General features: G+C 41.0%; 2 protein-coding genes across 2 annotated transcripts; one reads left to right on the forward strand and one right to left on the reverse strand.

Moving 5' to 3' along the window:
• The first annotated feature begins 21,171 nt into the window (after nt 1-21,171).
• On the forward strand, nt 21,172-22,284 carry TMEM215 (transmembrane protein 215). The gene has a single exon (XM_075020577.1). It carries the CDS (start codon nt 21,449-21,451, stop codon nt 22,163-22,165), a length of 717 nt encoding a protein of 238 aa, XP_074876678.1. The 5' UTR covers nt 21,172-21,448; the 3' UTR covers nt 22,166-22,284.
• A 10,772-nt stretch (nt 22,285-33,056) lies between these two features.
• LOC142027149 (atrial natriuretic peptide receptor 1-like) lies at nt 33,057-73,492 on the reverse strand. The gene is made up of 23 exons (XM_075020835.1): nt 73,484-73,492; nt 67,339-67,435; nt 64,523-64,655; nt 61,953-62,076; nt 59,932-60,036; nt 59,205-59,307; nt 57,488-57,633; nt 54,771-54,843; nt 52,385-52,532; nt 50,804-50,890; nt 50,384-50,527; nt 49,396-49,517; nt 47,598-47,739; nt 44,028-44,086; nt 43,009-43,100; nt 41,914-42,033; nt 40,948-41,041; nt 40,042-40,129; nt 39,134-39,273; nt 37,846-37,998; nt 36,261-36,359; nt 33,772-33,863; nt 33,057-33,221 (listed from the first exon to the last, which is right to left on the reverse strand). Exons 1-23 carry the CDS (start codon nt 73,490-73,492, stop codon nt 33,057-33,059), a joined length of 2,535 nt encoding a protein of 844 aa, XP_074876936.1.
• Between the last annotated feature and the right edge of the window lie 70,687 nt (nt 73,493-144,179).

Here is a 144,179-nt window from a genome sequence, read left to right on the forward strand (position 1 = left end):
ACCGTCTCCCTCCCAGAGCTGCTCCACCTGCTGAAGACAGCCTGACCCAGAAGCTGCCAGCTGAAATCCTATCCCTCGAGAAATGCAAGAAGGTGAACTGAGCCCCATGTGGGCTGAAAGATAAAGGCATCCACAGGCATAGAAGTGACAGAAGTGTGGATTATCCTGACCTACTGCAGCTCCACAGAGCAAATTGCCCCCACTGTGTCTTGCAGACCTGGGCGCAGATGCTGGGGGTTGACATGTACAACTGGAAATCCTACAGCATGTCCAAAAGGATCCCTAAAGGTCAAATAGCAAAGCAGATGGTAGAGAAACTTATCCCTTCTGATCCTTCTCATACTCAGCTTTATTTTCTCAAGACCCTCATTCGTTGCAGCCCTCCTGCCATGAGCTGCTGCCCCAGAGGTGCAGAGGTCCCACCATTAGCTGGTGCAGCTTTGGGGTTACCTTTGGGCAACACATTGCTTTTCAGCTGTTCAAACTAACAAAAGCAAGAGCCTGTGCCTTTCAACTCTGATGTTAAAACAGCCTCACTACCACAGTGGTTACGACAGGGGTGAGCTTTCCAAAGCTGGGCAAGGCCTGGAAAGCTCTCCACTCACAAGCTCTGAGTCCCTCCTGGGACAGCTCCTCTGGTCTGCCAACAAGGGTCAGGCATGAGCACTGCAGCTGATTTTACAAACCATGGGAGTCACACCAGATCATTAGAGTGGGGAATCAAAGCATCAAAGCAGTGCGCTCCTGCTGCAACAATCCCATGGAGACCTGGCCAAAAAAGCAGAGGTAAAAAACACTTTCAAAAGAAAAAGCAGAACAGGCACTACTGCAGCTGTAAGCTTCTTATGTCCACTAACTCTCTGGGTTTTTAAAACCCTTTCTCACTATAGATGGACAACAGCTAACCCATCGGTGTAATGTGTTGTGATGGGTTGACCCTGGCTGAACACCAGGTGCCCACCAAAGCCGTTCTATCTCTCCCCCATCCTCAGCTGGACAGGGGAGAGAAAAATATAACAAAAAGCTTGAGGGTTGACATAAGGACAGAAGAGGTCATTCACCAATTACCATCATGGGCAAAACAGACTCAGTTTGGGGAAAATTAACTCAATTTATTACAAATCAACCAGAGTAAGGCAATAAGAAATAAAACCAAATCTCAGAACACCTTCCCTCCACCCCTCCCTTCTTCCCGGGCACAACTTCACTCCCAGATTTCTCTACCAACCCCCTCAGTGGCACAGGGGGACGGGAAATGGGGTTTACAGTCATTTTATCACACGTTATTTTCTGCCGCTTCATCCTCCTCAGGGGGAGGGCTCATCACACTCTTCCCCTGCTCCAGTGTGGGGTCCCACCCACAGGAGACAGTCCTCCACGAACTTCTCCAGCGTGGGTCCTTCCCATGGGCTGCAGTTCTTCACGAACTGCTCCAGCTTGGGCTCCTTCCATGGTGTGCAGTCCTTCAGGAGCACAGACTGCTCCAGCGCGGGTCCCCATGGGGTCACAAGTCCTGCCAGAAAACCTGCTCCAGTGTGGGCTCCTCTCTCCACGGGTCTGCAGGTCCTGCCAGGAGCCTGCTCCAGCACAGGCTTCGCATGGGGTCACAGACTCCTTCGGGCACCCACCTGCTCCAGCGTGGGTTCCTCCCCGGGCTGCAGGTGGAGATCTGCTCCCCTGTGGACCTCCCTGGGCTGCAGGGGGACAGCCTGCCTCACCAGGGTCTTCCCCACGGGCTGCAGGGGAATCTCTGCTCAGGCACCTGGAGCATCTCCTCCCCCTCCTTCTTCACTGACCTTGGTGTCCGCAGGCTTGTTTCTCTTACATGTTCTCACTCCTCTCTCCGGCGGCTGTTTCTCACTGTCCCAACTTTTTTTCCTTCTTAAAAATGTTATCCCAGAGGCTTTACCACTATCACTGATTGGCTCGGCCTTGGCCGGCGGCGGGTCCGTCTCAGAGCCGGCTGGTATGGGCTCGCTCTCTCTCGAACACAGAGGAAGCTTCCAGCAGCTTCTTACAGAAGCCACCTCTGTACCCCCCCCCGCTACCAAAACCTTGCCACATAAAACCAATACATGTGTCTGTTAAGCAACCTGGACATAACTCATTACTTCAGTAGTGGGTGCCCTCTCAGGTACTCAGAACAACATGTGCCATGTAAGTAAAGCCTCCCAGTGTGCCTGGCACCTCTGGCAACATGCCACCCTTTGCTCTGAGAACTTCCCCACCTATGGTGGTTCAAGATCCAGAAGTGAGTTTAACCAGCAGGACTTTTTGCCTCTTCCCATTTCCTGTTCTGAATGAGAAAGGACAAGCAAGAGTAGCAGGACTGGGAAGACCATGATAAAAGTATGTGTAACCGATGTGCTTTTTCTTGGAGGACTGTGAGCATTGAAATCATTCAGGCACACCACAGCGGAGTGAGGTAAGGGAATCAGTTCACGCACCGCTGAGATGTATTCGTTGTTGGGGAGGAAGTACGACAGCTGTTTAGCCATGTACAGTAGCAGCATGTAACAATTTTATGCCAAGAATGCCTGAATTAATTGGACCTTTGGGGGAATTGAGGAAGGCAGAGTGTAATTACTTGAGCTGGAATTTATCCAGCCTGAAAAAAAAAGCTTATTGCTGGAAAAATTATTATGGGAACTTCCATAATGAAACCCATTGTCCAAAAGCACCCAGAATGCTGGGTTGATATTTCCTATTAAAAGCTACCCAGTGCTGTAAAGAAATAGGCCAAATTCACTTTTCAATGACAAGATAATTTCAAGGGGTTAATCTCATGCAGGCAGGTCTGATCAGTGGAAGATGCAAATCAATATACACCAACTGACTTTATCAGAGGAACAGAGCTGTTTATACTGATTTATAAATGCTGGACATCTGGCTAAGGTATGTTTATTAGTTTGTTTACAACATGAGATGGTTATTTAAAATAGGATAAGTAAGTGTCCTGGTTTCAGATGGGATAGAGTTAACTGTCTTCCTAGTAGCTGGTACAGTGCTACATTTTGAGTTCAGTATGAGAAGAATGTTGATAACACTGATGTTTTCAGTTGTTGCTCAGTAGCGTTTAGATTATAGTCAAGGATTTTTCAGCTTCTCATGCCCAGCCAGCGAGAAAGCTGGAGGGACAACAAGAAGTTGGCATGGGACACAGCCAGGACAGCTGACCCAAATTGGCCAACGGTGTATTCCATACCATGGGATGTCCCATCTAGTATAGGAACTGGGGAGTAGGGGGGGAATCGCCACTCAGGGACTGGCTGGGTGTCGGTCGGCAGGTGGTGAGCAATTGCCCTGCTCATCACTTGTACATTCCAATCCTTTTATTACTACTGTTGTCATTTTATTAGTGTTATCATTATCATTATTAGTTTCTTCTTTTCTGTTCTATTAAACCGTTCTTATCTCAACCCACGAGTTTTACTTCTTTTACCGATTTTCTCCCCCATCCCACTGGGTGTGGGGGGAGTGAGTGAGCGGCTGCCTGGTGCTTAGTTGCTGGCTGGGGTGAAACCACGACAATAAGCATTAATTTTTTCATTCCCTTGGCTACCCTGCAGGAGGCTGTCACGTTGTGGATGTTCAGAAGCCTATTGAGAAGTGACCTAGAGCTAATGTCAGACCATGAGCTACTGAGCAGGCCCACATCTCAATCACTCAGCAAATTTTGCCCCAGATGTGGTTGGTTTCTTACTTAAATTGAGTCAGTTAAAGAAATATTAAGGTAATGGATGAAGTTAAGCCACTATTAGGCTGAAAGAAGAATATCATGCAAAAATTTAACTAGTACAAACCAGGTAAGTGAAGTAAGCTGAATTGATCATGCTTGTGTGTTTAGACAGAGAGAAATATGTCCAACTTCAGCCCTGAGACTTTTCTTCCAGTAGCAGGGTCTCTGCAGACAACTCATCTGAGGCACATGGTGTTTCAGTTATCTAGCTGTCTATGCAAACCTGTGTAAATCACGAGCTGTCTGAGCTCCATAAAGTGTTTGGCAGCCCATCAGCTGCCTGGCACGTGCAGACAAGACAGGCTGATGCTGATCCTCCCAGCAGAAGTCACCTGGGAGCTGATGCAGCTTGTGTGTTGCTGACCTACCAGCCCTGGGGTCTTGTTGCCTTGTTCGGAAATGAATTCAATTGCAAAGAGCAATTCAGGGCATGCCCTCACTGGAGGAGGCTCTGCTGTTAGGTAACAAGAGGCCATCTTCCAGCACACAGCGTCCCACATCTAAGACGAGTGAGACATTTTTATTATTAGAAAGCTACGATATATCTTTGCAAGCTTCCACCAGGCCATTTCACACTTGCTCTGTTGATCTGAAACCCTGATATTATTCATACTGATCTTTTTGTGATTTGCAAAGAGAATACTAAAACTTTTCTTGCTTATTCACACAAATTCATATACAGACTAGGCTGAGCATGGGACAGTCTTTCAGAGATCATGTATCTATGGATAGCTGGAATTCATGGAAACTTTCAGCTTACATCAATGAATTACAGTTTTGTTTGTTTAATCAAAGTTGGTGTACCATTCGTCGCTTCAGATCTCAGATGTACATTTAAGAATTTGATCCAGTTAATGTGCACTTAAGATTTGATCCAGTAAAAACTTCCCTGGGACATATGGATTGACAAAGCTGATGACACTGTCCCAAAATTGGCTCTGTAGTCACAGTGGGCAGCTGTTACACAACTCAATGCTGAAAGCTGATCTTGTTTCATCTGCAGGCAGCCAGGGAATCGCCTGCCCTCCAAACATTTCAGCAGAAAGAAAGAGGGATCCCAGCCAAAGGAAATGAGAAGGTGATAGGCATAAAAAGAGGAATCAGCTCAAATGCCACAGAGGGTGATGGAATCAGTCTAAACCCAGGCACAGCTTTGCTCTCATAAGGGGCTTAGTGCTTTCTTCCCAAAGCTAACTTTCACACAAGGGACCATTTCAGCTCACTCTAAAGAATGAAGTGTTTCAAGGCATTTCAGGAATACCAGAACAAATTCAGGGCTAACACAAAGGGGAAAAGAGCTACCACCAGCAAAACACTTGCTCTGCTAGTGCAGTCATACTGCTGAATTTTGTTCCTTTTCCCTAAGTACATTTGAGACATATTCCAGAAATACAAATCTCGGTGGGAAGACAGAGAAATCGTCTCAACACCCCTTCCTCTACCAAGTATTCTAGGAAAGAATAAAAGAAGCGGAAGTTCAAAGCTGGCTTCTGCAGCACCAGTGGTTGCACAGACTAGAAATGCACAGTTACAATCATGGACATAATGTTAGCTGAGCAGTGTCCAATACAAGCTATCTTCCAGACACAGGGCTAGATATATGATGATGACAGAAATTGCCACAGCACATGCCTCTGACACATGCTACACCCACTACTGTCTCAGATAATCACCAGTTGTGAGAACAGGCATCATCCAAAAAGGAAGCATGATACATGCCTTTCCATGCCACCTGAAGAGTAGGGGAAGGGATTTAATTTCTCCCAGAGCTGTAATGGTCTTGTCCACAAACCAGGGAGAGTCAGATCCTGGTATCTCAAGGTTATTAGCAAAATGTCAATTAAATTCAATGGGATCAGGACAGGGCCTTGGATCACAGTGGATGTGTCTGTCAAATAAAAGTTGCTGAAGAATTTTTTTATCCAGTCTTTGTCCCACTGCCTGATGACGTGTTGCATCTAACACCTGCGTAGAAACTGTGGAAGAGAGTCTGGCAGGGACACAGGGTCTGAATGAATGCTAAAATACCATTAGAAACTTGCTTTGCTGAAGGCAGCAACACTCCAACAAGCCATGGGATAACACGGCAGCTGGTGGCTTCTGTTGGGCAGAATAGAGAGGGAGTTATGACAGGGATTTACAATAGGAAGCAGTACCCTAACTACAGAAATAGGATCATACTCTCCAGTTCAAGCCCAAGAACTACATGCCTCAAGGCCTGTTTCCAGCATGTTTAGCAGGAGACCACACTCTCCCTGAGATAGGCTTGCTCCTGAAGGGAGCCAGGAGTACAGAACAAACTGAATTCAACTGTCTGGGACCTGGAGACAAGATAGTACCTAGCAAAGATGCAGATTTGGGCAGAGTCTCAAAATGACAAAGCTGCATAATTGGGTGCAATGCACTGCTCAGTGTTTCTGCTGGGGCTGAGCAAGTCTGTGCAGAGAAATATGTAGCACAGTGGGTTGTGGTCACTTGGAGTTCAGACCTAGCTCACCCACAGGACCTTGCCTAGACTCATGGTCCCATGAAGATTCTCTGCTCTGGAAAATCGGCAGTAGACATCAGGTCAGCTTCAGAGGCCAGACAGACTCGCACGCACTGTGACATGCCCAAGTACCCTATCTGTTAACACACCAAAGCACAAAGGACTTGTGAGTTTACAACCTGGGGGGGGGGGGGCGGCGGGTCTTCCTTAGAAGCCACCCAATATTTTTGGAAACAGCTATTTAAAGTTGAAAAAAGAAAACCACTAGCTGATGGTTTTGAAAGGAGTGAGAACTGCAGCTCTGCCAGCTGCACCCACCAGTTGACATGAGTGCCCCTGGTAGACAAATTTACAACTCTGGCAGGCTGAGTTCAGCTAAGGGAGGAGCGTGCCAGGTAGGAGTTAGCACACCAGTGCCAGTGACCTCAGGATGCCACAATGAAATGCTCAGAGTATCTGCCAGAAAAAGGTAATGGTGCAAATTACATCAATGTGGCACAGGCCACTTATATAAAGCTACTCCTCAGAAAAAAGTTCTTAGAAGCCCCTGCTTAATAGGGTCCTCGGAGGCTGTCGGCAGAGAGCGCAGGGACAGCTCCTCAGGAGAAAGTACCTGAAGCTGGTAGCGCTGAGCCGGTTTACACCTGCGAGGAATCTGGCCTCGTGAGTCAGGAGCACATTTTGTCACACAGCTATGGCAGAAGCATCTGCTGAGGAGAAGTGTGCAGTGTGCATTTCAGAAGCAATTGTGTTCAACCCTTGCTGCTTCCCAGCTGTCAGCACTCAGCTTCAGCAGAGCTGCTGGGCGCTGCGGCTACCCTATGCTCCGCGATGCCTTCAGACTCGGGAAGTGGGTCACCAGCATCCCAGTGTCCAGCCGCGGAGGAAATCATCAATAGCCTTAAGGATTAGGAGGGGGAAGGCAGATAGCTACAGCAAACGAAGTCAGGTTTGATATTCACTGTAGCTGCTTGCAACCCAAAAGGGTCACAGAGGACTGGGAAAGAAAAGCTTACCCACTGCCAGCCTGCAACAGGGGATAAAAATCGTAATGCATGTGGCTTTGTGGAGCCTCCACAGCCTAGCTCTGTTGCCATGAAACAGGGGAAATGTTCCCATTTCTGCTCACGTAGAATTGCTGGGGGTGAGGGGCAGTAAGGCAAAAATTACACACAACTAGGTGCTGAGAAATGTAAATTGATAATACCACTAATGGTTTGAGTTTTCACTTTCTATGAGTTAAACTAGACAAGAATCTAGGGATTCTATTTTGGGACAGTGTTTTAGGAAGAAAGGCTTGAAAATGCTCCCCTTCATCAACAAACAAAGATGATTCTGTATGCCTCTGAGCAGGTGGCTCTGAGCAGATGACTTGTAGGGAGACATCCCTAGCTTTAGCAATTTTTCCAATGAACTGCTCTGTATGCAAATCCACAACACAATTTCAACCAAATGTGGAAGAAAAATGCATCTCTGAGGCTTTTACCTAAGTTTCTACTGGTGTTTGAAAACAGGGAACTGGCTAGTATCCCCACAGAGGAAAAAGAAAAGATATTAGATGCTCAAACATTCATTTCAAAGAGACCTTCTCAATTAATTCTAGTGCTGATGGAGGTACCTGCAATCTCAGTTGCCTGGAGAACTGTACCCTGCTGAAAACCACACAGAGAATTTCATTGCTGCCACAGTGCCGCCCTAACTCCCACCAAGTGTCCTTCCAGCTCATGTTCGTCGCGCTCTTCTCCTGTCCGAAGCCCCAATTCCCTTCCCAAGCTGTGTGACCCCTTGCTACATAAGGTCCAATCTGCCATCTTTACTGTCATCCACTCACTCTTGATCTGGGGTCGAACTTAAATATTTCATACTCACAGCTATACTATGTAAACATGAGGCAGTGCAGAGGCAGTGAGGGAAGATAAAATCCTCCTGCGTATGTTTTCCTGTTAGGACAGATCCTGGAGCAGAGATAACCATGTTGATTCTGGGTTCACTGTCAACCCACATCCCTACTCTGGTCCAGACTACATCTGAGAGTCCTGCAGCATCCTAAAAACAAACTGTGTTTGTGCAGTTGTGAGGCAGGGTCAAGCTTAACATTTGAAAGCCAACATGGAAAGGAAGGACACTCCTGCGTGCCATTTGCGGGACATAAGGCCCTTTTCTGATTCTCTTAGTGTTTGGGGGGGATCCTGTGAAACCCCTGGAGTTGCACATGGATCAGTGTTTCCCATGGTCACAGACGCAGGGATCATAGGGGTAGCATGAGGTTTGGTTCCTCAACCTCCACCAAGATGCTGAAACAGATGACACTGATAACGGGGTACACTTAGCACTCATGGTGTTTGGTCTGCAAGCACCTCAAATGACTCTTCTGGACAAATGATGTAGGAGGGTGTTGGGACATCAATCTATTCCTAAGAACCAGCACTTGTAAAGTCACCTTCAGTTTTCAAAGCCTCTGGACTTGGCCTAAGGTAACGTCTGAGAACAAATGATGTGACACAAAAAGCAGAAGGAAGCAAGTGTTTTGCCTTGATAAAATTAGAGCACTCCTCAGCAAAATTGTCTGGGCTTTTTAGTGGCTGGGAATTCAAAACGTCTATTCAAGTTCCTGCTATTTGTCCCATAAATTTATCTAATGAGTCGCCTGTGAAATAAACCATTAGAAAAGCCTTTTGTTAATTTGTACCAAAGTAAATGGTTATCTAAAATAGATACCACAGGGAGGTTCTTAATTAGCCTGTTGTCAGCTGGGACTGGAAATGCTTGTGGCAGCACAAGGCTAATTAATTACTCATCTTGCCACATTACAGCTTCCTGTCAAAGCACAAAGTACTTCAGCGTACACCGATGGCTGGTTGCTCCTTTTCAGAGACCATGATCACAGCAGACAAGGGTCCCAGACTGACCTGTGCTCACTCTCTGTAGGGAGGTGGGTTGAGGGGGTGTCCAAAACAAGCATCTACACCTGGGATGAGCTGTCTGTCTAGACAAGGAGTCTCTGCTGCCCACATCCTGTGGCTTCAACTGAAGGTTGCTTCCTGAATGGAAAATGAAAACTAATCTTGGGAAGTGAGCATTTGGGATCAACAGGAAGCCCAGGGATGTGCTTACCTAAAAGTCCTTACCCTGAGACAGAGTGACACTGCACCAGCTGCACCTCTCTGCTTGCAGTGTGGCAGTCAGGGAAGCGGGGACCACACCAGCTCCTCCTTTAGCAGCATCTTCACCTGCACATCTTGGGACTGGACCTCCGACAGCTGTCCCACTGTAACAGGGCTTCTGGGACTGGGGATGTGAAAGCCCAGCTGAAGAGAGAGTGCCCACATGCGCAGTACACTGGGAACTCAAAACGCAGCCAGAGTCTGCAGAAAAGGCCTGCACTTTGCAGGAAGGAGAAAAAAGCCTGTTACAAAGCTTCAGTTACCATGCCTTCCCTAACACCACACCACTGAAAGATATATTCTTTGGCAGGAGTCAATTAAAAAATTTTGCACTCATGCAGTACACAAAACCTCCGAGCAGCCTGCAGAGCGAGAAAGGAGCCTGCCACACAGCCCAAGCACTTTCTTTGCAGGCTGGAGATCCCTTGACAGAGGGCATAGGGCACTTCACACCCGATGCTGGATCTGGGGATGGGGCCTTACCAGCGGGTGGCTTGTGATGGACTGGGAATTGCCAGCAATAGTAAATGCACTGGGTAAATATTCACTGGTGCCCTCCAAACCCAGTGGCAAGGTTAAGCCCATCTGTGGGGGACAGTAAGCAACATCCTTGTCCGAAGGGAGCTGCCCCAGGCGGTGTGGGCTGCCTCCGCATCAGGCAGAGGGCAGGGGAGGCGAGGGTGGGCAAAGGGTCCAGGTCTGGCCATTCTGACCCTGTGTTCAGGGGCTTGGTTTGCACCAACCCCTCACTCCCGGGAACTGGCTGGAGACCTTCCTGTGCTCTGCTCCTCCTCCGCAACATATGTAGCTGTTTTTACAGCATCCTTCCTTGTTTCTTGAGAGGCACAGGTCTGTTCTACCGAAAGGGAGTGAATTAGCAGCGTATTTACACCCACGCTTGCAATCAGGAGCCATTTTCTATCCCCTGATATTAACATCCAAGGTTTTTACCAGCTCTAAGTGTTCCAATCAGTCCAAGTGTACAGCAATAAAAACTTTAACACCCCCACCCCTGCACCGAATGCCTTTGAAGTACAAGAACAGCCTATTACACTGAAAGGTGTATAACACTGGCAAAGTCCTCCCCCATCACTGTCCTTCACCCTTTGTGGTTATACATGTCCTCATCTAGTAAACACTATAATGTATTTTATGCCTAAAGCACTCACACAGCTGCGCTCCTAGCACAATGAGCACATAACCCTACCTTTAAATACTGCTCCCTGACACAGGGCAGTACTGTGACTGGGTCATGGTCGTCATCATCTCACCACCTGTGATGGCTTAGTTGTTAGTTAATGGATACTGTGGGTGCAACTTCAGAAGAAGTCAGTGAGTCAATAGAAAGGAAATACTAAAATCTGTGAAGCTGCCTCCATAACTGCCCAATTAGTCGGTAGGACACTAAGGTCAATCAGGTACACAATTAGCCACTTTTGAGGCAACAAGGGCTCTTATGAGTCGTGCATGTGCAAGTCAGCTCTTGATTTTTAGACAGCCAATGGCCTGCAAGAGCCATGGTGATGGCAGGCATTTTCTTAGGACAACAGAACGTCTCCTGATTTTTCCCCTCTCCATCACAGAGACCTTATGGCTACTACCCCTTCCCATCCCTTTGGTGCATTATCCACAGAGGAAAACAGCATCTTCCTAACAAACATTTCCTCCCTCCCTCCCCCCCAAACTCCTCATGGCTGGTACCTGTGGGTACAAACTCAAATAGTATTTCTTCTGCAGGCAGTCTCCAGCAGCTCACAGTATGGGAGGGAAGCCTGGACAGACTTCTGTCACTCCCTGACCTCAGTCTTTGGTGCACCTGAAGGCCAAACACAAGAAGGGGAATTGGACAGTGTGTACGTGCTGTTGGTTTGATCCCCAGCTGCCCTGACTGCCAGCACTGGGTATTGTTCCCCGGGTCAGTGGAGCTGATAGATACCTGTCTTGTAGCACATGACTCTCCCCTGGGACTTCAGAGAAGGCCTGAAAGCTCTTCACAGTGGTCACCACCAGCAGGCAGATGGGATGAGGTGAGACATGTCCCCTAAGCAGCCTCTGTGGCCCTGCAGCTGCTGGAAGGCATTGCCAGAGGAAACCTCTCTGGGACACTTGGCTGGTGGACCTGCAGCGGGTGAAGTGGCAGATATTGCCCAAAGCCAGTGGGAAGGAGAGCTGCCAGGGAAGTGCCTGAGAGCTGGGGATCCACCATGGGACTGCAGCAAGCAGCTCTGGTGCCTCCAGGAACGTGATGGCAGACAGTCCCGGTGGAGCAGATGGGAAAGGGAAGCTGTCAGCATTTGATGGGGATCAGACAGGCTGCCTCCTGAAAAAAAACATATTTCACATTATTCAGGGACACTGCTGTCCCATGCCTTGTGTCACATTGCACTCCTCCCCCCAGAGAACTCCTGGTGCACCGACTAGGTTTCACCCCCTTCAAAAAGAGCTGCTTACATCCCCTTCTCCAGTAAAACATGCCTAGCCCCTCTCCTCCATCCAGTGCCCCTGCACACAGTGCTGAGGGGGTACTCAGCCCATGCACGCGCACACACTCACACTCATCCGTCCTTTTCTCTGCCATTACAGAATCACAGCGCGGTGCATGTTGGAAGGGACCTGTGGCATTCATCTGGTCCAACCCCCCTGCTCAAGCAGAGTCACCTACAGCAGTTTGCCTGGGACCACATCCAGGCAACTTTTGAGTATCTCCAAGGTTGGAGACTCCACCACCTCCCTGGGCAACCTGTGCCAGTGCTTGGTCACTCTCACAGTGAAAAAATGTTTCCTGAAGTTCAGAGGGAACTTCTTGTGTTTCATTTTGTGCCTAGTGCCTCTGGTCCTGCCACTGGGCACCGCTGGAAAGAGCTTTGCTCTGTCCTCTTTGCACTCACTGTAGGTATTTATATACATTGATGAGATCCTCCTGAGCCTTCTCTTCAGGCTGAACAGTCCCAGCTCTCTCAGCTTTTCCTCACAGGAGAGGTGCTCCAGTTCCTGAATCATCTTAATGTCCCTTCAGTGGACTCCCTCCAGTATGTCCATGTCTCTAATGTACCAAGGAGCCCAGAACTGGACAAAGTACTCTAGGTGTGGCCTCACCAGCTCTGAGTAGAGGGGAAGGATCACCTCCTTCAACCTGCTGGCAACATTGCTCCTAATACAGCCCAAGATACCATTCACCATCTTTGCCACGAGGGCACACTGCTGACACTGATGTTCAGCTTGGTGTCCACCATGACCCCAAGGTCCTATTCTGCCAAGCTACTTTCCAGCTGGGCAGCCCCTAGCATTTATTTTGATGTCTGGGATTGTTCTTCCCCAGGTGCAGGACTTTGCACTTCCCCTTGCTGAATTTCATCAGGCTCCTGTCAGCCCATTTCTCCAGCCTGTCTAGGTCCCTCTGGATGGCAGCACACCCCTCTGTTATCAGCCACTCCTCCTGGGTTTGTGTCATCTGCAAAATTCCCGAGGGTGTGCTCTGCTTCATTATCCAGATCATTAATGAAGATGTTGAAGGACCCAGTATTGACCCCTGGGGTACACTGCTAGTCACTGGTGCCCAACTAGATGTTGTGCCACTGATCACCACCACCCTTTGGGTCTGCCCACTCAGCCTGCTTTCAATCCACCTCACTGTCTGCTCATCCAACCCACAAGTCAACAGCTTGTCTATGAGGATCTTATGGGAGACAGTGTCAGAGGCCTTACTGAAGTCCAGGTAGACAATATCCACGGCTCTCCCTGCATCTGCCAGGCCAGTCATTTCATTGTAGAAGGTTATCACGTTGATCAAGCATGACTTCCCCTTCATGAATCTGTGCTGACTGCTCCTGATTATTTTCTTGTCATTCATATGCCTGGAAATGGTTTCCAGGATTAGCTGCTACATCTTGGCAAAGATGCAGATGTGGCACAAAATAATCAGAGGGCAGGCAATCAGGACAGTTATGACAAAGATTTCACTGTTTCTTTCACATCCACAGCATGGGATGATTTTTGAAAAAGATATTTGCATTGTTTCAATGACCTGTAGACTAGGGATTTGACAATATCCATCCCCATTTTCATTTGCATCAAGTTTAGCTGGCTTGGGAGGTTCCAGCCTTCCAGAGCCTGCAAGTAACATGAATTGCTGGTATTCTTTTGATCAGTTCCCTTAGTTTTTTACTAACTTTTCCTAAACAGATAGGAAGGGTGTCAGCAAGCTTCACAGAGAGAATTAGTTATTTCAGTTGCCCTAATATGTCATCATTTCTACATGATTATGCTTAAAAATCTTTTAAAGGTGTTTCAGCACATTGGAAATCATTAGCTTCTTCTGTAGAGTTAGGTCAAGACAACCTGATGTGGGCTATTTTCCCTCCTTCTCTCTCCACAAACAAGAGACTCCAATCAGAGGCCTTTTAAGAAGTGTGGGCTTCAGTTTGCTGTGTTCTTTGGGACAAAGCAAGATACATATTATTCATCATTATGCATAACACATGGTACTTATGGCTGACTCCCCTGAGATTATTGCATCATTTGTCTGAGTACTTCTAAATAGAAGAAATAAAGTATATTTAATCAGAAGTATCCCAAAGGGAAAAAACACAACAGGCAGAATGATGCAGATAGGCAAAGTTGCCGTTGAATTATATGGGCAGGGGTTTTGCTCCTATGGTGCGTGTTTACTGTCTGATGCTGTGACTCATACAACAGCCTGTACCTCTTCCACAGCAACCCTGCTGAAGTCCCCAAGGTCACCTCAAGACTGATGCATGACTCATTACCAGGGTTTCTGAATCCCACTCCTGGTATGATGGCTCGGTGGCAAAGCACAAGCTCTTCAAGCATCTGCTACTTCCCTTTTGCCACTTGTTTCTTGATCAGACTCTCTCATCAACAGTGTCCTTCCACGTCTGACCTATGGCTAATCGGCCAGCAAGCAGCAGTCAAACACAAATGATTGGCTGCAAAGATCAAGACCCAGGGGCATTAGTGAGCAGCCAGAGATCAAAAATCCTCCCTCAGGTGAACTTCTTATGCTTGAGGACTTGAAGAGACAGAGAATTGCCTGGGGCTTTGAGAGCAGTTAGGAGCCACATGGAAGAGACACAGGGTCTGGCTAGACAGACCCCCTGAGAACTACAAATGAGGGAATTTTGGTATGTGGAGCTGCGTGAAAGACAAGTTTTTTGAAATGGGAAAAAAAATGAATCTGTATATTGAAGCGTATGAGGATCACAGCACACATTTGCACAGCACAAAGAAATTAGCAAGTATTTCCTTTTGTGGATATGGCCAAGAAAACACAGTGTTAAAAAAGGCTTGGAAATGGATGTGGCATTCAGTACCCACCTTCAGCAAGGAGTACTTGCTATAGATAGCGAACTGGAAGGACTTTGTGAAGCAGCTCTTGAGCAGGTTTGAAGTGCCAGTGACCTCAGCAGAATGCCATAGTCTACTCAAGCTAATGGGGTGGCTCAAATGTGTGCACAAGGGCGTTGCTGTGAAAGCTTGAAACTTGAGCATCCCAATCCACACAGAACTTGTCAGCAAAACAGGTCCTGTGTTTCATATCCAAATTATAGCTGGGACTTACATGATCCCACACTCAGAAGTAGTCAAGTTGTGTCAAGTTTTAGCATTGCCATAGAGCCTGGAAGGTGGAAAGGAAAGTCTAATTTTAACTGTGATGTTACTAAGGACTTGTGGAGTCTTTGTATGGTATGGATGAGACGTTATAGATAGGCCAGTTGTCTGTTGCAACATGTTAATTCAAAACTCCACCTCCCAGATCTATCTCCCTTTAGGATGCTAAAAAATATGCTACACACACTTTTCCATGGTTTTTACCATACTGCCTGGTCAGAGAAAGGCTTTGCTTTGACACAAAGCCACTGACTGAAGAGGACAATCAAATCTGCAAAACAAAAGGTTCAGAGAAGAGTTTAAGAAAAAAGTGCCAGGAACAAAAAACCGTCATTCAACTGGTACCCTTTTCACCACATACATCTTGGTCCATTCTTTTCTGATCTGTACCATCAAACCTATGTAAAAACAGAAATGATGTAGCAGATCTGAAGTTGTTTATCTAGATAGCTGGTTTGGTTTCTCCATGGTAATTAAGAAAGCTCAGAGAAAGCGTACTCCCCCTGATGAACACGACTGGCAGACTGGTAACAACAGACAAGGAGAAGACTGAGGTACTCAACAGCTTTTTTTGCCTCACTCTTCACTGGCAACCTTTCTTCCCACACCTCTCAAATGGATGGACTGCAAAATGGGAACTGGGGGAGCAAAGTCGCTCTCACTCTAAGAGAAGATCAGGTTTGTGACCACCTGAGGAACCTGAACATACATAAGTCTATGGGACCTGATGAGACACATCCCAGAGTCCTGAGGCAATTGGCCGATGTAGTTGCCAGCCACTCTCCATGATATCTGAAAAGTCATGGCAGTCAGGTGAAGTCCCTGGAGACTGGAAAAAGGGAAACATTGCACCCATTTTTAGGAAGGGTAGAAAGGAGGACCCTGGGAACTACCAACCTGTCAGCCTCACCTCTGTGCCTGGGAATATCATGGAATAGATCCTCCTAAAAGCTCTGCTAGGGCACATGGAGGACAGGGAGGTGATTCAAGACAGCCAGCATGGCTTCGCCAAGGGCAAGTTCTGCTTGACCAATCTAGTGGCCTTCTATGATGGTGTGACTATATCGGTGGACAAGGGAAGAGTTAAGTATGCCATCTATCTGGAATTCTGTAAGGCCTTTGACATGGTCCCCCACAACTTCCTTCTCTCTAAATTGGAGAGATACGGATTTGATGGGTGGACTGTTCAGTGGATGAGGAATTGGTTAGATGGTCCCATACAGAGGTCAGTGGTCAACGGCTCTATGTCTGCATGGAGATCAGTGACAAGTGGTGTCCCTCGGGGGCCCATATTGGGACCTGTACTGTTTAATATCTTCATCAATGACATAGTGGGATCAAGTGCACCCTCAGCAAATTTGCAGACAACACCAAGCTGAGTGGTGCAGTTGACACACCTGAGGGACAGGATGCCATCCAAAGGGACCTGGACAAGCTGGAGAAGTGGGCCCACGTGAAACTCATGAGGTTCAACAAGGTCCTGCCCCTGGGTCAGGGCAACCTCCAGTGTCAATACAGGCTGGGGGGTGAAGGGATTGAGAGCAGCCCTGCAGAGAAGGACTTGGGGGTACTGGTGGATGAAAAGCTGGACATGAGCCGCCATGTGTGTTCGCAGCCCAGAAAGCCAACCAGCTTTCTGGCCAGCAGGTCAAGGGAGGTGATTCTGCCCATCTACCCTTCTCTGGTGAGACCCCACCTGGAGTACTGCATCCAGCTCTCAGGTCCCCAGTACAAGACAGACATGGACCTGTTGGATCAGATCCAGAGGAGGGCCACAAAAATGGTCAGAGGGATGGAACACCTCTCCTGTGAGGAAAGGCTGAAAGACTTGGGGTTGTTCAGCCTGGAGAAGAGAAGGATCAAGGGAGACCTTATTGAGGCCTTTCAGTACTTAAAGGGGACTTATAAGAAAGATGAGGACAGACTTTTTAGAAGGGCCTGTCACAATAGCACAAGAGGTAAGGGTTTTAAACTAAAATACAGTAGATTTAGATTGGACATAAGGAAGAAATTTTTACGATGAGAGTGGTGAAACACTGGAACAGGTTGCCCGGGGAGGTGGTAGATACCCCATCCCTGAAAACTTTCAAGGTCAGGTTGGATGGAGCTCTGATCAACATGGTCTAGTTGAAGATCTCACTGCTCATTGCAGAGGGGCTTGGACTAGATGACTTGTAAAGGTCCCTTCCAACCCAAACCATCCTATGAATCTATGATTCTGTGAAATAGCCTGCCATTGATTTAAAACATTACTTCAAGTTGAAACGGTAACAAGCCAGCTGGCTGATTCTTAATATTTCAGACTCAATATAACTGGTCAACAAATAAAGGCTAGACAACATTTGCATTGTGAGGTGGCAATTGCTAAAAGCAGTGGAGATAAAAAAGAGGATGGGGTCATCCCTATCTGAGGGATCCAACCCTTTTTGTAGGATGAGTTATTCCTATATACATGCACTGGGCTCAGACCACTGCATGAGACCAGAGCTGCTGAAGACTTTCAGATCTTTGACATGTTAAAGTTCCCACCTTTCTAGTTAATGCTCAACACGAGCCATTCATATTTATGTATTCTACATTTGATGGATAAAGATGATAAAAAAGGAGGTTAAGCACTTTTGGGCACCCTTGATGTTTAACACAACTAACACTACAATAGTCAACTGTACTTTGAATTAGCTCTTTTTTAAAAATCTTTATTTTCAATTTGAAGCCAGCTGTAATTTGCAGTTCTCCAGCTTCCACACCACAGCCATAAGGAGCCTGGGGAGGTGACACCTCTGTAGAAGCTTTCAACCTGAATAATGCTTGAATATTTTACTAACAGTGGTCACTGCTTTCAGTTATGAATTTCAAACAGTGAGAGGATGGCATACACTACCTGATTATCAGTTACATCAAACTGTTATGTGGGACAGGAAATGGGGTTTGTATCTAACTGTGTATATAGGGGAAATGCATGATGAGCAAGCTGAAATTAGTGTCCCAGTCCAGAACATACTGGTTTACCATTTAATATCCCTATTTATGCATGACACATACCAGTGTCCAATAGCAGCATTCAGCCTGTCCTGGTAAGGTATGTCCATTCTCAGCCTTCTCTTAATGTATCCTAGATCTTCCCAAAAGTGTCTTCCAGAGATTAATCCAATTAGACCAATCCTAAAAGAGCTGGCAAAATCACGGTGTAGAATAGGAACACATTTTTTACCCTAAATTCAGCTCCAATTTTTGCTTTGAGTGAATGGTCTAAGTTATGGGTAATAGCAATAAAAGATTGTTAATCACCATCACCATCTGTTCAATTAAAACTTTGGATTTTCCAAAGCTAGCTAATGCAAACCTTTTGTGTAAGGCACCAGAACAGAAACATGCTTCACCTCAAAGAAGCAATTTTTTTCTCTAGTAATGAACAGGATGGAAAATTCAACCATTTGCATTGCTGCTCAGTTGTGCAAGTGGATACTTGCTGGTCTCTTTATTTCTAACTTGGAAACACAGTTTTAACAATTGTAGCATGCTTTCCTGGAACGTGGTGGTTGGCTTCCCTTTTCTACCCGCCCCCCCCAGGAAGCATACAATCTTCATACTGTTACTCTTGGAAACCACTCAAAAAGGGACAAATTGGAGGCATTTAGTTCCACCTTTGTCCTGACATTTTCTGTAAGTATTTTTCTACCCACTAACAGCTTTCTGTTCCAAAGTAGATGTTCTTTCTTCCATCTCAGTGACCCTGTCGTTTAAATTTGAAGGGCCATTTTTATTTCTGTTAGTTCTTCTGACATGTACTGCAGTTCTTACAGTATTTTTTCCCCTTCACTGATGCCACTAATGATATTTACATTTCTGTGTCATCTACTGATGCAGTTTTCCTTTCTCTGAAGGACTGTTGATTAATACGGCTACAGCTAATTGCTATTCCCAAGCAACATTGTTTGTTTTTCAGGAAAAGACCAATTTCCAACCCAACAGGAAATCTTAAAGACTATTCAAATGTATGAGGGGAGGTGAAGGAAGGTCAGGGAGCAGGAACAGTGTGTTTCACAGCATTAGTTACCAACATAACCCAACTCATAACATAACCTTTACAATATTTTAGCTATGTGGGACAGACTGGCTGAAGGTTGATCACTTCCTTTCATCCAGAACTTAACAGATGGGTAAAAAAGGCATTATTCATTCTAATGTGAGGACATAAAAGCTGTATATCTGAATAACAGCAGATGGAAACAAGCAGCAAATTCTCACTCCAGAAAATACGAGCCGAGACACTACAGTCATTTCTCACCCTGCTAAATCCTGCACAGTGACAAAAGCAGACGTTAACTTGTGCTGAAATATAACTGGAAAGTCTGATTTTGAAGTCTTTCAGTCAAGACGGAGGGTATTCCTAACAGAGTCCAAATTATTCCTGCTTCAGCCTGCTCAGCAACAGATGAGAGTCTTGGTGTGCATTTTGCTGGACAACTTTCTGGAGGATGAGTTCAAACAAGGATCATGGTCCATTACAAACTTTTAATCTCAAAACCAGGCCACTGCCACCAACTTAAACACTTCTCGCACTATGTGTAATTCTGTTCCCACACTTACTCTTCCTTCAAATTAAGACAGCAAAGGCTATCACTTGACACCCTGTTTATGAAGAAAGTGTCCTGTAAAGCAGGAGTTGTGCCCATTAATGACAGGATATTCTCTGGTGTTCTCGGGCTTGCTCTCTGCAAGCCAGCTTGGAACTCTACAACACAGAGGTGTTTTGTTCATGTTGTACTGTAGGGAGGATGAATAAAAACCAGGGCTTTTCATGGCTGAAATACAAGGGGTGTTTGGGTGTTTTCTAAAATGGCTTCTCTGAGCTTTCCAAATTTCTAGTCTGAGGAAAAGGAATCATGTTAATGGGAAAACTTACAGAAAACATGGTTTTACAATTTAGTTCAGGATGTCCTTTTTTGTTGTCTTAATTCTCTTGGACGCTTTCTAGCATCGCTCGTTTTTTATGTCCCAGTATGTCTGCCCCAGGTGAAAGCATTTACTCCTTTATGTCACTGGCACATTAAATGTTGAAGCAACCTGCCTGAAAATGCTGCTGCTCATAAGGCTCCTCCTGCCTTTCCACATTCCCACACATTTCAGATCCTATATTCATTCAGATGGTGGGGCTTACTTTGTATTAGCATCACCCACGTGCATCAAAACACAGAGGCTGCACATCACCACCACAGCCGATTTACGGCCGGCCTCAGACACCAAGGGAAACCCTGCGGGGTGCATCCCAACAGCCAGATTTGTTCTTGAGGTCTTGGGGAGATGGTAACACCGTGAGAAGCTTTATCTCTACGGTCCTCCTCCGGGATGAAATTCAGCAGCAGCAGCAGCACAGCATCTCCTAAAGCCTTGTTCCCCACTTGCACCTAACCCGGGAAAGGGGAGTCTGGGGCAGGGCTGCTGTCTGTCCGGAGGAGGATTTACCCCGCAAATCCCAGCCCCGCAAAGGCAGGGGCTTTGGGAACGGGGGCGGGGGGGGGGCGGTGTGCCGTGCAGAGGGACCGCCGTCCCTGCTTTCCGAAGCGGGGGCCGGTGCACCGCGGGGAAGGACGCCCGTCGGTGGGGTCGGGCGCCGGCTTCCCAGACCGTGTCCCCTCCGCCCGGGAAGGGGAAGGCTGCCCGCCGTGGCGGCAGCCGCCAGCGAAGCCGCGGTGGCTGGCCATCAGGTGGGGGGAACCTCCCCAGCCTCCCCACCCCACCTCCGAGCCCGCAGCCCCCCGCGCGGCGGCACCCGTGGGCGGTGCACGTACTCACGGCTGCTGCGGGGCTCCGGCGGGGCTGGGCGAGGAGGAGGAGGAGGAAGGACGGAGGGAGGGAGGGAGGGAGGGAGGAGGAGGGAGGAGGGCAGGTGTGCCTGGCGGCCCCTTGCTCCCCGTCCGCCGGCTGCTAGAAACCGCCTGGGTCCCTCTTCTGTGCCCCCTCCCCCGTCCCCCCCGGCCCTTTTGCTGGGCTTGAGCCCCCCAACCCCGCCCCAACCCCCGTGCCCACGGCTGCGCCCACGCGTGCCCGCCGTCACGCGTGGGAGGGCGCGGCGGGGCTGCCGGCGGGGGGGCCGCTGCTGCCTTAGCGGAGCGGCCGGCGGAGCGCGGCTCAGAGCGGCTGGGAGAGGGAGGAGGCAGGACGGCTCCCGCCCGCCGGCCCGGACCGGTGCCTGCCCGTCCCGGTCCCCGTCCCGTCTCCGTCGTCGCCCTCGTCCCCGTCCCGTCTCCCCGTCCTCGTCCCGCCCTCCGGCTGCGGCTCCGCCGAGGGGAAGGCGAGCGGCGCCGGCCGCCGGGGGCCTCCGCGCTTCACCGTCCGGGAAACTTCAGCCAGTTGCCGGGGAGCACCCGGCCCCTGCCCCGAGGGGCCGCGTCGGTGAAGGGAAGTGGTCCCTTGCGCGCCGGCAGGATGGCGCGGACCATGAGACCCGACGACATCAACCCCCGGACGGGGCTGGTGGTGGCTCTGGTCAGCGTCTTCCTGGTGTTCGGCTTCATGTTCACCGTGTCCGGCATCAAGGGAGAGACCCTGGGGGACATCCCGCTGCTGGCCATTGGGCCGGCCATCTGCCTGCCGGGCATCGCCGCCATTGCCCTCACCAGAAAGACCGACGGCTGCACCAAATGGCCCAAGAACAAGTGTCCGTGCTGCAAGGAAGTCGCGGACCGGGACGTGATGGAGCTGCTGAGGACCCCCTCGGACCTGGAGTCTGGCAAGGGCAGTTGCGACGAGCTGGCGAAGAAAGCATACCAGAAGGACAGGAGAGTGCTGCGGGGCGAGGACTCTGTGTCCATCTGCACCACCACCACCACCACCATGGGAGAGTGCAAGAGCCTCATCAGAAAGGTGGAGCAGGAGGAGATGCTGAGATACCTGGAGACCTGTTACCCAGAGATGCCGGGGAATGTGTTCGTGGGAGATGGCTCCACATACAGTGCCTTGGAGAAGAAGAGCTCTTCTCCCACCAGGGACAGCGTTGCTTGCCCAGACATTGAAGACAACATTTTTGTTGCTCCTAAAGACAGTATCATTGTCTGCTCTTACAAGGAGAACAGCCCTTATGACAGATACTGTTGTTACATAAACCCTACTGGAGTCAACTCAGACCAGGAGACCATAGTGTGAAAGATGCATACTTTATATATATATATGTATGTATACAAAAACTACAACTTCAACTTCTTCATAGGGGATAATATAGCTGACTGCACTGCATGGGACAATCCTGATACTATTACAATTTAACCTGGTATGTGACTGATACTCAAACCTTTTGTGCCTGAAATACTCTTTCTGTAAGTAAACAAGCATGTTTAAAGGTTAAAGAACTCAATTCTTCATTTTGGGAAAAAAGAAATTACAATTTTATTTTATTTCCTCTTTTTCCATCCCTTTTATTTTCCTGCTGCCTATTGCACCCAAGCCTGTAGACACACTGGCAGGAGGGCAGCAGTGGCTGTCAGCTGAGATCCAGAGCTGAATCAAAACTCTTGGAGCTGTCTGTAGGAAAGAATGTGGTGGTCTATGGCTGAATAGGACTTAGCAATAGTGTCACTTCATTTTTGGAGGGCTTGAGAGATGTCAGCATGCACTCCAATAGCTGGCTGATGTTAGGGAGTGTAGAAGTGATTTGTCTCTCTTCCTTCTTTTTCCTGGCAGGATTTTATTTTCCTCTGTTTCAAGGAATTGATGTGCTGACCTCTGGCCTCTTCTGAAAATCTCCTAGGACCCAGATAGGCTTAGGGGACTTTTCAAAGGCTAATCCATCACCAATAGCATGCAAGGTACAGGTTTTAACTTCATTCCCCACTGGTATCGAGTTCACTGGAATGTTTCTAATGCTTTTGGATTTTATAGGCATACTTGACAAGTAGATTACTACATGATCATGACACAGTCCTTGCAGGGACTCAGAGCAGATGTCAGTGGACTCAGGTCTTAAAAATACATTTCAGTACCTCTAAAGTCACTTAGGGAATAGACTTCTATGGGTTGTGTTCAGAGCTGGACCTGACTCTTCCGAAAATGTCATTTTCATGTGCCTTTTCTAAAATGCCAGATGTTTCTCTATGGGTGATGAATGGTTACAGTCCACTCAAGGGTCTCAAAGACATGCTTTGCTGGGAGGGGAGGGAATAGAGGACCTGGCTGACAGATGTTTTTGTTCACAGCTTATGGATGCATAGCAAGAGAAATATGAAGTGAGTAATGAGGATTAACCATTCAAAATCTGAGCCTGCAGCTTAGATACAGAAACGCAAATCCTGGCTATTCTGTCCAACAGTAAATTGCATGTTCCATGCTGTGTGTAAAAATCTTATCTGACCTGTACTGTGTAGGTAACAGAGATGTGGTATAATACGATGTGCATGCTAAGCAGCTGCTCTAAGGGTTGAGGTCTTAGGGTAATGATTACTAAAACATGGAGTAATTTACTAGCATCTCTCAAAGTCCCGGTTCCTATAACTAAACTCTCATAACTCCAAAAAGTTCCTCTGTGATGGAAGTCTTAATAACTGTTCTTACATAGCTGTTTTTTGTCAACCATAAGTTGTACCAAACAAATGTATTGAATTACCGGGGTAGGAGAGAAGAAAAACAGCCTTTCTTTTGTAGCAACCTGAGATGTGGAGAAAGTGGCAAGGAATTTTCCACTGAAATGAGCCATTTTTCACTGCCCGTGGAATTGTTTGGAAAGCGAATGGAAACTTCATGCACCTGCTAGTTTGTTTGTTTGTTTGGAAACCTATGTCAAATCGTTACAAACAACCAGTTTCTGAAGAGGTTTTCTGAAGGAGGAAATACAATTTTTTACAGAAGATAGTTTGGTTTCTTTCAGACCAAAAAATATTTTAACACTTTGGCCAGTCTTTGCTGGGGCATCAGGATGCTATTAGGATATATTAAAAAAATACTAGCTAGTTTGAGTCAGGTAAAGCCTCAAGTTACAGGGAACTTTGCGGCTCTGGCATGCAGCGAAAGTACTGTGGGAGTAAATAAACTTGTACTCAGTGCAGCCCAAGTTTTATCCACTGAGCAAAGGAATTCCACAAAAACAGACCCTCTCCCTGACATGTTCAACTCCCACTTCCACATAAAAGCACTCTGTTGTTGTCAGGCAGGTAGTCTCCTGCAGGCTTAGTCACTCCAAGACCTTATTCTGCAACGTGCAGAGCAGCTCTTTGATAGCACTGGGAAGTCTTATTTCATGACCTCTGAAGCCAACAGCTAAAATACTGCTAATGAACATGATGAGAAATAGGGTCTTTCATCACTTTCTGTTCCCAAGGGAAGCAGGTGAGGGTCTCAGCATGTGCCCATGGGTGTTCAGCATCCCTGAAGATCAGACCCACCATGAGAAAAAAGGCTACCAGGTAGCTGCATGCTGCCTTTGCTGGGGTTGTGAGCAATCACTTGCCTTGCATAAGAGAGCAAAGCGTCAGCCCGCTGAGAACCTAGATTTGTACAGCTCTGCAAATATATATAGGAAGAGGTCAAGTTTTTCCATTTTGTGTAGGATTAGATGTTCCCTGACAAAAGTTATATGGGGTTTTACAAGGCAAGACAGCAAATTCTAGTGACAAATAGAATGGTAAATATATAACCTGAGATACAGCCATGAAGATCTGAGTCCTGCTTTATTCCATTCTTAGTGTAAAAACAAGAGAATTTTTGTATGAAAGCAAGTTTAATGGGAGTGAAAATTTCCCACAATATAGGAAGAGATATAAAAAATGTATGTTTAAAATGTGATATTTACAGGCAATGCCTTTCTCCGTTCATTTAGCTGAGGTAAGATTTCATAACAAAATACAAGTTAAGCAATATTTCTAGGCTAATCCACCATAATCCACTGAAGTTTTTTATTGAACATGTGGGAATTTGAAGTTAAATAAATATATTAGTACTGCCCCTGAAATCTCTTTCTCTGTGATTTTTCCTTTCTTTTCTGCTAGTTAAGCAGAGAATGAAATGGAAATGGATTTTTTGGACATTTTAAAAATAAGAATTTGTCCACTTAAAAATGATTTTTTTTGTGTGTGGTAGTTTGTTGGGTTTTTTTTAGATAAAGTGAGATTTTTCATACACTATAGTTTTACCAATAGAAACCTACTGCTTATTTGATCAAAGATGGCATGACAGCAGCTTCAAGCTTTTTATGCAGGTACCATGCCCAGGCCTGAGAATTACTGGGGCTTTATTTTCATTCAGCTCATGTGGTCTCTTCTGATGGCCACTAGAACTTGTAGGACCAGTGCTGATCTTGGAACAAGCAGGAATAGTCACATTGCTTTTCAGAGGCAGCTTCTAGTCTTGGCTCTGAATTTGACTTCAGGACACCACAGCTTAGGATGTGATTCCAAGCCATGATCCAGAGATGAGAGCTTCTCTCCTTGCTACATTTAAAACACCTCTGGGTAAAAATGCTACTCCTGTCCTCAATGATATCCTCCAAACAATGCATGCAGTTGTAGAGGTGCTCTGTTTGTGGGTTTAGCACCTGGTCTCATTGAATTCAATTGCCACATATTGCTTGGTCCTACAGTACGGGTGGCAGGGCATATATTAGCGTTTGAAGAAATCCAATGATTTGGACATTCAGAGAAGGTTCCTAAGATATATAAAATTTATTTTTAGAATAGCATTTGTCACAGTGCTATGGTGGAGTTTACCTTCTTTTAAGAAAAAATACACAGATCAATAGTACACAGGGCAATTTTGTGTTTCTTTGTTTAAATTTCTATTGTCACAAATAGCAGTTTTACAGTCATACAAGCTGATCATTGCAAAGCCTTTAACAGAAAATTTGGAGTTTTAATCAGTGTGCAGTTTGTCCTCCTGGGGCACTAAGCAATAGCTGGTCCTTTCTGCCTGGAATGGAATGAGTGGGAGGTGAGTGCGCTCAGGGTGTGTGACCCTCGGGATCAGTATTGTGTTCTTGATCTGCATTCTGCAGAAATGTGGTGCTCTTCCACAGGCAGTTCCTCCACATCTGATCCAACTGCTCCACAGTCCTGGCTCCAGTAACTGTTTATTATGTTGCAATTAGCAGAGTAACAGCCACTATGACCCCCTCTCATCATTTCTCCTGGTACATACCAGACTGCAGAATGAGCTCCTGCTCTTGACCGGGGTGGTAGAATCTGACCTTATATCATCCACTCTATGTAAGCTGTTGTGTTGAGACATCCAACTAAATTGTCAGTTCTTGCAGCACAGGCCTGGCATTTTGCACCTCTGCGTAATACCTTTCACACTAAAGGTGCTGTAGTGATGGGTTAGAGATGGGTAACTGCCAGGTCTCAAAGGCACTTCCAGCCTGATTTTTATGAGCATTTAGGGACTGATATATTTATATGCAGAGCACAATCTGCACTCAGAAACTTGAATCTCAACACATTGCCTGTAAAGCCATACTGCTAGAGAATGCAGTTCTGACATGGGAGATTTTCCGAGTCTTGAAAGGTTTCTGTGTAAGTTTCTAGTATCGATCATATTAAACATTGCAGAGGAGTTCCCTAATATGTAGACTAGAGGAGTTTTCTTGACAGATTCTTACAACACAGCATGGGGCATCAGCTGCAAAGCTGCTCATGCTGAGCCCATTTCAACACTGCAGACAGTCTGAACATGCAATCCCTACTGGGACGACTGTCAGCAGATTTGTTACTTCTCTGGTACTACTGGCCCTTTTATGTCCAGTCTTCAGAAACAACACAGAGAGCAGATCTAGAATTCACTTTTAATCCTCTCCAGCAAACTTTCATCAGTAAGCATTACCTTTAATATAACAGTCCTGTCAGTGGAGGAATTCCAGACCTTGTCTTTACCAGGCAAGGAGATCCAGCTATCATTGCTTTTTAAATCACGGTCTATTTTCTGTTCAGAACAGTTGCATGGATTAGCCCTGACTACCCTACTCTCAGATGCATGCAGAAATGGTTATGCTTAATGTTGTTACTTAAAAACACTGCACCATGCATAGGTGTGTTTACAGTACATATTTGTTCGCAAGAGCAGGTCACAGAAGGCATAAGCATAGCGATATATTAATTTGAGATCTGCTCAGAGGACCCCTCTGTCTTTCTGAGACCTCACCCAAATTTTCTGCCTCAAGCCTATTGTTGCAATTTAAAATTCCTTCCATCCTTTAGGAGAAGAAATTTTTCTAAGAACTCCATTGTGCCTGTTCAAGGACAAAGGGTTCTTCCAACAAGATACACAGAGTTTAAATGTCCCAGGACCATTTCATTGTAACCAATGTTACATCCTGACTGTGAAATCATGGCTCTGTTACCTATTGCAAACTGAAATTTTCCAGTGCTTTGCTGAATGCAAAGCATTTCCCCAAACCATTGGTAAAACCCTTGAAACCTTGGTCAATTCTGATAGATTCAGTACTAGTACTTTTTCAACCTACAGTTTCATTACTCAGGGAGTGGAAAAGGGTTAAATACTTTGAAAATGTGGCTCTGTACTTTGTTCTAGTGAGGCAAGAACAGAAAAAGAAATATCACTCATGAAAGCAAAAGGGACCAAAAAGGCTTCATAGACAGTATTTCATTACTTTGTTAGATTAACTGTGTTATATTCTAGTTGCATAGGCAATATGTTTAGTGCATTCTTCCATATGTGCAGCTTCTCTTTGGTAGCTTATCCTGAACAGGCTCCTCAGGTAGGGACAGAGTGTTTTTCTGCCTAGAAGAAGGATGCAAGAGCTACAGAAAAAATTGGCATGTAGTAGGGATCTGATGCCAGAAACCCAGATCTCATCAAAACACTTATTTGCACACCATTGTATTTTACTATGAAATGCAGTGAATCATTAGCAATTATGTGCACTTATGAACATAAGGATGCTACTACAGTAGCTTTGTATTTGGCATTCACTGACTAGGAAGTACCTATTCTACTGCCATTGAAATCCAAGGCAAAATTCACAAAGGCATAATAGAAAAAAATCATGTGGGGCTTCAAGGTCAAACTTATTGCTGTATGGAAACTGTTAAATCTGGCACTAGAAGTTAGTTCTAAAAGGGACAAATGCACTTAAGACCTAGTGCAGTATGAAGGTGAGGTACAAATACAGAAGATGAGGTAGCTTTGTTCCCTGTCTTAACCTGAGGACTGTGGTTAGTATACTATGGGACAATAAATAGCATCATGTAGACTCATACATGCTTATTGGAAGGTTTCAGTCATTAGGGGTCCCACACAAACAAATTCTACAAAACACACTCTCTCACATTTCAGACTGGTTGTTTTATATCTCTACATCAGAAAGTGCATTTTAGCAAATTTTAAATTAGGAGGAAAGGGAATTTTCCCCTATTTTCTTTGGAGAGAACATTGGATTGCAAATGATTTTATCTTTGAAGTCCAATTTAGAATGTAATAATGTACAACCCAATGTTTTACACTGACTGGTGTGAAGTAGGGGAAAATTCAGACAGGAATTAGGAGGACAGAGTACTTATTAGCTGAAAAGCAGATGGTAGCCAGCTGGAGAATAATCAGAATAATCTTGCATAGCTTTGTCTTTTTACTGGTCTGAAAGGACAGCCCCAGAAAGACACTCTTAAAAAACCAAAGACTCTTACTATTGAGGTTAATTCAGATGGAAGGGCTATTAATAACTTTTGGGGATCTGAGTGGGGTGGGAGAGAGAGATGTTCTACATTCTGGGAAACCTCATACCAATCTCTTCTTCAGACATAGATCTTCAAGAAACCCTGCATCATCTGACTGCACAGTCAGGCTCAACACTCATACTATGCCCTTGCACTGTTTGCAAAGAACAGCTGACTTTGTTCCACTTTTCCTTAAATACACTCATTTTTCTCATTTGACTAATTACCTGTAGGAGGAAGCAGATAACTTTTCTGTTTACACAAAAAGAACCATGGAACTGGAGACCCTCTGCACATGTCGATAACAAGCTAAACAAAAGAAGTTTGCTGCCTAATCTAGGGGATAAAAACTAACTTTTTGGTGGCAAAACACAGTCTTTTTCCAATGCCAATGGTTTGAATAAAATCTGGGAAGTTTTACACCTGGAAATACATCAACCATTTTTTTTTACTTGTTGGGATTTTTTTAAATATTGTGGTTATTCAATCTGTTTCTCAATGTTCAAACTGAAACAATATAGTGAAGGTTTATCGATCTAATTAAAGACTTTCATAAGTCAGTTTTTGCGTTGTGTGATTTATTTAATGTACCTGCATGCATCCTCACCTGTATGTAGATGGAGATACAATAAACAATAAACAAAATGCACAATCTTTCCATAGAATCACCACATCATCAATACAGTATTAGTATCCTCTGCATTGTTTTGCATGACCATAAACAATGAATGGCCACTGAGTGAAGAACTGACATGATCTATAAAGTACATATCATCTTCAGTTCTTCAGCTCAGTTATTAGCTTTCCCATTTTCTGGTATGGATATAAGCTTCTATGAAAGGACGAATACATCACATATTTATCTGTATAGAGTGCCATTTTAGAAAAGAATACTTGCTAGATGAGCTGACTAACTGCACATCTGGGATGTGAATCTCTGTGGACTTAAAGTACCTCACAGATGAGCACCATGCTGGTTGTCATACTTCAGCTGGTAAATGCTTTCCCGCATTGCCAAGGCCATCAGGACTTTAGTCAGCAGCAACAGTGTTAGCCACAGCAAACTTCCTTGCTACATTTCCTGGACAGCAAGAGATACCAGGAGCTATAACAGGACTCTGCAGATCTGAATTTGCAGTATCAGTCACAAGTGCTGCCTCACACAAGGATATAGATTTAGAGTGGTCCAAAGGGACAGCATTTTGGTTTGCAGGTACTATAAAGACCACCTGCCCTTGTATATGAAGTTCTGTGCGGAGCAGCACTCTGTGTTCCCTTGGTGCGTTCAAAAACTGATGCTTGCAGAGTTCAAGCCTGAGGCAACAAATGTCAAAAATTTTGTGTCCTTACACCGGGTATTGATTTGCACAAACCTCTCCTTATACAGTTATATTTATAGCCAGACATGTTTTACATATATAATAATATATAATTATCTCTATATTGTATATATTCTATAGATACATTATTACATGTATGTATGCCTGTGTGGCCACAACAATACAGAAAAAAATTATCTCTGCAGCTATGCCATCCTCAAGTGGTAAAAGCAAAGCACATCTCACAGGCTTTATGCTGCAGCCACCTTTGCTGAATTTGCTGTGTTCTACAATCTCTAACGATTGCTGCATTGTGTCTAACTTCTAGAAAAAATTTGTGTAACCAAATAGAGCTCATGTTGCTGAAACTTGCCCATTGCTTCAGTCGTTGACAATGAAATAAGGCTGTAGCCATTGACTACATCTGTCAAAATGCCTGAGATAAATCTTAAATACTTGCCAGTTGACTGAGGACACTTCTGTTTGCATCTATAATGTTCATTACCCCGTACTTCTATCTTGTGGAGCAAGAACATTCATATTATCACAGTCATCAGACAAACTGACATTAATAAGGACTACTGCTTGAAGTCTTAGGAGAGATATCACAAATTCAACAGTCCTTAGACAATAATCTAGTTCTCATTCTGGGGATGGTCTGTTTGAGGAGAGGATCAAGAGATAAAAACAAAACAGAGAGGTAGGCTGACACTGGTGTTCTTCTAGCTGTACCTCTTTTGTGGATACCCACCTGACTCTAAGCCTCATGAAGTCAGCAAGAGTCTCTCTACTATCTCCAGCAGAATTTGAATACTACCCAAGGACATGTCAGTGGTGAAGGCTGCCAATCCAACAAGCTTGCTAATGGTCACTCATCACTCATTTATATTTAGAAGACTTTAAACTCAGAAGACACTCATTTTAAAGCTTTTATTTCTAAAAACGATACTAAAATAAAGCAGAACAGTTAAAACTAAAGTACTGCTACAGATGAACATATAACAAAGCACATGCTTTCACATTCACATTTGATAAAAGACCCTATGATAGGCACCTTTCTAATAAAAATGTAAAAAATGCTAACTCATTAAAAGGATAATATAAAACTATATTATAAATCATGCAGCACTATAATAGAGCAGAGAGTTTCACAACATCTAAGTAGCATTTGGATAAAGGAAATGGTTGTATTAAAGGACATCTCTGACCTCTGGATAACTGAAAGATTTATTTTGTTAAGATTACAAATAAGGTAACTGTACTGTAGCATGTACTAATATCAAATTAAAAAAAAAAATAGAGAAAAGGATCTTTTAAATATAGAAAAAATGTGAAAACATTAAAAATTTATATTTCTAACAATTTGGCTGGACTCTGTGTTGGGATCTCATGTAATGAGATCAGCTATGTGTATGTCCCTTGCTAAGATTCTGGTCCCATTCAAGTGACAATATTCCCACAGACTTCTGAGACAGAATGTTCTGTATTTTTTTTGTGTATTTCAAATAAGACTTCCATAATTCACAAGGATTTAGCTTTCTACCTCTATTAGGCATCTCTGAGAAATCTAACATTACCACTGCATTTACTTCCCACAGAAGCTGAAGAAGCACTGTAGTGTGACTCTCCTATTACTATCACACAGCAAATATTCAGCATTGAAAGTATGCTAGCTACATTGGGAACATGGACAACTAGGCAGCTGCTTGTTTCAGCTACACAAATTTATACCAGAAAAAATGCATCTACATGTGTGGTTTTGTACTTGTACCTAGGACTGGGGACAGACTGGAAGGTAAGGGAGCACAATAAGGAGTAAATGGTGCTATGTTCTTCCTTTTCACCTCCTCCCAGTTAGCTTTGGCCAGTCCAGTTCACATTATGGTGGAACTGCTGTGACTCTTGGTATCCTTCCTTCCTCTATTTCACATGTCTAATCCTGTTAGACTGTTTGTTAAGCAGTTCAACAGGAACTGGCTAAACTCTTCAAAATAGATTAGCTCTGAAAGGTAATTTATTGCCATAAATAAAACCCTAAGAAGTATAAATAGGGTTCACTGTACATATGCTTTGTCTTTAAAGAAAATCAACACCAGCAATGCTTACAGAACCATACTTGACAACAGATAACTCCACTTGTAGTGATGGGTCTCTCTTTACAGGAAATGTTTGCTCAGGAATGACATTTTCTAAACTGTATCCTAAATTACACAGTGACTCAGAGGGCTGGCTGATTTCACAGTCAGACAGCTAGCCAGCAATAGTAGGTTCACTGCCACTTTAGTCACAGCAATTCCATAATATAAGCTAACATTAAGAGCAGTTTTTCAGGGAAATCCCAGAGCTGCTAAAGACAAGAGCAGCTGTAATGGACTCTCTTCTGTTTAACAACAGCATACAATGTCTTTCATTTCTTTTCCATGATTTTCGACCTTTGTATCAAGATGGCAGGTATCACTAAGTGTTGACTCTACGGAAATACCCTGGATTTTCTTCTTAACTCTTCTTTCAGTGCTCCAGACAATGGAGATGAAACAGAAGCAGGAGCACAGATTCTCATTTCAGTTTAGATCAACTATGATTGCACTGCTTCATCCTCCTCTTTCAGTGGGCCTTGCTTTTTAACACAATACACAACTCATTTTTCCTTTTCACAGAACAAAACCAATCACACCCACAAGGTTTATCATACCACTAAATAGCAACACTACCCTGTCTCCTTCTTTCCTGTGGGAGCAGCTCACAGGCTGGAATATCCAGGCACCTGGTTTTGAAGTGGTGGAGGCTGCTGGCAGGGCACTACCCAGCAAAACCAAATCTACAAGTAACACGGGGAGCTACCTTCTGCCCTAGTAGCTGGTGTGCCAATCTTACGTATCATTGCTGAAGGTGAGTTTTTGCTTTTTTGTATTTTTCCTGCTACTGGTGGGAGAGATACTTGTGAATAAAGTCTGAGCTAATACATCCCCAAGGCCAAAGGGGCATAGTATCTCTTTTCTTACTTTCTAATTTAGGAGGATGACCTAACAGACTGAAAGCAGGATGGATGCTGGAGTTGGTGAGTGGCTAGTAAGGAGGACTTGAGAGAGGATCATTGGGAAGGACACCTGGTATCAAACTAAATGAAGCTCTTTTGGGGTCTTGAAGAGTGACAGAAGTGCTGGTGACTGCCTTCTGGGTGGCAGAGGCTTTCTTACCTTCAAGCCAGTATGTTACCATGTCTCCTTTCCCCTAAGGAAGAAAATGAGTCACAGGGTTAAAATACTACCCATAATTTGTTTAATAACCTTCTTATTACAACTCAGAGCAAGTCCCAAAAGGAGACTGATGTGCCTGTCAGCCATTTTACATACAGGACAACTGAGGCATAAAACTTTTCCTTAAAAGATAGCAGCAGCACTATTGATTAAAACAATTCTCTGAAATCCCATCCAAAACTGGGCCCAGAAGCATGTTAGTCCTCTTATGGAACTCTTATGATGATTTCTGATGTCTCTGAATGACCTTTTTTAATTTCAAGCAGTTCTGACAAAGTCACATGCCACACAGTAGTTCCAAGTTTGGCTAAGTCCTTCATCTCTGAATTATCAGGGTTGTCCCATGAACAAGCCCGTGGAATTTGTCCTGGTTTAAAACTTGAGACCGTTCTCTTCAGGGACAGGAAATAGACTAACCCAAGGACTCTGAGACATAGAGGACTGCATGGGTTAAAACTGAGGGACTCCAGAGTACTTTCACACTCTCCTTTCTGAAAAGCTGAGTATAAATTTTGCATACACACCTTGACTTGTAAATTCCCTCGGCATACTAACACATACTCTCCAATCTGCTCCAACAGCTGGTATGCACTTGAACTGCACTGTATTTTAAGAGCTGGAAAGAGAGACAATTGTCATTTTATCATAATAATTTAAACATCTAATCTAAGACATAATCTAAGACAGACCCATCTGCCTCTGTGTCTCAAAGACTTCAAGACTCATTAATGAATTCCGCTTCATGTTTTTCATGTCTTTGCTTTCATTCCTCTGTTATTTGAAATGTTCACAGACAAGGTCCAGTATCCCAGCCTCTTTGTGAGAACATCTCAGGACAAATATGTGGCTGTTGACAAACACTACTCTTCACAACCTACATCTGATATTATTTGTCTACTCTTCATACCTGCCTGGCTGGAGTTACTGACGAGCACCCTTTTCATCTTGCAAAGAAAACCATACATAGTTCTACCTCATGGTCAATAAGGAGCCAGAGCTTTCTTTGCACATACAGTTCTCAGCAAAGTCTAACCATTAAAAAAACTGACATCTTTGCTCTGCCTCCAAACCTGTAAACAAAAACAGGGGAACAAAACCCTCTCTGACAAAACCAGACAATATTAGCATAATTCTACTATCTTTTTTTCTTACACAATGTGATTTTTCCTCTGTTAAGAATTTATCTTCCTGTAAACCCTGGCTGTCTTGCCTTCTGCAAATGATGGAGGAAGGACCAAGGAGGAGGACAAATAGAATAAATTCTGAATACTCCTACTTTTGCCCAAAAGGAAAATCTTGCCAAAACCTGGAAAATTACCAAAATATCCTTAGGGGCTTTTTGCCTTTATCATTCTGCGACACAGAGTAAATCATTATGCTTCTTTGTTTGAAAAAGATCCCAGATGATAGTAGGGCTGGCTAAGATTGTCCTATTGATTTTTCTTATATCAAAAAATGATGGGTTTGTAGGTCCACTTTTTCTTTTTTAAATGTTTTTTATTGAAAGTCTCAAAATATTCCCTGTAGACCAGGAAATATATGTTTCAACATATCCAGATACATATCTCTGAAATAGTCTTTCCAGTAGATACATGATATTTTAACTGGTAATCCTGCTTGGGAACAAGACACTAGCACTCAGATTCCAGCTGAGAGCAATTTTAATTTACATGACGAGTAATTAATTAACCTATTTTAAAGTGATCATCTTAGGGTTAAAGTATGTTAATGTAATTTGAGATCCTCAAATGTCCTGGCTGGAAAAAGAGGGAAATAAAAGAAAAGCTTAAAAGATAAGAAGCTCTGTCTATATACTTAAGTTCATAGTGTTGATGTGCCATATAAGAAATAGACTGGCATACAGAGCAAAAGATGAAATATGAAGAATGATGAAAGCAGATTTTGAAGGCATTAGTTTTAAAGCAGTTCAGATGAGATGATAGAAGGAGCCTGAAAGGAGGAGATGGAGAAGGAAAAGAGTTATCTGGGAGACTGACAGAAGGAAAATAAATTTATATGTGTCCCACTCAGGCTAGTATTTGCTTTGGAAAAATGTATAAAATAGTGAGAAGGAATGGATCATGGTTGATTCTCAAATCCCCAGGCTAAACCTTCAAAGCCATAATGTAAAACCACTCCTCTGCCTTTCTGCCTTACTTTTAGTGGGCCATGATAGATTTTGAAAGCATCACTTTTTATGATGAAATTAAACTTGAAAACACCTTGGATTTTGCCTAATTCAAATCCATTTACAAAGCATTGCAACGTGTGCCATAAAACTATTCAGCTTCATTTCATGAATGAAAGAAACAAAAACAAGCCATCAAGGTTGTTTGACCTTGAATCACTCCCTCATTCTTCTTTTTTTTTTCTTTTCCAGTTCTTGTAGATCGGGCTAAAATATTTCAGAAGTTGAGGTTCAAATGCTCATACTGGCTAAAGACAAAGCTTGTTAACTAAACATGGAGCTCTTATGTCCTGGGAAGAAGTGACAGTGAGGATATCTCCACTATTTAATCATTAGAGATTTCTGTCTAATCTCTTTGCTGGAGGACATATATATAATCTTCTATACTGGTTAAAGACAGACACAGCTCCCATGGTGTCCTACCATCTCTAGTGTTCTCCATTACAGGAAGTTATCAGTGAAAGAGAGGAGTTATGAAAATATTTTTACTATAAATTCAGCTGGGTGCCAGGAAGGAATAGAAATAGCTAATATATCCACTTACCTCTCATTTTATCTGATTCTTACCTTTTTTTATTATAGAGAACCTCAAAGCCATGAAAATTCCTATCTGAGACTTGGGGAATGAGGGGATCTTGTTACAAAGGTTGTAGAGAATATCACTGGCATAATTTTCCCATAGGCAGATTGGACCCAGAAATCAACACCCTTCTTACAGGACTTACAGTCATTTGAACAGGACAGGACTCAAAACTCAGCATAGCATTTTTTTCAGAATTCATTAAGGGATGGTCAAAACCATATCTACAGTTTGTTCCTTGTTACCTTCACTGGTAGATTCCATCCTGGAAGCTGTGTTCACAGTATCCCCAAATAAACAATACCGTGGCATTTTGGTCCCAACCACTCCAGCTACAACTGCCCCTGTTAAAGAAAAGAAAACAATAAATTTTGTGGTTTTAAATCACATAATCAGTCATAGAACCTCATGGCTGCTTCCTACCTTACCTTATATCTCATTCATTAACAAGATAAAGACTGAGTGTCAGTATGGTCTTATATGGATTATACATCTGACTTAGATGGCTTCCGGAGCCATGGAGGGAATTGCAAAAGGGCATCAGAGGAGAATGGTGGGGGAAGTGATGATGGGATGGAGGTAGTGTGCATGAGTTAAGGCACCTGCAGAATCATGTTTCAACACAACAACAGAATATTTTGAGGGGCAGTGAGATAGGAATGCTGCCAATAGGAGTTGTGCACACAACGCTCAGTAATGACATGGAAAAGCAGGATGTGCTGGTTTTGGCAGGTTAGAGTTAATTTTTTCCATAGCAGCTGGTATGGGCCTATGTTTTGGATTTGTGCTGGAAACAGTGTTGATAATATAGGGATGTTTTTCATTGCAGAGCAGTGCTTACACAGATTTGAGGCCTTTTCTGCTTCTCTCCCCACCCCACCAGCAAGTAGGTTGAGGGAGCACAAGAAGTTGGGAGGGGACACAGCTGGGACAGCTGACCCCAACTGACCATATGGTGTCATGCTCAGCATATAAAGCTGGGGGAAGAAGGAAGGGAGGGGGGACGTTCAAAGTTATGGTGTTTGTCTTCCCAAGTAACTGTTAGGCATGATGGAGCCCTGCTTTCCTGGAGATGGCTGGACACCTGCCTGCCGATGGGAAGTGGTGAAATAATTCCTTGGTTTGCTTTGTTTGCATGCACGGCTTTTGCTTTACCTGTTAAAGTGTCTTTACCTCAACCCACAAGTTTTCTCACTTTTACCCTTTCAATTCTCTCCCCCATCCTGATGCAGGGGGAGCCAGTGGCTGTGCAGTGCTTAGTTGCTGGCTGGGATAAAACACAACACAGGAACAGGAAGTAACCTGCTCCTGCTGAAGGCAGAAATGACTATTTTGATTCCTTCATGTCAGCCCCAGGGGAATTAAAATACAGAAGGTATGATCTCTTGCTGAGACAATGTAAGCTGCTTAGTTTGCTGATTCTGGGCTGCACAGCACATGCCTAACTCTGGCTGGCTATCAAGAAGGAGTTGCAATCACACATCAGCTTAGATCAGGGAGCTAGGAGTCTGAGATTGAAGGCTAGATCAAAGAGTCAAGAAGCAACTCATTATTTTGCAAAGAGAACAGCTGAAAAGGGCAATTAACAGATACAGAAAGGCAGTCCTCACTCACATCAGCAAAGGTACTTGGGCCATGTGGTGTTTCCAATGTTGTATTCTGCATTGTGTTCCAAATATTCCAGGTATCCAATAATTTATTCTGTTGGGATGACCTCTATCAGGTGTTCCATCCCATGTCAAGAAATTAGCTTCACTTTTAATGGAGAGGAAATGCCTACAGAAACATTTGTTAAACCAGAGAAGGACTCTTTTGCAGCCCTCAACATACCTGAATGGATTCCTGCTCTTATCTTTAGGAGCTTGTTGGGCTTATGTGGGATCTTAAAAGTCTTGCAGATGTCCAGAAGGTCTAAAGCCATGCTTGCGATCTCACCGGCATGAAGAATCCCATTCTCTTTGGGTACTCCCGACACCACCATATCTTAACACAACAATGCAACTGTGTTAACCTGTGGCGTTACACACAGATTTACCAAAGGATGCTGCCTAAGTTAGAAAAAAGTAAAGCCCTATTCCATCTTATCCTGTGGCACAATTTGAGCTGAGAAAGCCAGAAACGAATGAAGGATAAGGCTAAGGCTCATGTGTGTAGTTACGCTAGCTATGAAAAATGTTGGATTTCCTGCTTACGTTTCCATAAGATTTATTCCTTCCTACCCTTTCTTCCTCCCTCCCTTCACTGAGGATGCTTGAAGTGGGACAGGTAGTGGCAAAGTGGTGGTTCAATACCTTTTGTCTTTGGGCAGATACTATAAAGAGAGACAATGATTCCTACTAGGCATTGTCCTATGCTTTCTGCACTGAGTTTTACTGTGTAGGACAAAAGACTGGTCCCTTCAGGATCCCTCAGGTGCATTTGTTCAGGAATTTTATGCTCCAGAATGTGCTTAACCACTCCACAGAATAAAAAAAGGTGGGTTTTCTTTTCCACATTTCTTACAGGATTTCCTCTCTGTCTCATGCAAAAAAACTGCTAGATTCTGCTAGGTTTTTGATGGAACTTAGTTTTAATGGTAGTCAATCCCTAACAGATTCCCATGGTAGCAAATAGAAAGCCATTTTCCTAAAAATGCAAAAAGAAGAGGCAGACAAGCTCCTACAGAGTATTAGGAGAGAGAAGGTTGTCATAGTCTTTGCAAAAAAGAGAGAGATAATAAAGCTTATGGAATGGCACCTATGCTCCCATATAGAAGGTAAATTTTTAAGTTGTGTTCCTGTGAAACAGAAGTTGTCAACTGGGATTAATCTGTTGCCAAGGTTTAAAGTCAGACCTTATAGGACGTAGGAACTAAATAAACAGCAGCAGTAGTTTACTCAACTCATTTGTTCCATCCACAACATTCATCAATTGTAGAAATGATGAAAGGTATGCAGGAAAATGTTCCTAAAGTTTGCTAGGGCTCTGCTGGGACTTCTCCCCTGTTTGTTTTTTGTGGTCTTCCCAGTGGTAATAAGATTTCCAATTCTCCTTCATCTGTTCTTCCTTGCCACCAAGTCAGTACCTATCCTGGTGAAATACCCATGACCCATCATTGTCCACAGCTCGAGGAACTTACAGGCATCTCCTATTGTCTCCACCTTATAGACATCATAGTTATCTATGATTTCATCAAAAGTGGTATAAAGCTTGTTCAAGAGATCTACCACTTGGTAAGGTGTGCTGCTGCTGGACAGCTGAGTGAAGCCAACAATGTCGCTGTTAAAACACAACAAAAAGAACATACTCATCCACTGTCTTGACCATTGCAGATTGGTAAACCTAAACATACAGTAATAATTTCTCAGTGGAACTACCTCAACCCTCTCTTTTTCAGTATTTCTTTCACAAAGGATCTTACAGAATAGTTTTGTCTTCAAACATTTACTTAAACTGAAAACAGACTCCTTCCACTTAAAAGGACTGTCTGACTTAAGTCTTTTTGCTTACCAATGCAGTAAACCATTTTTTACAGCTAGACTTTAATCTGCAACAGACCAAGTACTCTTCAGGTTTGGGTTATGTACAAATGGAAAAAAGGGAACTTAATATCTGTCCATTTATGACAAGTGAAGATATGCAATTTGTATGTTGCTTCATGCACACATAACAAGTCAAAGACTGTAAAGCCACGTGGATTCTAAGGATAGACAAGTTTCCTTTACACAGCTAAATGCTGGAACCTTTAGTTAGGCCTATCTTATGAAACATACATGCATGTGTGTGTAACACACATAAAGTGACATGTTGCTGTGTGTTAGAGCACCACAGTAATCTCATTTTTTATTTAAGTAATTGTAATGAAAAATGGAGAGGTGTGCAAATTTTGAAAGGCACTCATTTGCAGAGTCAAATGTTGCCACCTGGTACAATAAATGACAGTTTAGATAGAAACTCTGCACTCAGTTAGGAGCTTCATCTCCACTAGGAGCCTAGAAGTTTCTTCAGTAGGAGTCAGTTCTAGTCCTATCTTTCATCTTTGTTTACCTGAAAAAGACGGTGGCACTTAAGTAACTTTGTGCTTGTGCATGTTTTCCCTGCCTGAGATCATCTGCTACTTGCTTCGGCAACATACCTATTGTAGAAAGTAGAGCCTTGTTACTCTTTTGACATGGATAAAAGCAGACAATAAACAGAACATGTTTGTTTAAAGGTATAAAAGCAATGTTCATAAATGTGAAATATTCTGAAGGTGAAAGCAGTCTTTAGCATCAAAATCTGCTCTGCTGTAATGTGAGAATTCACAGTAAATCTCACTGATAACAAGTCCAGATTTTTCAGATGACCCATAACTTTTAGTTCAAACTGGCCAGTATCCATACATTCCAAGTCAGAGTAAGGTTAGATTCTAATAGTGTGACTTGTGATATTACTAACTCTTTCTTTGTCAACTCTTTGCTAGTGTTTTCTTCCTGTGTTAGGTTTGTTTACTATGTCTTCTCTGATTTTTTTGATCTTCTTTCTTTCTCCTATTTTGCACTTTCACAGCCTTTTCCTTTTTTCTGCCCTCTGTGTTATACTTGTTCCTTTATCCCTTTTTTTTTTTTTGTGGAATTCCAGAAGATACACTGCCATCAAAAGTAACCTCAGTCCGAAAGCAATTCCCCATTTTTTATAACTATACAGAAGGATTGCCAAGCAAGATCAAAGTGAGAGCACTAGGGATTCTGGAGTCATAGCTCTCAGAGGAGTGCACTGATTTTTAGGGGGGAAATATAAAAAGTAGCTAAATATCTTTCCAGCTTTGCAAGGAACAAGTATATTAATTCATTGCTAACTAAATGTTATCTATTAAATAATCAACTAGCAAAGGGTTTCTGTTTGTAATTAGACAGTTAAAATCAAATTATTATTATTGAGAAGAATATGCAGTATTTTTGCTGTATGACTTACTATATAACAGACGATCAGTCTTCTGTTTTTCATGCATTAAATCCTGGGTTCTCTCAGAAACCAATATCTCCAGATGTTTGCTGTATTTCTCCATCTAAATAACATTGAGAATTGCATAAAATAATCTGTTTACTGAAACAGATTCATAGTTGGATAGGATTTAAGCATTTGAATGATTCTGCTTTGAAAACATTCAGATAAGCAAAGGCTGAGGTCTGAGATGATAGCTAATTTTTTCTTACAAAATTCAAAGATCAGATTTATCTCTAGGTAAATTTATGATTCTGGATTTGAGATTGTTGCTTACATGTAAGAGGGCAGAAACCAATTCCAGACTTTTCAAAGTCTGTGTAAATATTAGGGGTCAAACCCAATGCAGAGACCAAGCTGCAGACATGGATTAAAATATTTTACCAAAACAAAATGTATCTAAGTCTCAATCTTCTGTCAAAGACTCACAATGCTGTTTCGTAGACTATCCTGCTATGCTATACTATGCTTTTTACATCCTTGCTCTGTGTGAGACAACAGGCTGTGGAGGCAGGAGTCTCTTTTCTCTGCTGATGGGCTTAAGATACTCTGCTCAAAATGCATCTGTAAACATGCTATTTGTGGCTTGCAGGGATTCTATACCTCCAGTACTGTAAGACCACCACCAAGCCACTGGAAAAGGGGAATCTAGTTTCCTGCAAGTACATCAAAAACCAAACATTTCACTGAAGAAACAAAAGTGTTCAGCCCCAAAGAAGCTGAGAAATTTAAGAAAAACTGACAGAAATTGAATGAGAAGGAAAGCTGGGTCTCAAGCAGAACTGCAGCTACAGTCACCCCACCAGAGGTGAGTGAATGACTGGATTTCCTCATCAAACAAGGGGTATGAGATCAGAAAACAAACCTGAAGGATAGAGGTGAAAGTTACTGCAGGTGAGCAGATTGACTTAGAATTGATTAAAAAACTAAAATTACCAGAGTCATCATCATGTCAACAGGGCTAACTTTATTAGGATTCATCTTGTACAACATTTTCTTGACTTGTTCAAATGTAGGCCTTTGGGCTGGATTATTTTTTCTGCACCTTCTGATTAACTACAGCAGGGAAAGAGAGTGAGAAAAGCAAACAGCCTTTTGTCATTACAAGCACAGGCAGTGTTTCTAATTAATACTACTATTTTCTTGGTGCAAACTGTGGATGGGAAGCCCTATTTGCAGCTGGTAAAAAGTGGCAGAGCTAGACAGAGGTCTCTGGAATTCTACAGATTTATGCTGAATGAAGAATGTTAGTTCATGAAAATGCTGCTGCAGGAAATCATGAATTAGATGCTTATGTTCCTTCTGCCAAACACTGCTTAAGCTCTTGTCTTGCGCTTTAATTCAGTGTTATGCTGTTGGAGTCACATACTGTTTTCAGAGGACTTGTCTGTACACAAAATTCACAAAAGATTAAAACCTCAACTACTTAAGAATGTTAATTCCTGACTAAAATACAGTCCTGCTTATGAGAAGTTTGTTACATTTATGTTGCTACAAACCACCAAAGGTGAAATATATAGCTCTTAAGCTGAAACAAGGATGCTGCAATCTTGTTTGGATTTAATTGAACTGGGAGGTGGTGTATTTTTTTCTTACTAGGCTGTTTGAGGCTACTGAAGACATAGACCTTTTGCATGACAATCAAACCAAACTCATACTTTGTCTGAACACATACCTCACTACTTGAAAGTCCTTTGCCAGTAAGCTAAATAGACATTACTACTATAAAATATGTATGGAACTCAACACTTTATAATAAAATGAAAATGCACAAAAATCAATGATTGAATATTAAAAATGTCATTTATTACACTGACAATTTGAGGGGACAACTGAAACTTTCAATTTGTCAGAAAGACAGTTTTTTTATTAAGGGTATTAAAGCATTTCATTGTGCCTTGTTTGAGATGTACTTTTGGACTTCTGGGTTGTTTACATTCATCTAAGGTAGTACTGCCATAAAACTTCTGTGACATGTTTTAAATTCACTTTAATAAAGAATTTTTGTACACAATGTTGTATCTTACTCACCTCTATGTAGTCTGTGGGACATGGGCAAGAATTCTCAGCTGTTCCTGAAATTAATTCTGCCAAAGGCGCACACCAAGAATATTCAGCTGAATGTGCATTGTCTTTCTAGAGAAAAAGTGATTAAACAATGTTGAAACAAGTGGTGTGTTTTTCATACCATCCATTGAAAATATATTACTATAATCCTCATTACTTTTATGATGTCCTCCCTATCACGTCCAGATCAGCTTTTTTACCTGAGTACAAGGAAAAAAAAAAAGGATATAACCCAGTCTAAACTGGGTGGCCTTGTCAAAAAGCTTTTTAATGGCTGAAAGACTTTAATCTGAGTGTTTATATGAGGTAAACAACTTTTGAAACAAATTAATAGCTGGCAAGATATTGGGAAACTTTTGAGAAACCACAAGGCCTACATTGGTCTATTATCACAAATGGTCAGAAATGGAAGAACAGCAGTTTCAGGTCTTTGTTGTTAGAATTCTTGTTCAGAAAATTATTTCAGGCAGAACATTGTTACATATTCAGAACATCTGGTTTCAATGTCAAGGTGCATTTTTTTGTGTTTGCCATTTAGCACTGACAAGACATGTGCAAAGAAGACATTTTCCTTATGGAGAACAGCTCATTTGCTCTTCTAGCATATTCTTACCACTGCAAGACTCCACTGAAAGGGTCTGTGCATGGCAGGAAAGGGAAGGAACAACAGGAGAAACGGGAAAATGTTATGGCATACCTTCTCCCTCCACCCCCCTGCCATTAAGCCTCACAGAGCTAACCAAAACTCAATTTTGGAGCTACATTATTTTTGTCATACACTCTTCTTCAAAGTCCTGAAGGGAAGTCTGGTAGATGCATGAGGAAGCCCTGATTGCATGTTCCATTGGAACTGAACTTGCACCCCCAAAATCAAAAGGAAAATGCATGCTCAAAAAATAAATCAAAGGTGCAGTTACTCAGAGTTTGGTTTGTATCTTTAGCAGAAACAGAATCAAAGTTGTCATGCAAACTTCAAAGTTCATTTTTACTTACTGGCATAGGGTCACTTCTTGTGGCAATTTCTAGTAGAATGATGGCATAACTGCAGAATAAAAGCAAACCAAAATCTTAATGAAATAACAGTTAATGGAGTCAGTGATTTTTTCTTTCCATGACTTCTTATTCTTCCCTATTTTGTGACTGAAAGCTCAGTATCCCAAAAGGAAGGATGGCAACAGTGCTGCTTTTACTACTCTGTGCTTTCAGAGATCTGTCACTGATCATTTCATAGCAGCCTCCTCTCACAGTTATCAGTCTCAGAGATGAAGCTTTTGAGTTTGATGAGCAAAGCAATTTTCTCTGGAAGAATTGATGGAATCCAGAGGGGATATGTGCAGGGACTTACATGATACCTACCAATTAAACATATAGGGCAGGTTTGTGCTGTAATCAATGGGTAGAAGCAGGTACATCAGCTGGAGGAGTGGCTTCTTTTCTGCATAGATCACTGTTCTGGAAAATCTCCATAAAGTCAATGATGAGACAGAGTAGATCTTTTACAGTAAGCATTTTTGCTCATTCTTTCTGAATTTTATTTTCATCATCACCCTCTTCTGTAGATGAACCAAGGTCAAACACATTCATCACGGGCGAAGCATGGAAAAAATGGGGTAACAACTGGGTGTTCAGTCTCCTTATTGAACTCACTAGAGATCTTTTAGAACAGTGATGTCTAAGAAGTCAGCACCTCCTCCAGCCAGCAATCCTGATAAAGATGCTCTTGCCTCTTTATGTATTGAAACTGTGTAATAATTAACTCCCTGCATGCATCTCTACTTGATAACATTTATTTTAATGGGGAATACTGGTTTGCAATCTGTTGTATTGCTAATGGTTGCTCTGTTCTGTAAGGCATTCTAGGTGTATAATGGGTTATGTCTGTCTATCATTCAGTCCACTTGTGGACCACCACTAGCAAATAGAATAATGCATATAAAACATGCTGAACAATGTAGAAATTAATCTGATTAGATTTTTACGTTAATTTGGGGGTGATTTGGTAGTAGAAAGGAATACCAATCCTGGTGAGAGAGCAAAGCTGAAACAGATTTTCAAGGAGACTAATTAGGTCATGGTAACTCCAATAAAGCAGTATTGATTTCATTCAGCTTCAGCAGCACTGCTCAAAAAAGTCCTAACATAGTGGATAGTGAAATTCACATAACTATTACAAATCAAGAGCAGCCAATCTAGGAGAAACTGTGACTGGAAACAGCCTCTTCAGCTCAAACAGGAGCTGCTTTCATGCTCCTGTTCTCATTTCCATTTTAGCTTTCCCATCTGACCAACACATTCCCTGGAGAACTTTAAAAGCAAGTGATTCATCTGTAAAAGCACACAAAATTACAAGTCCCACTCCTGCAGTTTCTACCTATTTTTTATTTGGGCCACACCTTCAGGAATAGTAATGGAATTTTTGCACAGATAAAAACTGAAGATTCCAAGACTGGGACGTTGCTCTCTGGCCAGCAAGCCCACATACATATATCAGGAAGGCTTAGCAGCTGCTCATATCATCAAACACAAACTGTGTTAAAATGCAGGTTATGAAGAATAGCTCGGTTAAAAAGACAACCCTTTCAACGCTACAGGGTGCATCTCTATCTTTCTTTCCTGACTGCACGTTGCTCTTCTCCCTTTTCTGATTTCATCTTTTAACTGCTTTTTGTTTTTTATGAAGAAAGGATTAACTGCAGTATAACAAAAGAAGACCTGGATTTTGCAGACATGGGCACTGAGAGCAAGATAGATTCAGCAAGCATTCACTGAATCTGTCAAAAGTTCATTGTACTCATCGTTGATATAAGCAAATCAGCTAATATTCTAAGGGGAGTCCTTGGCAAGTAATGGCTTTAGGAGGCCAGGTTGACTGCAAAGTCAAGTAATGGTATCTAGCCTGAACAGGGGCAAAGTGTGAACCAGACAAGCACCAAGGAAACGTTTTCTGGAATGTATTTTGGCTGTGGAGCAACGATAAACTGCAACACATAAGATAATCCTAAAATTACTGCTTAGTTGCAGCACAGTACTTTCTAAGACTAGTCCATGTTGAAAAATTAAAGACCAACACAGGACAAATGACAATAGCCAGAAATATCAACACAGTGACAAACTGCCTTTAGCTGAGCTATTTTTAAGCAAATTCTAAGGGCATGTTTAAACCTATAGATAAAAATACTATGGAGACCTCAAATTCTTGCTTACATGATCTGATAGAATGGATTATAATTAATAATGTTGTAGCACATTGTATATGCATACATTTCTTTATAAGCAAATAATGTGCATTAAACCAGTAAATCTTATGTACAAAATCATGTCTTCAGTTCATATAATTTTTAATTAATCCTAACTGAAAAAAGGGGAAGACTTAAACTACATTCTCTGTTTCTGCAACTCATTTTTCAATAAAAGCCCCATAACAGTCACTTAAGGCAGTAAGTATTTGTTGTGGCCTAGAGCAGACCAGAGGAAAAGTCAGAGCTTTTGATAAAAGGCAATAATAGCTATTCTTTGGTAAATGCTGTCAATAAACAGTGCTAATAAACATGCCACCTTCTGCTCAGCTATGTTGCACTATCAGCATTTCAATCTCTAATTGAATTCCAGTTCTTTACATTCTGCTAGCTACCAAAGTCCCCAGGAAAAAGAAGACTTCTGCTGGGCTGGGAGTATAGCAAGCAAAAGTAAGAGAAAAGTGACACAAAGCATCTTGTAATACCATTCTGCATTCTCCCTTTTCAAATGCTTTCAGCAAACTATTGGGAATAAGCAGACAGACGAAGTATTGTTATGAAATAGAATACACCAAGAACACAGTGATTTTCCTATTTAATACAGAAAATTCATGTGCGAAACAAGAAATAAAGGTAGTTTTTTTAAAACCTAGTTCAATGACTTTTTCATTGCATTATTATTCTCCAAAAATTAAATTGTAATCCTGCTTATCTGAAAAGCAGTTGGATAGAATCTATCCATCACTGGCAAGGCTAAACCTAATAGCCAAATAAGCCATTGCAAAGTGATCTCCTATAAAGGCTTTTGAAAGGAAAAGGATAGAGCTATTCACTAGTGCATCCATCTCCTTTCCCTACCTCTTTTTTTCCTCTGCAAACCAAATATTGTCACTGTGCGTGTATGCAGCAAAATAATGTATTGACACTAATTATAGAATTATGGGATGCATATGTTCATTATGACATCCTGGAAAATTGATGCTATTAAATTTTATGTTGAAAATAATCTACTTCTTCATAAGAAGCACAACAAAAAAGGATTACTAGATAATACCAGATCTTTATACCTTTTTTATCTAACAGTCCAGAGTAACTCGTCATAAATTGTTAGACTAACTCTGCATTTACATAATGTAAGTGAATTCAGTATTTGAAAGAGAAGATCCTATCTATGCTGTTCTGTATTCTAGAATCAATCCTTTTTAAAATATATGTGGGGTGACCACAGAATTATACTGAGCCTAATTGTGAATAAAGAATACTCAACTTGAGATGAGATGAGATTATTAAGTGCAAGAAACAGGAAAAGTTAACTACCTGTAGATGTCTGTCATAGAATTGGGTTCAAAGTCTGAAAGGGAATGTATTTCAGGAGCTGTGTAAATCTGTATCAAATGCTGCCGGTAGGAGCTTGACCCCTCAGGAGAATCTTCTTTTCTGTATGACTGCAAACCATAATCTAACATGCAAGAAAACAGGAAGCAAACTATTCAGTGGGTACTCCTCTGAAACATGTGCATTAGTAGACAGTAACACAACTAGTCTAAAGGAATTAATTTTCCCTATTTGAAATACACATCCTAGTCTAAAAATAGTGTAGGCCTGGTGGTCTTGTCCCTCTAAACCAATTGCAAATATAGGATCTGGAAACCAAATATTTGGGTGAGTCTGCATGACAGCAGGAAAGTTGAACTACACGGCCCTTCCAATCAGAATTGTTTTATGATTTTATAAAATTATATTCAGAGAATAGGCTCACTTCAGTGCAAGAGTTAGCATGCAAATGCAGGTTTCTGTTCACTCATCCCCTGATCCTTATCTGTGGTGGAAGGTTGCTAGAATAATTATAAGTTAGACAGACTAGAACTACTGAAAATCAGATGGTGGCCTTTACCTGCACACCACTAGCTTCAGAACAAAGGCAGCATAGATGTGAAACATCTTTGCAGTTATACTTTTAGCCTAACATAGAAGAGATTCTCAGTATGTGACTCAGCATCGGAGAGGAGAAAAAAACCAACTGACTTCAGTTTTCTTTCTGATAATAAACAGCACTCTGCTGAGTGTATGGGAAGGCAGGATGCAGATGCCTGGTTTTGCCCGTAATGACCTCTAATTAAGATGGTCCTAGAGCTTCATTCTTTATGTTGGATGTCATTGGATTTTTTCAAATAGCTCCCATACTGGTTATTTGTGAGGTTTGTTTAGCATTATTGCATCCACATAAACCATGAATATTTGAAGTCTCTACAATGCTACCAGTTAACTTCTGAACAATTTCACAGAGATCCCATTTAATTCAGAGGAGCTGTGCTAAGGTGATGCAGCTGATGTAATCAAACTACCTCCATTTTTTATGCTTTTCTCCAGAACAGGCTCTAAGCAAACTAGGCAGTTCTGAAGGCAGCAGGATACTAAATGAGTTGGAGGAGCAGGCATGGCCCTGTGTAGGAGCCTTAGTCATAGGATGAACAATTGAAAGACAAATCTGTTGCTGCCGTTTTTAAGATGGCTGTGGGTTATAGAGTGTGATAACTACTTTGGGGAGGAAGTAGAAAAGATGATCATTGCTTTCATTCCCTTTGGAATGAAACTAAACTAAACTAAACTAAACTAGATTCTCCAGTGTTTTTCCACAGGCTGTCTTCCTGTACCAGGAGCAGACCAGACTGACGGCTCTGTCTCTGGGACAATACAATTCAGTTTTGTGTACAAGACTGAAAAGTTCTGAGTTGAGTCTGCTTTTCTCCATGAAACTACCTTGTGTTTACCAATCAGTCAGCATTATTCCATGTCTTTACAGCACTGTCCATGGCTCAGGTTTTCTCTCTGTATCAAAACTGAGAAGAGACAGTCTGCTCAGACTGATGTTGATAGAATCCATCATTTGTGGGATCTGATGTGTGCATCAGTGACACATTAAATGGCTTGACATGAGAATATAACAAGAAACTTGCTTCAGCACGGGGAACTTCTAGTGAAGGCTGGTATAGTCAGCATTTCCACATGAAACATCAACATGGAGGTGCTTAGAAGGAGTGTTGAGTGTAACATCTATATGCATTGGTGGGTTAGCTGAACAGTTTTGAAATTTTGTTTCTTATCTTCTCTTTACCTGCAATTTTACAAACCCATCGGTCATCTATCACACAGTTACTAGACTTCAACCGTCCATGATACATTTTGTGGTGGTGAAGATAGGCCATTCCTTGTGCAATATCAGTAGCAAAAGAAAACCTGAAAGACAAAAGTCAATGAGTTAGTATTTCCACTAAACCTTCATACAAGAGTGGCTCCAAAGCTTACTGAGGTTGACAGAAAGCCTCTCTATGACTACGATAGCTTTCAGTTTGTGTGCTTATTTTTCCAAAACACTTAAGGTGGGAGGCTGAAAGCCCTAAACTCCCAACTCAGTTGTCTGAGTCCACAGGTCTTTAGCCTCTTTTAAGACAGTTGAGTTTCTTCTAGAAATCCCCAGTGCCTTTGTATCCTTGAGAGTACTTCCAAATGTTTACAAGAGAAACAATTTTTTATTAACTTTCTTGCTTGATTTGGAGGGTTTCCTCCCTTACAATCCTTTTCTTTGCTGAAGGCAAACATAAGGCAGAAGTAGAAAGAGTGTGCCAAGAAGATTATTCTCAAAAAACAATGTCATTGTTTTGTGGAAGTTTCATTGACAATGTGAGCTCAATTTCTGTATCAGTAAATATAATACTGCATTTGTAGTTATGCTAATCATTTCACCAATATGTGCTCACAAACAGAGATGCAGTGATTTTTAATTAAATGGAGATGCCCAAGATACTTAGGAACAAAATAAAGTTACATGGGAAAAAAGGTTTAAAAACAGCTTTTCAATATAACTAGAGGTGGATTGAAAAGTCATTGGCTTAGCATGACCAGCACTAAACATATGATTGCTCAAAAATCCAGAAGACAAGTTGGGTTGGATATTTGAATTCGCTTTCTTTCTTTCTTCTTCATTCTCTCCATATCACATTGTAGGTCTGACTATCCAAGGACTTTATCTAAAATTAAAATCTTGTCCTAAACAGCACATAGCACAGTTTGTGTCATGTAGCTTTCCAAAAGTTTTTTTCTACCTGAAGCCCCAGTTCAAAGGAATGTCTTCATTGAGTAGAACATCACTCAGGCTGCCTTTGGGGCAGTACTCTGTCACGATGGCGACATTTGGCACTTCTATGCAACCTCCAATGAATTTGCAGAGATTGGGATGGTCAAGTTCCCTGTGAAAATCAACAGAAATCACAACACACCAGCAATTTTCATGGATGTCCCTCCTGCTTTTTGTAAGGTAACTGGAAGACCAAGTCCCTTGTCTCACAATATAGACAGAAAAGTAAAACTGGCATAAGGAGATTTTGACCTGGTGTCAAAACAAAGTTTGAAAGAAAGAGGAATATGAATTTACAGTCACATTTGGACAGATTGTAACCCCTGTAACCCCTAAAGAACCAACATAAAAATGGAACAACATAGACTTCTCAAGTTTCACTTCTTACCTCACTTGCTTTACTTCTTTACGTATGGATTTGGACAGCGAGAATGCCTTCTTCATTATTTTCTTTATGGCCACTGTTCTACCATCACTGAAACAGAATGAAATGCTGTTCACAGGGTTTTAGGCCAACTTCATAATCCTTCCAGACTACAAAAATGGGCTGGATTTTTTTTCTACAGTGGGCAGCTTCATATCTCTCAAGATGAGACACAGAATTTAAGCATGTCCATATGTGGGTGCAAATCTGAATCTGAGTACGTGACAGGCAACAAGGCCCTGTTTCTGTGATAAGGGAAGCATTAGCATTTATATTCAAGCATTCGTGATCTGTGGGTGACATTTGGAACATATGAGGTTAGGGTCAGTTGAGGCAGTTGGATGATGGAATAGTATTATTACTACTACTACTTTACAGGAAACGTCAGAGCTAGTGATACATATCCCTGCTATCCCTTGCTTCTGCCTACTGTTTTGGAGAACCACCACTGATATTTAACATCCTTTTGTTCTCATGGGATGAAGCATTCTCAGCAATGAAGCAGCTGAGTTTGATAGACTTCAAAGCAATTTTCCATGGAAGAATAAAGGAATACAGTGGACATACATGCAGGAATTTAAGTGATACCCACCATATAAATACAGAGTATGGGGTCTGTGGTGTAGCAGATGTAGGTGCTTTGCCAATGAGACTGAATGTCCCATTCTTACATCTTTCACCCTTGATGAATGTGTTTGACCTTGATTCATCTGAGAAAGATGGTGATGATGAAAATGTCATAATTCAGAAAGAAGCAGCAAAAATGCTCACTGTAAAAGATCTGTGCTGGACACAGTGTCTCTCAATGTCACTCAATGAAGTGGCTGCAATTTTCCAGAACAGTGATCTGTGCTGATAAGGCAGATGCTTGCCCAGCCGATGAACCTAAGCTCCTCTATCCTGCAAATCACGGATCCTTCCCTGTGTATTCAAATGGTAGGTATTACTTCTATCTTCATATATGTTCTGCCCCTACCCCCTAATTGTAGTATTTTTATGGGAAAATTGTTTTCTGGATAGCAGGATATGGCTAAACTATTTGCTTGTATAGTTATATGATGTGCACCTTTATAATGTGATCCAGAGGTGAAATGCTCTGTATCTTCAGCCACATCAGCTGGTTTAAGGACAAGATTTCTAATGTGCTATTGTATAGGATGCTACTCTTTAGTGCAAAAAACCTAGCTGTGCTCTGCCTGCATTTTAGAAAAAAAGGCTGCATAAAAGCCTTGGTTCCAAATATATTTGAACAGTAAGGGCCATTCATGAACAGATGCAAGACACATTATGCAGCCACAGCCTTTTAACAATTCCCCAAAAGAAAAGAAGAAATGACAACCAAAACAGAAGCCTGGCATATAAGATATTCCACAGTCAGTATGAGGTACAGAAGTCAGGTGAAGATACTAACTTACTGGATTTAGCCTAGCAAGAGAAATGGAAGCTTTTGTACTACCTATCAACAGTAAAGTGGCAAGAACCAGAAAGCAAGGTGAAACTATGTTGTAGTAGGTACTGCAGTAAACAAGTAATACATTGACTTACTATCTCCCAGTCTGGGTGAAGTATTGTTTCCTGGACACATTAGCAGCTGCTGTGCAGGAGCTCAGAGCAGTGATACAGCTGGCATTGGAGTCACTGTGTGCTGGGGGAGCACTCATCATGCTTCCTGTTGCTGTCCGTACTACATGATCTAAATGGGATGTGGGATGAGAAAACGCACCTGAAGATGCATATTATTGCCCAGCTAGAGACTCCAGAGGCAGAAAAATATAGCCAATTCTCCAAATCTTTGCATCTTGTCCGGTCTTGTTAACACTTAAGACAGAAAGCCATTGCTTGGAACGTGAGTGCTCCATAAAAAGTAAAAAAAGTTCCAGAGGTGATTCATTGCCAGAGATCTTTCCCACTAATCCCCGGGTTTCAGTGTAAGTTTCATATCTCTGTTCTTGGGATGATTAGCCCTTGTTGCTACTTAGATGCCAAGGACAGAACCCAGGGAAGCAGAACAAGCCCTGTGCCATACTTTAACAAGTCTATTTGGAGCTCCTAGAAGACTGTAAAGTACAAGGATGTGGGAAGTGATTCTGACACTAGAGGGAAGTCAGAGAAGAGCAACAATACAGTCAGATGAAAAAAAAATCAATGACCCTAACTTCTGTTTTTTCATCTCTGTTGACCAGCTCAAGGTAACATCACATTACATATCATTTCACCATCTCCAGTTAAAACCCAGATTTAGCCAACTAGCCTCAGCATTGCTGAAACCTCTCAATTCTCCCTGGTATGAGTATCTAATAAAGTGTTCCTGAGGAAGTTCAGCATCTCACCTTGCATCAGGACTGCCATGTTCCCACACCACAGTATTATCCATATGCAGTTCAAAATTGCATTGACATTTGGAGTCTTTCTATAGCATTCCACCCAGAAATATATTAGAGATCCCTGAGATAGCTTTGAGAATAAGAGTGTACATATATATATATATATATATATATATATATATATATGGTGCAATGCACCAGAAAAGGAGTTATCTTGAAAAAATAAAGCAAATTTTTCACAGTACAGGCTACACACCCTGGGTATAGCACTGCTGATGTGTTTCAATTTAGATAACTGTACATTTCAGGCAACTATGGGTATCTCTGGATGAGCTCTGTCCAGAGGATACATACTGTCTGTTTCCAAATCTCATCATATTATCAGTGCTTATTAACCTTAAGTTGTTAATTACTACTCCTAGGTCTTAAACAGTATTGTTGCTTCATAGGCTCCTCTCCAAGAAAACTATGTCTTTCATCTTGGATTTTTCAAATTAATTTTTAATGTGTTATTTTTTGATCATGCTTCTAATTTCCCTCAGTCTCTTTCTATTGCTTATCTTCCTCTGTGATGTTTATGACCTCTTCTAATTCACTATCAGCTGAAAATTTTCTCATGTTTCTTTTTGAAAGACACTTCTCCTTGAGTGTTCCATTTCTGTTTTCACAAATCTGGATTGAAATTTGGTTTGGTTTATGTACTCAAATTAATTTCTAAACCAACATCTGTTCTTTACAGCAATGCAGATATCATATCAGCACTACACAGAAATTAATATTCTAGTCCAAAGCTGAAAGACTCTCTACTATATAATAACACAAGAATGTCTTGACACTTCCACTAGCAACACAATGACATAACACAGCTACAGCAGACACCTTTCTAGCAATTCCTCACAGAGACAAAAAGTGAGAGAGTGTACACCAGCACAGACCTATCAACTTAAGCAGATTTCTACAGATTTACCCTTTCAGAGGGTCTAAGCATTGTTTTCCTTCTGAATGCTAAAACAATGAACAGCAAAGTAAATAATATTTACCTATTTTGCATGCAGCATAGTAAAGCATATAATAATACCTGATTTTATTCTTAACATGTTTAATTAGAACCAATTAAATCATATTTTATATCCAGAAGGTAAAATGAAAAAAACTCTGGCCACAATGAATTGCATTTTGCAGCAAGTCTGTCACAGATAGCATACACTGAGAGAACTGAAGATCTCATTTTATCCCTCATTATATGTGTGCAACTTAATGAGACCAATTATACAGAATGATACATCCACTGAAGCAACTGGAATTTATTTCGTCCAAGTCCAGAGGTTAGCTGTTTATTTTGGGATAGGCCTGTCTTCTTTAATTGACAAATCACCATAAAAAAGAAGGAAACTATTTAAAATAACTTTGACATCTAATGTTTCAATAAACAAAAATATCAGTGATCAGCTCACAGAGGTTACAGGGATGAAACTTTGGCTATGTCTTTCAGAAATTGGTTCACCTTTTATAAGGCCCTTAAAACATGAAGATGTATTTATGACTGGTATTATTTCTCAACATCATTAAGGAAACTGATTGTAGTATCAAAATGACAAGTTACTAACCTTGTTTGATGCAGGTGAAGTCTATAATCCAGCTTTCATCCCAAAACATCTTTTGTTTCTGATATTGAAACCACTAAAAAACCCAATCAAATTAATTCCTGATGTAGCCTTACTTTCTTCAAAGGAATTAAACCAGAGATTATTTTTTTCAAATATGAAAGTTTATAAGTATCCAAACAAAATCTGCTGTTTAAGCATCCAACATGTATCTTATGAGTAATATTAGAACCAAAAGTATTAATAACAGGCTTCAAAGAAAACAGCATCTGATAAGTATCTTAAAAACTGTACAATCTATGTTCTAGAATCTAATTACATGTTATATTTTGCATTGGCTACAAACTCTCCATTATTGTCAATACGTCTTATGCACTACCTTTACATGTCAGCCTGGACATCAGATGAGTGGTTTACAACACCTCATGTCACGGAAATGTCCTATGCTATGTAAATGCATGACAAGAACACACTACATCCCAACCCCAAGGTAAGGAGCAGTACATCTTATATCCTGTAATAGAATTAGTCCCCGATCCACAAATGAGGTCATATTATGTCAAATACTCTAGTGTAAAGAATATTAGTAGGGATTCTGTGGTTACTTTGTAAAGAAGTCATCAATCTAATAGCTGATTTCCTGTAGAGCTGACATGCAAAACTAACATAGAAAGTGTAAATATATGCTTTCAAAAGAGGAGCAGCAGATTAAATTATACAGTTGTTATAGCTGCAGTCAATGCCAAAATATCAAACTAAAGCAGAATTTTACCATCATTATACCATTTTTTACAGTGTGGAATTTAATATTAGGAATTATGCATTCATTGAAACAGGTAACAGGAGCCCAGATAATATGCAAGGAACATGGTAGGGAGATTGTGTTGATATTTTGGTAGAAATTTATGACAAATATAGAGCTCGCTGAATCAAAATTAAGTAATCCCATTTATTTCAAAATGTTTCTGAGGAAAGACATCAGCTACATTTTGTCTTGCAAAGGTATGACTGAAAAAAGACATATTAGCTGGAAGTGACCACTAGGCTTGCTAGAGACACTGATATCAAAGGAATCCTCTCCTCTGCTTGAATGATTAAAAAAGGTATTAGTTTCCCACATGGTTCTTTTTACATTATATTAATTACTGAATTAGATAAAAGGATCTTTCCTATCTTGTTTACTTATCACCTAAATAAAACATTAAATAAAGAAGATGCTACTGCAGAATTTGGCAGGAAGAAGTATACAGAAATGCAAGAAGAAAAAAATAAACCTCAAAACCTACAAAATATCGCAGAAATATTAGGTAAATTTTGCTAAAAGACCTTTAGATAAACCTATGCAAGGCCAAGAAACTCCATTGCTCTTTCTAAAATGCCAATTGTTTAAAACTGTCTGAACTCATCTGTCCAATTGTACATTTCTATCAGATCATATGGTTTTACAGGACAGTTACTATAAACGCATTGTCACAACTGCCCTGTGGATTATAAATGCTCAAATAGTTTTCAACAGTGTTTCCATTCTTCACTCACAAAGCCACACAGAGAGGCACAGAATAGAGAAGACACCTAATTGTGATTCAGGCCTCCTGTAGTACCTTACTCAGCGGGCCATCAGTCTTCTCCTGCTCATTCACCCTCAGTGCTCTTGCCTACCTCAGGTGCTCACTGCAACTGCAGTACAAGATAGAAAGAGAAGGAATCCCTGAGGAAAGAGGAGCCTGTCGATTTACAGGATTTATAGGCCAAACACCAAATAAATTATCTGTTATGTACATAGTCAATATAATGACTCTAAAATTGCCATATTCACCTGCTAAATCCTTATTATGAAATTCAGAAACATATTTTTTTTCAAGATGCAGACACATAAGGAATGTAGATCCTCTTTCCCAGAAGCACTGTGAAGTAATAAGCCATAACAGCATGCTGTCTCCTCTTTATACAGACATTTTCATTCAAAGGTATCAAAAACTATTTCTCCCATATCCATATACTCCTCTCTCCTCATTCCCTTTTTGTTTTTCCTTCATGAGTCTGTTATAATAATTGATAACTATTATGTAAAATTAATCACTTTAAACTGAACCAAAATGGTTCACTTACACTAAGTAAATTAGCCTATTAAAAAATAAACTTAAATTAAAAAAAAAACAACAACAAAAAAACCCCAACAAAACACAGAAAAAAAGGAAATATCCTCTTCTTATTATTTCTTTTGAGAATATCCCAAGTTGAATGTTTTCCATTATAAGTTGTATTTGGACTCTGAGATTTAATGGCCTCTGGTGGAGTTAATCCCATTATGAATTTGCCAAATTATTTTTGAATTCATTTATACTTCTGGCCTCCATAGGGTTTTGAAGCAGTCAATTTCATAACAGTTTTATTCTGAGCAAAAAGTGCTCTTACTTTACTAGCACCGCCTAGTTCCTATGTTGTGAAAAACCTCTTATTCCTTTACCATTATATATCCATCTCTCTGCTACATTCCTCTTCAGGCTTCTGTTTTACAGGATGCAAATTCCTAGCCCAATAAGCCTCCTCTCATACAGAAGCCAAAAATGTTGTTTCCCTTCCTTCTGCTTTTTTCCATAGCACACAGGTTCTGGATGCAGAAGAAAATCTATCCCTCTGCTAAGACAGAGCTCTACTTTAGCTAACCAAATCATGGAAGTAAGAGAAAGGAAATAGAGGAGGAGAGACAGGATACTTACCATTACTGTCAAAATGAAGCCAGTGCAGACTAAACATATTGGTAAGGCAATTGCTATCCTAGCATCAGCAGACAGTGGGCATTCCCCACAATCTGCTGGACAGATAGAGCAGCCTTCTTCTTCCTCACAAAAGCCATCTCCGCAGACTGATAAGAAAAGGAAACACATATCAGAATACTTTAAGGCAGTTTCATCCTTCCACGAGGTTGTATTCATATTTAAACACATGGTTCTTGATCTGGGAAACCTCAGAGTACCAGAAAGAATAAACTTTGAAAAATCCAGAGATAGTACCCAAGCAGCTGAAAGAATAATCTCAATTTTTAAAGTGATATAGGATCTCTTTGATCAGATTAAATTGTTAATGACATCAGAGCCTTTGACATGTTTGGTGTATAAATCACTTCATCATTACTCTGTTTCTCATTGTCCATCTGTTTTTTCTGAGACTTAAAGTTCCTCAAGGCAGGCATTGTCTTTTCTATTCTTTGTACTTAATCCAGCCCTTGAGATCCCCAGAAACCAGTGACCCTTCCTTAGCAGCAGCAGAAGGCACTGAATACTGCTGAATGAAACTCGTACTTCAAGAAGGTTTCTTTTTTTCCAAGATCTTATGAAAATTACCAGCAGTATCAAGTGTGATTTAAAACAAAAGCCCTAAAGGACAAAACTCCTTCTCCCACGTCCTGAATGGTGTTTCAATTTTACCTCTATGACTAACTAATATCATGCTGTACTTCAGCCTTCTGAGATGAACTGAAGGTATTATTCTGTCATTATGTAATACCCTTTTTGAAAAAAGCCTCAACAGAAAAAAAAACAATGCACTGTTCAGTAATAATTTTACCTCAGTCCATTTGATTCCAGGATAATACCAGGATAATCACAGAAGTCACTTTCTGCCTCAGGGGTAGAGCTGTATATTTTAGATTTCTTTTCTGATAAATTTTAAGTTTCCTGGAAAACTCAGCTGCAGCTGTCTTGAAATGAATAGCAAATTCTATAGCTAAGTATTTCCATCCACACTGGAGTTGCTTTGGTTCTTTTTTCTTTTTTTTCATAACATTGGGAAATTTATTCTCAAACTTCCAGAAGAGTAGGTAACAAAAGTACTGTGATGACATTCCTATTTTACCCAATACTTTTCTTCAGGTTGTGTGTTTAATTTATTAAATAACTCTGGTTTTTAAATTTTATATTGCTAAGAGAATTGTTACAGTTATTTCTGCTTCCCTGCATACAGCTATACTAAAGTGAATGAAAGACTGATGCCTCTGGGAGCAACTGAATTTTAATGTGAGCAAGGGAACCAAGATGGTTTTCTACCTTTCCAGTATGCTTAAGGCTAGCCTGGTCCCCTTCAGATGAAGAGTGTCCAGATCGTCACAACATACTAGCTGGAAGAATATTTTCACATCCCCATCAACTGCAGATAAGCCTTGTAGTACCTGCAGCCATTTGGCATGGTATTTGACTTTACCTATTTGACAAGAGTGGCTTCCTACTGTTCTAGATTCATACATAGGTTAGAAGCTCAAACAGTTTTACAGATGTTCAGTGTTATGTGATGAAGAATTTTAGGAAGATTTTTGTGCGTTTTCAATGGTAGGAGGGGGAGAGGAGTCCCTTTTGCTCTTGGTAACCATGCATGAGTGATAAAAGCTTTGAGATTTGCAGTCAATAAGCAATTCCCTCACATCTTCATTTTATGTCATACCTACTGCAGGAAGGACTGTGGTTTTTGCTTCCAGAGCAACTTGCATTCTCCCAACTCTGACGTGTGCGATGAGAGAAGTCACACCCACATGAACTAAAACAACCTGCCAAACAAGTGAACAAAGCAGAAGCATCAAAACTTCACTTGCATACAGTAGGCTATTGTACCAACAATTGTCCAATTGTGGTGTCTTGCAAAGGAATGCATGCATTTTTTCAGAATCAGGAAGGACAGGTATCCTTGACTAGGGAGACATGCAGAAGCAGGAGACACAACTCTTGTGGGAAAGGCAGGTCTAATTCCCCTCCTGGTTTGTATTCTTTTCACCAAGCAGGGCTATCAGCCTGTGCATTCTGTCACATTTGCTTCCCTGTTACTTCTGCTGGGTAGAAGCCCCCTAATGACCATATTAAGCTGCAACACCCTCCAGTCAGTAGTGCAACATATTGTTAGTGTAGGTCTTAAATGGACAGATAAGGATATTCTCTACCCTCCCATCCCCATTACTTCTACTTACTACCTAGGGAGTAGTAGTGTGAAAAACTGTTACTTCCAACTCAAGTCAGTTGGGAATTGATATTACTCAGACATATGCATCACTTACACACATAACACTGACAAATAAATGAGATGGGGAACACGTACATGAACTGCACTAAACTACTAGCAAGTAAGTTCTGAAAAGAGCAAACTAGGTAAAATCCTGTATGTAATAAATATACCTTACCTTGGCAGTCCAGTTTCTTTGGCTCATTTTGCCAGCTGTAGACAAAGTGTGAGTAAATATCTGGCCATCATCTGGGATCCACGGACCACATATTCCTCCTCTACCCTTTATCAGACATATTGGTTATGTCAGTAAACCATGACACAATAAAATACTAGCTCCTCCTCTTTTACTTTCTTAAAATGACTTGTGTTCTTTAAGAGCAAATAAAGTGATATTTTATAACCAAATCTATTAAAATGACATAGCACAAGCAACACTGTTCTGTGATAAAAGATAAAATAAGAGAGAAGAAATTGTGCCTATACTAAGTTAAAATCTCACAAATATTGCTATTTTTAAAAATACAGGAGCCAAAATGTGGTCCCAAATTTTAAATGCAGTAATTCCATGAAGCTAATACACTTTTTCAGGATTTGCTATATTAGAACCAGAACCAGAATCATATCCCATTTTTAATATTTTTCTAAAGGGGTTTTATTGCCATTTCACTTTTGATAAGGCAGCTTTTTTTTTTCTTTAATGAGAAAGGAAAGCATCTCTTCTGTGCCTTTTGCAGAGCATTTATCAGTAAAGCTGTTAAGATGTGAACCTCCCAGCAATTGCAGCCATAGAGCATTAGTTTGGCTGTCTGAAGATCTTGCATTTTTTTATTTGCTTGAAAGGATTAAGTCTGTCTCCTAACTCCAGATATTTCTTCATGCACTTCTTTCAATGCACTGTAAGACATAGACCAAATCAAAAGAACTGGAGTTCATGTTAACCAAGATAAAACATTTAAAAATCATGACACTGCAAAAAAAAAAAAACCAACAAAACCTCCTCTCAATGGAAAAAGCTTGCATTGAAGTGTATGTTCAATCTTATGCAATGATACTCATGGCCTTTTTGCTGCATGACAGCCAACTTGCTTAGACTTCTCCTAAGCAGGAACTGAAATATTTACAGTATTGCAAGGAAGCCAGATGATGCATGTTGGCTACATGCTTTCACCTTTTCCAAACCTTAATTCCAAGCAGAACTAACTGTGAAAGTAAGAAATAATGGAGAGGTCACTGCAGTGGTGGGATGTTGAAGTTCTTTACTATGGTTCTAGACAAAAGTTTTGATGTGATGGTTCCAGCAGGGATTCCTCTTTTAAACCAAAGCCATGGTATCAGCTAAGGCCCCCAGGGAGTCATTACTAAAACAGCTCCTTATGAAGAGACTGCCAAGAAGTAAGTTAGAACTCTTGTGGAGACATTAAGCCTTCACACAGAAGGGTACATGAAATAGCCACAAGATATGTACAATAGGTTTTCTATTACACCATCTTTGATCACAAAGAATGTGTCAGGTTGCCAGAAGGGAGGTCAACTAGAAAGACTAAATATTCATTCAAAGAGGGACAGCCAAGTTAAGAACGGATCCTGCTTACATTACATGAACAAATTTTGTAATCATGTATTTGGATTCCTTTTTTTTGCTCTGTTATAATACAGAAAAAAAAATTCCTTCTCAGGACATGTGTATACAGGCTTCAGTTCTACAATTCACAGCCAGTGATACTCACCGCACTCAACTTCAGTAATCAGTGATGCTTACCCCACTCAACTTCAGTAATTCAAGCAAATCATTCAGGGTCCCTCTATAAGCCACAGAGAGAGTAACACTTCCAACTGACAATTTGCCCTGCTTGCCTTAGAATGAAATGATATGTCTTTCTTTCTCTAAGAACTGTACAGAAAATAACTGTACAGAAATCTAAGTCAAGTAATTGCAAAGAGATGAAACTGGCCCTACTAATAATGAGAGACTCCGAATACTGCCTTGTCCAAAAATCCAGCCATTTGCTTTGGAGCCTCAGAATCCAGTGCAAAAAATTCTAAAACTGACAGATATCCCCACAGTGGTTTTAGAGAGCTATAGATTTGGTCTAATTGTAATCACAGAAAGACTTCATAAACTTGAACCTGATTATTACAATGATGTCTCATTCAGTAGCAAGAACAGAGCACACGATGCTGCACCATTATACTAACCATGAAGGCCAAAGGACAGGAATGAATGTTGGCATGGTAGACACAGCAGTTGTCCCCGTTTGCATCTTTCCAGCTGGCAGGGCATTCGTGCTCCTCACAGAATTCCTTCGCAGCAGTAGCATTGCTAGCCAAGCAGCAGAAAGAGAAACTTTTATATTCATTCCTCATTCCCCAAAACTGCAACAAGCACATGAAAGCCTGTTCTTTATCCTGCACAGAAAAATTAGCAGCAAAAACATATGCAGTGAAATAAACATAGTTATACCACTTCTTTCTCTTTTGTTTTGCTTCTGGTTGAAGCACTTCTAGAGCAATGAAGCTTGCTGTCAACTGGATCACTGTCTACTGCCATGTGGTAGGGACTTCTGGCAGATACTATGCTGCAAGCAGGTACTCACCTCCACTTCTCTTCCCAGACTGACTTGATGACCACATGGGATTACTTGGTACCACTACATCTGGCACAGAACAAGATACCATTACTCTATTTCCACTATCAGAAATATATGTCCCTGGCTACTTTTATTCTCAGTGTTTTCAATTATATACATTTATCTATGCAGATGATTCATATATATCATTGAGCTCCAGTCTTTGCTCTACAATGCAAACAGCCAAGGAAAATAACTATATTGGACAATAATATCAGATTCAATTCTGCAAACCAAAAATTTATAGCAAAAAGTGGACTTTATGAACAGACTGTTCTGCAAAACAAGGTGGGCTTTTTGAAATTTCATCCCTGAAAGACTAACATAGTTACCTGGAAATGTGTGATGAAACACTTTTACCCACTGTTTCCTCAATTACACTTTCAGTTGGTTATCACCCTAATAAACTTGGCTTTAAAATAAAATAATTTTCTGCAAACATGGTTTACTCAGTAGATACAGACAGACGTAGTTGTAGGGTTTAGTTTAAATGTTATGCACTTGTGATGGATCTCTATAAAGCAATGCCAGAGCACCAGGATTTATTTTTCGGTTTGTTTTTAATGAAAGAAGAACTAGCCAGTAATGAGCAGATTTAAGACAGAAGACTGTATTATAAAAAATAAACACAAACATAGGGCATCTGGTTGACATAGATTGTGTTAATGGCCAGATTTACAAAGGCATAGACATACTTGAAACTTGAGATAAGCAAATTTGTCAATTCCCAAGGCATCTAAACAGATAAAATACTAAAATTTATCGGCCTTTGACTCCATGCTGGGAGTTTAAAAAATACTTAAGCAAGCTGTTGCCTAATTCCATCACATATTTGTCCTTATGGCTGCTTTTTAAAATTTATCCTGTATTCTCTATTTTCTATTCAATAACTTCATCACGGCCTTCACCCGATTATGCTGACACCCATACTTTGACTTGCCAGCCTCAGCCATATTTGGGTCAGCCACTGTAAGCTTATGAGTCAACCAGATAGTCTTCTAGTTAAAATGAGGTGCAAATTTGATCCCTTTGAAAAACTGCTGCATAGATTTCTCTCTTTTAAAATATTTACCATCTGTTTCTGTGTGCAAGATATGTATGAGTACACAAAAAGCAGTATTTTCCAAATTCCTTACTGATTTAAGAAAGGGGGTCTCCCTGGTAAGACTAGAAAAATAGATTCATTTCCAAGCAGTGAAAAAAACTGCTTTATGGTTAAGTTCTTGGAACTATTACTAGCCATAGATTTCAGAAGATGTGATAAACAAATTTTGCAAAACTGTGTAACCACAGTACATAGATGATCAAAATCCAATATCAACTTTTTACCACTGCAAATCCATTATAGGTCATGTTTCAATATGAAAAAAAATATCTCTGGATAATAGCTTTTACAATCTGAACTTTGCAATGTGAACACTCAGACTGGCAGAGAAAAACGTGACGTTTTCCATAAACCTCTCTTACACTAACCAAGCACATCACAGAAAGTGGGGAAATACAGCTGCAACCTCTGTCCCAGACATTGCTGTATATGGATGGAGAACTGCTATGTACAGACAAAAGTGTAAAATCAGGGCTTATTAGCCTCTAAGTGATCTGGAGTTGTACCCATAAACATTCCGTATTTAATCTCTGTTGTCTACAGTTATGAACACAATCTCTGAGTTGCTATATAAGCTTTTGGACTGATTTCAATTCCACAGAAATCAAAAGAAGTTCATCACTAAATTCAGTGGATTCAGGGTTGGGCCAGCCTCTTTTTCATATCCATGTTGTGCACTTCAAACACACTTATGATCAAAATCAGTATAAGACATAGTTAATTTGGGACTTGTGCTTAAACTTCAGTTGTAAATTCCTTGTGATGTTCAGAGTTGCACTGAGACAGTAATACACGTACAGGATGATGTGCCCTATCCTTGACCATGCAGGCAAGCATGCCATGATGGCTTATCTGAGAGCAAAGCCAATGCAGAGGGGAAAATATCAGAGCAAACAGAGCTAAAAGAGAACTAAAGAGATGCAAAGAATTAGAAAGGAACCACAGAATATGTGTTCCAATTATGTAACTGAAAATGTACACACAGAATCCCCATATAATCATGACAATGAAAGCATTTTCATTGGAGTTAATACCTGTGAGAAAGGATTCCATTTTGCACTGCATATTGATAAAAGCTGTCTGAAGCAAAGACTGCATAGGTCACATTGAAGAATTCTCCACTCACAGCCTTTTCTGGAGGCCTTTGCACCCATGCCATCTCCAGGCCTAGAAACAACACAGTCATGGGCTAACATATTTGCTATACTTTTCTACTTTACAGATGCACACAAATGTAGAATTTTCTCTGTAGTGATTTTCATCAGTTGTTCCTATTGCTTTTTATAAGCCCAAAACAGTCATCCATTTTAGTGGCTGTATAGGTAAATAAAAATGCACATTAACTGAACAATTCTGACACTCACTTTAAAAAAATCAAGCAATTGGAGAAATATGACAAAAAATCTGGTCATCTTATCTGAAGTGTCTTTACTCCCAGTATAATGCAGTGCTGCTTGTCCTGAAATATTTGTTTTCCTCTTTGATCAGGCAATAAACACTTCTCTTCATTCTTAGCTGCTTTCCCTGTGGCATACCTCATTATGGAAGAAAAACAGACAACTCTAGCACACAAGAAATTCAGTCAAAACCCTTAACATCATGAGACATAAATTATTTATACCAATATATTTAAGAAAGAATTCTCATTTTATAAAACCATACCACATCTAGAACAGAGGACAGTGGAAGGAGTGCTACTCAGACATGTGTCATTTTCCATTTCCACATTCTTATTGGGAAAGATGATTTATCCCAGTCATCTCTCTTGTCCCTGGGATACCATATTACCTGCTCTGAGCCTGGGAATGAAGTGACATAAGAGACGGGAGAAGTTTTTAATCCATATTCTTAAACAACACTATCAAAATCTTCCCACTCCATTCACCTACCTCTTTCCCTATTGCTGGTTTTAATTCTCACCACATCAAATTACTTACATCATGCAAGTGTGTAGCTCTCAGTTTGTGAGGAAGTTTCAAATCCCTTATGCAGAGGATGGGTAAACCTGCCCTTCAAGAGAATCTCACTTTGTTGTTGTTTTTGTTCCGTTTTAAACTCTTTTATTACTCTGGAGTTGTTTTTACAAATGTATTCTTCACTTGCACTGTTAGTGAAGCTCCTATATTTTCCCCTAAATGTAATTACCTTTCAGATATAAAGAAGAAAATTGTAAAATAACCTCTTGATTTCACATCTTCCTCAATAAATGCTAACACTATGAGAGAAACAACAACACAAAGATTTACAAAATGCTAGTGTGATTTGCACTAAAAGGTAAGAGAGAGCTGAGCTTCAGAGAATATGTGAGAATGAAGGCAAAAGGTCAGCATAAATTTCAGTTTAATTACTCTCTAATTCCTTTTAAGGTCTCACAAAAATAAACAAAACTCTTCTTTCAATGATCAATACTCCCACATCTAAATGCTTTGAAGATCTTGTGTTAAATCCACAGCAATCAGGCTACAGTATATGCCTCTTGCTTTGCTTTTAGCAATGCCCAGAAGATGACAAGGAAGAACCACAGAGAAAGGTAGGATAGAGCTTGGAGTTCATTCTAAATCTGTCTGTAAAGAATATATGTTAATTAAACAACCTCCTCATATTAGTTTCCCTTGTATTCAATTCACACTTTGATTATTAGCAAGAACAGCTTTAAACAAGTAATCTTTTCTGGTAAATAGTTGTTTCAATGTTAAAGTAATAGTAAATTCGCACAGGGATAAAAGCCTTAGTTGACAATCACCTAGATAGTCTTTGAATTTCACTGTTCCAACAGAACTCTTTGGAAAATGTTTAATCGTAATATTGAGCTCAGGGTGTGACCCAGCAGTGTATTTCCTGGAGTGTTTTATCAGTATTAGTTTCACAGGTGTTCTTATTTTTCCTAAAAACCATATTGAAACACATTGTCTCTGGTCTTATCTTCTACAACAGAAACAAAAGTGTTGCTTTACATCAGTTATTTATCAGTTACAGAGTCACAAAATCACAGAATAGTTGAAATTGGAAGGCACCTCCGGAAATCATTTGGTCCAAACCTTTGTTGCTCAAGGCAGGATCACATAAAGCAGGTTGCTCTAGATCTTGTCTAGTTGGGTTTTGAAAATCTCCATGGATGGAGAAACCACAACCTTTCTGGACAACCTGTTCTACTGTTTGGTCACCCTTACAGTATAAAAGTATTTTCTCGTATTTAAATTGAATTTCTCATTTTTCAATTGCTCTTTAATTATTTTTCAATCTCAAAAAATCAATTTCCAACATAATAATTATTCTATTTTTTATTATCTCATCATATAAATTCATTTTTGAAACTGACTGGAATAAGTGATTAAAGATCTCAGATTTTTTTTTTTAAGTACTTATGGAACACAGTTTTGAGCAAGGTGGAAAAGCATGACATGTAGAATCAGTGATTTTGTTTACTGGCTGGAGTGTTTAAACACAGTCCACTTTTGAACTGACACTACAAAATTTCAGCTATGACTCAATAGAATTTGCTGCAATGCAGAGCTGCCTACATGCTTTGTTTCGATGAAGTTGCATTTGGTTTTCTAAAGAGAAATAAAATGTTTTCAGTTTCTTCCACGGTGAAGGGATTCAGCTGTTGCTATTTTTTTAATCTTTCAGAACCAATGAATATTGGACAAATAATTGCTTTTAAGTATCTTTTGGTTGTTTTCTTTCACTTATTTCTCTAGAAAGAGAGGTTGTCACCGATTCAGATGCTTTCCACCATGCATAACATTCATCATGAGTTAGGTATTATTCTGATTACTTCCATTTTGGGTTTTCAACCATTCCCCAAGCAAGAGATGCTCTTTCTTGAGCAGCTTTAGGACTCACTCACCTCCACAGTCCAGCATGTTATACTCATCTGGTTTTTCCAGGGGCCAACAGTCATAGTCTTTGTTATCTAAATCATGCCACCCCTCTGCTAGTATCACCTGCCAGAGAAAAAGCATATGAATAGACTCCAAAAAAGACAGTATGGGAACAAAGGAAGGATGAGTTCCTTCTCCGAGAAATCAAACCAAATGCAGAAACATAGCCTGGCATATATCACTCTCTTCAACTTCTGGAGAAAAAAATGACAGCTTCCGAGGGATATACAGACTCGATCAGCATATTATTTTGATCTACCCAGAAATTAGCCATGAAACATTGAGGGGACTTAGCTAATCTATGTCTTGCAGAAGGTTTTCTCTATGAAGAGCAGGGGATTCTAGGACCATATGCAGAGAGACATTTTATTTAAAGATTTTTTTTGTTTGCTTTTAAAATGGCACCCCCCTTGCTCCAAACTGCCATTTCTTTTAATCTTTTACACCTAAATTCTTTGAAAGAGTAGGTTTTTGCTAAACTTTTAATAACACAATACAACTGTTAATTATATAAATGTTAATATATAATTATAGATAATACTAAGACTGCATAAGCCTATTACAGGTAGAATGCAGCATCAGAATAGCTTAATTACTTATCACAGTATGCATGGAATAAGAGAAAATTATATGATTTTTCCAATATATTCTTCTATTACTCGTTTTCTACATTACTAAAATAACAATCAATGATTGCCTCATATAAACAGCTGTTTCACTGCAATAAGCCATATACAGATCTTTCCATATGCACAGACCACAGGAATAAGTTCTGGTAAGCAGATCTATGTAGTTTACCTACCAATAAACTGAGGAGGCTTCGGAGACCTAAGGCTGGTGTTTTGACAGGTCTCATGCTCCCTAACATGCACCCAGCTCACCAAGTGTCAGGGCTGCTTCTGATGTTGCTGTTGCTACAGAATTAGATGCCCTTGCCTAAGAAGGGGGGTTGCTAGGCAAGCTGAACCTGGCAACTACAGCTGCTGCAGCTGTTCTGCCTCCTCCTTCCCTCTTCCCCCCACCCCACTGCTTCTCTGTGCAAGGTGGAAACACCCCTATGCACCTCTGCTGAACCTCTCTGAAAAATCATCACTTGTCTTAGGGGCAGCCCTGCTCTCAGACCATTGAATTTTGTGCCCCTGTCAGCTCAAAGCTGGAAAAGCAATGGGAGAATTCCATTTCACTGACTTGTCAAGCTTGAGCAGCTTCTGACCCTTAGGCAGCTGAATCGATACTGTGGAAATAAACACAGAGACATGGCTGGGCCTGGGAGAGGAGAAGTGTATAAACTCCAAGGCAAGAAATGGTCACCTATGTAAGATAACCTTAGAGGCTGGACTAGGTGATCTCCTGACATTCCTTCTGACTTGAATTATATTAGACAACTTCTGCCTGACAAGTGTCCTGCTACGTACACAGGTGAAACAGACCTCTGCCTAGCCGTGCTGGTACAATAAAGACATAGATGTGTCCATGACTATTTATGTTTGCTGAAGTCATTGCCAACACAGAACTTCAGTTGTGATTCAGGTCTCCTGAATATTTCCCTGTGTTTTCTCTGGAATGCTGGCTCTCAGCCCAAACTGACATTAAGAATCTTCATCAAAATGCTTGGACTTCACTATTTATTGCATCAATATTGCAGGAAAAAAATGCAATGTGTGACCAGCTCATCTTGAAAAGGGTTGTAGATCATTTAAAAAATCTGTTTGGATTCACTCATAAAAGAGATACTTGTATAAACTAATACAAACATTTTAGGTTGGAATTTTATGTTTCTAGTGAAATCCTAAACCTCATTTGTGTTACGTCTTCCTGTGCTTCACTATGACCATTTCATCCAAATCATAGGTTTCAATATATGAAAGCCTTTACCATATTTCAGCTTGGCTACATGGCAGAAGGAGAAGAGAAAAAACCACCTTTTTTTGACTGGAATTATCTGCTTAGAAGAATGCTACACATACTAACATCTTGAAGAGGTTTTACCGGTGATTTGTTCTAGGATATCTTGTGCTCAATGAGGAATTTGCTGGCATGGAAGGTAAGGATTACAACTTGTTAGACCCTACAGCAGCCAAAAGAATACCAGACTGATCCTATTTTCTTTAACAGGACTGACAAATATTCACATGACATTAATATCATGATTCAAAGACTGTAAAGATCATACATTACATTTATAGTTACTTGTCTATCACCAAGTTCAGAATTCCTGGAGAGTGGCCATGTACAAGAAGCTGGCCTGGAAATCCTGAATTAAAGATGGATGGATCAGAATGGCTGGTGTTTATCTGATTTAACAATCTATCCCAGCTATTTGAGAAGCACATTACCACCTCTGCATTTAAGCACTGGAAATTTTAAAAAGAAAACCGATGAGGAATATTTTGCAATATAAATATATGAACCTTGGTAAAAAGAAAGGATTGAGAACTTAGTGAGTAATACATTCTTCAGGTTTATCTACAACTCTCTGTATATAAAGGAAATCAGAAACAGGTCTGAATAAAGTGAGATGGTAATCTCAAACCTAATAATCTTTACTTTACATCTGTTTCTTTTTCTCTCTGTAAGTTATACACAGTCACAGAATTTGCATTACCATCCATTGTACTACAAATGAGTTTATTAACACAGTCAGACCCAGTCTAGCATAGATGAACTGAATTCTGCCTACTGCCACTTGCCTGGCTTAGTGCAATAACAGTTCTTTGGCTTCTTCTCTTAGAAGGATCTCTTCATCTGAAAAAAAAAACCCTCGTAATTTCTACTGATTGAAATGAGGTTTATCAAATGACTTTATGTTTACAGATTTATTTCTGTTGTGTTGGCTGTGCTTAGACAGTCCCTTAAGCTACACCGTTTCTATTTCATTCATTAACTCAGTACTAACGTCTACTACAAATCAGAGGGAAAATAAAGATATTTCAAAGTTTTATGAGCAGTATCACTGTAGATATTGGTAAAACCATGCATTTTCATTGATGTTTTGATAATAATAACTAAAATATAAATATGCAACATTTGTAGAAAAAAATAACAATGGTTAAAATATTGTTCCATAAGACTTGCTAATTATGTGCTTTCAAGTATTTTAGGAAAGCAATTTCCAGCAATATAATGAAATAAAAATAACCATGATGAAAGCTTCAAATATCCTTGACAATATTTATTTATTCTGGCATTCAGAACTTCCAGATGGTTCTTGTCTTGATAACAAGCTGAAGTTCAAATAGAGATGTTAAACTACTTCATTTTTAAATAGGTTATATTTTCTAGCAAGACACATTTTCAACATTTATTTTCAACAAAAAAAATCTCAGAAAATCATTGCCAGGACTCATTTGACATTTCAAAATGATGGAATTACAAAGATACCATTTCTCTGAACTATGTTGTCATTTGTGAAATCAGTAGCTAAAACTTAAGTTCTTGAAATATAAACTATCCTGCACGTGGGTTGGCATCCTACTCAATGCTACACTGCTCCATGCTCCTAGCATCTAAAGGGATGTAAGATTACCTATCCTACTCTCATTTTATAGTGTTAGCTCCAATAAAAAGCATTTTAAATGACAGAGAGTCTGAGTGCCTTACTTACTGGGATCATAACCGACCAGCAAAGCTTTCGATAGTCACCGTGTTTGCAGAGGTGGTGAGCAGGCATGGCCAGCGCACTCTGACACTCCCCTCTAGTGGTTTCATTGGAGAACAACGGCAGACAGATTCTCCCCTGTGCGCAGTTTGGTTTAAGGATAGTCTTGTCTTGATGCACAAGCTGCCACAAATAGAGTAGTTGGGAGCAGTGTAGCAGTGAACCTGCCTGACCTCAGGCTCTCACCTGGGGGTTTGGTGGCAGCAGCTGGTGGCCTTCTACCCCTCCCCTTCCCACAGCAGAGTGATGCACTGGACTGCCACAAGAAATTCCCAGGGCTCTAGTATATGGCCACGTTACCACAGCACAGCAAGTGGTCACACCTCCACTGGGTCACTGTAACCATTTGTTTCTGCATTTTTAGCCTGCAGAAAGTGCTATTCTGTCCTGCATAGAGCCCCATGGACAAAGGATGTTGATCTTGTCTTGTAACTCCACATTGACACAAGCAAGCATATATATATCAAAAGAGGCCTTCCAGTGTGAGCTTCTTGTGTGCTCTCCCTGTGGTGCTGGTACTCCAGGCTTTCTGCTACTTACGAGATGAACTGGACAATTGGATCAAAAATATGATCCAGTTACAACTGCTTTTTTTTTAAATTATTATTATTCTGCTGCATTAGTTTTAACTAGGTCACTGTTTTTTTCCTCCCACCCTTTGCCTATTCTCACCTGTTCTAGGTGCAAACTCTCATTCAAGTAACACACACCTGTGTTCATGTGGTTCAGTGAGACTCAGACCTCAGCTGAGCCTGGATTAGCAAGATCAAAAAGCAACATCTGACTTTCTCCAGAATTCTTGGTAATTAAAAGACTAAACATTGTCATAAGTTTTGTAATAGTTCAGTAGCTTCAGAAGTACTGAGTGCCCTCAATTTGCTGAGAGTGCTGAAGAGGCAACAGCTGTGGGTCTGGTGAAATGCTGGAGAGCAGTAAGCAAGCTACTGAGCTTTGCACCCATGCCATCCCTTAACTTTGTAGTCTCTCTCCATTTCTTTCACACAGTCTCCCAAATATCAGAAGTTTGAGAGAATTCCAAAGAAAGAGGCCTTGGGCTAAAAGAATAGTAAGCATAAAATAAAAAAAAAAAAAAGAAGTAGTGACACATTTGTTGTTAAAGATCTGAAAGGTTAATGTTAGGTCATTAATCTTTGATGACAGTTTAACTCAACTGCAGCAGAAGGAGCAGTTACATAGTTCAAAGGAACAGAGCTGGGAGGCAGTATGAAAGCATGACAGATACGAAAAAGAGTTTTGTTAAAAGGTAATTAGGGACATTGAAAACTATAGCTAAGTACTTTAAGTAGAAGCTAACTGCTTCCGATGTTATACACAAACTCACAGAAACTTCAAAAATGCAAATGGTATTAATTGGTAAGGTGGCAGATAGTCTTCACTAGACTCTCAAGTTACTGCAAATGCTGAACAAATTTATGCTTTTATAGATGAATTCCTTAGGTCCCCTCTAGTTCATGGGGCATCACAGGAAGTCTTGTTCTGTTGCTATACTTGGGGTTTGATCTGCAGCACTAAATAAGATTAAATATTTAATTAATTTCAAAAATGTTAGAAAATCTATCAAAACTTGAAACTAAAAGTATCATGTATACTCCCTGCAGGATGTATGAAGACTTTCATCTGGAATATGTCACAGACTTGAAGAAGAAATATTTCTTTTTAAAAATATGCACTATTGTCTGGTTAGAGAATTGACCAGTACATGAGCTGTTGTGGAAGAAAATCAACATTCCAGGATTTTCATCACATAAAGCAATCTGTAATTTTTCTTCTTCTAAAGAGAAGGTGGAAAGGATGATGACATCTGGAATTTTGCAAGGAGAATACTCACAGCTAGAAAACTAACGGGTTACAGTGATTACCTCTCTAGCTGAAAATGCTGTTGGTCTTAATAACTTGATATAACATATGACTGAAAACCCCTAAAGAGACTGGATAAAAAAAAAATTAACTCATAGTTCCTAGAGAAGCCAACAGGAACATCACTTTCAAAGTGATCCAGGTTAACCTTTAGAAAATCCTAGCGTAAGTACACAACTTAAAATATTTCTGCATCAAGGGGTTTGCTTGAATAAATCATTGTGTTTCTGTTACTATAATGCAGGATGTCAATGCTGTAGTTGTTCAAAGGGCATTCAGCAAGTCTAAGAATGTGAGAATGAATTTCAGTTTGATAGGATGACTGCCTGAGAGGCTTAAGAAGAGCTGGTCCCAGTTCAGCACAGAATAATTTGAGTTTTCTGTTTGGGAAGAAACTGAGCAGAACATCACTGGTGTTCTCAAACGCCTCCCATCTTTCAGTCCTCCCACACAGGCAGAAATGTTATGGATGTCTGCAGTGCTTAGGAACAGCAAACTTGGCTGCTCTTAAGATCTACTGTGGAGGATGTGGGTGTCAGTTACAGATGGCAGCTGAGGGACATTTCTGTTCTTACCTGCGACATGCTCCTGTGATCCACTGGTCACTCCACTGGTTGTAGCAGGATTCAGTTGAAATCTGCATTTTGCTTTAATGGGTTTTTCCTCTCCTTCTCTTCTCACTTCTCACTGCATTACTAATTTATGTTTTCAGAATTCTTGAATTATTTTCTGTCTATATTTTTATGCACATTAGCATTGTACATTTATTGTCATTGCAGACACCCTTTCTCACCCCTTCCCCCCTCCCAAAAGACACCCTCATAGCCTATAATTGCTTCTACATTTCTAGGGTCTCATGCAATCAGGAATTCCTAAGAGACCACTGAGAACTCACTGAGACAGGACGTCTCTTGGCCTTTTGTAACTGAAGGATCATTTAGCATTTTGGATCATCTCTTTGGACCAGCCCCAAAATGAAACAGAGGTCCAAACTATTTCCCTTCTTCAAGTCATGATCATTACTGCATATATCAGGCTAGAGAGATGTTTGCCTAACCTGTTTTTAATGACCTTCAGTAGTGGAGTCTCTACCCGTTCCTTTGTGGTGTATGTAGTACAACGCTTCAGTACCATTCCCTGTTAAAAAGTTTTCTCTATGGTCCCACCTCCTTCTATCTTGCTACAATTTCACCTCAGTACTTATGCCAGCTACACAGAGAACAGTTAGGATGTTCTGTATAATTTTTACATGCTTGAAGTCTTTAGGAGTCTGGCTTCTGCCAGTTACTATGTATCAAGATGCCTTACACAAATGTATTCTCACATTTCTTTACAGGGAAAAAGGATCATCCTAGTTTCAGCAACATAATACAGGAATAAAGAGTGATTAAAGAAAATGCGTAAGTCTAAGTAGAACAGATATTTCAGGAGTAGGAATGAGCACTTTCTCCTTGGATCTTTGGATGCAAAGAAGTGATCTCAAGTGTAGCCCAGGATCATAATCGAGACCACTGTCATACTGCAATTAAAATAAATGTCACTTTTCCAGAAAGAAGTGGAAAACAGCCTTTGTTTAACATCCCAGTCTTTCTGCTGATGGAGGCTTTGTCTCAATGAGCTTTTTAATCTGTGCCTCAAGTGGAGTGAACTTGGTAAATGTCCAGTTTGGCATAATGCCCTTTCGTAGACTGTTTTGTGACTAGTCAGAAACAGACTAGTGTCAGAACTAGTCTAGTGGGAGAAGCTGAGGATTTTCAGATGCTACTGAACCTGAAAAGATTTCTCTGCCATTCAGGATTTTCTATTCTTTGGTACATTACTTTCTCTGCTGAAGTCAGACATGCCTTCCTTCTGTCAGAAAACAGTGGGGGAGCCAGTAACTTCTTTTCCTGTCATGTTTAGCATCCAAACAAAGATCAATCTACCATTTGCACTGTAGCTTTGACACAAGGAACAGTGGCTTGAATGCTGACAGAGAAGAAGAGACAGAAAAGAAAACTGTTTTGAATTTGAAACCCAAATACCTGATCTGACTTACCTGTTGGGATAAAATAACATATTCTTTTGCAGCCACATGCGGCTATCACCTTATTTAGGACTCAGCCTCACTTTGACTGAAATCCCTGGCACATGTCTTTGCTTTTTCCAGTAATATGCTAGTCCCAGAATGGAGAACTTGAGAACACACTGCAAAGGTATATGTAGGCATAATAAGTCAGTAAGACAATTTTTATTTTCCATTATTTCACTTCTGTATTGCCTAGGGCTACTAACTAATTAGCTTTTTCTTCTGTCTTTTGAGATCTCTCTCCCTTCAGAGAGCACACTCCAGAGTGCTATCCTTAACAGCTTCTAGTGCAGCCTGGTTATCAAGAAGTGTCAGTATGATTCTGCCATGAAGTATTTCATTGCTCTGCTCTGACAAATATTAGTTAGGAGTTCAGGTGTGTCTTCTCATCTTGCACTTCCCTCCAGACCCCTCAGTTCTCTTATAATGTAATTCCTATTTAATAATCTCTTAGGTTTTAAACTTCCAAAAGCAGGGGATTCTTAAAGGCATAAATAACAGCCAGAAGCCTGATGCTCACTGAGTCTCCCCATGCTTTACTGCCACTTACTTCTTGGAAAAATCTCTATTTTTTTGTGTAAGTATGTGTACAGTGAGTAAGAAAAGGAAACACTCATCATCCTGACACAGGCTATCAGAGCCCTGACCATACCCCTCTCTCCTGGAAGCTATGCTGCCTGGTCTCAGGGCCGACACTGATAGTGCTGCTCTCCAGCCTTGAAGCTATGTGAGGGAGAGCTGCCTGAGCAGCCCTTGTAGGGGCTCTCCACCTTTTTCTAGCAGCTGCTTTTAGGCTGGGCTCTCACACTTGCTTTCTGCCAGAGCTACATTGCACCTATGCACATACCTGGCCAGGTATCCTGTTGATCTGAATCCTGACTGTGACACATAGATTTGTCTTCCTGGCTTGACCTCGGACTTGTTTCAACACCATGGACTTGTCTGTCAATCCCTACTTTTGGCTGACACGGTTTACTATCTCCAGACCTGTCATGCTTGCCCTCTTCAGGCACTATGGACCTGGGCCCTGTTTGGGATGACACTGCTCTTCCTGTCTTGCTGTCAGCCTGGATCTCCTTCCCTTCTGGAGCACTCTGTCCTTGCTGCTCTCTGACAAGGACACCTCAGCTGTAATGCTGCAGAAAAAAACAAAAAGACAAAAAAAAAAGTTCAGGAGGAGGAAAATGTAAATGCTTTGCTCAAAACCTCGTAGAGATACCTCTCTACAGCACCTTTTGCTGAACTGTTTCAAATTCCAAGTAAGAATTACTGTAAAGAAGTTGTTTTTACATTAAGTAGGTAATTATCAGGACAGAATTCTATGCATAGTTAACTTCAAACACGGACGTTATAAATATCTTGGGATTTTCTGGGGTTTCTACAGTATTTTTAAATGAACAGTGTTATCACTGATTTAGTTTGTTTTCCAGGCACACTCCTACTTCAAAATATCTGCTTCAGACTGGCTGTGGTTTTAGAGATTTTTATAAAATTTATACAGTCATTTTAATTTCTTAACAGTGCTATCTTTTTGTTAAGGCTTGATCACCAATAGTTGCATTGGTTCATGATATCACTCTTTCCCTAGTCATAAAAAAGACTAGGTGTGTCCTTTCCTCATGCCCCAGTGCTTCTCCCATTAATAGGAGATGACTTTTAATTTGTATATATTTTGTTCTCTGTACTTCAGTGGGAATAAAAAAAATCACACCTTTTTAGTGCCTTCTTTATATCCCATGGAAGCTGGATAAGCAGCTCCATACTTGATGGGAAAGTTTAGAGATGCAGCTAATTCATTTGGAAGAATGATACACAAAATCCTTAGCCCTTCAAGCATGAAGCAGGACAAATTTTGTACCATTGTCAAGACAACAGGGGATTAAAGAGCCAGGCTACCTGCAGAAAGGGTAGGGAAACTAGACAGGTTGTATAGCCAAAACCAGGAAAGAAATTGCTCTTCTCCCAACTCCTGGAGAAAGTGCTGCTTCCCAGGGATCATGAGGCTTATTCACTTTTCTTTTTGTGAATAAACATCTGGGCTGTGAGGACTGATTTCTACAGACCCTGAAATGAGACTGATGTTAGTACGTTCCACATTTAAGGAGAGAAGGGGTGCATGAGAACCTGAATGTCCAGGGAACTGGTGTACTTCTGTGGTGGTGAGAAAGGATTGCCATTTTAAATGGTGGCTTGTGACAAACTCATTAACACATTGAGTGACTCATGAGGACTGTTATAGAATATCTTAGGCAGTTTTTTTCCCTTTACATTTGAGCAGAAGGATGCTTTTCATCTCTGGCTCGGCTATTTCTGATACTAGCTAGGGCATGTTTCAAGGCATTCTCCGTGCTTCATGCAGGGCTTATGAAAAGACTATTTTTACCACATGACTATTAGCAAGTCTCTCCAGTCCTCCTGCCTCCCCCAGGGTCAAATTCTCCCCTGAAACTGTGCTCTGATTATGTAAGAGATATAAATTGAAATTCCACTGGGGAGCTGTGGCTAGCATAAAGGTGAAGAGAAGATTAACTGTGTGGCTTTAGTTAAACACAAGTGGACCATTCTCTTAAATAACTCAGTGGTTATTTTTGTTCCCTCTGATGTACCAGTGGTTTGATAAATACCCAGCACATAAGTTTGTTTCTTGAACCAACTTACACCCTGTTCTGCTTCAAAAAAATACCACAAATCTAACAGAGTTAGTGAGCTTTTGCAAAACAGCTACATCACTGTGTATTACGACTAGGATATATTTAAAATCTCATCTTTCTGGTCCCACAGAGAGGATTCTCTTCTCTCTTAAAAGCAGTCTGAGATCACTTTCACTTCCAACCATGGAATGAACATGACCTATCATTAGCAGCACCATTTCACTGCATTACTCTATGTTCACAGCATGTAGCCAGTGGGCCAGACTCTGACTTTCTCAAGAAGCAACACTTCTCATTCCATTCTTGTGTGCTTGGGAGGCACTTCTGTTTAAAAAAGAACTTATGATGTGTAAAAAAATCATATTATATACTCACATAATATATGGAGCATTGCAATGTATGTATTGTAACGACGCACAGAAACCTGGGTTAAGCAGCTTTGGTAAATCTGCCCAAGTAAAACTTTGGGGGTATAGATGTTAAGGCCTGGGAAGAAGAGGGAAAGAAAATTTATTTCAGAGTTGCCTGGACTTATGACCAATAGGACTGTGTGGAGGAGCCTGTCCTACAGGCTATATGCATTCTAAAAGAATTTAAATAGCCAAAATGTTTGTTGTTAAAGGAGCAAGGAGCAGAGCAGGAGTATCCAGGACAACAAGAAAAGTAAAGAGTAGCAGGCAGGATCAAAGACCAGAACTGTGAGGACAAAGGTTTACAAGTGCCTGGCATCACACAGTGAGGAAGTGCTTGTACCTCTGTGTTGAACAAGTGTGTTTCACTGGACTTCTGGCCTGAAAGTGATCTTGATGGGATGCAGACAGTCTCCAACTGCTCTGCTATGCTGTCCTCTTTTTCCTGACTGGAAACCCTGATTGCTAGATGAAACTAGCTGAGAAGCAACAGATTTGCTGAATGCTGGCCACTGGCACAGCAGAGACTGCAAGATGGCCCTGTGATTTCATAAGTACTGGGAGACAGCAATGAGAATTCATGCAGAATGACAAATGACAGGCGAGCAAGGAAGTAGGTAGAGATGCAGGGTTTACTGTCCCTCCCTGATGAAGGGTGTCAATAACCAGTTTGGCCTGATTTAGTTGAGAGGGACAAAAGGACCTTAAAGAAAGAATGAGTCTCTGTTGCTAGGGAGGAATGAGAAAGTGCTATTCAGAATTGTGAGTTATGTATTTACTCTTCATTAGATGTATGAAATGAACAATGACAAGAGCCAAGCACATCTGGACTAACTTTGTGATGCCATTGAGGGCATCTCCTCTGTCTCACATTAGAACAGTCATCAAAATTTTTTACTGCTGCCTTCTATAACGAATGCAGATTCTCCATTTTTTCTTTAGAGTGTGCTGAAAGAATTGGCTTGTCTGAGATCTACAAGAAATAGTGAAAAAGATGCTTGTTGATACATGAGAAGTCTCAGCTCTCGGGGCAAACTGCCAGAATCTAAGAAAGCAACTTGTATTATTTAAATGTGTTTTAAGCAATGCCATTCAAATTATGTTTTCTTATGGGTATAAGAAATTCTAGTCACATACTTAACATAGATTTTTCACCTGCGTTTATAAATCCCTGGCTCTCTCTGTGCCTTGTATTCTTACTAAGGGATTTGGTTTTAGAATGGAAGAGAAAGATCCAGATTCTCACCAGAAACATTTAGACACAACAGGAAAAGAGCCATGCAAGCTTCTACCTGATCTGTAAAAAAAAATCAAAACTGTAAATACAGATGATAATGACCATGCATGATTAACATGTCACAGTGGGGAACTCTGGTAATGTAACATTTTAACAGATATATCTTCATCAATTTTCTGTAATAATTTTTTGAAAGCCCACTAACTTGGATTTAAGCAGGGTAAATGTTACTATTTTTAACACAGACTTTTTTTTTGTGGTGTTTTCATTAGCCAAGATGTTGCTTTTCTATTAATACTTACTTTTAATAAGTACACTCATTTAGCAAGAATACACTTATTTAACTCCTTTAGTCCTAGGACAGCAGCAATCACAAACAACTCTGTTTATGTGACATTCATTTACTGGAGAATCTCAGTTCTGCCTCAGTAGTGAATTGTGTCTCACTTGTTAGAGGTAACAATACTGATGGTTAAAGCCATACAAAGAAACAACGCCAAACACACTTGTTTCTTTAGAAACAAGTTTTTTGTTCTGGCTTTGTCACAGTGTTGAATGAAAGGAAATAGATATGAGGAATAAATTTATATTACAGCAGTAAATTTATAAGATGTGGATAAATCAGAATGGAGAAACTTGTAAGTTTTTGTATATTTCTATGGGGTTCACAAGCCTTGAGTTAGTGGTGGCTGCAGAAGTGTAACCTGAATTTCTCCCTCCCTAGACTGCATTAGGCATTCAGCACACCAAAAAATATTGCAAGCAATTTCCTTCAGAATAGTTTCCTACTCCATGAGCTAATCAGTTTTGTCAAAGCTGTCCCAGAATGCATCATTGTACCACTATAATTATTTCAGGACTTTCTAACTTCTTTTTTTATTAGCAGTTGGACTTTATTACTCTGCTAAATTATGGGAAAAATATAGTCTATCTCAATTGCCAGGATTAACTCAATTTTCTTCTTAGTATTTTGTTCACCCTCATTTAAAATTTGGTAAAAAATACTTGTAAAATTCATTTGCCAGTACTTTTCTCTCTCTAGCTTAATTGCCTTTTCTTTGGAGGATGCATATATTTTTAAAAGACCTCAGTTTTCAGCTTAGGTCTTATGAATTTCACTTACATCTTGTTTTTTAATTGTTTCATTTAAAGCTGAGAGAGAGAGATTTTTAACCTGCTTAAAAGACTCTCAACAGCACTTACTCTAAGAGCTATTTTCTTCAGAAAAGAGGAAAATGCATTCTAGAAGATGGGGACTAGTGGAAGGGACATATTTGTCTGACTTTTTTTTTAAGGGAAAGTGAATTTACAGAGGACCTAGGAAGTGCTGGAGTACCTCAAAAACTGAGGGCATTGTCAGTAACTAGAAGAGGCAGGAAGGTTGTGAAGCTCCTAGGGCATCAGATTGAAAACAAACAACAGACAAAACCCTTTGTCCCAGAGAAAAAAACCAAACCCAGGCTTATCACATTTAATTACAGAAAACAACAGTACTTGGAGGGGTTAATAATTTGGCTGCTATTGAAACTGTGTTATGGCTTGTCCCACCTCTCTATGAGCATAGCTGAGTGATAGCAGTACAGTTTTACTGAATACCTCCTGACACAATGCCAAGAAGGCAGTTTATAGCACTCATGCAGACATTTAACATAAACTTACTTACGATGGTTGCTTAAAATAGGACTCTTAAATGTCTCATAATTAATGGATCCTGATTTACAAGTAGGAGACCTACTTAATGCTCTTGTAAAGCAAACTATTTTTTTATCCAAGTATACACTCTTGACTTTTTCTTTCTAACTAAATGATCCAGGTATTTCAATGCCTAAAGCTGCCATTTCAAAAGCACGAGTCTTAAAATTTCCATATCCTAGTCTCAGTTGAGGGGTCTGTCAGAGTTTATAACTAAGGGAATTCTTTAATGGTGGACAGACCAAAACTCATTAGAGGAAAGAAAGAGAGGTGGGGAATGGCATGTCAGTCCACAGGCTGTTACCACTGACTCACGTGACTGAAACTAAAATGCTCCAAGGATACCATTGCCAGTGAAAACCTAAAGGAGACTGATATCCTCATAAGAACATGTTTTGAATGGTCTGGTGGGCTACCTCTGTGGCTTTATCTAGCTCAAAAATGTAGATGGCATTGTGCTAATATAACATTATGTGCCAGCAGACATGAGGAACAGTTCCAACTCTGCCATAGACCTGCTCTGTGTTAATGTAATTTGTTGAACTTTGCTTGTCTTCAGCTTTCCTATTTTTGAAACAAAGCTGCAAGTAACTGACAAAATAACAACCTAGACATTAGAAAAAATGCTTTACAAAGGTGAAAGGTTGATTGCTGCTGAGCTGTACTGGCTTCTCAGTTTTTAACTAAGGTGAGATATGGTATAAAACTATAGTATATCTTTGCCCACCAAAATTTTTAAAATTCATATGAAAACTTTAGTGTTCAAGGTAAGTCCTGCAGGAAAATGTTCAGGTAAGAAATCCCAATGAATTGTAACAAATGGCTATGTATTTGACTCTTGATTGGCCCTCCAGAAACTATTTGTAACAATACATCATTATTTAGTAATGCTCTAGAGCAAGAGTAAGAATAAACAGGACTCCTTACAGGTGTGTGTATGTGTATTTATAGACAGTGGTTGCAAGCTGACATTAAATAAAATTCAGTATCCAGTAAAACCTCTTGGCCTCTTTCCTAAAAATGAGCTCAAAACCCAGACATTCTGAACACAATTTTCAACTTCTAGGATCCCAACATTGGTTTTAATTCAGGTGTTTCTGCTTCCAACTAGGCTATGATTAACACAGATACCAAGTGTTTCTTCTCATCTATTTTCCCTCTTTCTTAGAAGCCAATTTTTAGTGCCTGGGAAACACCCCTTTTTTCCCCACAAGAAGTCAAGCTGCAGCCCTAGACATTTTCCAAGAGCCCCATTCAAAAACCTACTTTCCTCAGGATGTTTTATCTTAGCAATTTCATATCAGTTTTGGTTCTTGCTTTTTAAGCAGAAATGATACAGTGTGAGCAGTCCTGAATTAAGAACAAACTCTTCCTTGCATTTTATAGGGCTTTACCTGTAACATTTTTTGGCCTTCTAATAATGGCTCTAGTGTCACTGTCTCCTTTAAAGATACAAAATAGCAAGGCCCCAGTTATCTATTTTGGAAGAAAGTTGAAGTTCCTTCATAAACAACTGACAGTATCAATTAAGGGCAACTGATCCCACCTTTCAAATTCTTGGCTGGTGTGACTGCTTTGAAAACCCCTTCTATTTTAAATCAGGTGGCTCCAGATCATAACTCTAGAGTATGCAGTTGATTTAGCCATGCAGAAGGTAGAGTTTGTCCTTCAGACAGAATACTTTCCACCTTATAAGTCATTATCACCACATTAAGCAATACCTGCTAACCACTGTTCAGACATTGTAGTATCTGGATGATGTCTGTGTCCATCCTAAGGTGATTATTAATGTTCTTCATGTCTATGCACGAGGTAATATTTTGAGAAAGTCTTCTTGAAAACTGGCTTTGTGATATGATTCAAAATAGTCTAATGTATTAAAGGACAATGAGTAATAAAATTTGCCTTTTTTCAGGGTCTGTGCTAAAAGATGGGAAAATAAGACATGGAAATGTTCAGTGACTTGCTAGAGATCATGGTGCAGGCTAAGGATACATGGTGAGTGCCATAGTTCAGTCCTTGGTGAGCAAGCCACTTGCTTGTGCTGAAACAGACTGGAATTCTGCATAGGTTGAACACTTGACAATCAGAAGACTTGGAAGTTTAGTCTTTTGGTCTAATCAACAGAAGTCCACTGGCTTTCTTAACATACCCTGGTTTTCCATCTATGAAAGCTTCACTTTCCCTCTTGCCATTTTATTTTTCAGTAGTAACTAACACAATGGGGAATCACATACAAAACTTATATGGTATTCTGAATCCACAGCACACTTTCAGCTCTCACCAATATGTTTAAAATTTGAATACCTTATTCTAATCCCTTGATACTTTTATTTACTCATTGGGAAGAGTGGAAGGAATTAAAATTTATACATGGGGGCTAGTAAGAGCAACTATCAACTAACCCATTGCAGATAGTCAGGGAAAATTATTTCAATAAAAAAATGTGAACATGGAGTCATGAAATAAATTTTATGCAGTTCTGTTGGACATGTGTAAAAGTGGATATAGAAGTGGATGCATTGGGGTTTTTTACACATAACCAAAACATGCCACTAAGAAATAAACACCATCTTCTGTAGTAACTGTGAAATACAAAATATTGAAAAAGCAAAAGTAAACATAAGGAACATATTTTGGTGACACCAAATATCTCAGGATTCCACACACACATTAAAACAGGACAAACAATACCATCCTACCATAAACACAAATACAAATGCAGTTCTTTCCATTAAATGCAGCTTTTGTGAACTGTCATGAGAAATGCCTAATAAATTACACAAACCAGCTTTGTAGTGCATCAAAAATGCAATTTGTATTATTCACTGCTTCTTTAATCAATGTGATGCCTATGAGACTGGCAGTAGAGTACTTGTGATGAAAAGGTTATTCCATTCATACAATGTCCATTCTTCTTAGAGATGTGGTAGCATGTTGAATTAAATGACTGGGAAGGAAATGCATGTTACATCGCCTTTTTGTCTTTTAGTTACAATGCTGGCTTGAAGGAAACATCACATGCCAACAAAATTAGGAGATGTGTCACCAGCAAAAATTAGATATTAAGAATGAAGAAGGCAAATGATTTTTCTAAACAAAACAAAGCCAAACAAATCAGACTGATTTCCAAAATGCTGCACAAAGTTCCTGGCAAACTTGCTTGCAAACTAGTTCAAAGCTTCTTATCTCCTTCTTAGAAGACAAATAACAGCCAAGAAAAATATTCAAAAACATATAAGACATTGAAGTAGTTACTTGGCACCAGTCAGACTTCCCAGGGAATGACTAAGCACCACATTTGAAAATCTAGAAACACCTGTCAGGAATTTACCAGTCATGCAGCAACCAGTTTGCAGGACTGGTTTCTTGGTTTCCTTGGCAGCATTTTTTGCTGACAGAATGATAGCTAAAATACTCAAATGTAAACAATGGAAGTTACATCTGAGAGCCACAACTTGGAGTTACTGCTCCCTGTTACCAGAACTAAATGGCAGTTGTAACAACCTGTAACAGCCATCTGCTGGTTACAGTCCACTAAAATCCACTGTTTGCCGTAAAACATTTAAACTCATCCATAATCAGAGGTTATGTTTCTTTGCTCAGTTATTGGATTTAGTTCAGTACAAACTAATATGCAATTACTTAAAATAACGATGAGACTGTATTAATTATTGATGAAGTCAGTTTTGCTTTTAATGGATGTATTGGGTCTGGCTGAGATGGAGTTAATACTCCCCACAGCAGCCCTCATAGCACTGTGCCCTGCATCAGTAGCTAGAAAGGTGTTGATAGCACACCACTGTTTTGGCTACTGCTGAGCAGTGCTGGCACAGCATCAAGGCTGTCTCCCCAACATTTTTGCCCTCCCCTCAATGGCAGGCTGGGGCAGGGCAAGATCTTGGGAGGGGACACAATCAGGACAGCTGACCTAAACTAACCAAACAGATATTCCATACCATATGACGTCAGCTCAGATATAAAAGCGAAGTAAAGGGAGACAGAGGGGGGGCATTTTGTCTTCCGGAGCAACCACTACGCGTACTGAAGCCCTGCTTCCCGAGAAGTGGCTAGACATCGCCTGCTGATGGGAAATAGAGAATAACATAATTTGTTTTTTTCTTTGCTTTCGCACGCGCGACCTTTGCTATCACTGTATTAAACTGTCCCTATCTTGACCCATGAGACTTTTGTTATATTTTCTTCCCCCCCAGCCGAGGAGGGGGAGTGATAGAGCGGCTTTGGTGGGCACCTGGCATCCAACCAGGGTCAACCCACCACAATGGACAAATCTCATAATCAGAAACAGCCAGCACACCTGGAGCTAAAGGTCTGCAGAGGAGAGCTCCAGCAGAAAGACTGAGATGAAGATCAGTATATTTCCTTTCCTTCTCAGAGGTACAGCATTTCTTCAGGTTAAAAATGAGAATGGCTTGTGGCAAAGGCTTTCATTAAGCTGAGGAGCTAGGATCTCAACTTCGCAACCTCAAGCAAAGAAGAGAGAGAGTCACAGACAGCATTTTCCAACAGTTTGTTTTGCTGGACTTGAAAATTGTTTTGCCTTCAGTTTTAACATGCTGCCCTGTCATAAAGGGACAGGATCTTGCCCAGATTCCCAGGGCTTGCTGTCATCCTCCACTGTTCTCATGCTGACAGCTTGATGGTATCCAGAGGAGAAGACCATGTGGGCAGAAGAAGCCCCTGTGCTTTGGGTGGGGGGGGGTGTCCTTGAGGGTGCAGAGGCCTCCAGGCAGCACCAGGGCCTGCAGCCCTGTGGGGCAGAGAACAAGATACTCAGGGGGGGCTTTGTGAGACACAGATCCCTGTGGGGCTCCCAGGGATTTTATGCTTCCCACAGGCTATGCCCAGGTCCTGCCCCACGCTGTAGACCCTGCTGCTGCAGGGTTTTTCCCACTGACAGCCCCTGACAGAGCTTCTGAGCTCCACTGCCGAGCAGGTAGTCAAGAAACTGTGGGGTGCAGTGCTGCCAAAGAGAAGCCAGCAGCTGCGGAGTACTGCTTTTGCCAAAAATGCCGAATCCCGTGGATTTGTAAGAAAGGTGCTGCGGGCAGGAGAAGTCGTGGGTGCTACATGAAAAAGTTAAGGGGAAAGCAGGGAGTGAAGCCGGTATGTTCGTATTTATTGCTCTGTCGGAATTTGCTCAGGCAGCACGGCTTTCCAACCCATCCTTCTACCCCATATTCACCAGAAGATGGCAGATTTGCATAACGTTTGGGCTGCCCCGGGCTTCCTGAGGGCCGAAGGAAGATGGCGGCCTGTGGTGACCCGGGAAGATGGCGGCGGGCGGTCTGAGGGGACGCTCAGGCAGGCAGCGGGTGCGGCGCGGGTTGCCTCCAGCCCCCGGGGCGGCCGGTGATGGCGGGCAGGCCGCGTCGGGGGACGGCTGGCTTCAGCCGTGCGGGGCAGGAGGACGCGTGGGGCCTGAGGATGGGCCCCCGGCGGCCCCTCGGGGGTTCCCTTCCCCCCGCCCCGGCTGGCGTGGAGCAGCCGCGGGGCCGGCCTGCCTATTGCCCGCAACGTGGCTGCTGTCCAGACGGACTCTCCCCCTTCACCTTCCTGATGGCCTCCTCGCCAGGGCAGCACTTGCCTTTCTGGGGAGCTTCGGCTGTCAGGCAGCCTTGCCTGCAGCTGTCCTCCAGCCAGCTCGCCCTGTCCACCCTTATTTGCGGGGTCCTGGCAGCTGGTCCTGCCTCTTCCCTACCTACTATGTACAGCAGAGAAGTGCTAATTGCCTCACGTTATAAAGGGCTGGGTGAGCTGCAGGCATTGTGGATGCTAAGTGCTCGACAGCTTCTGCGGAAAACTGGTGACGCGCCCAAGGTTGCCAAGTCCTGTGCTTGCTGTGGAAACCGCCAGACCATCCCTGCCGGCCAAAGCTCTTCGAGGTCTGCATAGGGGACAAGGCTAGCTGCAGAAACCCTGGACCTCTGGCTTGGTTTCCTCAGGTTTTTTGGTGCTTTGCAACACAATCCATGGCATGACAAGTCGGTCTGTGGTCTGATGAGGTAGTAGTTCCATAGGCAATGTGGCCATGTCTGACAGAAAAGTGAAAAACACATCCTTGTTTTTGTTGTTTGCTCTCTCTGTTGAAAGACAAGCTGATGGAGTTTACGTGAGCCAAATGCACACTGGTTACTATCAGGCAGTAAAATTTCCTCAGACAAAAAAGTAGTACTGCGTGTTGTGATCTAACTTGAAAGAGCTTTCTCAGAATAAAACAAAGGCCACAGGTTCAGAAGTTCTCTTTTTCCTGGAATTTCTGGAGTGTTAGCAGCTGTGGCAGTTCCAGTAGACTAAACCAAGTAGGAAAAAATACTAAATCAGGAACATGCACTTCACAGGAAACAAATATAGGTTGAGTACCAAAAATACAGTAACTTATCCCAGATGGCGTTGCTGAACTGAAGTAATGTGAATGTGACATGACAAAAACATCCGTGTCTTCTGTCCAGTTTCTTTATAAACACATTTTTTTACTAGCACACCCATTAGAGAGTCCTTTGGCTCTCTATTTTCTGGCCTTTTTCCAGAGAAATGTCCCAAAGAAGAGAATTGCTCAGTAAAGCAAGGATCTCAACGACAATTCTTAAACCTCCCTGGTTGTGCCATGCTTCAGTGTCCCACAGCTGTCCCATGGATAAGCCAGGCTGCTCTGGGGACATTGTTTCCTTAGACTAGGGCTGGTGTTTTCCTGTGTTGGTGTTGTACGGATAAATTACTAAGCTGGGTTTCACATGTAAGATGCCTCACCACCCTGAAGTGGTGTGAAGATACTGCTCTGGGAAACTCAGAAAAATGTTATTAAAATGAATGGTCTTTGATTAGCAGTGATCTGTCTGACACTTTACTAGTCAGCAACAGTGATAGATCAGGATTGCTAAAGGCAACAGTCATCTAACCATCTTTAGGTGCTTCTACTTGCTGTCATTTCTGTTCTGGAGTAAATTTGACATTCTTGAGGCAGGGCTGTAGGCTGTGGTACAGGGTGAAGAAGATCAGTGCATATCGTAAATTGGAGTTTCACAGCCGTGCAGAGCTACGGGGAGTCTGTAAATCATGGCTGCATGTCCCCTGCTGATTGTGTGATACAAGTAGAACTCCCAGATAGCAACTGCATGAAGGTCCTGGGGGTCAACGTGAAACTGCAAGGCTTTTCTAGCAACTGGACAATACTTAACTAGACCTAAGTTTCATACTCTGTTCTGAATGTGCAATCTTCACATTCATATATTCTGTGTTTTCAGTACTATATAGATAATATTCTTTACTTCTTAAACTCACAGAATTTTCTAAATTATATGCTGATGATGTATGCACTGAAAAGTATGGATTAATAGTTAGAGAAGTGCTGAGAAAACAGCCTTTTCCTTATTTGCTGGTAGCTGGTATAAAGTCCCTATACATCTTTTGGAGAAGCAGAAGGTCAAAGAAGGAAAGAGACCTAAGCAGTTATGGAAACACAGCTGCCATATTGACATTTCTGTTAGCCATCCGCACAACAAATGGTTTCTGACTTTGCAGTCCTTCAGCATTGCTTGAATTTTACTGTAACACAGCCTCAGTTGTTACATAACTTCAGAGATATGACTAATATGAGTAATGATAAGTACAGAAGTGTGTAGTGCTCCTTGTATTGCACTTTCAAGAATAACATTATTAATCCCAGGAGAACAAAGTTAAGAAATTTTCTATGTCAGGTTAAAGCAAAGATTTCATTGTCTGTCTTATAACCTGTTTTCTCTTTTGCCAATCTCTGATCACTGGAGATGTAAGAAGAATGTAAAATATAAAGAACTGCATGCTGCGTAGTATTATGCATACATTACTAGGCACCTCCTTGAAAGTCAGCTAATATGCCTGGAGTATAGAGAGCCTGCTGTCTGCCTGACTAGTGGAAAGAGAAAGAAACTCTGTTGAGAAATAGATCATTTCTGTATCTTAATAGATGCTGTTGGGATAAAGCGAAACAGTTCCAAGTGTGACTAAACTTTGTACAAAAGATCCCATTGTACCATTTGGTGGAATTAAGTATGTGACAATAGCTTCCTATGATGTCATTTGTAAACATGTGAATTTCAGCTAAATTTAGTTTGTGATTTCTCACTTTCAAAAATGTGAAAATCAGTACTGGACAAAATATTTCAGAAATCTTTTAGTGGAACACTTTAAAATGCCTTTGTTAGAAAGATACTGACCCACAACTGCACTCCAGGAAGGAATTACAGCTGGTCACCTGTCCTTGTGCCCTATTTAAGGGTAAAAGATATTCCAGTTTTCTTGACTCTAGGCCTGTGTGGGTCAAGCTAACTGTGTCAGTTCATTTCATATGGGCCGGTAAGTAGCTGTAGATAATGGCAGCTTTCAGTTCTTGCTGAGCTAGGCTGGATGCAGCCTGTTGCCTTAGAAATCAAAGGGCAAAAGTAACTCCATTTAAAATGCTGCTTGGAATCTGTTCAAAAAACTTTTTCAGAAAGGTAAGGTTTCATGTTCAGTTGCCCTGTTAATTATGTCTAGAAAATGTTTGCACTCCCTACATGCATTAGACATGCATGTGTCCATGCAGATGTATATTTCAACAGTTGTTTAATTTATACATCCAAGTGTAGTTAAAAAAACCCCAAACAATGAAACTTAATATAATGAGTTTCTTGGGTGTGAGCAGCTTGACAATTTTGTCACACTAAACAGTGGATTAGTATTGATACTATGAGCTTCTGCAGGCAGAACTGTTACGTACATCAAAGGGAATTCATATATGATCATGTGTTTTATATGTATGCATACACATTTTTATGTGCATCCTCTTTCTTTCTGCAGTAGGTCCACTGCTTGCTTTTCCTTTTCCTTCCCTTTTCCAGGAAGGGCAGGAGAGAAGAAATGTCTTGAACTGATAGGCATGTGGAACATGCTATGAGTCGTGCGCCTTTGAAGGGTGTCTGAAGCAGCAGACATGAATAAATGATAGATAAAACTAAGGTTCTCAATTTTCTCTTGGGTGCTGAGTTGAGCACTTGGGGAAAAAAACAGATGTATTCACTTCTGGTGAGCCTTGCACTGAATAGCAGCTACCAGAAAGTCATTCTGAATACGTGGTTTATTTTGAAAGAGGGACCAGAGTGTTCAGAGGTGTTCTTTACAGATGTGTAAATATTATAAAACTAGTATAGCGAGTTATTTGAATAGTGCTTAACCAGTTCATCTGTCTTGCATATCACCTGAATTCTGTTTCTTTACAGGATGTGGCAGCCTTGGAAACTCTCAAATTATGATTTTGAATTTTAAAATGCAGTCACTTTTTTTTATTTCATATTAGTACATTTGACTGAACCACATAACTTTAATTCAAATCTATGGCACAGTGCTTGGCAGAGATAACTGACATTGCAAGGCTCAATGAATTGCCAGCATGTTGCCTTTCCTGTTGAGTCGCGTTGAAGATCACGAGAGTGACCTGAGTATAGATTTGTTTTCTTCCTATGTGCCCATGGCTTGCAGGAAACATGGGCTGCAAAGTATCTGGGCTCCAGGAGACAATCAGGGTGAAGAAACACAGAAAGCCAGAAAGACGAGAAAGGCCAGGAGGTGGGCTGGGATCCACACAAGATTTGTGCTAGACCACTTACTGCAGGACAATTTCAGCCACCCCTGACCTCAGATCTGGCCACCGCTCAATTTAGAAACGTGAGGAGCTTCTCATTTCTGGCTAGTTGTGTGATGGCCTCATTGGCCTGACTTAGCACCACACAGCTATGCCCCATTGGGAAGATGTCTTGAGAAAGTCTCAGCCCTCTGAGCTGTTCCCTTGAGTCTCCCGTCTCCATCTCCTGATGGGCTGTCACTTTCCCAGAGTGTGGAGAGCACGGACTGCCTACATTGCCACTGTATCTAACGAAGGCAGTACTTGCATTCAGTATGTTAAATTGTTTCCAGGGAAAAGGGACTGGATTTCAGAAGGATTCAGTTTGGAGTTAGGGCATAGAGTGGACAAAAGACATGTTAAAGTAAGGCTGTGGGCCACCGAGAGTCCTGGCAACAGAGTCATCATTGTCACGTCACTGAGTCCAGTTCCCTGCTATTGTAATGGTTTCTGTGAAAGCAGGTTTCCTTCGATGACTTTTTTTCAGCATGTAAAGCTTTCTTCTCCAGCTCAGTTTGTCTGCTGCATCACTTATTCCTGATAGCACATTCAGTACTCATTTCATAGTGAGCTCCTGAAACTGCTTTGGTTTTCTAAACAGCAGCCTTCTGAATTGTGCTCTTACAAGCTTCAGTAATAAAGCCAAGTTTCAAATAATGAACATGGAGGACCTGCCTTGATCATAAAATGAGCAACAGAAGTAACCTATGCATTATAAAATTAGCAGTATTTCTGGAAATCTGTATTAAAGATGTCACCATCCTTAAAAGATAGCCATGAGAACTTTGTACAATATTGCCTGAAAAATACAAGGTCTCAAATATGCTTGCTTGAATTTAGTGTCTTAAGGGAAAACAAACAAACAAACAACCTTTACTAAGTTCTTACTTATGGATTACCAAAGTCCCAAAGTAGGTCCCTCAGGCCTAAAAGGATACATCACAGGATTTAATTTTAATAGAGATTTTTATTTGCTTTTGATTTTAAGTGAGATATAAAATATATCTTACTTAATATAAATATGAATATTTATTATATTTATTATATTTATGATAGTTATAACATTCAGTCAATATAAAGCAAAGCTATGGTTTTCTGTAACAAGAGTAAGAGCTAAGGGAATGGCAAAGAAAAAAAAATGGAATACAAAACAAAACCTTGTTTTGCTCTTAGCAACGCTTGTGTGCCCTCCTCATGAATTTAGGGTACAATTTCTGGACGTCTATAGCACAAAGAGTTTTGCCACAAGAGCAGGACTGATTCCATCTGTGTTGGTAATTGCTGTGACTATAACTGGAAATATATCTTAAAGTTAAGAGATTTCTCAGAAAAAAAACTTAAGCTGCATGAATAACAAAGACTTCAGGGCTCGTGGCATCTGTTTAATCACTTGCTTTGTTTAGAAGTATAAATGCTCCAGTAAGATTATAGGTTGTCTCTTAAATTCAGGTGCACAACAGCTCTCCATTCTGTTAATCCTTGCAAATTTACCTCAGGTACTGGCATTTTAGCTTTAATGGCCACATCCTGAGGCAACAGTAAGACATGTGTTCCCTTGAGAGCACTGATTTCTTGAAACCTTGTTTTGACCCACATCTTTCTATCAAAAAAATCACTTTCCAAGCTTCTACAGCAAATATACAACAAGTATAGAAGACAAAGCTGTATTTGAATGTTTGAATCTGAGAAACAAAATCCTGCATTTATAATTATCACATCCACTCAAGCCACTAAGCACATCCTGTTAAAGTCTAGTTTTCCCAGTGCAATTTGTGTTTCTTTTCCCGTCTAAGCTAAGGATTTTTCTTTGCCTGCAGTGTTGTGTCATTTTGAATTTATTGCAAAACTGACCTAGAGAAAGTGAGGAGGGATAGTGAACCTGTGCCATCACAAAAATGTATGAAAACTGCATAGGTGCCTGCTCAATCAGTTAACGGTCCTCCAGCTTTCTCTGCAGGACACTGGAAGCTTTAGTAAAGGCCAGGGTGAGCAAGAGCTGAGGCTCCTTCTCACCTGTGAAGATTGAAATGCAGAATTTAGTGAGGGACGTGCTATGGTGTTGTATTCACTTGTCACCCAGAACTGCGCCCAGTGTCACCTTGGGAATTGAAAGGGTTTCTAGCAGTGCAGTTCCCTAACCCAAGTGAAGATAATCATTGTTCTTCTAGTGCTGCCCTGTCAGCCCTACAAAAGTGAAAACAGCACATCAGTGCAATCATTTCATTAAGCACCTGCTTAAACTAGTACAGTTAGGTTCTCCTGGGTATAAAAGGAGTGAGAGATAGAAGCTAAACTAGCATCTGAGTTAAAGAATGTATTAGGATATTGTGATCAGAATGGACCCTTGGGTACTTAATTTAAAACTACAAGGTTTTAAACTGCCTGGGCTAACAAAGACACTGAAGACCACTGTTGTGGTTTAACCCATCAGGCAGCTGAACACCACACAGCTGCTTGCTCACTCCCCTCCAATCCCCAGTGGGATGGGGGACAGAACGGGGGGGAAAAAAAGTAAAATCTGTGGGTTGGGATAAAGACAGTTTAATAGGACAGAAAAGGAAGAGAATATAATAATAATGATAAAAGAATTAGAATATACAAAATAAGTGAAGCACAGTGCAGTTGCTCACCACCCACAGACCAATGCCGAGCCAGTTCCTGAGCAGCAGCCCCCACCCAAGTTTCCCCCTAGTTTATATATGGAGCATGATGTCATATGGTATAGAATACCTCTTTGGCCAGTTTGGGTCAGCTGTCCTAGCTGTGTCTCCTCCCAGCTTCTTGTACCCCCAGCCTCCTCACAGGTGGGGTGGTGTGAGAAGCTGAAAAGTCCTTGACTTAGTGTAAACACTACTTAGCAACAACTAAAACATCAGTGCGTTATCAAGATTATTCTCATCTTAAATCCAAAACACAGCACTATACCAGCTACTAGGAATAAAATTATCTCTATCCCAGCCAAAACCAGGACAATATCCACCCCTTATTCTATACCATTTACATCATACCCAGGTCCCACACTTTCCTATATATCGCTTCCTGTCTTTTGAGGTATACACGCAGATATCATTCCCTTAGTCTATGGGCCATCCCTCCAAAACATCCGATGAGTTCATTTAGTCCATGACTCTGGGCTCCATCTGTCATAACAGTCCTTCAGGGCAGGAGAGATGGTGTATGGGGTTGGATTGTTGCATGCTGAAGCCAATTCTGGTTCTATCATTGCTGCACTTTGCCCATTTTCATCAAAATTCATTCTTCCTTAATTGGTAATTTTTATTGTAATACTGTTGATATGGCATATAGCAACCATAGTAGTGATGGCATACAGTATTATATAGCAATTAACATCATACTATTCAAATCATTGGCTATTCTCATCTAAAATCAAATCCCCTTGATTTATACATTGGACTTCCCCATCCTTCCACATTACCCACCAAGTGCACCCAGGTCCTTGAGCAAAAGCAATCCCATGATTGGGTTTGCCTTGGCCTGAGGCAGGAGTGAGCCAGACTTTCTTCCCTAATATATTCTTTATGTGCACTACAGGGACTGTATCCCCTTCTACAGTACGTAAAAGTTCTGACTGGGCAGGGCCAGCCCGAATGGCAGATCCTCTGGTGTTGACTAACCAGGTGGCCTTTGCTAAATGTGTATCCCATTGTTTGAAGGTCCCACCTCCCATTGCTCTCAATGTGGTCCTTAACAGTCCATTGCATTGTTAGATTTTCCCAGAGGCTGGTGCATGGTAGCGATGTGATATATCCACTCAATGCCATGGACTTTGGCCCAGGTGTCTATGAGGTTGTTTCAGAAATGAGTCCTGTTGTCTGACTCAATTCTTTCTGGGGTACCATGTTGCCATAAGACTTGTTTCTCAAGGCCCAGGATAGAGTTCTGGGTGGTGGCATGGGGCACAGGATATGTTTCCAGCCATCCGGTGGTTGCTTCCACCATTGTAAGCACATGGCACTTGCCTTGGTGGGTTTGTAGGAGTGTGATATAGTCAATCTGCCAGGCCGCCCCATATTTATATTTCTCCATCGTCCTCTATACCAGAGAGGCTTTAACTACTTGGCTTGCTTGACTGCAGCACATGTTTCACATTTATGGATGACCTGTACAATAGTGTCCATGGTTAAGTCCACTCCTCAAACATGAGCCCGTCTATATGTTGCATCTCTTCCTTGATGGTCTGTGGTGTCATAAGCCCATCAGGCTATAAATAATTCACCCTTATGTTGCCAGTCCAGATCCCACTGGGGGTGCGGGGAAGATGGAGGAAGGTATCTCCCCCATGGACTGGCTTTCTGAGGAGAAGGTAAAAGGTGTAATTATTAATGGTTTCTGAGAGACAGTTCCTGAAGTATGGAGATGATGGCAGTGCTGAGTACAAATACCAGATTAGTCTCACAACCAGTGATTTTATCATATCGTAAGCCAATGTTACACAATACAGCAAAATGATAACCTTAATCCAGCCCCCAGAGATGATAAACAGCACAATGGGGAACATATATGGCAAGTAAGGTGTTACAGAATGCAACTCTGAGAACAAGCACACCAACTCTGAGAGCTGTGACCAGTGATTATTAAACTAATATAATGAATGCTTATTCAGATTTTCCAAGACTGACTGTGTTTTGACAAGCTGTGCCAAAAGAATGTGTTGTAAACATGAAGACATCTGGTCTCGTGTTTGAATGATATTTAATACAGTGGAATTTATAATCCTGAAAACCAGTCAAATGTGAAAAATACTTTATTCCATTGTTTTTCCAGTTAAAAAAACCCCAACTTATCTCTGTCCGAAGGAAGTGTAACTGCTTGAGCAAAAAAAAGGAAGAGATAAAACACACACTGATGAAGTAGGCCTTATATTCTTCTGCCCAGTGGCAACTGCATTATCTATTGTAACCGATGTCTGAGTCTGAGCTGTTTTCCTGCAGTGCACCTGGGTGCTACTGTATGCTTTCTTTCCTTATGGAAATAAATTGGAACACTGTATGTGACAGAGGTGAGGCAAATGTGAGCCAGTGTGCAAGTGCTTCCTAAAAACTCTTGAGTAGATAGATAGAGGGGGATGTTTCAAGCTCTAACAAGCCTCATCTTGTAAACTGTGCTCTCCCATCGTTCTCTAACTCAACAGAACCATGCAGTCTTACACTGTTTTGCCAAGCAGACTAAAGTGATAATTACATCTGTCTTTTCTCTGTTTTGGTTTAAGGCCCAGCTATTTTAGGATTTGACAACTGTTGTAAAGACAGGAACATCAGTGAAATTTACAGTGTTTCTTTTTGTGAGTTGTGTAATTTTATTTGTATTGCTGCTTCAGTAAAGATTCTAGTCGAGCTAAGTATGTGTTTACATTTGTGAATAAGCTTAAATGCATTGAGGGATTAGAATTTTAAACCAATATGTTATTGGGAAGTTTACTTTGAGACAGACATCTAAAAAGCCAGAATTGAGAGACAGGATTGTTAAAAACAAAACAGAAGAAATATATAGCAGAAGGCTATTATGCTGGTAATGGTCTGCAGAACCTTTTACAATCATGTTGATAGGTGGAGCCTGGCTCAGGTCTGTAGCAACCAAAAGATGATGCTGTGGTTGGATGGCAAAGTCTCTATCACAAAACCCACTCATCTGCCACTTCAGTTGCCCACTATACCCCAAAGGGCAAAAGCATAATCTTGAATGAACTGTTTTCCCACAGTCCTAGGTCAGAGTGGCAGCACGAACAGCAGAGGAAGTTCAGTCTTCTGTGGAGTGTGTGCATGCATGCCCAAGACCATTCAACCTATATTTGCTGTGGACCAAAGAAAAGCTCCTTTCAGAGTTACTATTGCTAGCATATTTCTCCAAGAACCTTTTCCTGTGCCCGATCCATACATTATTCTACTGACTCCTGGATTTGCACTGCAAAGCCATATGGTTTGGCCAGCTGTGTTCCCGGCTTAACATTGCAACTCTTTGCTATTGTATAAGTCCTGCACAAAAAAGGCTGTGTCTGTTCCTTTCTCTCCCACACACTCCTGTTTGTCCCTTCACAAGATCTGTTTTCCTTGTCCTTTTGACTGTTCCTCTATCTGAGGGGAGGTAGGCTTTGGATTACTTCTTGCAATGCAAAGATGCTATCACATGCCAACCATTTTCTTGACTCTTCCCTTGAGTCTCTATAAGTGCAGGTTTTTCTGGTGACATCTACAGGCTTAGTGGGCTTCAAAGAAGTGGAAGAAATTTGGATTTTTTGTCACCACCTCCACTAAAGGGGTGAATGGGTAGAGCTTTCACCTGCAGTCTTCTCTAAATACCTCCCAGGTACAGCTGTGCAGGTGGTGGTCCCTGAGTCCCTGGATTTCTTCTGAGTGGAGAACAGCTCCCCACTTTATTTTCCATGTTTTGCCCTTGCTATGTAGATCTCATTTTCAGTTTGACTGCTTAATTGGTTTTCTGTGACTGTACAGGTGTTGTTTGCATATCAACCACTGCAGATTGAGAAAAATTGTTTTGCCACAACAGTATGTGTTCTGTGACAAATAATGGACTAAAAGCATTTTTCCTATTCTCACTTACACTTCAGAGCTTTCCTTAGAATATTAATAGCACATATGCATAGCCCAAAGATAATCCACTCCTCTTAGCATAGCACCACGGAAAAGGTTTAGGGGACTGTGTTGTCTTATGTTGAATACTTTCTTAGGTAGACAATAATATGGGGCATGGCATAAGTGTGAGTTAAGGATAGGACTACCAGCGCAACAAATCCTCTTTACTCAGGGGGAGATTACTGCAGAAAACCAGATGTCCTGGTGTGGGAACCTAGGCAGAATCAGAGGGGACTGAAGGACTCTGCTCTGCCTCGCTCTTAGTAGAGCACAAATTCTATTGGACTGAAATGCTCCTGCATCTTCTTATTTCTTGCTGAAACAAATGACCTTACTGAGTGCCAAAACTGAATAAAGAAAAGTTGAAACAAAACTTTCTGCATTCTTGTTTAGGAATAAATCACAGTTTTGCTTTGGTCTTAGTTGACAAAATGTGGGAGATGCATCAAGAATCTGTTTCAAAAGGAAATGCTTCTTTACAGAAAAAAAAAACAAAAACAAAAAAAAACACCAAGAAACTCACAAAAAAAAACCCCAAACAAACCCAAAACCATGACCTCTTTTAAAAACCACTGGGTGCCAGTATTGTCTTATTATGGCAATATCATTTCACTGCATTTCTCTCCTATATGTATTGTTGCTGTTTGCCCTTAGCAATGACACAAGTCCTTCCAAACAGTGGTTTGTCTGTTGCATCTGAAAAAAGATGCATAATACTGAGCAGGGAGGCCCTTTATGTTTGCTTTACCTGCACATCTGGAGTCATCAGGAGGTCCCCCTTTTAACCCCACTGTTTCTATGATGCCTTCTTAATAACTAGCATCCAAAAGGACTGCTAATAAATGCTAATGCCTCAGGCACTGCTTTCCCATGCTGTACACCCTAAGAGTGATGCTTCACCCAGCAGTGGGGATTCCTGCAGCCAGGTAGAGCAGGATGGTCAGGGTGGCCTCCTGCCAGCTCAGCAGCCAGTTACCAAGGCAAAGTGCCTAGCTGACTGCACCCAGGCTGCTATGGGGTACTTGAGAGATAGCCCTACGTTACTTGCCGTTGCCACTGTTTGTCTTCTTCCTCATCTGCGTCAGCTTTCTGATTCAGTGCTTGTCCTACATAATGTTACAAAACCTACTTGTGGTTAAACATTGATGTGGGTTCTTTTAAACCCATGCGACAGAGTGACTGTAAAGTGGCACCGCAACTGAAGTTTCTGTGACATTAAGTTGATACCATCACTCTGGCTCTGGCTCGAAAATGATGTTTAAAGATTGCAGTGTTTCTATTCAGTGTTGTATTTTTCCAGATGCTGTCTGTCTTGCCAGGAAAGAGCTTTGCTAGTCTATTAACATGGGGAGTGGATTCAGTGAGATAGCTCTGCTCTCTCACAGTTGAGCTGGTCTATGTGTCATTCTTTTGGATGCTGTTTCATTGAATTCTTGCCCAACTATGTTGTTGATGTTGAGCACACTGAAGTTTTGATGAAAACAGTTGAGATAGGTAATCAAAGAAGTCCTACTGGAACTGCATACCTGCATTTGTAGTTGGTAATTTAATTAGTGGCAGATAATTTAAGGGATCACTGACATTTTTTTTACTTATAGACAGCAAGCGGTAACTAAAGGACCTGGTCACTCCAGGAATGCGAGAAGGTTATTTATTAATAATCAAAAGCTCAAACCAATCTGTGTCTAGACCTAACTAAATTTCCTCTTCTTGCTGAAACTCCAAGATGCCAGATCTTTTCTGCAGGATAGTTCAGTATGTAGGCTGTAAATATGTCTAAAAAACTCTAAAAACATGGTGTTTAATTAATATAAGTATTCTGGAGCATCATGCAATACAATGCAACACACAATATGGATCTTAATTTTGGAAGAAAATTTTGTTTTAGAACCACAGCTTCTCTGATTGTAAGTGTTAATAATTTATTGCCCTCTTCTGTTGAATTCCTCTATTTCACAAATATTTGCAGTCTCATTACTATGTAGAAATTTTAGCTCTTAAACTTTCCACTGTGACTGTTTGCTATTTCGTATGCAGTTATAATCTTATTTCTGGATAAAATTTAAGAAGACAATTCCCATGGTGAATTAAGTCATGCCATTACAGAAGAAAGTTCCTATATTTAGAAGGAAATTAGTGAACAGTAGGAGACAGACAAATGCATAGTGTAACTCAAACACACTTAAGGATGGAATTGAGTAATAGTGTGCACTGTTACCGTAAAGGAGTTCATGAAGAAATCTATAGCATTTTTTTAAATTTGTGAACAGACCATTTATACATTACTATATTTTGTGATTCCCCTCACCACCACCACCACCACCACCCCCCCCCCCCCCCGAAATTCTTTATTCAAATACGTCTGCTATCACAGCTGTGTTAGAGACATTTTCCATTTTATCCACACTGGTAGCCTCCTGTACACAGCTGAAAGGACAGAAAGTGTGTTCACAGGGATTCCTGCAGGAAAGGTGAACCACAGACATTTGAGTGTTTGTACTGAATCGTTTCCCTCTCCCTCAACCATCTCTCAGGTTTGACGTCCCGTTGGACTCACATTCATGATAATTCAGTTTCTAGTGCTCTAGCAGCCTTTCTGCCCGTATCTTGGAAGTCAGATTTGAAGCTGTCTCACTGTTTGCCTGCAATCTGCTGCTAGTGGCGTGTCACATGAGAGTCTCGTCTTCCCTCACCACTCGTAGCAGTGTGCTTTAATCTCCTCCCGAACAGCAGGCCTACGTGCCAAATGTCTCTTCAGCGCTGGCTCCCTGCCCAGGGCCCCCATATGGCAGAACACTTGCTTTCCAAGCTGTTGCCCAGGAACACCTGCAGGAATAGCACAGCTTCTTTAAGAGATGGTCAGCAGGCCTGGAAATGCGGCCGCATGCTTGGGATGATCAGACTCACTGGCTGCAACGCTCTTGCCAAGGCACTGGCACTTCCTGTAGAAATGCGTCACCTGCTTCCCGCTCCGGCGTGCCGCGGCTATGGCGCGGGCTGGAGTGTTATGTCAGAGGCATGACAGATAACTCGCCCAGCTGCTGCTGCCCGGCGCTGGGGCGGACGCGGAGAGGAGCCTCTGGGTTCGTCTTCAGTTGGTCTCACAGAGCTGCCAGGAAGAGGCAGCAGGATCGAGTTGTTAGAGAACAGTGATCCCTAAGTCCCCAGTCATGGGCTCGTGCTGACGTGTGTCCAGAGAACGCTTCAAACTGAACTTGCAGGTGACGTTGGCAGCAAGAGCATAACGCTGGCTCAGCAAAGACCTGAAGACCAGTTTTGGAGATGGTCTTAAAGAGCCTAATCTCCTGTCCACAGGAACTGATGGGGATCTTAAATCTAGCTGCAGTTGTTGTTGTCCGAATGCAAAAGCATGAGCAGTTGTGAAGCAGGGTCAGTAAGACAGGAAACAAGGATTAAGACTTTTTTTCCCCTCCTGCATAAATGGAAGAATAGCAGCCCAAAAGTATATTTGCAGAAGTCTTAACCATACTACAATTCCTTTGGAGACTATGCAAATGTTACTCTTCGCATTCTGACCAGAGAACACCCTGATGTCTGAAGTAGCAATCCTATGACCATCAGGTGGGAAGATAGCAGCAGCATGAGTGGCAAACAGAGGAAGGAAATCCATTCCAATTCCTACAGGAATCCAGTGTTCTGTTTCTAAGCTGGTAAAGTTGGTAAGGGGAACAAATGAGGTAAAGAATGGGATCTGGTGAAAAGTAAGCACAGATGCAAATTAGCAACCTTTAAATTTTGTTGTTATTGATGACCTAAACTATTTTTTTCCCCTGGAAGACACATTCATTCTGGTTTGTGCAAAGGCCATGCAATTCAGGTTTTAGTAGTGTTTTATTTGTTAATTTGCTTTACAGAAGTGTGTCAACTGCAAGAAGGAAGAGAACTATTCTTTTTATTATCTCATATGGCAAGTGTGTTCAACTTTTATGCTAGCCTTTTATGTTGGGTAAAGTCCCTAATGGACAATCTCTCTATCCACTTCTTTTACTTGTGTCCCTGATATTTGTTGTGAATATGAATTCTGCTGTGATCCTGAAACCTCCAGAGCCTTCCTGACATTTCTGAGAGTAGAGGCAGTTCTGTAGCTATATCTAGACCTACCACGACAGCAGATTAAGGCAGAGGATTGAATATATGCTCATACATAGTGCTTGGAGCTCTGACAGTCTTCTGTTTTTACTCTGTTCAGTAGCTTGTTGCTCTGGGATGGGTGATATTGGATCAAAGTGTCATGAAAGAATTTGGTTGCTGAAGCAGCAGGACTTGCTCTTGAGCCTGTGTTGATCAGAAGAGCAGCTTGCTGGAGAGCAGCTTCTGGACTGGTTCCACTGAAAAATGCTTGTAGTGGGTGAAGGTATTGTGGCCCCTGTACTGCACAGCCAGTAACCACTTGCACCAAGAATGTAGGAGAGGAAGCCAGTTAGACTGTGAAAAGGGGCAAGACTTAGATGAAAAATGAAAGCCTGTATGCTTCTAGCTCTCTTTGTCCAGCCCTACATCTGAGTGCTGTCGGTAGCTGCAGAGCATATTTGGTGCATTCAAGACATGTATGAAAGAGAGAGAAGCAGGTGACATTTAAAAGCTTTGTTGCCCATAACTTTCCTGAATTTGGGCAGGGCCTGCCAGCCTGGGACATGCCCACGTGCCAAAGAGTAGCATTTCTAAAACTGGAAACCAGCACCACTTCTGCATAGTGTATGGTCATCTTGTGGAGCTTGTTGCTCTTGTTACTGAGTCCACTGAAGATCGGAGCCTGAAAACTGTAATCCCTACTTGCATGTATATGGGTAGTAGAGCTTTTAAGAGAGTAGTAAGGCTTTTTAAAAATATTTTAATAGCAAAAGAAGAATCAGAGATAACATTGGTCCATTGCTTGATGAGGTCGACCACAAATAGGGTCGTAGACAAAGCGGAGACATTTAATGCCTTCTTCACCTCTATCTTCAACACTGATGATGGGCCCTGGGACCCCAGAGCCCTGTGCTGGAAGACCATGACCGGAGGGATGATAAACTCTCAGCCAACCCTGAACTTGCTCGAGCCTTGCTGCTCCAGCTGGATATGCATAAATCTATAGAGCCCGATGGGATTCATCCCAGGGTACTGAAAGAGCTGGCTGATGTCATTGTGGGACCTCTCTCTATTATTTTTGAAAAGTCTTAGGAGTCTGGAGAGGTCCCAGTTGACTAGAGGCTGGCAAATCTCCCAGTTTTCAAGAAGGGCAAGAAAGAAGACCCTTGTAATTACAGGCCTGTCAGTCTCACTTCAGTGCTTGGTAAAATTATGGAGAAGGTTATTCTGGGAGTTACTGGAAAACACCTGAGAGACAATGCAGTCATTGGTCATAGCCAGCACAGGTTCACGAGGGAAATATCTGGCTTAGCCAACTTATTTTCCTTTTATCACAAGGTCACCCATCTAGTTGACCAAGGGAAGCCAGTAGATGTGGTGGCTTTGGATTTTAGCAAAGTTTTTGATACTTTTTCTCACAGTGTCCTTCTGGATAAAAGGTCCAGCACACAACTGGACAAGTCCATAATACGCTGGGTGAGCAGTTTGCTGACCGGTCAGGCTCAAAGAGTTATAGTAAATGGGGTTACCTCAGGCTGGAGGCCAATCACCAGTGGGGTTCCCCAGGGCTCAATTTTAGGGCCAGTGCTCTTTAATGTTTTTATAAATGATCTGGACGCAGGATTTGAATGTACATTAAGTGAGTTTGCCGATGATACTAAATTAGGAGGAGCTGTGGACTCCCTCAAGGGTAGAGAGACCCTACAGAAAGATCAGGATAGACTAGAGCACTGGGCAATCACCAACCATTTGAAATTTAACAAAGGTAAGTGTCAGATTCTCCACCTGGGACGGAGCAATCCTGGTTATACATACAAACTGGGGTATAAGAGGCTGGAGAGCAGCGCTGTGGAAAGAGATCTGGGGGGTTGGGTTGATGGCAGGTTGAATATGAGTTAACAGTGTGCCCTGGCAGCCAAAATGACCAACTGTGTCCTGGGGTGCATCAAGCACAGCATAGCTGGCTGGTCAAAGAAGGTGATTGTCCCACTCTACACTGCACTGGTGCGGCCCCACATCGAGGACTGTGTGCGGTGTTGGGCACCTCAATATAGGAAGGACACCAAACTATTAAGAGTGTGTCCAGAGGAGGGCAATCAAGATGGTGAAAGGCCTTGAGGGCAAGACTTAGAAGGATCAGCTGAGGTCACTTGGTTTGTTCAGCTTGGAGAAGGGAAGGCTGAGGGGTGACCTCATCACAGTCTACAACTTCCTCAAGGGGGGCAGCGGAGGGGGAGGTGCTGATCTCCTCTCTCTGGTGACCAGCGATAGGACACGAGGAAAGGGAATGAAGCTGTGTCAGGGGAACTTCAGATTGGACATTAGGAAAAGGTTCTTCACTGAGACGGTGGTCGTTTGCTGGAAAAGGCTTCCCAGGGAAGTGGTCATGGCACCAAGCCTGTCAGAGTTCAAGGAGTGTCTGGACAACATTCTTAGTCATATGGTTTAGTTTTAGGTAGTCCTGTGAGGACCAGGGAGTTGGACTTGATGATCCTTATGGGTCCCTTCCAACTTAAGATATTCTATGATTCTATGATTCTAGGTACATGATGGCAAGGATTAAAAATTCATCTGCTGGATCTGCATAGTAGTGGATGCTGTGGTTGACTTCTGCCTTGTCCTCTGCGTTTGACCCTTAGACCAAGCTTGTAAGTTGGTCTTCGGAAGGAAACAAACACTGGTTTCTGCTATCCCCTTGGAATAGGAAATATTTTCCAAGACTTAATACCTGGTTTATGCAACTTTAATTCTTCTCATCAGATATGGAGGGACTACTGTGAGACACATGCCATATGTTATAGGTATGTGTTTACGTACATAGTCTCTCTGTGTCTGCTGGAATCTGTGTTACACAACAGCTTTGGTTCTTTGGGCCTGTGACTATTCAACACTGCAAGTATTTTACACTGAACTATCTGGATAACTTATTAATCCAAAAATTACTCAAAACTATGCTGCTTGCTATTACAGATGTGAAAATACTGTCTTGAAAGGATTTTCCTTTTGTCTTATAAAACTCACAAACTGTTATGATTGTAGAATCAAAGTTGTCATAGCTAAAACCTATTTGTGCTTTAGGCTGCTTCATTTTCTGAAAATGTCTACTCCCATTGACACAGCTGATATATCCAGCATGGGTTATTCTGTCAGTAATCCACGGGCTCTGGGAATGTCTCAGAGTTACAAGAACTTTCATTTCTTCTTTGCAATTTATGGTTTATAATTTCCTGTTTTCCTAGTATTTCCAAAATATATCCTTGAAGTTTGCCTTCAAATGATAAAAAAGTAAGAAATTCAGATTTAGAGAGAAACTTGCAGTTAATTTGCTTTCTGGCACCTAAAGGCCAAAGAGCAACAGGACTTCATTGGGAGACGATAAGGGAAAACTCTTGGCTTGCCTCTTGGCTTGCCTCATTACCTCTTTCTCAGTAATCCCTGCATTTGCAGTGAATCAAGACACTAAAAAGTATTCATAGCTTACAGCATATTGGGGCCAATATGTTGGGAAGGAAATTGTTCCATCCTTATACCCATGGCACAATTCATGCGACTGGAGCATTGGTGAAGTTTCCTTTGTGTTCTTCCCTGGTGGACCACAGATTTGTAAGACTGCTCTAATTAACAGCTTGTTGCAATGCTCTGCAGTAAACTCCAAGCTTAAACTTTGTTTGGGGAACAAGGAGGTGTTAGGAAACGTGGTTCAGGCTTGAAGATGACAGAAGAGCTAGACCTGTCTGGCAGGGAAGTGTCTTTGTCCTCAGCCATAGCACAGCAATAGTTTGAAAGCAGGATAAAAGGAGAAATTATTAAGTGCTATCCATGTTAAAAATCAGAAATCCATCTGCCACATCTTTTTGCTTGGAATAACTCTGCTGTGACCTTGAGAAGGAAGTTAACTTTTATAGAATGGAGGCCTTAGTGCTAAGGTAAGTTTTCTCGCTGAAAGTCTGGTGGGTTTGTCAAGGCCTTAATACTACTGCTTTAGTCAAACCTAATCATTCTGTCCTCAACAGACTCTAACAACTGCAACTGCAACTGTGGCTGGAACTGTGGAAGATACGTTGAGTGAGTTTCTCCTGGCCCCCACTCATCCTGCTATTGAGACCAGTTTGTTAAGAGAGGAAAGGAAGATGCTTTGAATACCAAGGCTCTAGCAGCTAAACATCTGTGTGTGTGGAGACTACTTAGGACTAGATGCCCAGAGTGAGAAAGACTGTTGGAAAATAATAGTAGGAAAAAGCCAAAATGAATATTCTAAGTTTTGGAGTAGAGATACTAGGGCCAGAGATTGGGTTTTGCATTGAAAATGTCTTTGCAAGATGACAAGGAATATGAGGATTTGAAAGGTGGATGACTTCGACTTGGCAGGAGAAGAAACTGGAACTGAGCCAAGGATAAAAGGTGAATCTGGATAAGTGAGAGTGGAAGTGAGGATTCAGTAGAGACAGTGCAGCATGTTGTGTAAACTGCTGATATGTTGCTCTGATATTGCGCTCAGTTAGTGAGGGGGTATGCATGATAAGACATCTAACACTTTCTCATTTCCTAGATATCTGGAGGAGAGGATATTGCCAGAAGTAGGGATTTGTAGGAGTCCCAGTCCTGTGTTCTCCCTCCTGCCTCTCTCCATATATGCTCTTGTCACAAGGTCCCTTGTGATAATCTGGGTTTGGGTGGATGACAGCACCAGGATATCTTTTACTGGATGAGAAATTGCTTCTTTGTGCTCCTCTTTCCTTAAGGCATGAAAAGTACTGATAAACATGTGGGAAAAGGTGGTTAATGCACTGCAGTAAACAGTTCTCAAAACTGATGAAAATTAAAAGCAATATCAGAGATTTTTTTTTTTAAATGGAATTACCTCCTCTGCAGTAAGTTCTTCCTGACCATTGTAGTTAGTGACTGTCCTATTTCCAAAAGCTGGCATTTCTGAAGTTTCTCTGCATTTTAGTTAGTTTTTACATATTTACTATTAGAATTCTGAATATTCTCCCTAGTGTAAATATTTTAATACTTCTTGAAAATTAGCCTTGCAAAGCTTCAAACTGATCCTTTTGGAGTCCTCAGTGGCTGCTAGCTTAACATTGTTTTGGCTGTTGTGTAAGTGTAACCCAGTTAATAATTGAGTTTTCCAAGCCTACTCTGGCTAATGGAATACAGTGATTTTTGTATTGAGCTTTTCCCTACCTCTCAGACAAAGATCCTTTTTGAGCACAACTGCTTGAAAATACCAGCAAACACTGCTGTCCTTGTCATCCAAACAATGAGATCTTACACAATTTTAAATTGGATGGATTTTTTCCCTTCTGTGGAAGGAAACACCAATTTTGATGCTTATAGAAAATTAATTTTCAGTTAAGAGTTAAACATGGAGAACAGACACATATTACTGAATCTTGGCCCTAATAAAACTGATAAAATGCTCATTGGCTTAGTATGACAAGGGTTTTCTTCTCAGCAAGGTTATTCTGAGAGATTGTACAAGTAAGAAAGCCTGTCCTCTCACCTGATGTACTCATTCTTAATCAGAGCCAGCTGAAGACTTTTCAGCCTTGGGAACAAAGCTTTGCTAGCCAAAGATGAGAAACAGGACTATTTTTTGCCTCAGGCAGAAAACAGAAGGATGAGAAAAGTCAGGACAAACAGGAAGCAGGGCAGATGTCTGAATGGTAAGGCTTACAACTTTTTTAGGTTTAGGGACTGCGACAAATGCCAGAAAGCAAAAATCATCCCTTAGCTCAGGTCTCTGGTGTCAGCAAACCAGACAGTAGAGCCATGGCCTCTTTGAATTTTCCAGCAGTCTTAACCTGAACCTTGCTGTGCCTACATTTAAAATTACCATTGTTTGGACCAGTCCAGCAGATGATGAAAGTAAAACACTCTTTTGAAGTCAGTACTGCTACCATGGCTTACCCTAGATGAATATCTGGCTCCATGTGTATGGTTTGGGCCCAATATATATTGTGTTATTACATGACATGTAATGTTACCCTTGAAATTTAAGATTACCTAAATAGATGACAGATCTAGCTCTCCTCTGGTAGACCTGGCTCCATTAAAATCCAAATAAGAACCTGTTATTTGGCTTTCCTGCAGAATTTCAAGGCATGAGAGTGCTTGTAAAAACTAGGCATTTATCCTGTGACATGAAGAATAATTGTTTATTGGTACCTGCAGTAACATGGCTATAAACTGATGCTTGACCCTTGATGTACAAAGAAAAATAAGTTTTGTCAACAATAGAAATAGACTTATGGCAGTACTATGGTTGCAAAAGGAAAACACAGGTGGCTGGTATGATTTAATCCTTACTGTTAAAGTCAGAGGTGTTTTCCTGTTGATACCATTAGGTGTTGTAGGTCAGACCCTCACAGAGATGCACAGAAATGAGCAGAATTTTCCAAATGAGCCATGATTATTACAAGTAGCAGGCCTGTCTGGCCTCTTCTAGAAATCTGCCTGAACCACCCACCACAACAAACAGCCATAATGGTTTAAGCAATGCTTCCAGCCACTGAGGTAAAACTCTTTCAAGTGTGGCACATAAAGTGCTCCATGTCTTAAGTGAAAATGCATTTAGGATCTAGATTAGGGGTGATACTGCATGCCTTTACTCAAGGTACTTAATTTATTGAACTGGTTGCCAGTACTGAGGCAGATTTAAAAGGCTTTCACTTTACCTCATAATATGTTTTCTGCTAACTCATCCAGAAACCAGCCTGAGGTCATGTTACAAAAATTATTTGTTATGAATTTGGGTTTTGCAGAAATTGCATTCTTCTTTGTGCTTCTCTTCATGGATGTGGCTAGGGAGGGTTCACAGACAGCAATAGAGAATTGTCCAACATGTTTGCTCATAAATTAGCTGTTTGTAAAGCGAAGCAGAATATTTAGCAAGGATTGGATCTAAGCTTATTTGACAGGGAGGAGGCTGGGGCTATTCAAGGAAGAGAGAAGAGAGAATTGAAAGGAGGGGTAGGAAGGGAAACAATGTAGGGACAAATGTGGACTGTCTTTACCTCTTTGAGAGAGGGATCAATCTCAACATTTTTATGCATTCCTGTGCTTTTCTGTCTTTTCACCATGCCACTGAGACAAAGTCTGTGTCATTACAGAAGGAAATTAATGCTAGAAAACTCTAGAGCAGTTCTTAATGTTTATATTAATGACAATGTACAGCTAGGTCTCTTTCTGGATGCTGAATAGCATTCAACAGCAATCTTTTGTAGGAGAAAAAGGAAAATGCATATGTTTGGGGGGGTGTCTCCTTTAGGAGTACTTTGTTGATGCAAATGGTCTTAATACCCTTCATAGTGCCGAGGTAGCAAACATTATTCATTATGAAGAGCGCTTGCTTTTCTTCAGTGTGGAAAATATTGATCTGACCTTAAAAAATACCAGATTTAGTGTAGGTAAAGGCAAGCATTTTTGCTAAAATGGGGCAACATTTGTATAATGTCTTTGTTCCTTGGTATTAAAATATGACTTCAATTTGGGAAGAATATTAACTTTTTTCTGCAAATGTGTCCTGGTTACTCAGAAAAATAGGCTTGTTGCCTTCCAGGTTTCTGTGCAATAAAATATTTCTAGAAAGTCATGTGGCAACTTCCTGAGTGAATCAGATTTATTTCAAAAATTCAAGGAGAAATACATTTGTGGTGGCATTGCATAGGAGTGTACTCATTAGCAGTTCTTGCTGCACACCAAAGCACCCCTTCTGCTTTGTTCCAAGTACTGTTATTTTCCCCCTTCCAAGGGTCCCCCTTTGTCTTAATTTGAAAAGGCTATTTGATGAATGATGTGATAGGAAATATCCCTTAGCCATTTAGCCAATTGCTCATGCACCTTTAAATAAAGATGGTTGGGATGTGGATAGTAGTCTTCAGTACTTGTATAATTATGTCCACAGTCCTCCAATAGAAAAGAACAATAGGAATAAATCAACATTGATGAAAAGTGAGGATAACGTATTCACTGCTGAAGATCAGGTTCTCTTGTTAATGAATTTAATTTCCACTTCCTTTAAAATTGTTTAATTCTATACAAGAGTGTCGTAAAGGAAATTATAATCTAGAAAGCAGAGGATAATACACTATGACTTACTTAATGCTGACTTCAGACTACAAAAACAGAAGAACACCCCCCCACCCCCCCAAAAATACTGACATTCAGAGGATAATGTAGCCAGTAACCTGTAGGACTGAGAGTACTTAGGTGAAACTTTTATTCAGCAATTGTCCCTGTTTTTCCATTTCGTGTTCAAGGACTTATATACATGCAGCTTTAAGTGAATATTGCTGTTAAGTGTCCTACATGAATTATGGGGATCCAAGATTACGCTTTCTAGTGTATCGGACAAAGTATGTCATCTGGGACACTGAAACATCAGCACTGTATAGAATGTCATGGAAGTCTGATCCTCCAAGTTACTTGATCACAGATGAACATCTATTAAAGAAATGAAACTCTTTTTTGCTTTGTTATTTAATCTTACTGCTTTAATAATGTGCTCTTGATTAGTCAGTGTTTATTGCCATTCAGGAGGATTTTCACCTCTAGAAATACAACTTTAAAATTGAGGAAACAGCAATTTTGTTGTGTTTTCCTGCTGCAATATCTGGGAGACACTGTGTACTCTTAAGAACCCAATTTCTCTATCAGAACTCAGTTTCTATATTCCATACCTAAAGTCTGTATTTCATCCAAGAGCTGTGGCTATTTAACTATTTCCCTGGACATGATTAGAGTGGCTTGATATCAAGTGGTGTAAAAGAAAATCACTTTCCTACACTATTCAGAGAGCAAAGCCACAGTGTTTCAAGTCCTTTTCTCTTCCCTCATTTCCATGAACAGGCACAACATCCTAGACTTTCTCTGCTCTATGCTGGTGTCCTTCCTACTGTGTACAAGCATTTTGCTTACACTACTCTCAGTTGCATAGGTGTCCAGTATACTAGTGCATGTACAGGGCAACATCTTACAAACCTGTTAGTTCTGCAGAGCTTTATAGCCATTTATTTCTTGAAATCAGCTTTGAGACAAACTTCCCAGAGAAGGATGATACCGAGGACAGAGTAGGTCAGTTTCTTAAGCAGACAGAGACTTGTCCCAGATGCTGATTTACAAAGGATAAAAACCAGGGTCCTTATTTCTCTATTTTCTTTGTTTCAAAGACTGGTCAGCAAGTCAATTTTCTTGTGATGTTTGTAGCTTTTTAACCTTTTCAGACAAAATATGACACAGTGTTTGCATGGCACTTCTGGGTTGGAAACACCTGTTTTTCATTTGGAAATGACATGAGAACCTCTGATTCTGTGTTTAATTTCAAATGAAATCCGTGTGGCAGTAATGCAGAGCAGCAGTGTGCTGGGTCCTGGTTACAATGAGCACCTCTAATTGAATTGACAAAAACACTCCCTTTTCTTCCCTTCCCCTCCAGCTCCCCAAGTTCAAAGTATTAATATGAATAAAGAGTTGGCATGAAATGAGGGCAAGAACCCCTTCCAAACAGCATGCTCCAGAGCTCCTGGATAAAGAAACCTTATAGCTTTAGCTGATGCTACGATACAGGTCAAGCAGCAATCAACTTCACTGCAGAGGAAAAAAGAAGCAAAAAATGGGGAGAGTGCACTAGAAAGATCAGAAAAGGAAATGTTGGTAAGTGTAAAATGAAGGGATCTTCAGCTGCTGGGAAAAACCCTGTATATTGAGTTATTCTAGAGTGTACACCACCCAGTGGGTGCCCCAGGAGAAAACTGCAAAAGCAGGAAGCAATCCTCTGTCTTCATTTTGAAGATACTGAAGACTCTGGCTATTCTCCTTAAGACTGCTTCCAACCACATGGAAAGCTGCCTTTCCTCTAGTTGCTACCTTCAGACTGAGTTAGCCAACTTCTTGGGGATTTAGGGTAAAGCCAAGCTGTCTCTGATGGCAATTGTCCATCTAGATGTAGATAAATAAAATCATCTGAGTTCTGACTTCTCTAGTGCCCTCCCACAATTTCCTTTTACTGGCAAGATGAGAGCAACATTGCTCCTGGGAAGGAATAGTAATGCAGCTTACCTTTTGCAAGTAAGGATTCACAGTATACACTCCCAGAAACCACTATAATACACACAGGTAAATGCAACAACAATGGGAACATCTTGAAGCTGTTGAATGATTTCCAGCCCATGTGAGACATCTGGACTGCGGTCTTGTTGAAGTTGCAGAACTTGTTTCTGCTGACAAAGCGAATATTGTCATTGTCCTTTCCTTAGACAAAACTGAAAGACAAACTGAGAGAAATTCTGCTGTGTTCAAACCCCCTGGACAAAGTCTGGACAAAAGCATTCCCTGAAATTTTTGACCGATGAGTTGTTAAATCTCTCAGATATAAAAGCATTAGCTGCATCTTGACCCACGCAGCGCTGTTAAACACCACACAAGGTGACCTCCAAGCAAGCTTCACCTTCAATTCTTTTTTCAGCTTGGGGTTTATGTCCTAAGGTCAGCCACAGCCCTTGTACTGCTAGTTGGCAAAGCTGTGCACTGTGCACATAATAAAAAAATTCTGGTGGGATGAAAAATAAGGAAGTGCTCTGCTGCATGTGAGTAGTCTTGATTTCTAATTCTCTTATTGCTATCTGTATTAATGGGGTAGAAACTGGATGAGAATGTTTCTTCTCAAATCTAACAGACTGTGCAGAGGCCAGAACAATGGCTCTTTCCGACATCTCACCCAAGTCCTGACAAGGGCCCCAACTCTCTCCAATGCTGACACTCATCTGATGATAGTTTTCTTCCAACTTTTCTGCATGCTTGGGGTTGTGCTGCCACAGCATCTCTGTGGCTGTTGGTGTTACATCTGCATACTCTGGCGTAACTTGCAGAACAGAGACAATCCCATTGTCTGGTCATTTAAAACTAGACTGGGCACAGCTCTGGAACTGTGCTGTCAGGATGAGCTCTGGGCTTGCTGAGGTAGTTTAACTGGTCTCCTCTATCTTTCAGTTTCTGTGATTTATTAAAAGTCCCTTTGCTTTTCATAATTAACCTCTCACTTTGCTAAATTTGCAGCCATTAGTGGCTTTTACACAGCTGATAGAAATATCAAATACTTTTCATGTGAAGCCTAGCTGAAGCAATCAGCTAACAACTGCATATCCATCTGAACTTCAGGTTTTTTACCATTGCAGTTTTGATCAGTGAGAAATGAAAGTTCTCCCTTCTGAGATTTTCTCTTCCTTTCTGGTTCCCTTCATCCATTCATCTTTGTGGGAATACAGTGACCACTGCTGTTTAGCACATAAAACAATTTCAGGCAAGGCTGCCCTCTTGTAACCTTCCCTGAGGTTACAGGAGGTGCTTGGAAGGCAAGTCAGTCTGGGAGTGAGCTGAAGAGCAAACTGTTGTCTATGTTGCTTTTCTCTGTTCTCGTTACTTCCTTACCACATTGTATCAGGGAACAGACCATTTCCATTCAACCACTTCTGACTTTTTGCCATCAAACAAAGCAGGAAATTGGAAGACCTTTAGCCTCTATAACTAAAAATAAGTAAATTTGTACTTAAACCCCCATTTGTAGGCTTTACGTGATCTGCTTCTGCAGGGGGCAGGAAGTAAAATTCCAGTATTTGAGAAAACATTTTAGTAGCTGGGTATAGACATTCCCTCTCTAATTGACGTGTCAGAGGAAAGTGACTTCAATACTTCAGATGTGATTTGTTTCTGTAATGTAACCAAGCTGTTAAACTTGTTAGTGATCACATGGCAGATGGATATGTGTCTTGTGAATTTGAGCAAATGTTATCTACTTAGAAGGCATAAAATACTAATTGCAAACTCTAGCTCCTAGCTGCATAGGCAAGGGAGAATTTTAATATAGACAGATACCATAAACCTTTCGGTGCACACATAAACCCTCTCTTTAAGCACTGAGGCTTGGTGTCAGAGGCTGCCTGAGGAAAACCAGATTTCTGAAAGGCAAGAGGTGAGCTACTCTTCAGCAAAACTGTGGTTTTATAGACATTCCCAAAATCACATAATGAGAAGTGGTTTGTTTTGCTGGAAGTAACTTAGTTATTTTCTTTTCATAATAAGAAGTTCCAGATACCTGCAGTGAGATAATTTTTTCTTTCCCCTAGCCTCCATTTCTGATTGCTTTTCGGAGCCAAAATAGTTTTTTTTTCCCAATTTTAAGCCCCTTTACTTTGACACCAGACAACCTGATCTGCCCTTCAGCCTAAGGCTGAATACAGCAGTGACTGCTGTATGGGTGGAGCCACAAAATATTCAGCAAACTCCCTGCATATGTACTAGACCACCCACGAGGAGATTACTGCGTGAGCAAGGCTTCAGATTGCAAAAGACAGCTCCTTGTAGGACTTTCCAGTGCTGCTAGACAGAGACATGCAAACATGCTCAAGGGCAAAATAGATGACTTGCACCGCATCCAAGACACGCAGATGCACACATTGAAACAGTTGCACGTGAAGCCTCTTCCTCCAAGAGCTTCAACTATTGATGCAAGTAAATGCTGACATCTGCTTAACAAAGGGTGGTCTGCTGGATGTCCCTGCAGAATGGCCACAAATAAAGTCCATGCAAATACAGACATGCAATGGTGGTCACTTGGGCAGGAATGATCTGTCAGATTGCAGGCCCCATCCATAGGTACATGTTGATAATTGGCCTTTTTTAAAATAGTCCAGTTTTGGGGGGTCTTCCTCTTGCCTTGTATCTGTTGTGAATTTCTTTTTTTTTAACTAATGCCTATTCCAGGTAGGCAGCTGAGCATGAACTTGACTGGAAAAAGTTTAATTCAATGCTTGTTCTGTGCACAAATTGGGTAATGATCTGTGCTGGTTCTTTTTAGCACCATCTGCTTCCTAACCCACCTGAACTGACTGTCCCTAGTCTGCTCCTGCTCTCTCTTCAAACACACCTAATGTTCCGAACAGGTTGATATAACCAAAAGAGGGAAAAAAGTCTCTAAAACTGAAAAGTATTGTGGCAGTGCTGACAGATACAGGTTGGGAAACTCTAAACACCATAGAAATGACAATAGAAGGTAGGTGCTTTCATTTTTAACTTCCCATTTATATTTTAAGCTGTTTTACTAATAAGCCTTACATTGAGGGTGTAATGCAAAGTCCATCAGTTACCTTCAAGTGCTCTCCAAGTCCTGGAGAAGATGAAGGTGTCTGTAGCGTTCATTAGCTATTGCTGAAGTGAAAGCTAGAGACACACATGCAGTCTGTGTCCTGGCCCTGCCTCATCTCCCTTTAAACAGGCAGCATTGCCATTTTGGAGACACTAAGTCTCTGTAGATCACTTTTGATGGAGCTCTGCTTTCCGTCATTGTCATGGCTTAACCCCAGCCAGCAACTAAGCATCACACAGCCGCTCACTCACTTCCCTCCCACCCAGTGGGATGGGGGAGAGAATTGGGAAAAAAAAGTAAAACTCATGGGTTAAGAACAGTTTAATAGGACAGAAAGGAAGAAAATAATAATGATAATAATAACAATAATAAAATGACAATGATGATAATAAAAGAATTGGAATATACAAAACAAGTGATGCACAATGCAATTGCTCACCACTCACTGACCGATGCCCTGTTAGTTCCTGAGTAGCTGTTTGGTGACTCCAACTGAACCTACAACCTTACAAGTAAAGGAGAAGTCAGCAAAAGAGCAAAGTAGCTTAATATGTGAAATAACAGTATAAAGTCCTGTCCATTTGCCTTGGAGACAGTCAGGAGAGACATTTCACCTCTGCATGCCGATGTACTTAGTAGAGTCAGTCAAAGAAGTTGTATCAACAACTTACTATCTAAATGCAACTTCTTGGAAAGCAGAATAATCTGGGCAAGGCTGGCTAGTCTCCACCAGGGAACACACAATGCAGCCAGTGTCTTCTTCCAGGAACTCTGGAAACTAGCTCCCAATGCCCTGCTGTTTGCCTGCATCTCTCTTGGTGACCCTTTGCTAACTCTTGCAGTGCTGCATGGCCATGAACTTGGCACTGCTGTGTGTTTTGGGTGGGATGTTTTAGGAGATCTGGAAGGCATGGGGAAGGACGAAAGGATATTAAGAGTTGCCTGCGCAGTTTACCCGTATCATGGTGAGGGTGGGAATTTTCACTGTAGGTATAACAAGTTGCATCCTGACTCCTCCGCAGTACGGTGTCTTATTAACCTCTTCCTCCCTTTCTTTCTTTTTTTTTTTTTTTTTTTGATTAAGGGTTAGACTCCACAAAGGCTGGGGGAATCTGAAGCCTTTGAACAGCAGAGGAAGTGACACTATCCCAAGAAGGGCTGACCACTTCATCACTATTCTTCCTCTGCTCTGAGAATTCATTTGCTAATGACTTTTACAGAAACATGTCCTGCACTTCTCAGCTTCTCAGGAACCAGTAAGTCATTCTGTGCCCAATCACCTGCCCAGAAAGAAAGGTGCCTTACTCATAGATGCCCAGATTCAATGCTAAAGGTAATGAAATACAGTTGAGAAGCTATAATTTAAGTCAGATTTATCACTAAGTAGTTAGAGCACAAATTTTGTGGTACACAAAATAGTGCCTTATTCTAGGCAGAGACAGCAAAATACACCTCAGTAATATTTCTTTTCACAAGTCCAGTTGAGGGATTGGGCAATACTCATTAAAGTTACAGGCTCACAAGTTAACATTTTTCTTGCTTTCATTTTTTTTTTTTTTTCTCATAAGGAAATGTTGGGACAGGCAAATGAGGTGCTCTACTTTTAGGCCTCTTTCTCCCTCAAGAGGCTGACCCTGAGCAAGCTGTATAACCTGGACACCAAGATTCACAGAGGTTTGCATGGCATCTGACTCCTGTTGGTCTCCAGATACGAGTGACAGCTTAGTGTCTTCCTTCTAAAAATGTCCACTCCTGTACTTTGGGCTGTGTTTTGAACACTTTTTGGATGCTTTCTAAAAATTTACAATTAACCTGAGTAGAAGAAAAGAATTTGCTTGAGTTCTTGTGAAAGTTTTCCATTTTGAGCTAATTCCAATAATTATTAAACAGATAGTCCTCATAGATGGGTTTTAAAGTTAAGTAATATAAACAGTGTGTGATGGGATTTTCTTTCTCGATAGAAGATCCTTCAGAAAACCAAATTATCCTTTGATTCATATCAGAATAATTTATACCATTAGTATTGATGTATAATGCTACACAAGAAAAGAATTGAATGTAGTTCTCATTTAGTCTCTGGACCAGAGAAGTGCTTATGTATGTGCTTAGTTATCAGTGATTATGGTGCTTGAACCTCTTCTTTCAAAATGTGTCTTGATTGAAAATCATAGCTTTGATAAAATGGAAGTCATCACTGTTGTATGAGGAAACTTTCTCTTTCTCTCTCTCTTTTATTTCTTAGGAATACAGATGTCCCAAGCAATAATATTTTGTTTTAAAAATGCTGTTGTCATGTTTCACCAATACTGTATTTCTGAACCACACTATTCCCAGCTAGCCTGCAGTTGTTATTGCTCAAATCTAGATACCCATGCACCAGACTCTCTCCTGTGACAATAATATGTCATCTAAAGGGATGATAATCTATCAAAAAAATTCTGAGTTCATCCTTTTGCTCAGACAAAGTACTTCTGCATGAAGTCTTGGTGTTCAAAGTTAAGCACATTTGAGTAATTTGACCTGGAGTTCCACAGTCTGATGAGCAGACTGTCAGCCCCAGAGTGAATTGCTTTGTTTTCTTCAGCAGTTTGGTTTAGACTTTAAATGTCATCCATGACCTGCAGGGATTACAGAATGTTTAACCCCAAAGCAATAAAATACTCCATTTCCTTCTATAATCTCAAGCAGTGCATAGCTACAAAGCCTGTGTAATTCAGCTGAGCATATGGAGACCATCATAAAGTGAAACACTGGATATTTAGTGATTCTTTTGCTGATACTATGTCCCTGTAGATAAGCCATGGTAGGCATCATGCTATTGCTCTTTTCTTTGGTTTTCTGTAACTGTGAAGATTTGCCAACTTCTAAACTTCCTAGATGAAGTTCACCCTTGCTGGCCTTCTACTACACGTTGCCACCCAAGCAAATCATGCAGTAATCTCACTGCCATGCAATTTTGATTATTTTCCATCCCTTCCTCAAAACTTTCATGGTAGAGTAAACTTCAAAGGAATATTCCAGTCAGCTGAAAATGAAGCTGAAGTGAAGCATGGGCCAATTTTATTCTTCGTCTGAACACCCAAATTTTAGAGGGTGTTTGTCCCTGACAGCAGTTTGTTGCTCCCACAGTTAAGTCTACAAAGTTACATGAGGATACCGAGATATGTTGTAAATTAAAAACTTTGTAATTACAATAGTTAGCATTTCTTGTTGTATAGTTGGCTGTCCTGGTTTCAGCTGCGATAGAGTTAATTTTCCTCCTAGTAGTTGGTATAGTGCTGTGCTTTGGATTTATGATAAGAATAATGCTGATACCACACTGATGTTTTAGTTGTTGCTGAGCAGTACTTACACTAAGTCAAGGACTTTTCAGCCTCTCATGCTGCCCTGCCAGTGAGGAGGCTGGGGGTGCAAAAGATGTTGGGAGCGGACAGAGCCAGACCAGCTGTCCCAAACTGGCCAAAGGGATATTCCATACCCTATGACATCATGCTCTAGGGGGAAAGCTGGCCGGAGGGCTACGGCTTGGGGATAGGCCGGGCATCGGTCGGTTGGTGGTGAGCAATTGTTTTTCCTTTGCATCACTTGTATTTCTTGGATTTTCTTTCTCTCTCTTTTTGTTATTTTCCTTTTTGTTACAATAATGATAATAATGATAATAATAATAAAGTAAAAATAATAGTAATAATTATTATTATATTTCAATTATTAAACTGTTCTATCTCAACCCACAAGTTTTCTCACTTTTTCCCTTCCAATTCTCAATAATTAGTAAATTTAAATACTAGAATTTCATTCTTCCAAATCTTGCATTCTTTTACTGAGGACTTAATTTATGTGCTCTTCAAGTTTTCTTTAATTTGCACCTACAAATTTTTAAATATGCTGCCAAAGTTCACCAAAAGCTGAGCAAATAAGACCAGTTTTCTCCTCTGTAACTTAAAACCTCCCAGAAAGTCTGTTATGTTGAACCAGTACTATACTTCCTCATCTGCCATGTTTTTATCTGGAAAAGCTTCCATGAAATTTTCTGCCTCTCTGAATTCCTACACAAAAAAAATGGATGGAAAAATAATTCCTTGAGAACTTAGTAGAAATAGGTCTTTCCTTTATTTTCTTCAAATTAAGTGAAATAAGTGAAGACTTTTGAAGACGTTCTTATTCAGTGTCATACTACCCTATGTAAAACTACATGGGGTTAATTGTACTCTACAGCTCTTCTGAGGCATTGGTGCTTGCTTTTGCTTCCCAGTTTACTTTCTTTACTAAATAAGTAAAATATGGTTCTCTGTCTGTGCACAGAACTTTCATTTCATTTACTTTGAATACACCTGGAAAGGAAGATTTTTTGGACAGTTATAAAACAAGTACCATAGGTTGAAATATGCAAACAAATGATATCACAAGTAGAAAGTGTCAAAAGGAGAAAAAAATGTAGTGTCTTAGGAATACTTTAAAAACTTTGTATTCTATCAAGTGTCATCATTGAGGCCTTCATGTTTTCTGTAACTTTCTCATGTCTAGTTTAAGACAACAGCTATTAATAGTGAAATAATTTCCTATGGCAGTTGAGCTGAAGCAGAGCGCTTGCTTTCAAAGTTAAACCTAAACTTTTCCTTTTGTACTATGACCCATCCTTTCCTCCCCACTCCTCCAGTCCTTGATACAGATGTTTTTGGTGAGATAATTATAATTTATTTGTTAAATTCATCTTTACTCTTAATAACTCATGCACACCACTGAGATCTGATATAAATTAAAAACTAGAGGTCAAGCCTTATTCCAGTGGGGGAATAGTAATGACTGTGTGTCAAAGAAATCTGGAACACAAAAAAGCAGAGATCTGGATATTTTTCTGTAGATGTTTAGAGGTCTGCTCTAAGCTAGATGGTTGTGTTTCCCCACCATCTGCCTTTCTCTATTTTTTTTTATGTTTGTTACCAAAAATCTCCTGTACTGATTATAATTATAAACCTGTGGGAAGGGAACAAAAAAGAATGGAATGGGAGCCAGAATGAGTTCTAGGTGTCTGAAACACCTAAAAATATTAAGACACTTTTTGACATGCCTATATATAGACTTAGAAGCTTGAAGTGATAGTCACTTGAAATATTGTGCATCGTATTTAGCTCACAAGTGAGAGTATAACAAATTAAAAACTCCTAAACAAAATTCATTCCTCTACAAAGAGAAGTGTGAGGGAATATAGGGAAGACCCTGAAGAACTGTAGGCATGCTCAGAATTTCATTTAATGATGAAATCACACTGTTTACCAGCCTCTTGCTGGTCAGGGGCAGAGTCTTTCTTCCATTGGTGTTGCAAATGGAATACAGGTGGTGCAGTGGGCTCTAAAGCTAATAGAAGAGCTGTGGGATGGCTATTGCAGGGTAAAGAGAATCCTATGGGGACCTGGAATATCAGATAACCTCTCCCTGCAACCAGTGTAGGGGTCTGGTTGAAGTAAATAGGCTATTGTGTGTCTTATGGAGCTTATCTTAAGAAAGTGAGACTAGGTAAGTGCTAGGCCACCCTTCTGTACCTTCTTGGCCAAGCCTAGTGAGAGCTCTCTTGACTTTAGTCAAATTCGAGGAGGAGAACAATGTCGCATGAAAAGATGGGCTTCCTTCCCCTCATCTCTGGGATTATGTGGAAGTGAGTTCACAAGGAAGAGAAAGGCAAAAATGCTCACTGTCTGAGATTATTCAGCCAAGGTACAAGAGAAAGAAGCTTTATTCCAAAATCCCTGTTTGGCCTGGGCTCATCACTGGAAGAGCTGATCTCATATTGGGAAGAAAACCAAGATATATTGTCTGTCACCACCCAGATGTAGCCAGGCTCTTAATTCTGCATGCACAACAGAAGCTTGGCAATGGTCTGTCCTTCAAGACCTAAAGGTCATCTCTGCTGCCTAGAGCATCACTGGAAGACATTGAAAGAAAGTTGACAAAAATCTGGGTTTGTTTCCTCTCCTGGAGGCTATCATGAGTTTTCACACTCGTATTCCCAAAAAAACATCATGGAGTTTATCATCTATTCTGTTGTGCACATGTACCTTCTAAGTCATGTTGTAGAGGCTTACGTTTGTTCACAGCCTGTCACTTAAGTTGTATGAGCTTTTGCCTTTTCAGGACTGAAAAGTACAGTTTATGCTGAAGCAGTTTCCTTTGCTGAGTGAATGGTTGGTTGAAGGCAGAAGTTACCAGTCCTTTTAGTGCTTGGTAGCCACTATGAAAGACACCCAGTTTTGCTTTCTGGGGGGAAGCTACATACATTAGTCAAGAGAGGGCTGCAACTGTTTGTCATCTTTAGATCATTTGACTGGTTTGTGCTGCAGATGCATGCTGTGCATGCTGGATCAGAAGCCTGACAGAGATGTTGCCACAATATGCATGCACGCCTGATGGGACTCTGGTGCTTTGCGAGTTTTGCTACTGCTGCTGCCAATACTAAGTTTTGCAGGTACCTGAATGGTCTGCTTCTGCTTGGCCTTACTCCATTTGTCATGTTTAGTCAGAAAAAAAATGTTCCCCAAGGTCAAAACAGCAGGGACAGCTGTTTCAGAGGTAAGGAGGCAGGAATAATTGCCTTCCTGAACAGCGTGGCCCAGAGATCAGTTTCTAGGCATGTTCACCTTATTAATTCTGTGTTCCTGAAGGGTTCCAAGGTTTTTGTCTTGTTCCAATCCTCTTATGATATCACTGTACTATTTGAGGCTCTTTGTTCTGTATTACTGTCTTCCATGTATTTTGGGAAAATGTCATTTGTGACTTATTAGTATGAAGGAAGTACGGGGAACTTCTCTTGTGACTCTTCCCAGAAGGAACATCTAGCACACAGTTACCTGTTGGTTGCATGAAATGAAACTTGTCCAAGCAGGCAAGTCCTTCCACATCTATATTTCTATACTGCTGACTGTATCCAGCAATAGAAAGCTCCTCCTAATATATGTTCTGCAATTTTGTGAAACCTAGAGAGTGGTTTATTTCTCTCCTCATGACTTCTTCATGTCATTCTGATGAAAACAGAGAGTTTGAGAAGGTGGTTTTACCCACAAGGCTGTGTAATTACAAATGGCACACCCACTGACTGGAGTCTTGTGGCAGAGAGAAACAACTTCACAAAGGTGTCAGTTCTGTTCCAGAGGCCTATAAAATACTCAGTGAGCATGAATTCAGATTACTCTGTAGGCTGGAACAACAAGTGTTTGGGTGATTTCCCCCCCACTTTGAAATCCAATTAATTGGGTTTCATAATTGTCCAACAGAATAACTATTTGTCATGCTAGTTGTGAAGCTCAATTAGGATTATAACTGAGGTGCTGTAGTATTCTAGCACTGAGTCAGAAAGAAAAAAACCCAAATTTGGGTGAGGGAAAGGAGTTTCTTTGAAATAAGGGAAGCTCATTAAACCCCTGTGCTCTTTAACTGCAAATTTGTTATTGTATATGACCAGCCTCCCAGCAAGGTCCAGTGTGCAATGTTCCTTCAATCCATCAGGTTTACATCTCCTCCTGTGAAAATATAGTTGGGCAGTAGTCTGCTCCTTGTGACCTTCGGATACCCTTCCTGTGTGACAGTGATGTGGTAGGGCCCGGCACAAGTGAGCTATTGTCCTTGCTTGCTGGATGAGTCCTTCCCATCAGAGCATGGCGCGGTGCTTTGCTGACTGCCAAAACACCCCTTCCCCCCGCGCCTCCTTTCCCCCTGTTTAAAAATAAAAAGCACTAGGATTCAATATTTTCATAACTTTTGGGACCTCTTGGTTGGAGGCGACGGGGGCAGGAGGGGGGATGCAGAGCAGCCACAGCAAGCCAGTTCATGCCTCTCGATTTGTCCCTTGGAGCTTCTCTCGCTGGGTAGACCTGAACAAGCCGGCACTGCTGTGCAAGCTTGTTCCTGGTAGGAAAAGTGTCTCCTCTGCTCCGTACGGCAGACATGAAAGCAGCTGGGGTCAGGGTGAGTGGGTGAGATTGCCAGAAGACTGCTGGGGTCACAGACTGTCTGGAAAGCAAGCAGCAAGTCTGGTGCTCACTTTTTTATATTTCTGTGTTCAAAGACCGAAAACCCAAGGGATCCCAAACTTCCTGGTCCTTTGAACTTGCAGATTGGTGGTGATACTGGATGAAATCTTAGCTCCTCTCTAATTTCAATGGAATCAGAGTATTCATTTGTTAGGGGTGAGTAAACCCAAGGAAATAATTCTAGTTTTGTGAATATTAAAAGAGCATTCATTGCTTGACTTAGCATATTTCCTAAATTTGTAAGAGTACAACAGCAGAACCTTTTCTGTTACCCATAGGCCAGCTAGCTCACATCAGCCTGCAGTGATCTACACCCATAGCTAACAAATGGTATGCACCTGAGATATTTTTCATGTCCCAATGGACTGACCTTTATTTTCTAAAAGTTTATTTCAATTTCCACACTGCAGACTTACTGCTTTTCTTCTCCAGATACTTTACAAAATCAAGTAAATATTTTCTTTGCAACACCACAGCAAAGACATGTTCTCCCTGATTTCCCATGATGCATGTAAAGATACAGCATATTTAGAATAACTAGCGCTATTAGGAAAAAACCAAACCAAAACAAAACAAAAGACAGGGCAAGTATACGTTGTACAATTCAAAAACCTGTGTATTTGAACAAATATTAATAGATTTTTTTCAGGCTACCAAAAAATTACTTTTGTCATCTGTAATTAGTTTCTCTAAATAACAGTTTATCTGTCTCTGAAATGTTGAAATGTGTTTAAGAAATACATCACTACAGTATGCTACTTTAGGTAATATATATCAAAATGGCACTTTTTTATTGGTTTTGTTCTTGTCAAATGGATGAAAACATCTTCAGATTCTTCAGAGAAGAAATTGTCACTTTGTCTTGTTCACAGCTGATGTAACAGATGACTTGGTGACTGAGATCTGGGATTCCTTCATTTCTGCACCTCATGTTAAAATATAAATAAGTATTTTCTAAAAGCCCTATGTATTTCTATGGAAACACGTGTGCCACTGGAGCTGCAGGGTGGTTACCTAATCTGGCTGTCATACCGAAAAGACTGTGAATCACACCACAGCTTTCACGCAGTCCCATCCAAAGGGTGAAGACCGGGTATTTTGCCATCCTGGAAAAGAACAGATCAAGGTTTTGCTAAAATTGCTAAAATTGCCTTGATATTGAAGAAACCCTATACAAAGAGATATATACCAGTATAATTTGAGAGTGAGTTTGGAGCTGTTGATGTTCTGTCATTCATTCATTGCACAGTAACTGCTTGGTATAAGTAAACAAATAAATAACATAATGAAATCATAGGGGAACCCTGAGGTTATGAACCTAACCCTGAGGTTATAAGCCTAGTTCTTTCTGGAGCCACTGTAGAAAAAAAAAACAACAAAAAACAACAAAAAAAACCAACAGTGAAATTGGACTGTGTAGTTTGTTTCCTTTAGTTTTATGAGACTTACACTTCTAATTCAGGTCTCTCTTTGCTGAAGATGAAATCTGTGAAACAGGTCAGGGCAGCCCTGGTACATTATGGTTTGTCTGATTTCAAAAGGTTGGTAGCCCAGTGTAGCAGTAATACTGGTTCACTCATGCAGTGAGTATTAATTGGCATCTGAGAATGCATTAACCTAGTACATGGAGTTGCCCATTTTGTAGGAAACCAACAAATTCATATAAAAGAATTAGCTGTATAGTCCATCTGTAGTGTACCAAATAGCCTTTTGTAAAACACAAGCTGTATTTCTAATCCTATGATTTTCTGTTTCGTTCAAATCATTGCTGGACAGTGTCCTTAATGTTATGTGGTCCCATGAAATAGGAAACAGATTCCATTGAGAAAGTTTCTTCCCTTTCTACTGTTGAAAATATAGAATCTAACCATAGGGTTGAAGTAAAAATAGCAGCGTACCAAGTGCCATGAATAGTCATTCTCTGTGAATGAATATAACTGTGTTTTTTTCTATGGCACAAGAGCAAGTGAGCAGTGTTTAGCAAGCTGTGGCAGTAACGGATATATTTATTCCCTGTGTTGCAGGCTGTGTTACATCAGGTGTTTGCAGGGTGAAAAAAAAAGTCTTTCTTTTTTTAAAAAAGGAAACTACAAATAAAAATGGCAAGTTCTGGCATAATGCAAAAAGAGAAAAAGACAACATTTTGCTGTGGTATTTTACAGCTTAGCAAGGAGTATTTTGTAAGTTTGTTCTGCAACTAGAGTTTTAACTAAAAACAGGAAAATCCACAAGTTCTGTCCTTGATCTCCTTAATCCAAATCCAAAATGATCATTTATTGTCAATGGACCATCTGTAACATTTGCATTAAAATGAATGATTTGTAGCTACCAACATGCTGGCAGGCACATTACATTTCAAGCAACCCATACAGTTCCACTGGGATCACAAGTAGATCATGACAAAGTTTGTACCCATCTTTGTTTGTGGTGTCCAAGGCTTGGAACTTTTTCCTTCCCTCATGTCATTGGTGATTAGGGTTATACAGAGCAGTGGCAGGCAGGGCGTCAATGCCAGACCACTGGTGGGTCAGCCACGACTGTGCCTCATGAGGCTCTGTGCTGCACCAGCTCTGGGAGAGGCATCTATCTTCAGGAACACTTGGGGGTTTGGTCATGACCCTGCTCTTCTGCAGCCCCTTCCTTAAGTCTTGAGGAGTCCTTTGCTACTGACTCTGAGCAACACGGGTATGCAGATACTATTTGAACTGAGCAAAGATGGAAAATGAGAAAAAGCTTTGGGTTACTGTATGAGAGGAGTTGTCACGGCTGAGGTTGCCTCTGACATTCAGTTTGAAGGCTGTACCAGCATGTTTGGCAGCACCTCAGCCACCTCCGCCAGCAAATCATTTCAACTTAGATGGCCTACAAGGTCACCCAGATGGCATCTGGATTTGCAGGCTAATTGGTTGCCTTGGAATGATATTATGCCAGAGGTTGAAATGTCTTGCCGAGGAAGATTCCTTGAAGAAGGTGACTGTTCTGCTTTCATCTCTGTGAGGCGCAGCCTTAGGTGTGTGGAAGAAATAGAGGATTTGCACAGATGGTCACTCTAACACACCAGTGAACAAGCCTTGTGCTACTGTGTAGCTTTATCTCACTTCTGGTGTTTCAGGACAAGATTTTTACAATCAAAATCCATGCAGTCTTTATACTGCAGTTGAGCAAACACAACCATAACCTTTTCCGCATTGTCAGAAAGACAGAGCTGTGATGAAAATGTCTGCTCAGTCCATCTTAGTAAAATATTAGGGATAGGAACATAGAGAACAGGGCAGAAAATGGAGGTCAAAGTAATTTTAATTATATCATTCAGCCTTGCAGAATGTTCTTACCATGCCCCTACATCTTCTTGTATTGACAGTCAATGGTTTATTTTTGAAGATAACAAGCTGTTCCTTATGAAAAGATGAAAAAAGAATGAACTTCTCAGGTCAGAGGGAGAGAAAAGGGGGTGTTATAGAAGACGAAGAAAAAATGAACATGGCAAAGTAGGTCATTCTGGTGTCCTATTTAAATAATCTCATAATGCTGGGGTCAGTTAAATTGAAGGGTAGAAAAAACATGAAAATGGCATAAAGTTTGAAACAGTATCACAAAGTTAGCCTTTGAATCTTGCTGCTACAAGCATCACTTTATACAAGCATCACTTTATACAAGCACCACAGATTTGAGAAGAGTCTGATACTACTGAAGAAAAGAAGCATGCATTGTCATGCAAAATGGGATGAAAATTCCATGATGGCATTCTTCATGCCTGAGAGTGCATATTCCTAGGTATGCCACGGGTTAAGAAAACTGCCAGTGGGGAGAAAGTATTTCACAGTGTTACAAGAATTGTGTTCCTTGGGAATGTCTGGTACAGTCAGTGCAAGGTCCCAGACCAAAGGAATACTGGTGTGATAAGGACTTCAATAGTCCTACGCTTGATAAGACCATTTTTGTCGTTCCCCATAAAGGTCTGATTTTAATGCTCGCCCAATCTTACAAGCTCATGATATTGTGTGTTTGAGCTGGAGAAGTGATTTGGTCTGTGGTCAGCCATGCTTTCTGAGCTCCTCGGGGATCTCAAGTACTAATTTCTGTAGCCACATCTCTGCTTTCAAAGAACAGAATCTCACCTGAATACAGGCCTTTATTCTGTCCTGAAGCTTCAGGCTTAGGCTGTGTTCATCAGTTAAGTCAGCCACGGCAGGTTTGACTCACTGGTTGTGACAGCATGGCATTTATTCCTTGTGAATATCACATTCAAGCCTGTGTTGAAATCCAGAGACTTTAGAATTGCTTTTTTTCTTTTTTTCCCCCTCTCTCCCTTGATGTTTTAAGACTTCCAGCTGCTCAGCTTTTCTTTAAAAAAAGTGCATTTGCCAACATTGTAATGAGTCTTGGCCCACCTAATCTGAAGGTGCTGGGATGTTGGGGAGAAAGAAAAAGTGCTGAAGAGCATAATTTCCAGTCCTCCAGTCCTCTGTGCACGTTCCACGTTTGCCTATTCCATCTTTCCCTCCTCTTTCCCCTCCCCACTGCAGACTCACATCTGTCCGCCCTCTGGCTCACCTCACCTGCTCGCCTCCCGTCCAGGACGAGAAGTGGTGATCTCATTTGGAGCACAGCAGTCAGTGTGCTTCGCAGGCTCTACTCGCAGGGCTTTGGTGCCTAAAGTTTATGTTCCTGCAGGGCTTAAAAATCCAGCCTTCTCTTCTGCTTTTTTTTTTTTTCTTATTAAAAGCTTACTCTGTCAGGTAAATTCTTGACACAAAGAAAGTTACTCTAATCATGAAGAATAAATGTGTGCAGTTAAAATAGAACTTGACTATATGCAATATGATATTCAATAACTCATCCATATATCTGCAGAAAGTCAGCTCCGTGGTGGGCATGAGATCCCATGTCTGATGTTCAGGTGTAATATCTGAGTCCTCCCTCCAGTTCTTGCTTTACTGAGTTATGTATGATACTGTGCAGGCAGAAGACAGTTTGTGTCTGTTGCTTTGCCTTTTTGGAATTACTTATTCCTTCTACTTCCCAGTATAAACTGCAAAAGTCTGTTCAGTTTTTTCATAGATTCGTACAGAGGATACCACAGTTATGTCCCCTGTTCTCATCAGTGACAGAGCAGTGGCTTCCTCCTCATATTTGAAAGTACTGGTCATATATCCAGGTACTTTTGAGGGAGAGGTGTTCCGTGGTAGCCAGCAAATGGGCTAATTTGGCTTGCTTTTGTGAGCCTGCAGAATTATAATCCAAATTCAGAAGCACTAAGATATCTAGGGTCAGCGTTAGGATTAGTGTTATGGAATGTCACTTGTCTGTGGCAAATTGATTAATTTTGTGCTGGTTGTATTCCTAGAGATGAATCTTACCCCTATTGCTTTTTGAATATTGCCTTTTAAAGACCATTCTTCCCTATGCTAAAATAAGAGTCTATAGCCTGTGTTTCACAACATGCATGGTGATCACTTCTGGCCCCAAATTTTTGGAACGTGGAAGCTGAGTACTGGCTCTTTACAGAATAAAATCTACAGATTTGTTTCTAAGATGTAGTTGAGATAACATATTTCTAAAAGAGAATACATTCCCAGAAACAGAGCTTTCTAGTCCGAGAAGTGCTGCAGATGTTTCATTCTGGCTTTGCTCTATGAACTTGTCAATGGACAGAGATATGCCTAAATCTAGTTGTGACAGCCTTGACATTTTTTGTTGTTGTTGGCTCACAGCAGTAGAATAAAAATGATGTAGGAATGAAAAGCAAACATAAGACCATGATGAAGACCTAATCACTAAGTCACTTTTTCCAGGTATCTTATTCAAGTTCTTAATTTTTCAGATTTTTTTTTTTCCCTTAGGCAGTGGATGACTCTGTTCAAGTGTTTCCAGACATGCAACCTTTGGGGTGATTCTGCCAGTTCACTGGGCAAAACCTTGAGTCTTTTCATGGTGGCAGTGGAAAGCCAGCTGGCACCGTTCAGAGTCCAGGCTGTCCTGAAAGCAGAGCCACTGGGAGCTATGCTGAAATACAGGCCTAATTTCATCAAGTGGATGAAGTGGACATATGGATGTTCACCTTTTCTGGAAGCCTAACAGCAGATAGAATTACCTTCCTGAGGTGCTAACTGAGGTGAATTGCGGCAGTCAGTCCCTGTCCTGAGTAGCCTATACTGAACATGAATATTTGACATTTAAGGGACTGAGGTGCACAGATTGCATCCCAAAACTTCTGTTCATTTATAGGACCCTGCCAATGCAGAGTTCAGGACATTATCAGGATCTGGGACGTCAGCAGGAAAATTCTGGATTCTCTGAAATTTTGGTCCGATGCCACCTTTTCCATGTGATAATGCTAAATGTAATGGAAAACAATCCTTCTCTCGCCTCCTTAGCGCTGCCCCCCCCCACCCCCAGCAACCCCATATCCCTAAAAACCTAGCCTCTGAGTATCTTAAAACTGCATGCTGGCTTTTTAATGTGGCATACTTCTCTGAAAACTACTTTCCTCTCTGTGTGATAAGGTGAGGTACAAGCAGCGAGAATGATTAGAAACTGCTGTTTTCCCTGAGCAGTTTTGCCGTGTTGTTTTCATTTAGTGTTCTTTTAATAAAGAATGATAAAACAGTGAAATTGATAAAACTGCATAGGAATAAAAATTTCTTCTATGTATGGAAATAACTGCAACAGAATGGAATTTCAACAGTCTTAGGAAACAACCTATTAAGCCAGTCTAAAGAATTCCCTCTAATAGCCTTTTATTAAATTAGCCTGTTGAATTCTGTCAGGTTTTTTATCCTTTCATAAAGTCACAGGATTTCCTGACAGAGGGCTGGACCTGTTTTTCCTTTTCCCCCCCCCAAATTGTGTCTACAGGTCAAGTGAATAAAATCTGAAGCACTGCGATGCTTTCTTTCCCTGTAGTCTTTCTCAGAAAAATGTCTCTTTACTGGTAGAAAAGCTTGATTATTCCCCCCTGCCATGGTTGAAAACTTTCTGGAACAAACTTCTTGCAAAGGAAAACAAGTCTGATCAAAACATTTTGAAGGAAACAGTTTAAGTGAGAGTGATGACTGCAAATGTCTCCTTGATCTTTTGAAAAAATGATGTTTTCTTCCTCTGTGTTAGTCTTGCAGGGCTTGGCTTTCCTGGTCAGCAGCTGGGGTCTCGGTGCTGGAGTGTGCCTCTAAGGAAAGGAGCTGTCTACTGCATCTGGACTACAATCATCCTGGTCTCCCTTTTCTTCTCAAACCATGAGTGAACTTCTATGAACCATTTAATGTCTTCAATGCTCAAGTGGTCTTTTACTTGTGCCCTGTGTGTGTCCCACTGCAGGCTGCCTGTAACAGCAGGCACTCAGCCACATCCTGAAAATACAAGAAGGTCAAGGGATGCTAATGTGACATTTAACAGTGCACATTACTGACAAGTGACATTTTATTAGTGGAGGTCTCATAAAGAGAGCAGTTTAAAAAGAATCAGGAAGTGAACATACAGTGTAATTTTAAGTAAGAGTACACTTCCGTTTTGTGATAGTTTTTGTCAGTAAGTCATTTCTGCAGAAACTTCGGTATGAGCTTATTTGTGGCAGTCATATAGATAAAGGGAAAAGAAAGCAAAAAATACTCCAGCTTTTATTGAAGACCACTGCAATTCTGAAATTTAGGACTAGTTTCATCTGGCAAGACAAATATTTTGTCTTCTGCTTTCAGTCATTGTGTAAAATTAGTTTGAATAAGAAGAGGGAAAGTGGTCAGGCAATGATGTTACTTTAACTTTTAAGTAGTAGCCTGCTAGACTTGGAAGATATGTATGTTTTCAGGATAGAACCTAATACGGCACTACTGGAGACTGCAAGGTCATTATCCCAGTCCCAGGTCTGATTTGCATGATTGTTGAAATGACCTCAATTCTCCTTGTAGCTATGCCCATTTTCTTTTGTCATTTACCTACTCTGAGATATAAGTGGAAGTCTTCTATGAATAAATAATCATTCATATCTCACTTTTGAGTCAAGATGACCCACCTAAGGAGAAAAAAAAGAGTTTTTGTTAAATACCTGTGTAAACAGGCTGATGTTTTTCCCTCTGCTTTTAAGCACCTCACTAAGGAAGGTTGATTTGCTGACATGTTTTTGAAGCATGGCATTCATCAAACCACACCATCCTAGCAGGCAGAGCAGCTACACTCCAGGCGAACATGGAGATCAGGAATGGTAACAGGAGGAAAGATCATGTCTAGTACATTGCCAAAGAAGAAATCATCTCCCCCATCCCTTTAAAAGGACCTTACGTGTAATATCCAACCACAGGCAAAAACACCAGGAAGATGCCAATTAAAAACACTGGATCAGATTTATTCAGCAGGCACATGTTTTCAGGAAGGATTAAGAGGGAAAAAGTGGAGAGGAAATGAGAAACACCCTTGTCAAGGTCAGATGTAAAGCAGAAGGGCTTTGCTTGCTTCATATCAGAGTGTCGGGGAGAATGGCAGGCCCTAGAAAATGGTATCACTTTCTAATCATGCTCATGGCCCCTCAAACCACAGCCCGCAATCAGGGAGGGAAAGTAACTGTCAGACAAATCTGCCTCATTAGAAGTCAGCATGTGACAGCAAGACACCCACAGATGGTAGGTTATTAGAGGAATTTTTTTTGCTTTAAGGTTGGTGTTTTTTTTAATTTCTCTTAAAAGTTGGCAGCTGTGGGCATCTTTCAGCAGGTGACGGGAAATATATTCTGTCTGTTCAATAAAACACACCATTTTCACTTGGGTCGTGTGCTGTCACTCCAAAGAGTCCACTTAATCATGTATGTTTCAGCACTGAAATGAAGCGTGATGGAAATTGCCTTCTGCCTTCAGTGTTCCCACTAACACCACCACTGCCATTTTAGCAACCTTGTAGATACCCCAAAAGCACAACCCCATGTCCACTTCCTTAATAATTTAAATCAAATGCTTAAGAGGAAATGGAGAGCTGCATCAACTCCAAAAAGCTGGTTGTTGTAGAGGGAGGTAGGCAAAAAACACATCCCACCAGCATAAAACACATCTTCAAGGGTGCAGAGAAAGGGAAACATTCAGTAGTTAGTAGAGACTTTTGAAAGCTGGGGAAGAAGGGGACAAGTAGTTCTCTCTTTTCACAGAAAATATAGGAGGAGAAAACAGAAAGCTGAAGAAACATCCTACTGATCACAAGCTGTTTAGAGAGAAACTTCTGTGCAGAGCTGCCAGAGCAGACTTGGGTCTGATGGTGCTGATGGACTTTTGGGGACTGGAGGTCTTTGGAAAGACAGACATGAGCTGCTCACAGTTGTATCTGAGTTTCAATCTGTCCAGCTCATACCGCTCATACCTCTGGGCAATGGCCATGGAGAGTGGCTAACAGTACCTGTTGGCTGGGGTTAGCTAGGTACTACCCATGTGTAGCTTCAACCATCCCTCTGAGGGTTTAATGTTTCCTAGGTCTTTCACTGGCATTTCTGGATGGAGTGAACTTCATGGTCTGTGAGCTGAAAGGGATTTTGTTGTGGGAATTGATATTAGTGTATAATTATGCTAACTGGTGCTGGAAAAAAAAAAATTAGCAAAGGGAAAGGTTTGCTTTGTGATCAGTGTTTTTCACAATGAGTAGTGGATCCTGTTCTCATTAGAGAGTATGTGGAGAGGAGCTGGGAAATGTGTGAGGTTTACACTACTGAAAAGCTATATTCATGTACATGGTAGGGTGAGAGAAAACTTTAGAAGCATTAGAAATTTAATAACCCATGTCTCAGTGTAGTGGTAAATTTAAAAAAAAAAGTGTGGGATGGTATATCTACCTAATAAAGGAAGGTAAACCCTCTTCCTGGGCATCTCAAGTAGGAGGGACACAGTGTGCAAAGTCCTTTTTACTTAAATTAGAAGTTGGTAAACCTTGTTTGCCTCCTTTATCCTCCGTTATACTACTGCCTTTTTAATAGTTTGGCCAGGCCCAGCAGGTTTCAGGCCCTGCACAAATCTAAAACTGGCTTAAAATCACAAAGCTCATAGTAATAGTGTGTCCTGAGTGGTTTTATTTGCTTTCTGAACCACTGGGCTGCAGATGGGTCATGTTTTCCAGCTTGAGCTTATCGGATAGAAGAGATGCATACACACTCACATTGCTTTCATGCATAGAAGGGGAAGACTGAAGATTTTTTGCTACTGCTTTAGTCTGCTTGCTCAGGCTACGAGGAAATTTACTAAGCCTCCATAATAATCCCAACTGAAGATTGGGGTTTACACCCACATGTGTTTCTGTGACAATACATGGTATCCTGGAGTCATTTATCACCCATGTCCTTGTTTATGCCTGGTATTGTATACTTGAATAGCAGTTTGTTTACTTCTATAGGAATATACATTTGCAGTTGCTTTCTTGCTGGGAAGAAAAAAAAAGTGATTCAGAGATTAGTAACACAAAAATTTACTCTTCCTTTGATTTCCCAAGGTTTTACCTTTTGTTTTCCTGCCTAAATCCTCAACTGTGAAATCTCTTTAAGATATTGCATGTCCTAAGGACATAGTAGAAATTTATATGTCAGCCAAATAGCTACTCATTCCAAGTAATGTCAAATAAGCCCATCTAGTCTAATTTTGAGACCCTTTCTCTTCTTTACATTTTTTTGAGGTGAGAGGTCTAAAAAGATTTATGAAATTTCAGAAATGATGTTTTTCAAAAGTAAAAGTTTGAGCCACTTGCTTTTGGCAATACTTTGGCAATAATTCTATAAAATTTACCTAATTATTTTTTAAATGCTAACCAGTTTTCAGGAAGAAAATATAGTTGTCCTTAACTAGTGCTAAGTCCTGTTCAATAAAATACTGTGCATATAAAAAACACATGGTAAAGTTTAAGGAATAAAAGATAACATATAGGAAAATTGAGAAAGGATAGGCTTTAAATATTGATAACAGAAGTAGTTTGAATGTGTTCTTCAGAGTGGGGTCTGCTTTTTGCTTGAGTGGCCATGTACTGGCTCTAGTTTTATAAAGGGTCTTGCATATGTAAATGCAAGAACATTGCTGTGGAACCTCTATATGCAATTTATGAGAATGATCCTTCAGATTATTGCTTAGCATCTGAACATGACAACTAATGACGTTCATGATAACAGCCCTTCAGTGGACCACGTCTCCTGCCCATGCACTGATGGAACAAGGCAATGGCTCCACTATATAGACACCATTTCCAGCTTTGTCAACCTAACCCAATGCTAAAACATCCATGCCCAACACAGTGCACTGAAAAGTGTTGTCTGGAAGAACTGGAGAAGCCCGGCCAAGTTAAAAACAGCTATGTTGTCCTAACCCTGTCTTGTTTATATGTATTGTGGAGGATTTAGCTGATTTCACCACTGGCTACTCCTACCATACTAAGTAAAGTAAGATCCATTGTAAGAAATGATTGTTTGCTTCAAAATTTCTATTGCCATCACCTGGTGCAGTTCTCCTGCAATGTGAAGTTAAAGAAAGTGAGTACAAAGCATTGCCTAGGGCACATTTCACTGACTAAGTTATATGGCATAGGAACAAAAATACAATCTAAACAAAGTAAAATCTATTGGGCTGTGACTTGGCTTTATACTTTTGCTTAGACAGGAAAAACCTCTGAAAACTAAGTTGACACTGGTTTATGATTTGATCTTTAACAGCTTGCCCTCCATATGGAAAAGCTTTAGAATTTGACTGGAAAATTTAACCCTTTTTTAAGACCTTTAAAAATTTACCAGAAAACTTGCCTTGGTCAGTATTTTTACACAGCAAATTTTAAAAATAAGGGAAAAGGGTTATTGCTATATTCTAATATTTGGACCAGCAGTTATTGTAAATAGCACAGCTATGTTAAAATTAACAGAGCTGTCTGGATTTTCACCATGTAAGAATATGGCCTGAAAAGATTTGAAAGTGGCTAATATATATAGAATTCCACTAGTTTCATCCCTGTCAAATGCTAATAGGTTTGTCCCAAATGATGCCTTGCTTATTTCCCTTTACGGTTAAGTATCTACAAGCCACTCTGCACAGAGCTTCTTTTTCAGTTTTGCTTCCAAAGAAATAAGACTTATGCATTATCTGTCTATTTTGGAAAGAAGATGAAAGGGCAAAGGCAGACAATTAGTGTTTGAGCTTGGAGGCTGATTTCAGCCAAACTTGTGAGAGGAGGTAGAGGCATGCAGCCTTAGAGAAACTAGTTGCTGACTGAAGAGATGCCCCAACAAGATGGGCTGGCAGGTTAAAAGCATTAGGCAGCAGCCGGGGTTGGAACTGAGCACATGTGCAGAGGACAGCCATGCAGTACGCACACTGCTCCAATTCAGCCAAAGTGCAGGCAGGGTTGTCCCTGGTGCTACAAAGGATGTCATACGGGGTGACTTCACCCCTGGAAGGGACTTCAGATGAATGTAAAAACTGGAAGATCAGGATTTTTCAGTTTCTGCTGCCAATGGAACGCCTTGCACCTTTTGGGGTTTGTTGAGGTGGTTTTTTTAGAAGAACTGAGGACTTCTGATAAGTAGTGAATAGGGAGGGTTTGCTCCTGTCCCACATGGATGCCATACCCTCATACTGTTTCTTTTGAAAACCAGCGCAAGACCAAGCTAAACGAAAGTAATTCAAATATGTTTGATCTTCTATTGTTTAACATACAAGCTACAGCTTTCTTACTTTGGTCCACCATAAAACAAATGGGAAAAAAAATGGAACAAGAGGAAACCTTTGGCTGTCTTTCAGATCAGGATGAAATCCATGCCTTGATGGCTTCTGAGCCTTCCCAGCTTTTGTTAGTTTACACTGACCTGTTTTGAATGCTGTGTTTTCTTAAATGTTTTCAAGCCATTATATCATTCTCTATTTGCACTTTACTCCAGTCACTCCTGAATCTGTTCCAATCAAGCCAAGTATATATGTCCAAAGAAAACACATTTTTAAGACAGAGTATGGCAGTGATCCTATTTAGATACATACTTCAGTTTTCACACACAAGTAGTCCCACTGAGTTTGAGGCTTTTGCAAAATTAAGTGTCTTGAATAACTCCTTGCATGATTAAGGCCAAGAAAAGAAGGACCTCTGGACTCACAGCTCTGTCTTATACTCTATATGTAGCTTTCAGCAAGTCACTTCATCTCTGTCGTCTTCAATTTCCAAACATTAAAATATCAGCTACTTACCATGCCTGATATTTGCAACATGAAAATTGTTAGCATTATTCTAATGCTTAAAAACAGAGCATTCAACACTGCACTGGGGAAAGGTTACAAGTGCATAGGCATGCTGTGACTGAGAAAACACAGGGAAAGAGGACAGCCTGAAGTGAGAGAGTAAAACCAGGAGAACAGTAAAACTGAGTGGAAGACGTTGAAAAGAAAAGAGCAAGTAATGTTATGTGTGTTTAAAAAAAAGGCAAATAAAAAGGAAGGATAGCAGAAAGTTTGTTCATCTTATGAGACAGATTTCTGAAAAGCTAAGTCAAAGTTACTTCAGGTGGGAATAGAACCCTTTATTTACTTCCACATGTAAATTTTACAAATAAGTAATCTTTTGTTAACCATGTAAGATGATGTACTAAACACCAAAACTATTTGCACAATGTCTAACAGCAGAAGTTCTGTTTTTCTAAGATATTTATCTGTTAGCTTAGGAAAAAAAAAAAAAAAGATACAGGTTTGGAGGGAGCTGCAATACAATTTCTCATTGTGCTTGAATATTAACCAAGTCTAGTCATACTCATGTTTTGGAGAGTGACTGATGCATAAAGCAGAAAATGGTAATATATTTATATGAAATACTTGTCCCAGGTTTTTAATGCCTCCCCCACTATGTATTTCCAATGGAGTTCTACCTTCAGGTTTAGGATTTCTTTTATTACTTTTCTTTCCTAAAGAGTGAAGTCAAGAGTCCTCAGATAATGCTCTCCTGCTGCCATTTTCCCCCCTAATCTGGGAGTACGAAGTCATGTGGAGGCCACTGATATAAACTGGAACAGCTGTTCTACTCTTTCATGAAAAACCACTCATTTTCCATTGCAATCTACTCCCTTTCTTTTTTTCCTTTTGAGGAAAGACCACAGGTTATTTTGCTTCGGCACCATTGTTGTGATGTCTGGACATTGTGGATAATACCTACTGGTTGGTTTAAAAGTAATCTCAAAATCAAAATGATTGGCACAAGAGAGAGTAGAGAATGTTTTTCAGTGGCTTTTGTGGGTAAAGATACACTTACTAGTTGCTAAACTTCAGCCTTACTGCTGTTCTTGGTATCATCCTACTAATCCAAAAGGCTTAGTTTGGGCTTTTTTTAAGGCAATCTTCCTTTTTAAAGGTTGATTCAAAAACTGATGGGAATCTTTTCATCTTGATCTTTTTATGGACTTCAACTCATGTCTCATACTGAAAATGCAGATTAGGTTTTAAACTAAGCTGAAGTCCTTCTTGATCTTTATTATCTGTGTTGAATAGAAACACGTTGCTAAATGAGAGAATCCACAGAAGCTGCCATATTTCACAGAGGAGTGGAAGGACTCCCAGCATGAAGATAGATGGCAACTCTGACAACCTCTATTTTCAGTTCTCTTGGAGGCACTTCCTAGTTAGCTTTTGCAGAAAAAAGTCCAAAACCTACTACTAATTAAATATGCATAGTAATAAACAATGAACTGTTCAAAGAAATAATGCATATTCACAGTTGAAGTTTCAGGCCAATTTCGAGATATGCTCAAGTGTCCTTCGGCAACCTGAGGTCAGTTTTTCATGAGATATCTACCAAATCACAACAGAGAAGAAATGGAGAAGAAAGAGGAAAACAAAGACCTTCCTTACTCACATGCCCTTGGGACCACCCAGACCAAGTTACCAGGTCAGCTGAGGTACCTCAGCAATGTTTGTGGTTCCTCATCAGTAAAACACATGCTTGGGTTTCATTTATTTCTTTTGCAATTTGAAGATTTCACAGGCATGAGAAAACTGAAGTGCCAGAGCCTTTTTACAGTAAAGCAGAGGGCACTACAGCTAATCTGCTCTTTCATTTGAGTGTGGAGAGAGAGCCCACGTTAGTGTAGCATGCACCAAGGAACAAGAAATACAGGTAAACTTTAAGTTGGAGTGAATATTGCTGTAACTGTCCTTACACACACATCCTTTCATCCAGCCCTCTGTTAAATTCTGATGAAATAATTAAAGCATTTGAGATTTTCTGGGTTTATTGGGTCAAAGCTGATCTGCTGTGCATAACCAGATAAGGAGCTATTTATGTGATTAAACCCTAGAAATTGATTGATCTTTTGTGATGAGGTCTCACAGTTTCAGTGAAGTGTAAAGTAGAATACAGTTCAGTACAAGGGGAAGGGGAGTATTGCAGTGTGTCCTGTGTTTGAAGTCCCGACTGTGACAAGGGTATGATTTCCCTAGCACAGGAGTAAGGTTGGCAGGAAGTATCCAGTGCTGCTGTTTTGGACCTATTAAAAGAGAAAGTTCCCATTAAGAAGTGGTTAGATTTCTGCTTTCCTGGGCTTCATGGTGCCAGAGAAGCAGAAGCAGCCATGTAAATATGGAGCAAATATCTCTAGTGCTTCCACATTAAGGAAATAATTTTCTGAGCTGTAAGGGATGTCATTCTTTTTTTGCTCATAATGCCTGTTTCATGGAAGGTTATACCTCCTGACACTCTCCAGCTGTAGACTCTGGAAAATTGGCATTACAGGACCTTCCAAAAGCTGTGAATTTTAGGAAGAAGTTGAAACAGAGAGAAAAAGAACTGAGTCATCCTTGCTAAATGAGTAACACTCTCAAAAAGATGCATATGTGTGTGTGAGGAGAGGGGACCCCAGAGATCAGACTGTGATTTATTAGGAAGGCATATTAAAAAATCTTCACCTTACAGTGAAATTGCTACCATATATATTCCTGTGTGTCATCTTGTCCATATTATGATTTAAGGGTATAATGCCTCAGTACCCTGGATTTCCTCCTAGGTTAAGTCTGCATTTGCAGGTGAGTTCAAAAATCCTTTGCAGAGGGCTTGGATAATGTCTGTATTCTACATAAACATTCCCTGGTTTTCGGGTTTGAGCTGAATGTAAACCTTCTCTGTGTCTCATGCTGACTGTCTGTGCAGAACTATGTTTTAGATGACATACAAAAAATGAGCCACACTTTAAACAGGGCTCTGTGATCAAGTGCCTTACAGTAAATTAACAGTGTAGGTTTAGGATTAATGAAAACTGATCCAGCACCTGATTTTCCTGCTGTGGAGGAAAAAAAAAAAAAAAAGAAAGAAAGAAAGAAAAAAAAAAGCCATCTATATTAATGTTCTAATATACATCTTTTGCAAAAAACAGGTGATGGAAAAGTTTTCAGAGATGATCCTTAAAAACTCAGCATGTTTTCTCTGGATATGTGTGCATAAGTGTATATTTTAACAGTGGAAAATAAGAAAAGCATACATCTTTTCAGTCAACAGAGAAGAAAAAGGGTTTTAAAATGGCCAGGATCTGACATGACAATGCAGAGGTAACTGAAAACAGTGTTTCCCCCTCTTCAAACAACAAGTGTTGCAGAACAGCTGCCCAAAATTCCAGATGTTCCAGTCCCTCCCTCACCAGCTTCAATGAAACATGACATGTAAACAGTACAGTACACTCTCTACAGAAATAAAATAGATGAGGAATGTCCAAGTGTGTGGCTGAAGAGTTTTGTCAGGGCATGAGAGGGATGGATGGGAACACCCTCGCCAAAGTTTCCGTTCCTTTCCCCTTTTCTCCCTCTTCGTCTGCCAATTTGTATTTCATAACATGATGAGTTACAGAAGGTTGTGAACCAGCACGGCATGGCCTTACCTCATACCCCTGTGAGAAGGCTGAATGCAAAGGCTGTGTGCCTAATTCCCCAAGTACAGCATGGGTCATAACCTGTTATTGTTTTTTGGTTGTAGTGGTGCCAGAACAGACATTTTTCTTGTCTGGATTCCAGTAATATATCTCACAGCTTGCTTTTTTTTTCATTACTTGGCTAGTCTGTCTTCTCAGCTTACATTTTCCCCAGTACTGTTGGTCTCTCTGTTGGCTACTAGACTGTTGAAATCTGTTGCAGTCATTCCCCTCATGATGATGTGGGAGAATATAACCCTGTGGCTGGGGAATTACTGTATGTGAATAGTAGAGGGAAAGAATTACACATGCTTTGTGCAAAGCTGACCATCAGCTCACACAGTGTTGCTATTTCTCCAGAACTTTCCCCTTGCTGTCCCTGCACAATCCTGAAAGAAAAAAAATTTTAAAAAAGAAAAAAACCACAACGTTTTCCAGGATTCTTTCCTGGTGAAATTGCCCTGAATCTAAATGGAAAAGTGGGAGGGTGGGAGACCAACTCCATCTGTGGACTGATCAGATGTGAAGGCTCATCCCTGCTTTGTTGCTGTGGCAGACCTAGACCCATTCTAGTCCTTCTCACAGACAGGATTAGTTTCTGTAGAGAAGCTGAAAAAGAGTAAATGGTAGTATATTTCTCCAGGTGATTACACATCTATTAACCCACCTTGTATGATATTCAGTGCATGTTGCTAGGAAGAGATGTAGTGAAAGCATGTGAAACCTTGTAGAAAAACAGAAGTCTTATGCACAAATAGTTGCTTTCTTTTATTATTTATATTTTCCCCTGGTTTTGTGCTATGGGTTAGGACAACTAGGTGTTTACGTATGATGCCAAACAATATTGATCTGGAAGAAAATGAGGAAAGGACTGGGTCCTTTTTTAAAAAGCTGTTCTTTAGTGATTTTATTGACTCGTTTAGAGGAGTGGGATTCAGTTGCAGACTGTAAGAAAAGTTTGCAATGTCTGAGTTTGGCCAAGTCTTACCAGATGCATATATCTCATACCAGTCCTCTCTGCAGATGTACACTGCACCCCAGTTGTAGGTATGGCGTGAAACACAAGCGATTATCTGGTTTGTGTCTCTTCAATGAGACAAAAATGAAGTCATGTCTTGAAGTGCAGCTTGATTTCATTTTGAAACATGACCTTTGCTTTTTGGGATAGTAGATGAAGTTTCCAGTAGTTGATCACAGATCTTACAATTTTCGTTTCTTTAGGTCTCATCTACTAGATTCTACAGAGTAAAGGAGAAACTCAGCTTCATTGACATAAGACTCCCCACAAATACTTAAAATGTTTTACCTGTGAACAAAACATTGAACAATGAGACAGATATACCACAGGGATTCAGTATTGAGACTGTTTTTTAAAGTATTTGTGATTGTTTCAGCCAGCTCCTTCACATCCTGGAGTCTTAAGTGGTGACATGTCAGGCTGGAAGTCCAGCAGAGCCTGGATGCAGTGCCGGCCATATCAGCTCTCAGGGAAAAGAGAAGAGCAGGTCTAACTGAAAGTAGCTGTTCTGTAACAGACTTCGGGAGCTCCGAGGGAGACAGGAGCAGTGGGTTTGTCAATGCAGAGGGGCGAGTTTTGCCACTGGGCTTCCTGAAGGAGTTGGGTGAAGGAAGAAGAAAAGAGGTTGTGGGGAGTGACACTGTTGCTTATCCACCCTCAGAGCAGCATCATGTTTGTAGATAATACGTTTGTGCGGTAGCCTATCTATCTCTGCACTTGAGTCCAGGAGACAAGTGCCAATGCAATTCGAATTCTCACAGGAAAACATAAAAATTCAGCCTATATAATCATACTATCACAAACTGAATGGCTGATGGAACAGTTTAGGACTGCCTGCCTGCATATTTTCTTCTGTCTTAATTTGAAGATAGAGATCTTAGTTGAGAAAAAAAAATTTAAGAGATTTTACCAGAGCCTGAAAAGAACATTATTTATGGATAAGAATGATTTACATTGATGTGAGAGACACAGAGTTGAAGATTCTGGCCTAGATACTCATTTCTGGGAAAGCTGGAAAAATAAAGAGGCCAACCAGTATGATGTCCAATTCTTTTTATAAATGATTTTTGAGGTGCTTAAGCCAAGACCTGAAAGGCACTGTACAGACACAAAGCTCCTCTCCAGGAAAGTTAAAAGTCTAGATAAACAAGACATACAGTCAGCTGTAGATGCCTGACGGAGAAGCAATTTGTTTAAGAACAAAATAAATCAGTAGCAAAGCTCAGAGGAGAAAATCGGGTGTCCTAACTGCCTTAGGTAAAAGGTAACACTGACTCCCCTGCTCCAAGGTCAAACCTCCATATTTTCATTTTGTCTTTACTGCATTGTTGGAAGAGTCTAGAAAAGGATGTTGATCATTTGGAGACAGTTTGGAGGAGGCCAATGAGAACGAACTGGAAAATGTAGCTGATAAGAGAGAGCTACACAAACAGTTATTTAGTCAGCAAGATGGATAGTAAAGGGGGAATAGAGGACTACTCTAATGTATGAAAGCCTGCTGCAAAGAGGAGAGGAATTACCTGCAGTCCCTTCTACTACAGAGGTTGAGAAGAAGTAGGAGGAAGTAAGACTCAGGTTCGCATGAGAAAGGACATTCTCGTGGTAAGGATGGAGAGCCGATCTACGGACTGACTGGACTGGGAGTCATACTGTATCTACGCACTGGAAATATTTAAAAATTCCTTAGGCTGTCAGGAGTGATGGGAATCAATGGTCTTTCCTTGAAGCAGCTGTAAACATTAGATGACTCCGTAAGGTCCCTTCCATCTCATTGTCTGGGTACTGAAACCCTTAGTAAGTACTAACAGTTTTGACTGTTGCATTTTAAAACCCTTTGAGATTCCTAGACAGAATATGTTCTAGAGTAACAACATAATGGTGATTATTACTGTGTATCTGTGCATATGTAATATTATGTATATGTATGACCAGGAGATGGGAAAGTGAACTTTTCTAGTGACATTTCAACAACCAAGGAGCTGGTCTCATCATCTTCCCCTGTTGCTTGTCTGTGGAAGTCACTTGGTGTCACACCTCAGTATTCAGAGGGGAATAGAGTGCAGCATTATTGGCTGGCACACAGGCAGGGGTTACCTCACGCACATCTAATGCGTGCATCCAACATACCTCTCTATTTCATGATGCAGGAAGGCGATGGTCAGCAAGGCACAGCCAGCAGACCTGGGACTCGCTTGCAGCACCTTAAAATTTCTTTGCAGTATATGAAACTTTGGTGCTTGATACCAATGTTTTCCCCCTTGGGTAATTCTTTCCTTTGTGTGTAGGATGTTAGTGCCCAGTGTTTCCTCCCATCCTCCCCTTGACACTGCTATGTTTTTCCCCCCCTGCAAAGGCATCCTGTAACTTCTGCTTCACTTCTGCTTGTGTATTTGGCATCAAGTGTCAACAAAAGCTAAGCAGAAATTCAGGCCTGCTGTTTCAGTTGGCTGGGTTGATGCCCATTCGTAACAACCAGTCTAACTGGATTATGTCTCTTGGTCCCTGACGACCCCATTTGATGCAGGCAGGCTTTCTGCTCTGCATTGAAGAGGAGGAATTGCAAGGGGTTCTCTGCTTATTCAAGGAGGGAGAATCAGAGGAACAAGATCATCCTTATAGTCAGTACTCCTTATTTCCTAATTTCTGTGACTGTGTGACAGCTCTTATCTTTAACTTCTCAAATTGCATAGGACTGAAGAGATACAGCTTCATCTCAATTTCCACACCACCTTTCACCAAGGGGCCAGGCACCTGGGAGAAATCAAAGGCCAATAGCAGGAATGTTTTCAAAGCATCACATGCATTACGGACAGCTGGTGAAGTAAGAGAGGCAAACAGGGGAATACAATGTTTAGTGAGGGCTTCTATCCCATTACTGAAAAATAAATATAGTTTATTCCTCCTCCATGGAACATACTCATTAAACCAGATTCATTATTCCTTGTGGACAGATACTCTTCCTTGCTTCATTCACTTCAGAGGAGTTACACTGATTTATGTTTATAAGAGGTTTGCCCCACAAATTATAAGAATGATCAGGTAATACCATCTCATTGTACTCCTTGCATTCATAGAGCATAAGATTGCAGCCAGATGTGCAGATGCAGAAGACTTCCTGATGAAAAAGGCATTTCAATGGGTAGACGAGCTGAAGCCAAGCTTCACAGCAAATATTATACTAAATAAGGGGAAAGTTGCTGCAGGTGTCTAAAACAAAGAATAAATAAAAGTTTGCACTCCATGTTGTGTGGACTAAAGCTTGTGAAATATTATACCATTAGGGAGAGATCTGCCTGCTTTGATTCATTAATTTCCCTTTAAGGCGCTTCATTTCCCCTCCCAATCATCTGTCAGTTACTTTTTTGCCACAACACCCCTTGAAGTGTGGAAGTGCTTCAGCTTCAGGTCTGGCTCTTGCCCTCTCTTCTCCTCTGTCTGTGACCTTAGAACTTCAACACTATTTTCTTTCCTGAGTCAGGAAGAAGGGGGCAGCTGTGTAGGACCTTGCACTCATCACTGTTTTTCCACCTACAATATGTTTGCTTTTCTTTTCCAGCTGCAGTTTTATCTTGCCCCCTTCAGTCACTCATTCTTTGGCATGTATATTGTGGGCTTAATTCTCCACTTAGCATATGCACAACATCATTGGCTTCAGAGGGGTTTATGGTTTTAACGGAGAAGACAGCTTGATTCAGTTCTTGTGCTTGCAGACATACATTCTACCAACGTCAGTGGGAGCAAATTGCCACAGGTCATGAAAATCCTGTAGAAATCTAAGAAGTTTGCTGATGTCCTGTTAAAATGA

This window comes from Buteo buteo, chromosome Z (assembly GCF_964188355.1).
Source record: "Buteo buteo chromosome Z, bButBut1.hap1.1, whole genome shotgun sequence".
In the NCBI taxonomy this organism is placed as follows: domain Eukaryota; kingdom Metazoa; phylum Chordata; class Aves; order Accipitriformes; family Accipitridae; genus Buteo; species Buteo buteo.

Excerpts from the sequence above, each read along its gene's own strand:
- TMEM215 (XM_075020577.1), top strand. The coding sequence starts at position 21,449 with ATGGCGCGGACCATGAGACCCGACGACATCAACCCCCGGACGGGGCTG.
- LOC142027149 (XM_075020835.1), bottom strand. Across the intron at positions 40,130-40,947 it reads GACTGATCGTCTGTTATATA|GTATGTTGCCGAAGCAAGTA; the intron begins GTAAGTCATACA and ends TTTCTACAATAG. Across the intron at positions 37,999-39,133 it reads GGAGACAATAGGAGATGCCT|ATATGGTGGTGTCGGGAGTA; the intron begins GTAAGTTCCTCG and ends TGTTGTGTTAAG.